Source organism: Vicia villosa, unplaced genomic scaffold (genome assembly GCF_029867415.1).
Source record: "Vicia villosa cultivar HV-30 ecotype Madison, WI unplaced genomic scaffold, Vvil1.0 ctg.002868F_1_1, whole genome shotgun sequence".
Taxonomy (NCBI): domain Eukaryota; kingdom Viridiplantae; phylum Streptophyta; class Magnoliopsida; order Fabales; family Fabaceae; genus Vicia; species Vicia villosa.
This window is the reverse complement of record NW_026706050.1, coordinates 1-144,179: the sequence shown is the minus strand read 5'-3', so window position 1 is coordinate 144,179 and position 144,179 is coordinate 1. Positions and strand designations below refer to the sequence as shown.

Sequence of the window (144,179 nt, the reverse complement as noted above, 5' to 3'; positions counted from 1 at the left end):
TAACACAGGATATTGGAACTAAATGAATGAGTTTGCTACTGACTTCAAGCTTAGACCATGTGTTCACTTGCTTTTGCTTTGATTAATTGATGTTTGCCCGCTAATTGGTAAGTAACGACGCATGCGATACTTTGGTAACTTCTTGTGGATATTTTTGTATGATACCGTGATGCTTTTGTATTTGATTTGGGACACTCAATCCCTTGTTTTGCTACTGACTTGGGGCTTCTCTCTTGTTTCCATGCTTAGCCTCTCATTTCTTGCTTTGATGTTGCTTACTCCTTACTATTGCTTGCCATGTTCCCTTAGACTCTTCCTTCTTTGTTAAGAGGAATTGAGATAGGATAGTTATCCTCGACCTTAGGGCCATTTGTAGATTAGAATAACATAGATTAGAATGTTAGATCTAGTTCCCTTTTGCATTCTTTTTCTTTTTCAACTCTTTAAAACATTAATAAAAGGAAGATGCGAATCACATTAAGAAAGTGATGGAGAAATGAGTGGGATTAATTCCCTAATCTGTTTCTCAATCGCTTAGTGGCATAGAAACGAGTGGGATTCATTCCCTAATCTGTTTCTCGGTCACTACTTAATGGGAGAGAAATGAGTGGGATTCATTCCCTAATCTGTTTCTCAAACATTAATTAATGGGAGAGAAATGAGTGGGATTCATTCCCTAATCTGTTTCTCGAACATTACATAATGGGATGGAAGTGAGTGGGATTCATTCCCTAATATGCTTCTCGATCATTATACATTTTATGTGATTCGACTCGCAAACAAATTCCCCTTAAAAAATACACAACCAAAAACACTTTAAAACACCTAACAATGGTTCAGACTAAAGCAAAGTAGAGAAAGTGGTGAGTGGCCCGGTATTGGGAACTGTTCACCACTCATCTATCCTAAAAGACACAAACCAATTATTTCTTTTTCTTTTGCCTCGTTGGCACCTAAGGGCAATGTCATTTCCATTCGTACGCATCGTAGGTCGTCCCTTATGCAAGAACGTGAACGTTAACTCCGCCCAATTAAAAAACACAAAAACAAACAGAAAATCTTGAGCCGAGCTACGGTATCTCTGATTCCTGAAAAGGATACGTAGGCAGCGGGGTAGGGCCCGTGCGAGTACAATTCTTTATTTTCCCTACATTTTGCATTCATTCGCATTTAAACATAGACATAGTACACACCCATTAGATAGAAACAAACATAGGTGGATACCATCGAGTACGATGGGCGTGAGGGGTGCTAATACCTTCCCCTCGCGTAACCGACTCCCGCACCTAGATTCTCTGGTCGCAAGACCTTGTTCCTTCCTTTTCCAGGTTGTCTGATATCCCTTTCCCTTTTGGGATAAATATATTGGTGGCGACTCTGCTCATTTTTCGCGAGCGTGCGACAAAGGGGCATCCATTAATGATAGAAAGTTTCTAAGAAGATTTGCTGCCAAATTCTTTCTGAGTAACGGAATCCTGTACAAGCGCAACCATGACTCGACTCTGCTTCGTTGTGTGAACAAGAAGGAAGCGGAACAGATTATGGAAGATATACACGATGGTGCCTTTGGTACTCATTCAAGTGGACATACAATGGCTAAAAAGATTCTGAGAGCAGGTTACTACTGGTCTACCATGGAGACAGACTGCCATCATCACTCCAGAACTTGTCACAAATGCCAGATATATGCCGATAAAGTACATGTACCTCCAGTCCCATTAAACGTCTTGACGGCTCCTTGGCCTTTTGCAATGTGGGGTATTGATATGATTGGAGAAATCAAGCATACTGCCTCCAACGGACATCGTTTTATCCTGGTCGCTATTGACTACTTCACAAAATGGGTAGAGGCAGCCTCGTTTGCTTCTGTCACCAAGAATGTGGTGGCCCGGTTTATCAAGCACAATCTCATTTGTCGGTATGGCATCCCTGAAAGGATCATCACAGACAATGGCACAAATTTAAACAACAGGATGATTACTGAACTCTGCACGCAGTTCAAGATCAAACATCATAATTCATCCCCATATCCACCAAAGATGAATGGCGCGGTAGAAGCTGCCAACAAGAACATCAAAAAGATCATACAAAAGATGATAGTAACCTACAAAGACTGGCATGAGATGTTACCTTTTGCTCTTCATGGTTATCGCACATCAGCGCGTACTTCAACAGGGGCAACTCCGTTTTCCTTAGTCTATGGTATGGAGGCAGTTCTTCCAATTGAAATTCAGATTCCTTCCCTAAGGATTATGAAAGAAGCCGATCTAGACGAAGACGATTGGATTCAGACTCGGTTGGACCAGATAAATTTGATTGATGAGAAGAGGCTCGCAGCTATTTGTCATGGTCAGTTGTACCAAAAACGTATGATCAAAGCCTTCAACAAGAAAGTCAAAAGTCAAAATATCAAACTGGTGATTTGGTTGTCAAACGCATCATTTTACCATAGGGTGATCCCAGAGGCAAGTGGGCTCCCACTTATGAGGGACCATTTGTAATCAAGAAGGTATTCTCCGACGGAGCCATGTTGCTTACCACTATGGATGGCGAGGATTTCCCACACCCTGTAAATCCAGACATAGTCAAAAAGTACTTCGCTTAAAGAAAAGCTCGCTAAGTTGAAAACCTGAAAGGGCGACTTAGGCAAAAATGAGCGTCTCGGTGGATTGAAAACCTGAAAGGGCAATCCAGGCAAAAATTAGAGACTAAAATAATAATAATTATCCCGGTAGGCTGAAAACCTGAAAAGGCAGCCTAGGTAAAAGTTAGGGAATAAAGCGTACGACTATGTCCCATTTGGCTACCTACTCACCTTCAAGGTTCAACACATCAAAGGCACCAATCAGTCCAATCACTTTCTTCCAACAAGTGAGGGATGAGATACTCAAAGACAGATTGGCAATAGCAGAGTTGAAACTTGACTGGATTGTTTTCACATAGCTATTTCCCTTTATAAGTACTTTTCAAAGTTTTATGACAACTTCTTACTACTAGGATTTTTGTCTCCTTGTACTAATCCGCCTATTATGGCTCTCTTTCAAAATCAATACAGTTCATGCTCAAAATTAATGTTTTCACTTTTTCTGTTTTGAACGCGTAAACGTCCCAATGATAATTTTGAATAAACATATGCATTTGAATATGATTGATGTTTATAAGAAAAACAGGAATAACATTCAGGTAATGTCCCAATCATTTGGACATCATCCCGAAACCAGCATCAGAAGAAAAGTTCCCCAACAGAGATACGTTTCTCAAGCAGATTTCTCAATGAGATTTTTCTCTCCAACAAAGTGATTCGAGAAACCTTATTCCCCAGCAAGGCTGTTCAAGATCACTATCCCCAGAAGGCATGATCCTCCACACCAAGGTTTGATCAAATAGTGCATCGGAGAATTACACATCTTTCTTATTCCCATTCAAAGTGCATCAAAATCAGAACTTTCAAATTACCTTCATCCTCAAACGGTAGTCAAAGATCTCTCAACAGAGCACCCTGGTCCGTAAAGAAGTTCCTCAACTGAGTATACTCGAAAAAAGATAGCAAAGATCATCGACAGTCATAATGTCATCGTTTCCGAAATAACAAGCAGGGATTTATTTTCCCAACCGGAAGTTTGATACACTCTAAACTGCATAAGTCATGTCCATACATCATACATCATACGCATATTCATACATAGCATATAATGATTCATGACAAACGCATACATAACATGCACGATTCTCATTTAACCAGAGAATCTCAACATATACATTACATGCATCATGATATTGCATGTCACTAACTTGTTTTTTTTCCAGGTGGACGAATATCCCCAGCAAGTTATTCTCAATCACATGCAATAGTCTCCTGGATTCTATTCAGACAGGCATTCTTCTCAGAATCAAAGATTCAAACTGAAGAGTTCTCTCTTTTAAAACCACCTATCAACTCAAAACAAGCAACGCAGATCTAAGTCGATACCTTGGATGGTTCCTTAATGATCTACCGTTAGAACTAAGTCGATACCCCAGACGGTTCCTTAAAACAATCAATCTTCAAGATCTAAAAACGGACACCTCAGACGGTTCTGTAACGATCAGCCTTCAAAGATCTAAAGCGGATACCTCAGACGGTTCCACAAAGATCAACTTTCAAGATCTAAAGCGAACACCTCAGACGGTTCCACAAAGATCAACTTTTAAGATCTAAAGCGAACACCTTGGACGGTTCTGTAATGATCAACCTTCCAAGATCTAAAGCGGATACCTCAGACAGTTCCACAACGATCAACATTCAAAATCTAAATCGGAAAAACTTTGGACAATTCCGTAACAATCAGCTTCCAAGATCTAATGCGGATACCTCAGACGGTTCCACAACGATCAACATTCAAAATCTAAATCGGAAAAACTTTGGACAGTTCCATAACGATCAGCCTCCAAGATTTAAAGCGGTAACCTCGGACGGTTCCGTAACGGTCAACGCAGAGGTTTTCAAATCCTTCATCAAGATATAATCAATGGATTCATTCTGATGAACAAACCATCAACACATTCGCTAGATGGCATCTGAAAGCCCATCTCAGGTAATGTTTTGATCCACCAACAATATTTATCAAGCCGCATTCAATACAAATTCCAGCATCACTTCCGGTGGAGGTAAGTGCAAATTTTCAAGGCATCTAAATATTCAATCATCTTCTACCTTCAAATTTCAATCGGTCTCTTAAGGTTTAAGAAGATTGAATAGGGGCAACTGTTATACCCCAAAATTTGCCCGCATCTTTTTCAGAGAGAAGGCAACAGACTTCTGTCTAAAAATTGGGAGTTTCATATAATCTTGGATTTCATTTCATAAATATCCTGATTTTTATGAATACTCAGTTTTTTAGAATATTTTTATACGGTATTTTGGTTCGCTGTTGAATTTATTCTTACACAAACGCCAAATACTGTTTATCACTTCACACACGCTGTTTATTTGAGATTTATTTTCAGATAAATAATACTGACGCAATTGGTACAGAATTAAATTTTGCAGGCGCAAAGTCCGGGGATTCAGACTGTACTGGTAACAATTAAATTATTATTAGTTTTTTGTTTCCCACTAATTTTTTTTGTACTATACTATTGTTTTCAAATCTTTTCCTTTCTTTTCAAATCTCTTTCTTTCAAGTCAAATCCTAACTTTATTCCATACATCTTTCTTTTCAAACCCTACCATACACTTTCTTTCAAAACCTACTATCATTCAAATTTTCCTTTTTTGTACGGTATCACTTCATTCCCCAACGTCTCCATCCTTCTTTTCACTCTATAAATACCCCTCATTTTTTTCATAAATTCTCACATCAAATTTCACTCATTTCCCAAATTTCTATCTCATAATTATTTTCTCTTCTTCCCCGGCAAAAATGGCAAAGTGGATGGACACGTTTTTTCTTATGGTCATCACTGTTTTGGTGGTGATCATGTCTTTTTTCTGTCTACATAGTCCTGAAAAATGCGGACCTGGGATGTTTACACTCCCGTGCATCTATATATTGTTATTTATAGCATGAGTTTTTAATCGTCATACTTAAAGTTTGTCGTATCTTTCGCTTTCAAATAATGTACCGTTCATTATATTTGTCGTACTGTTCGAAATATTATTATGTAATATTTGTATTGTCAGTATTAAAAATTGCATTGTCTGTCGTACCGTCGTTTAATTATCAAGATAGTATTATGTGTGTTTATTGCTAGTTAAATATTTATTTTTCTGTGCATTAAATCTTTTTCAAGATTATTATCGGTAATTTCGTTCGCGTACGGTATATTTTATTTATTTATTATGTTTGTGTTTTTCTAACAACTCATGTAAATAAATTTTCACCATTAACACAACAAAAACAAAAAGAAAAATTAACTTTAACTGTTGAGTTTTCACTTTAACTGTTACGTTAATACCCGGACAGCCAGTTAACAGTCAAACCCGCTGACAACACGATTCTCCGTGTTTTGTATCATCATTCAAATCAATATTTAACATTTCAAAATTCCAAGATTTTTGTTCTAGAAGTCTTCTGATAATCACATGATCACAGAGACTCAACACTGCACAAAAATCAGGTACGCTTAACTGTCTCCTACACAAACAGTCCCTAATTAGGGTTTTTGTTTTTTTCAGGAGAACAAGTTTTTTGAGACCTCAAATGGATTTCATGGATCTCCATATGTCTCAAAGTACCACCAGACAAATTTTCAAACTTCGGTTCGCTCGGACGCACAGTCAGGAGCTCAAACAGTCAACAGACGACCAGTTTGACCGAAAAGTCAACAAACAGTCAAAAATGAAATTTTTTATCAACATCCATATTTTGTCAAAAGATTCATCATTTGATCAATGGTTGATCATAATTCATCAAGAAAAGTCCAGAAATCACCAAAACCCTAAGTTTCAAAATTAGGGTTTTCTCCTAAAAAGTCAACTGAACTTTGACCGGCCATAACTCTCTCCTCGTTCATTCAAAAAATTCCAACCAAAGCTTGTTTTGAAGTAAATTCAATTATATTTCAAATGAAATTGATCCCATGGTCATTGGATTTACCATTTGGAAAATATGAGCCAGGACATTACAGGACATTTTCAAAGTCAACAAAAAGTGGTTTTTTGTCAAAGCCCATAACATCAAGATAACTTCTCCAAATGCAAAAAAGTTTCCAAAGTAGCTTGTAGAGGACATCTTGAGGTTTCTAAAAAGTACAAGAACTCCTTCATATGATCAAAATTGAGGGAGTTATGCCTTGTTGAAGTTGGCTATTTTTTTGGAAAATGCATGAAACCAACATTGATCAAAAATGTTTTTTTTCAAAAGAGGCCAAGTATTCATGATCCAAACATGTTTCTAATGATATTAAAGGGAACCCACGACCAACTTAAGGCCCATGGCATTTTTATTTCTTTTTTAATTTAATTTTATTCCATTTAAAGTTAAATTAAAAGAGAAATGGTTCAAGATAATGATTCAAGGCTTTTGTCCTTAGCATGAGCCATCAAAATTGATCCAAACTCTGCAGCATAGAGGAGCTTGTTAGCTTAAGTTTACAACACTCTATTACTTATATATTGCTTAGCACACTTCAGTAGGAGACACACACGAAAATCCATTAAAAGAATAGCTAAGAAATTCACAAAATTCTCAAAAAAATTTCAAAACTTTGTAATTTTCGTTTTCTAGTTTCCAACCATTATCAATACAAACTAATCATTCTAATCATCTCCTGGGACCTAATAGGATAGGTAAGCATGCATGGCTATGGTTGAAACCCCCTAGATCACATGTTCCATATTCATCATTTTCATTCACTTCCTTTGATTTTCATATCTCATAATTTAACATGTTTTAATGTAAACTAGTACTTCTAACAAGTTACCAAGATGGTTTGGGAGAGGTTTAAACCCTTACATGTAAGTTTCCACGTAAGAATTCTCATATACCATTAATGAGTTTTCAAATATGTGAACTTTCGTATGCCATGTTCCATGCGTTTTTAGCCAAAACCAACACCACTATCATGTTCAGGAGATCATTTTAAGTCAACCTGGGTGGCCCTTGTTTTGGTTCATGGCTGTTTTTGTAGGTTTTCAAAAGCATGGAAATCTGAAGAAAAATCTGCAGGAAATTCCGCAGGTAAAACTGCAGCTAATTCCGCAGGTAAGAGGTTGAAGAAGATGAATAGTGGAGTTGAAAATTTGACCAGCACGCGTGGCATATCCCATTCCTCTCATTCGTTGGTCAGCCTGCGTGGGTCCCACTTTGGACTTTTGAAAAGCTGACTGATCCAATGTTGTATCTCTATCCACGTGGACCATGCACCCTCCATCTGAACCATCAGATTTTCTAGCACTTTCATCCAACGCACCAGCATGCGCAGACCACCATGGTCTACCATAAGTCACCACACAGGATCTTTCCTTTAATATTTTTAATTCTTTTTTTAATATAACTTCTAAAATTATTTAAAAATAGTTTTAAAAATCAGAAAATTATTTTAATTTCAATTTTAGGTTAATAAAACTTTAATTTATTTTATGATACAAAAATATTTTATTTTTCTTCAAAAAATAATTTATTTGGTTTAATTAATTAGTAATTATTTTAAATATTGCTTTAATTAATCATTAACCTATCAAAAAAAATCAAAAAAAAAATATTTCTTTTTATTAAATTAAGTTTATATATTATAAACTAATTTTGTACATATTTAGAATGTTTTTCTCTTTAAGTTTAATTTATGTGTATAATCATTTGTGTAATTATATGTTAATTAATTTAATAATCTCCAAAACAATTTTCAAAAAATCCCAAAAAATTAATTTTTATTTTAAAATTAATTGACACACAATTTGGACATATTTTAGACTTAATTTTTTAGGTTTAAATTTTATATCTAATTCCTAACCTTTTAATTAAATTAATTATACATTAATTTTAATTAAAATCAACCATCCAAAAATCCAAAAATATTTTCCTTTTATCTTATTGTAATTTAAATTCATAGATAAGTGTATAGGTTGTCAAATTTATGTAAATAGCGTAGTTTACATTTCTCGCACAATCGATGTAATAGCGTAGATTTATTTTCCGCATTTTACATTCCCGCACTTTAATTCCTGTACATATAAAATAGCGTGTATGACAAGAATAATAACTGAAGCGCTAGATCACTAATTTCAAAGACAAAAATATCTGAAAATAAAACACAATCACACTTGCACCTCTTAGGGTAATCCCTCTGTTACTCTTTTCAAAATCAACTCTACTGTTTCAAATACGATTCAAAATTCTTCTTCTGTATCTAGTCAAGGAAAATTTTCTAAAAGAAAATAGGAAAGGATCTTATGAACTTAGGGTAGATCTCCTAATTGCTTGCTCAAATCAAACAAAACAACAAATGTTTCACATATCACTGTTTTTCCAAAACAAAAAACTTTCAAAAAGACAACACTTTGTATATATCCAAGCAAGGATAATTACGAAGTTAAAAATCTTTTTTTTCAAACCATCAAAATATCTTTCGAAAGATAAAACACTTTGTATACATCCGTACAAGGATCATTACAAAGTTAATTCTTTACAAAAGTATTTAAAACCTCATACAAGCATTTCAAAGCAAGACAAACGATTCAAACAAGTGAGCTAAGCAATTAAGAGCCCATGGATAACCATGGATACAAAGGGGTGCTAACACCTTCCCTTTGTATAACCTACCCCCGAACCCAAAATCTCTTTAAGGTCTTTTTCTGTTTCTTTTATAAACCTTTCCTTAATTGGATAAAATAAAAGTCGGTGGCGACTCTCAGATTTTCACAAACTCAAAAATAAAAGAAGAGTCAGTTTGTATCCCACGAAAAAAACCGAGGACGACAGTTCCGTTTGTGTTATCGTCTCCGATTTTCCTTCTCTTAGGGTTTCCGTTTCTTCATCTTCAACATCAACGAGATCCGTTTCTTGTTCCTCTTCTTTCCTCTTTCTCGATCTTTCAGATTGTTGCGAAGCAAGATTCCCCTTCACCGGAGTCGATGGTGAAGGTTTGTTCTCTCGTGACAGTGGTGTAGGTTGGTTCACTGGTGACGGTGGCACCATTCTTGGCGGCCTCCCTCGTCCCCATTTCCTGCGCGTTCCAGTCATCGAAAAAGATCCGTTTATTCTCATTATATTTTTGATTGGTATGGTGATGAAATTTACATTATTATGAACCTTCAAAGTACCATATTTTTAAAGGCAAAAGTTACTTCAACAAAGATAAACCTCCCTTGGAATTCTAGCTTTCGGATGGCACCACATCTCTCGCCAATTTGACATCCAAGTTGAAAGAATTGTTGTTTGATACCGATAACAGAAAGGTGAGAAAGATTGAGTTTCGTGAATATTTGATTGATATTGATGTAAAGGTCAAATATAACCTTATTGAGTTAAAGACCGATGAAAATTTGACGCTCATGTAGAGATCATTTTGTTGTAGGATAACTAAGGGGACGATCGAGTTTGATGCGAATATTTCAAGATATGTCAACATAATTAAGATGTTGAATATCCAAAATATCCAGAATAATCTGGTAGTGTCTAGGGTTTCATGTGTCGTTATTTTTAATTTATGTTTGTGGTAGTGTAAGCAGTTGGAGTAAAAAAAATATAAATAATACAATTGTAAAGGTATATACATCGCTAAACACTAAAAAAGAGTGTAACCTCAAAGAATGCGTCAATGCTGAGTTCCAAGAGGAAGAAGTAGAATTCCCAAATAAAGTTCGAGAACATGTGAGCCAAGGCAAGTCAAAGTGATATTGTTCCAAGAAGAAAATGATTGAGGATTTGATCCAAGTAAAATTCCCAAAATTATACATATTATTCAACAACTCATTAACGCCTTGTATTTTGATGTTAGCCTGCAACAATTAGAAACTAGACACTGCTTCTAGTTTTGAGGCTTGTGGTGGTAGCGGAGGTCTGAGCAAAGGCGGAGAAGATCCTACGATCTTGAGTAGGATAAGTGATTGGTGCTTTCCGCAAGTATACAGATTGTATCGAAGTAATATAAAAGATTGTCGAACCCACAGAGACCAAACAGTCAATCTATGGTTACTATTGTTACGGTGTTTATCTAAGGCGATCATTAAAAGGTTTATACTGGACAGAAAAATAAAGTAAATAAATTTTTAATAAATATGGAATGATAATGCTAGAATGCGGCTCTCGTTGACCAAACAGTACTCTTATAATTTTGAAAAAGAATTAATGAACAGGAACTGTCGCTCTCGCATATTCAGAACCAAATTTTACTCTTTAATCTTTACCAGGGTTATCACATTCCCAAGTTGCATTTGTGTTAAAGAAGTAAATCCTTTTTTAAGAAATTAAAGCTTTGACTCAGTTGAAAAGTGGTTTCGGTTGGAAAGTTTAACTTAAAAGGGTTGCCGGCATATGCTCGGACAACCAGATGTTAAACCTAGAAATGCGTTCGCTAATAGTTTCAAAATCACTTTTTAGAAATATTAAGCTTTCCTAATTAATTAATTAATTAATTAATTAAGTGCTTTTGCGGTGTTTATTAACAAAAAACAAACCAATTTTATTATTTAGTATCAGACGAATTTCGATCTTACCAGACATGTTCACGGTTTTACTTTCGTAATAACCGATCAAATTAAGTTCAGAAAGATTGTGTTAAAAATCAAAACAACCCTCAAATGCAATCCTGAAGAAACAACATAAAGAGTACCGTTTAATCGACGGTCCTCACATTCTTGCATTTAAGAACTTAGTTGGACACAATTGCGGTAAAAATAAAAGCTTTTGATTTAAGTGCAGAAATAAACATAATAAAAGTGCTAGTGCGAAATTAAGGCGAGGAAAGTAGAAGTGGGAAATAAATAGACAAGGAAGGTAATAAATAAAAAAATGCAAAATATATTAAGAACATGCTCCTTATGGAGGCTTGAATCTAGTACAGGAAATAAACTTTAGCGGAAAGTAAATGCTAGAAAATAAATGACTTCAAATAAAGTTGCTCCAAACCCGACAACAACAACGATGTGATAATCCTCCAGTATGAAGGATTAATAAGTTAAGATGCCAAAAAATGGAGGCACCAAGGGGTATTTATAGGACTCCAAAAACCCTAAAAATCCCTAAAAATTGCTCCAAAGACGTGGAGAAAAAACAGGGGCATTGTGGACTCTTTGGGGCTAAGTAAAGCCCGTTTCCAATCGTCCGAACTTTCTGTAAGCATGGGGGGTATTCTGAACACCTCACCCTGTCAACTCATGCCTGTTTGTTCCTCTTCCTTCATTTATAGGCCCCATGTGGTCGCCTTGAGTGCAAACTGCTCCGTTTCTTCATTTTTCGTTCGTTTTGCTTCGTTTCTTCGCACACAGCTCCTGATTAGTCAATTTCCTAAAACAAAGGAAAAAACCAACATAATACTAGAAATGGATTTAAAACAATAAGAAATCATGCATAAATCAAGTCAAATATACGGTGTAATTACGTGTCCTCAAACTCTCCCACACTTGAACATTTGCTTGTCATCAAGCAAAACAATAGGGAGATAGTGGTGTTAAGATAACTATCCATGCTGATCGGTAAAATAGCAAGTGTACTATTTTGCCTCTGTAGTAATAATAGGGAATTTCCCCGAATGTCGATCTCAAGGAATGCACGTTAATATTGAGTTTCAATAGTGGTTCAATTAAACAAAAACTATATTTGGAGTTTTGATTTGCAATTATAAATTAACAATAAATAAAAATGACAGAAAATTGACTAAGTGGTTTTAACAAATATGAGAGCATGCTAGGGTAAAGTGTATGATTTGCCCTGTAATAACCTTGAATTTTGATTTCTTCAACAAGTTCATAACCTTTAATTACCGCCCTTTAGATTATTTTCCCCTAAGTCCTTAGTGGGAAAACCTTTGAACATTCATCATAAATCCTAAGTCCTTAGAGAATTATGATGAAATCAAGCCTTTATGTTATCAAGAGTTAACCGATAACTATAGGGTATCCCTAGTCCTAGGTGATATCTACTATAGTCTAATCGTACAAAAACCTTAACAACCGATGTCCAGCTGGTTGTTAACCGTAAATCAATCTTGTTGGTCCGACAAAGAAAGCATAAAAACCTTGTACAATTAAATTAAATAAGAAAACAAATCTATTGATGAACTCAGGAATTCAAAATCATTACATAATCAAATCAGGGACACCCCCTAGCATTAGGGTTTAGTTACTCATATTGTTCAAAGAAAACAAAATATAAAATAGATACATTACAAGAATTGAGATGAAAGTTGATCTTCAATCGCTTTCGTTCATGAAAACCTTCTTCTCTCCCAAACCCTTGTTTTCTCCAATCTTCAATCGTGTCTTCTCCTGGCCAAAAAGTCGATAATTCATCTTGAAAACCCTCCTAAATAGTGCAGACTCAGTTAAGTTGGTTGGAAACCCCAAAAACACCCTTGCAGGAAAACCACTTAACAAAATCAAAAAAATCACTAAAATTAGCGCCAAACCCAACACGGGCACCCGTGTTGGTCCCCTGGTATCTTTCTTTTAATTTTTTGGCTTTAGGACTTGCAACACGGGTCGCGTTGAGCAACACGGGCACCCGTGTTGCACCACTGTTTTTTCAACTTCTTGCGCCCTCTTCCTGACACGACCCGTGTTGGACAACACGGCCACCCGTGTCAGGCCTCCTGTAGCATGATTTTTGAAATTCCTTCGAAACTCCGAGTTTTGCACTGATTTATTCCGATTTATCCATATGAGCCTGAAAACATTAAAATGTACAACCAAAGCATAAAATGACGAATAAAGAAATAAAACACTCAATATTATAACTTAAAGATACTTAAAAACAACGGTAAGTATATGTGTGAAAACCACTGATCAAACTCCCCCAAACTTAAACCGTTGCTTGACCTCAAGCGACAATTACAAGAGTTAATGACCTTCAGAGCATACTGGTGTTCATACGTAAGATATCTGTTTGTATTGATCAAGAGACAGTTTGTAATACCCCGTATTAAATTAAATGCTCTAATGTTATTAGCTGACACTGAGGTTTTATAAATTGGTACATTAGAGATACTTTTGGACATTTAGTTAGTAGTGTAACTAAAGATATTTCTTATATCCTTTCCTTTTTTGCTTTTCTTCTTCATTCTACAACAAAAGAGAAAGATAGAGAGAAGAAGTAGAGAGAAGGAAGAGCAAGAGGAGAAAAGAGGAAAAAGCTTGGATCTTCATCATTTCTCCGTCGATTCAACTCATCTTTGACATCAACGACTCTTAATCGAGGTGGGTTCTAGTTAGAAACTTATAGTTTGTTTATGGATGAGAATCTTAGTTTGGATTGGGGTTTTTATGGAAATCTAGGTTTTGGACCAAAATCATCATTTGTTCATGAATAAGTGCTTATAATCCATAAATATATCATCTATAGGTTGTATCTATGCTATAATATGATCTGGAACAGGTTAGGATGGTTTTAGATGGTTTTGAACCATGGATTTTGTGTGTGAAGCAGAGCTGAGAACTCAGTTCTCGCGCGCTTCGCGGCGCGAACGGGGCTGCGCGGCGCGAACTATGCAGGTTCTTAGGGGTTTTGATTCTGCCTTCAGTACGCGGCGCGTACAGGAGTTCGCGGCGCGAACATTGTTGAAATTATGAGGGTTTGCTTCTGCCAGAGGGTTCGCGGCGCGACCTAGCTGTTGCGCGGCGCGAACTGAAGCTTTCTTAACCAAATTCTTTAGCTTAATGAGAAATTGTTTCGATCGTAACTTTTGAGCCGTAACTCTGTTTTAATCGCCGTTCGAAGTGGTAGGAAGCTAGGAGTGTGTACTTTCTAGTAGTGTAGGTTTTGGGAAAAGGGGAGAATTATTTAATCGAGAGTCGGGTCATTGCTTGATTTCTTGGGTTGGTTTTCGTTCGGAACCATGAGAACGTTATGCTTTTGGTATGATGCTTGTGTACTCTATAATTGTTGGTTGAGTTCTATTGCAGGTGGATTGGTAAACCTTTGTTATATATATATATATATATCAGAGAGGTTTGAATAATTATTCATTGTATATGAATAACGGATAAGTGAGGAAAACCTAGGATGAGACATTATATGGAACATACGTGTTTGGAATCTTATGAGGAAAGGCTAACAGGCCTAGTGGTTTGCGGAAGCGATCACCATTGTTGATGTATTAATCGGAACCGTTGTATTTCTTTATTTCTTTATTTTTCCTTTGAATGCTAACAGGCATTCTTCGTGTAGAGAGGCACTGTGTAGAGAGGCACATAATCTTGGCAGGTTTGATTCTCGCTTTTGTGTACGAATGGAACCTACGGGTAGAGACTTGTGATGGTGTACGGGCCATGTGAAGTGACGATTCATGGGGAAAGGCTCATGAGTCCGAATCCATTTCGTATGTCAAGATTTTCCAAAGGATCCATGACTCGTGCCACCTCCTAGACGTAGAAGGGGACGGGAATATGGGGATACCTTGGTTTTGGTTTCCGATTAATAATCTTGTGTTGAGTTGTTGAACTCTAAGTATGATTCCATATAATGTTAGTATGAGAACTCAAGGTCTAGTTCCTTTTATGACTTGAGACTTATAGGTTAGAACCTTGTAAAGCCGAGAGGATCCATAGGATAGGGAACTCACTGAGATTTTGTATCTCACCCCATTATATATTGATTTCAGGTGCTACAGGTTCCGCGAAGGGTAAGGAGAAAGCAATTTGATTCCTTATTCCTTATGTTCTTTTGGTATGGCGAAGCTTCCGTTGTGGATTACATTTTGTGATCATTGTTTGATCTAGTTCTTAGTATTTTATTTTGAACATCTTGTATGTATTATGCCATTGTGTAGAACTTTTGTATTAGGGCATTAATATGTATAATGTGTTGACTAGGAACTTATTGGTATTTCAGTACCAAATACTTGGATTCATGTATATTTATATGATTTGATGCATGTAATTATATATGGGTGTTACAGTTGGTATCAGAGCAGGTCGTATCCTCGACCTAGCCATGAGATATTATAAGTGTTTCTTTCTGTCCAAGATGTGTTGTGTTCCCATGATTTTTGTTGTGTTATGACTATGGTATTAAGCCTGATCAACTTAATCCCATTTTCATGACCTCCAGGAACATGGTGGACGGACGCAGGACTCGTGGTTGACCCTCACACTCAACCCCCACAAGTGAATCAACCGAATGGCGGTGAGAATATTCCGTGGCCCCAGTTCATGCAACAGATGCAACAGCAGCAGAATCAGTTCATGCTGCAGATGATGCAACAGATGAATGGCGGTCATAATGTTCCAGTGGTTGTACCCGAAGCTGCAGGTGCGACTTATAAGGATTTAATTCGCATGAATCGTCCGGAATTTCATGGCGGATTAGATCCTATTAAGGAACACGAGTGGGTGGCCGATGTGGAAGGGATCTTTGAGATCGTGCATTGTAGTGAAGAGGACAAGGTGGTGTTGCTTCTCATTCGCTAAAAGGTCCAGCTATAAGATGATGTAAGAGTGCTTCTGTGTTGATGACTATTCAAGAAGTACATAAGGAGTGGGTTAATTTCAAGACCACTTTTATGGAGAAATATTTTCCTAGTTCCCAGAGGACTAAAGAGGAATTGGAATTCCAACAGTTAAGGCAGGAGAATATGTCGCTGGCTACTTATACTGAGAAGTTTGGAATTCTGGCTGCTTATTCTAGGCAGGCCGGGTATGCTCCTGATGAGAGTTGGAAGGTGGACCAGTTTCTGTTTGGTTTAAGGGCTGAGATTTCGCATAGTGTGTCCTAGAGGGAGTTCACTACCTATACGGAGTTGCTGTGACAATGTTATGTGGCTGAGACCAGTTTGAAGAAAGTTCAAGCTGAGGAAGATTTGAAGAAGAATTAGAATGAGAGAGGAAGGCCAAGCCAACAGTTTCGGCCTAGGTCACAAGTTTTCTAAGGGAAACAAGTGTAAGGTTCTCGGTTTAGTGCACCTCCGGTGTGTCGTGGTTGTGGTAAGAATCACCTTGGAAGGTGTAACCTTAAAAGGGGTGAAATGTTTTTATTATTGACAAGAAAGGCATGTGTTAAGGAATTGTCCTCAGAATAGGAATCAAGTACAAGGAAGAGGTACTGGTAGAGTTTACACCTTGGATGCTAAGAAGACCAAGAGTGATAACTCTTTGATTGCGGGTACGTGTTTCATTAGTGGGCATTCTTGTTTTGTTCTATTTGATTTTGGAGCAACACACTCTTTTGTGTCATTACAACGTATGAAGCGACTTGGGTTGCAAGCTACTCCTTTATTTCCTCCTATGGCGGTTACTACTGCTATGGATGAGATGGTAGAGACACCGTTGGTGTGTGAAAATTGTGTGTTATCTGTGGGTGGTAGGAATTTCCAGATTGATCTTGTTTGCTTACCACTTAAGAAAGTAGATGTTGTATTGGGAATGGATTGGCTTTCTTCTAATTCGATGTTCATTGGGTGTGAAGAGAAGTTAATCATTATTCCATCTGAAGAAGCTACTCCGAAGGATGTGTTGACTACTATACTAGAAGGTACGGTAGGCATGATTAATTTCTTATTTGAGAAAGAGAAGTCTGTTCTGTTGGTTCTCACTGAGGAGACGGGTGACAAGTTAGAGGTTTCGCAAATTGCTGTTGTTAGAGTTTTCCTGATGTTTTTCCTGAGGATGTCACTTCTCTTCCTCCGGAAAGGGAAATGGAATTCTCTATTGACCTGATACCGGGAACGGCTCCGATATCCGTTTCTCCATATCGGACGGCACCACTTGTATTGAGAGAATTGAAAGGGCAATTAGAGGAGCTGATGGATAAACATTTTGTACGACCTAGTGTCTCACCCTGGGGAGCTCCAGTGTTGTTAGTAAAGAAGAAGGATGGTGGGATGAGACTATGTATTGATTACCGTCGGTTGAATAAGGCAACCATCAAGAACAAATACCCTTTGCCAAGGATAAACGACTTATTAGATCAATTGAAAGGAGCCTGTGTGTTCTCGAAGATTGATTTGCGGTCAGGTTATCACCAAATCCGTGTGAAGAGCTCAGATGTGCCAAAGACTGCATTTAGAACCCGTTATGGTCATTATGAATTCTTGGTAATGCCTTTCGGTGTTACGAATGCTCCAGCTGTTTTCATGGATTCTATGAATCGGATATTCCAGCCTTAATTAGATCAATTTGTGGTAGTCTTTATTGATGACATTCTTATTTATTCTCGTACTCCACAAGAGCACGAAGAACACCTGAGGATTGTTCTGTCGGTATTACTAGAAAATCAATTGTTTGCTAAGTTAAGTAAGTGTGAGTTTTGGATGACGGAGGTAAGATTTATTGGTCATGTCATATCTCAAGGAGGTGTGGCAGTGGATCCGTCAAGAATTGAAGCGGTAATTAATTGGGAGAGACCGAGCAATGTCTCAGAAGTCCGAAGTTTCTTGGGCTTAGCCGGCTACTACAGAAGATTTATAAAGGGTTTTCTCAATTGGCTTTACCAATGACTAGACTTAGGCGGAAGGAGTGTCCTTACGATTGGGATTCGGGGTGTGAACAGAGTTTCATGGGCTTGAAGGAATGATTGACGACTGCTCCTGTTTTAATTGTTCCTGATCCAAATAAGTCCTATGAAGTATTTCGCGATGCTTCCAAGAAAGGATTAGGAGGAGTATTGATGCAGGATGGTCAGGTGGTAGCATACACATCTCGACAGTTAAAGGTTCACGAAGAGAATTATCCAACTCATGATTTAGAATTGGCTGCGGTTGTTTTTACCCTAAAGGTGTGGCGTCATTACTTGTATGGAGTTCATTTTGAAATGTTCAGTGACCACAAGAGTTTAAAGTACCTATTCGATCAGAAGGAGTTGAATATGCGTCAGAGGCGGTGGATGGAATACTTGAAGGATTATGATTTTGACTTGAAGTATCATCCAGGCAAGGCGAATAAAGTGGCGGATGCTTTGAGTCGGAAGGTGTTAAAGAGGGCCGAATTGATGATGTTAGAGTATGCATTATTGGAAAAATTTCGAGATCTAAACCTTCAATTTGTTTGGACCCAAAATGGAGTATTGATGGGAAACTTGAATGTTAATTCTATTTTGAGAAATGACATTCAACAAGCACAAGTGTCTGATACTAAGTTACAAGAGGTGTTGGTTCAACCAGGGTTTACTCAAGCTACGGATGGAGTGATTATGTTTAATCAGAGGATTTGTGTTCCGGACGATGCGTTATTGAAAAGAAGGATTTTGGATGAAGCTCACAAGGGTGCTTTCACTATACATCCGGGTTCTTCAAAAATGTATCAAGATTTGAAAAGAGATTATTGGTGGTCCGGAATGAAAAGAGATGTCGCGGTGTACGTATCGGAGTGTGCTGTATGCCAACAAGTAAAGATTGAACATCAAAGGCCAGGTGGATTGTTACAACCACTAGAGATTCCAATATGGAAGTGGGATAGTATTTCAATGGATTTTGCGGTTAGTTTACCTCGTACTCAAGGTGGATATGATTCTATTTAGGTGATTGTAGATCGGTTGACGAAATCTGCACCTTTCGTAGCCGTGAAGACTACTTACAAGGCAAGTCATCTTGCACGGTTATTTGTCGCAGAGATTGTGAAGTTGCACGGAGTACCCTCTAGTATTGTGTCGAATAGAGATCCAAATTTCACTTCGAGGTTTTGGAGAGCTTTTCAACAAGCGATGGGATCTAAATTATGTTGAGCACGTCGAACCACCCTCAGACGGATGGTCAAACGGAACGAACGATACAAACCTTGGAAGATATGTTAAGAGCTTGCGTGCTTGAAAGTAGAGGGAATTGGAAGGAGCTCTTACCATTGTTTGAGTTGCATACAATAACAGTTATCACGCGAGTATCGGTATAGCACCTTATGAGGCATTGTATGGGAGGAAATGTAGAACACCGTTGTGTTGGTCAGAAGTTGGTGGTGATAGAATTCTGGGACCCGAAATTATTCAAGAGACCACAAATAGGATTAGAATGATTCGTGGGAAGAGAGACTAAAGTGTTACGAAGCAAGGAGATTCCTCTAGTTAAGGTTCAGTGGGATGTGACGCATCCGGGCGATGCTACATGGGAACTTGAATCGGAAATGCGGGATGCTTACCCTCACCTTTTCAGGTAATTCTTAAATTCGAGGACGAATTTCTATTTAAGGGGGGGAGGATGTAATACCCCGTATTAAATTAAATGCTCAAATGTTATTAGCTGACACTGAGGTTTTATAAATTGGTACATTAGAGATATTTTTGGACATTTAGTTAGTAGTGTAACTAAAGATATTTCTTATATCCTTTCCTTTTTTGCTTTTCTTCTTCATTCTACAACAAAAGAGAAAGATAGAGAGAAGAAGTAGAGAGAAGGAAGAGCAAGAGGAGAAAAGAGGAAAAAGCTTGGATCTTCATCATTTCTCTGTCGATTCAACTCATCTTCGACATCAACGACTCTTAATCGAGGTGGGTTCTAGTTAGAAACTTATAGTTTGTTTATGGATGAGAATCTTAGTTTGGATTGGGGTTTTTATGGAAATCTAGATTTTGGACCAAATTCATCATTTGTTCATGAATAAGTGCTTATAATCCATAAATATATCATCTATAGGTTGTATCTATGCTATAATATGATCTGGAACAGGTTAGGATGGTTTTAGATGGTTTTGAACCATGGATTTTGTGTGTGAAGTGTAACATCCGGAATTTAATTATTTATTTAATTAAATTGTATAAGGAAATTATTTGTTGGAATTAGTCGAAGTTAGAATTATTGACATTATTATAAGAGGCGTAATTGGAATTATATGCTGTGTTGGGCGGATAAATTAACGATCGAGAAATTAGTCGGTTTAATCGAAGAATAATATTAGAGATAATATTACTATAATGGACTATTATTAATTTAAGTTGATTTAAGTCGTAGAGAATGATATTGAATATGTTGAGTTGGTGGTTCGGACGATTTATTTTATAGTCGGTAGTTAGTAAATTTGATGGAGAGAAATAATAATAGAATTAATATTATGGATTATGAGAGTGTTTAATTTAAGTGGGCTTAGACGTTGCGTTGGTGATAGTAATCATGGGGGTGTTAATTAGTAAGCCCAAATGAAGATTATAATTATAATAATAATTATAATAAAATAAAGGAAATAAGAAGAGAAGTTAGGTCTCAGTAGATGTGGAGAAAGAAGAAAAGTTGGAGAAAGAGGAGAGCTAAAGAAGAGAGCCATGGCGGAAGAGAAAAGCTAGAGGAAGTCCAATTTTCGCAGCAAGTTTCTGCATTGAGACACCTTAGTAAAACGGACGTTTCTCCAAATCCAACCGTTGGATCGTCGCGGTTCTTGGACACAACGTTCTAGACTTGTAGAGGTAACTTCTGACCGGAGCGATTTTCGTTTTGATGATTTTAAGTTTGTCTGACAAAGCGATTTCCGAACAGGATTTTGGTTCGTCTCTGCACGTTGTTAGAAAAGATTTTCGGAGAAAAGTTGGAAGTGGCGGCATAAGCTATGGCAACCGGGAGAGTAGAGCAATCTCATATCCAAGGTAAGGGTGGGGTTCTAGCTCTATAAACGGGATTATGATGAATGATATGTGGGGGCTATGGTTGTATGATTGCCTCTGTTTTGTGTGTTGTGATTGTATTGTTGAATGTTGAAATTGATTGACGTCGCTGAATAAGGTTATAAAAGTTCAATCAATGGTTGTGGGAAATTAACCTAGGGTTTATAATTATTATTATTGAGGAATTAGTTGTAGAAAATTGCTAGATGTTGGTGGAGTATAACTATAATATTGCTATGTTCATGTGATGATCGAAATTGAATTGTACTGGAATCGAAGGAAGAAAATTGAGTTTTAAATTTGTTGGAAGATGTTGTCAGCGCAGGTAAGCGCCAAGGTTTGGACGCGGCACGAACTGAAGGTTTATGTGGTGTTCGCGGCGCAAAGAGAGATTCGCGGCGCGTGCTATACGAGTTTTAGAAATATGTTTTGATTTCTGACTGTTGATGTTTTATGTTGGTTGTTGGGATCAAGCCTTAGTAAGATTAACTTGAGAAGAATTATAATTATTATTAGTGAAGAAATTGGTTTAAATTAATTAGAATATTATACCGTTGGAATTGATTAATTTAATTAGTAGAAATTATAGTGATGATTCTTAGTGATGAAATATGTAGTTAATGGATTAAGTTGTATGAAGATGGAATTGGTGTGAAGAAGAAATAGCAATAGTAATAACGATGATATATGTAGCTGGCTGAATTAGTAGCATAATTGGAATTAATAATAGAATAACGAATAGTAGAATTGGAATTAGAATGATAAGAACTATTGGTAGTAGATTAATTAATAAATTGAAGAATTAATACCTAGATGTTTAGGGGTTGTTTTGTAATGATTAAGTTGATGCAATTGATGCATGTTTAAGTTGTTGTTTTCGTTGCTGTTGTTTTAGTTGTTGTTGATACGTTGATTAAGTTGCAGGTCTTATGACCAATGTTGTTTAAGTTATTGATGATGCGTTGATTAAGTTGCAGGTCTTATGACCAAGATTGATTAAGTTGTAGGTCTTATGACCAAGGTTGATTAAGTTGTTTGCGGTTGTTGCATTGTAGTGTTGTGACGTTGTAGTTGTTGTTATTGTTGCATGCATACATTTGCATACTACGTTGGCCTGGATTGGCAAAATGTTTAAGTTGGCCTTGACGGCACCTGTTTAAGTTGGCCTTGATGGCACCTATTTAAGTTGAAATGCCTCGATAACCTGGCATATGTTTAAGTTGGGAGTTCTGCTCCAATGGTACCACATGCATTTGCACAGTTGAGTCGCATTTGAAGTTGTTGTTGTAATTACGTTGTGGTTGTTGTTATAAGTTGTTGTTGTTATACTTGTTGTTGGTAAATAATTATTATAACTGTTGTTTGAATAAGTATGAAGTGGTGAAGTTGTATGATCTAATCTTAATATATTATTTATCATACGCTTGTTTATATTGTTGGATATCTCACCCTTCTGAATGATGTTTCCCTACCATGGGAAATTGACAGGTACTCAAGATAGCGGTGGAAGTTTGAAGTGATTTTATGAAGTATTTAGTTGTTGTTATTCGAGTTAGTGTGTTGCTCTGATACGTAGCACTCAGGGGATGAAGCGATTGTTTAATTTATTATTTTACTTGCTGAATTTTTAAGTGAATTATGTTTTAAATTGTAACTTAAAGTTACCGTGCAATGATGCTACGACTTGATTTGAATATTTATGAAGTTTGATGATTCCGCTGTGAGTTAATTATTTAATTTGAAAATAAAGTGATTTTTTGAATAATGATTTAATTGTCCATTTTAAGTTATGTGCTATGTATCTATATGAAGGAAAATAAGTCGTAATTGTTTTTGAATGACGAATATGTGATACCTCAAATGAATTTGTTTGGAATTTATACTCTGATTTTTATTATAAATTACCGGGTAGAATTGGGGTGTTACATTAGTGGTATCAGAGCAGGTCGGTCCGTCCGGCCAGAGTCGTCTAATGTTGTTTATTCCTCTGTACGCGACAATTGTGTGAAACACTGTCAGTACTTGTTGTTTTCTGGTTGTTGCAGGTATTAGTTTGAGCAAATTGGGGGAGAAGCGTTGCTTCTCAGATGTGTTTTAGTTGGAAGTTGCAGAGAGGATTGTTATCTTGGTGTTTCGGAAACTGAAGTTCATCGAAAGAATTGGCTCTCGAGTTATAAAAAGTTTGGGAGCGAGGAGTTATGTTAAGGACTGTTTGGAAAGTGATTAAGTTGAAGAGAATGAGTTTTTGAGTGAAATTTCCGTAAGCAAAACGCAGGAAAATTTCTGAATCATTGTGAAACTTCGAAAATTCATAACTGGAGTTCTGGACGTCCGATTTGAGTCCCGTTTGAAGCGTTGGAAAGCTAACGAGATGAATTTTCTTATAAAAATAGTGGCAGCATCTGTAACAAATTTATTGGTGGCAGGATTATGTTGGAAAGAAATGAAATTGTCCGTTTGAGTAGATATCGTGTCAACTGTTGACGAAGGGACAATGATTAAGTGTAGCATTATTGTAGATCTTATTATGGATTGTTAGTAAGTAATTATAAGAGTTGTTGCAGTTGTTAGAAGTACGAAGAGCTTAACTTCAAGAATGAGGAGTGCTGATGATGATAGCACAAGGGAATTTTGTTCTGATAGTATCACAAGGCGTGTGGTAGTATGAAGTCGTAAGACGTCGGTGTTAGGGGATTCAGATGGTTTTGCAGATGTTGAACTATGATGCTTTTGGTGGTGAAGTGCAATTTCTGAAGGAACATTTTGTAGTTGGTAATAATGGTTATACTCCATTACGATTGTCGGAATTTATTGACAAATCAAGGACTTGATCACCCTTAATCTCTTGTTGATAGTAGACGGAATTGTATTGGATGTTATAGACTTATTTTACTATCTCGATGATGCAGAAAGCGGTTAATGTTGAAAAAAAACTGAGGCTCGGGTAAAGCTTGTAAATTATAAGTTGATAGAAACTCTAATGAGGACGGTGAATTAAGATGGATGATCAGAGTTGCGCAGCTGAAGCGTGATGTGCCAGAGTGTTGTGTTTCCTTGTAAATAGTGCTGATTGAAATAGGATTTCTTGTAAGTCATTGGTCAATGATGAGTTGAGTGGTTATCGGTCAAGTTATGTTGTCAGATTAGTATTATAATAATTTAGTCGTTGTTGCAGTAATGTTCTTGTTGGTTACCGTAGGTGACGAGTGATATCCTGAGATATAACGAAGTTGATTAAATTGGTTACTTTGAGGTTATTATGGAAGTGACCTGACAAAATGATGATGTGGAATGAAGTTGAGGTTGGAATTGGTGGATAGAATTTTCGAGGACGAAAATATTCTAAGTGGGGGAGAGTTGTAACATCCGGAATTTAATTATTTATTTAATTAAATTGTATAAGGAAATTATTTGTTGGAATTAGTCGAAGTTAGAATTATTGACATTATTATAAGAGGCGTAATTGGAATTATATGCTGTGTTGGGCGGATAAATTAACGATCGAGAAATTAGTCGGTTTAATCGAAGAATAATATTAGAGATAATATTACTATAATGGACTATTATTAATTTAAGTTGATTTAAGTCGTAGAGAATGATATTGAATATGTTGAGTTGGTGGTTCGGACGATTTATTTTATAGTCGGTAGTTAGTAAATTTGATGGAGAGAAATAATAATAGAATTAATATTATGGATTATGAGAGTGTTTAATTTAAGTGGGCTTAGACGTTGCGTTGGTGATAGTAATCATGGGGGTGTTAACTAGTAAGCCCAAATGAAGATTATAATTATAATAATAATTATAATAAAATAAAGGAAATAAGAAGAGAAGTTAGGTCTCAGTAGATGTGGAGAAAGAAGAAAAGTTGGAGAAAGAGGAGAGCTAAAGAAGAGAGCCATGGCGGAAGAGAAAAGCTAGAGGAAGTCCAATTTTCGCAGCAAGTTTCTGCATTGAGACACCTTAGTAAAACGGACGTTTCTCCAAATCCAACCGTTGGATCGTCGCGGTTCTTGGACACAACGTTCTAGACTTGTAGAGGTAACTTCTGACCGGAGCGATTTTCGTTTTGATGATTTTAAGTTTGTCTGACAAAGCGATTTCCGAACAGGATTTTGGTTCGTCTCTGCACGTTGTTAGAAAAGATTTTCGGAGAAAAGTTGGAAGTGGCGGCATAAGCTATGGCAACCGGGAGAGTAGAGCAATCTCATATCCAAGGTAAGGGTGGGGTTCTAGCTCTATAAACGGGATTATGATGAATGATATGTGGGGGCTATGGTTGTATGATTGCCTCTGTTTTGTGTGTTGTGATTGTATTGTTGAATGTTGAAATTGATTGACGTCGCTGAATAAGGTTATAAAAGTTCAATCAATGGTTGTGGGAAATTAACCTAGGGTTTATAATTATTATTATTGAGGAATTAGTTGTAGAAAATTGCTAGATGTTGGTGGAGTATAACTATAATATTGCTATGTTCATGTGATGATCGAAATTGAATTGTACTGGAATCGAAGGAAGAAAATTGAGTTTTAAATTTGTTGGAAGATGTTGTCAGCGCAGGTAAGCGCCAAGGTTTGGACGCGGCACGAACTGAAGGTTTATGTGGTGTTCGCGGCGCAAAGAGAGATTCGCGGCGCGTGCTATACGAGTTTTAGAAATATGTTTTGATTTCTGACTGTTGATGTTTTATGTTGGTTGTTGGGATCAAGCCTTAGTAAGATTAACTTGAGAAGAATTATAATTATTATTAGTGAAGAAATTGGTTTAAATTAATTAGAATATTATACCGTTGGAATTGATTAATTTAATTAGTAGAAATTATAGTGATGATTCTTAGTGATGAAATATGTAGTTAATGGATTAAGTTGTATGAAGATGGAATTGGTGTGAAGAAGAAATAGCAATAGTAATAACGATGATATATGTAGCTGGCTGAATTAGTAGCATAATTGGAATTAATAATAGAATAACGAATAGTAGAATTGGAATTAGAATGATAAGAACTATTGGTAGTAGATTAATTAATAAATTGAAGAATTAATACCTAGATGTTTAGGGGTTGTTTTGTAATGATTAAGTTGATGCAATTGATGCATGTTTAAGTTGTTGTTTTCGTTGCTGTTGTTTTAGTTGTTGTTGATACGTTGATTAAGTTGCAGGTCTTATGACCAATGTTGTTTAAGTTATTGATGATGCGTTGATTAAGTTGCAGGTCTTATGACCAAGATTGATTAAGTTGTAGGTCTTATGACCAAGGTTGATTAAGTTGTTTGCGGTTGTTGCATTGTAGTGTTGTGACGTTGTAGTTGTTGTTATTGTTGCATGCATACATTTGCATACTACGTTGGCCTGGATTGGCAAAATGTTTAAGTTGGCCTTGACGACACCTGTTTAAGTTGGCCTTGATGGCACCTATTTAAGTTGAAATGCCTCGATAACCTGGCATATGTTTAAGTTGGGAGTTCTGCTCCAATGGTACCACATGCATTTGCACAGTTGAGTCGCATTTGAAGTTGTTGTTGTAATTACGTTGTGGTTGTTGTTATAAGTTGTTGTTGTTATACTTGTTGTTGGTAAATAATTATTATAACTGTTGTTTGAATAAGTATGAAGTGGTGAAGTTGTATGATCTAATCTTAATATATTATTTATCATACGCTTGTTTATATTGTTGGATATCTCACCCTTCTGAATGATGTTTCCCTACCATGGGAAATTGACAGGTACTCAAGATAGCGGTGGAAGTTTGAAGTGATTTTATGAAGTATTTAGTTGTTGTTATTCGAGTTAGTGTGTTGCTCTGATACGTAGCACTCGGGGGATGAAGCGATTGTTTAATTTATTATTTTACTTGCTGAATTTTTAAGTGAATTATGTTTTAAATTGTAACTTAAAGTTACCGTGCAATGATGCTACGACTTGATTTGAATATTTATGAAGTTTGATGATTCCGCTGTGAGTTAATTATTTAATTTGAAAATAAAGTGATTTTTTGAATAATGATTTAATTGTCCATTTTAAGTTATGTGCTATGTATCTATATGAAGGAAAATAAGTCGTAATTGTTTTTGAATGACGAATATGTGATACCTCAAATGAATTTGTTTGGAATTTATACTCTGATTTTTATTATAAATTACCGGGTAGAATTGGGGTGTTACATGAAGCAGAGCTGAGAACTCAGTTCTCGCGCGCTTCGCGGCGCGAACGGGGCTGTGCGGCGCGAACTATGCAGGTTCTTAGGGGTTTTGATTCTGCCTTCAGTACGCGGTGCGTACAGGAGTTCGCGGCGCGAACATTGTTGAAATTATGAGGGTTTGCTTCTGCCAGAGGGTTCGCGGCGCGACCTAGCTGTTGCGCGGCGCGAACTGAAGCTTTCTTAACCAAATTCTTTAGCTTAATGAGAAATTGTTTTGATCGTAACTTTTGAACCGTAACTCTGTTTTAATCGCCGTTCGAAGTGGTAGGAAGCTAGGAGTGTGTACTTTCTAGTAGTGTAGGTTTTGGGAAAAGGGGAGAATTATTTAATCGAGAGTCGGGTCATTGCTTGATTTCTTGGGTTGGTTTTCGTTCGGAACCATGAGAACGTTATGCTTTTGGTATGATGCTTGTGTACTCTATAATTGTTGGTTGAGTTCTATTGCAGGTGGATTGGTAAACCTTTGTTATATATATATATATATATATATATATATATATATATATATATATATATATATATATATATCAGAGAGGTTTGAATAATTATTCATTGTATATGAATAACGAATAAGTGAGGAAAACCTAGGATGAGACATTATATGGAACATACGTGTTTGGAATCTTATGAGGAAAGGCTAACAGGCCTAGTGGTTTGCGGAAGCGATCACCATTGTTGATGTATTAATCGGAACCGTTGTATTTCTTTATTTCTTTATTTTTCCTTTGAATGCTAACAGGCATTCTTCGTGCAGAGAGGCACTGTGCAGAGAGGCACATAATCTTGGCAGGTTTGATTCCCGCTTTTGTGTACGAATGGAACCTACGGGTAGAGACTTGTGATGGTGTACGGGCCATGTGAAGTGACGATTCATGGGGAAAGGCTCATGAGTCCGAATCCATTTCGTATGTCAAGATTTTCCAAAGGATCCATGACTCGTGCCACCTCCTAGACGTAGAAGGGGACGGGAATATGGGGATACCTTGGTTTTGGTTTCCGATTAATAATCTTGTGTTGAGTTGTTGAACTCTAAGTATGATTCCATATAATGTTAGTATGAGAACTCAAGGTCTAGTTCCTTTTATGACTTGAGACTTATAGGTTAGAACCTTGTAAAGCCGAGAGGATCCATAGGATAGGGAACTCACTGAGATTTTGTATCTCACCCCATTATATATTGATTTCAGGTGCTACAGGTTCCGCGAAGGGTAAGGAGAAAGCAATTTGATTCCTTATTCCTTATGTTCTTTTGGTATGGCGAAGCTTCCGTTGTGGATTACATTTTGTGATCATTGTTTGATCTAGTTCTTAGTATTTTATTTTGAACATCTTGTATGTATTATGCCATTGTGTAGAACTTTTGTATTAGGGCATTAATATGTATAATGTGTTGACTAGGAACTTATTGGTATTTCAGTACCAAATACTTGGATTCATGTATATTTATATGATTTGATGCATGTAATTATATATGGGTGTTACACAGTTGGTCCGGCATTCACATGACGTGACGAGTCTCTGTTACAACATTAAACCTTAAGCTCCCCTTTCGGATACCTCTCAACCTATGCTTTGCACTTAGGTCTCTTTCCGATTTTCCTCTTCTTTCATTCGGACAATCACATTAAGGCACTGCATTTCTTATAATAATCATCACATGCATGACACGAATCAAGGTTTTTTATTTTTTCTGGCACCAAACTAGCAGCATTTGCTACTTTAAATTACCAACGAAATTTTCAAACTTTGCAGTTATATATTGTCCTTTTGGACGACGTTTGGGGATCAATCTCCTTTGGGCTGAATAACCGGGTGAGGGTTACCCAACTTAGCGAGCCGATTGTCTTTTACCGCCTTTTCATCATTTGGTGCCAACTTTATATCTCTCTTTTTTTTTTCAACCAGTCATCATGCACGTGAATCTGAATTATGCCAGACTGTATCAATAAACTGTTCGAGGAGTACTTCTCAGGAGACAAGTACTATGGTGCAAATCTACACGTTGGACTCGTATATCTTTTAGGGGACCAAGGGTGTTTAAACAAACCTCTTCTTGTCACATTATTCCGAACTTTCTGTCCTCAAACAATCCTCCCTTCATCTCTATATACTATTCTCGATCGCTCTTTAAGATCAAAACTCTTCAACAAAATTTAAAAATTCGGTCAAAATTTGGGAAGAATTCACTTTATGGTTTCACATATCATAACAAGAACATAAAAATATAAAATGCAATGCAAGGAGAAGATCCTCCCCCAAACTTGAACTAAACATTAACCTCAATGTTTCAGAACGAGCTCGAGAGAGATGACTCACAGAGGGTATTGCACTCCAATGATCACTTCTGAGCTTTCACTAGAGACGTCCTCTTTTATTTCCTGAAAATAAAACAAACAAACAGAAAAATTAATTTTTAAAACCGTGGGTTGCCTCCCACGAAGCGCTTCGTTTAACGTCGCATGGCTCGACGGTCCATTACCCTTTATTATGGAGGTTATTTCCTTTTCCAAACCTTGTTTCTTGTCGCTTTCGCAACCACGAACTCATGAAGATGAAAAGCATGGATAACTTTTCTCTTCAATTTTCTTTCCACATTCTTCTTCTTGACTTCTTTTGCCTTCTTTGGACTTTTGACAGCTACATAAGTTGGTTCCACCCGAGAGGCTATACTTGAAACTTTTTCTTGGAGATGTTTAGGACTTTTGCATTCTCCCTCACTTTCGATCATACCAACAGAAGCTTGATCATGTACACCTGCACTTTGTTTCTTGACTTCTAACATCTTCAAGGTCACTTCTTCATCAAATGATTTCACTGTTAGTGTCCCTTTCTCAATGTCAAAGTTGCAACGACTTGTTAACAAAAAGGGTCTCCCAAGAAGGATAGGAGTTTCTTCATCTTCAAGAATGTCCATGATGTGGAAGTCAACAGGGAATACAAACTTATCAACCTCCACCAGTACATCTTCAGCTACCCCATATGATTTCTTGATGGTGTGATCAGCGAACTTTAATTTTGTCTCATTTTCGCTTATCTTTCCCAATTCAAGCTTTTTGAAGATAGATAGTGGCATTAAACTCACACTAGCACCAAAATCAATGAGTACCTTTTTAAACATTTTGTTCTTGATGGTGCATGGCATCGCCACTGCTCCAGGATCTTTCTTCTTGATGGGGATCTTCCTTGCTGGCGAGACTATACCACACTTTTTAGTTGCAATTTCTGGTTCTCCTCCCACGGGTCTCTTTTTAGCAATCACTTCCTTCATAAATTTCTTATACAACGACATGTGCTCAAGTGCTTCAAAAAAAGGGAGATTAACTTCTAACTTTTTAAACAAGGCAACAAACTTCTAAAAGTCTTTCTCTTTTGAATCTTTCTTTGTCACTGTGGATGGGGAAAGGCAGCTTGATCACCGGTTTAGTATCTTTCTTATTTTTTCTTCAAGTGGCTTAACCGATGGTACCACAACTTCGGGCTCTTTTGGATTCTCTCTTATTTCCAAATCTACCTTAATGACCAAGTTGTCATCTATTTCCTCTTATTTTTCAAAATTCGTAGCTTTCTGACTTCTTGTTGTGACAACATTTACTTTCTCTTAGTCTTTCGGATTTTTCACAGTTGAGCTCGGAAAGGTACCTTGTGCCTGTAGATTGAGATGTTGTGCTATATGTCCCACTTGAACTTCCAGATTTTAAATTGAGGCAGTGGTGTTTCTGTGGTTGTTTCTTGTTTCTTCTTGGAACTGAGAGCACTGCCCAGCCAATCTTTCAATTGCCACTTCCCACTCTGCCTTCTGGGTGCCTTGTAGTTGTTGATCTTTCCAAGCAAAATTTGGATGATTCTTCCCGGGATTATAGGTATTAGAATACAGATTGTTTTGCCTCAGGAATTTGATTTCTTCAATCTGCTTGGGAGTAGCAACACAGTATACAGTTTGGTGAGGATCATTACAAATTTCACAGCTGACAGGTTGAGCTGGTTGAACTTGAGCCACCTGTTGTGTACCTATATTCATAGCCTTCAATTTCTTTTCAACTTCTGCAGCTATCGCATCTTCAACCCGAATTTTAGAAGTCTCCAAATTCAGATCAATTATTCCCTCAGGTTTGTTAGTACACCTGTCATACAACTCTAGATGCTCATTTGCAGCTATCGCTTCAATGATCTTCTTAATACCAATGGCTGTTGAGAAATTAGTTGAGCCACCGACTGCAGTATCGATCAACTGCTTTGTCTTTATTTTGAGCCCATTAACAAATACTTGCATCTGTTCAGTATGATCCATGTTATGAGTTGGGCATGCTACAAGGATCCTCTTGAATCTTTTGTAGGCATCTCCCAAAGGTTCACCCTCCTTCTGCTTAAAGTTAAGAATTTCATACCTTTTTCGTAGAAAGACTGACGCTGGAAAATACTCATTCAGGAAGGCCTTTTCCATCTCTTCCCACGATGTGATACTGCCCGCTAGGAGGGAATAGAACCACTCTTCTGCCTCTTCGGCTAAGGTGAAAGGAAACATCCTTAGCTTCTTGGCTTCTTCAGTATGACCATCAATTTTCAGAGTGGTGCTCATGGTCAAAAATCTCTGCAAGTGCTTGTTTGCATCTTCATTAACTTTTCCGGTGAAAGCCTTTCTTTCGAGCTGAGTGATGGTGCTTGGATGCAATTGAAAATTAGGAACATTCACCGGTTGGTTAACAATTGTTAGTCTCCCACCCGGTGTATTCGCAACACCATAGTCTCCGAGGAGCCTTTCTTGAGGTTCCCTCATAACTGTCTCTATCTCTGTCTCTGACTCTGTATCTGATTTTGACCCTATATTTGAATGAACAGAATGGTCTGAAGCTTCTTCCTCTTTTCTGGTTCTGGAATTAAGAGTTCTATGGTTGACTCAACCAGTCTTGCTTGTTTAGCTTTTCTAAGCCTAGCGTGCAAAGATCTTTCAGGTTCTGCGTCAAAAGATAAATCCGCTGAGGACTTTCCTCGCATACAAAGATTAGAGCAGATTAGTTGAAATTAAACAAAATAACAAAAATAAAGCTGAAAATAAAATTTTAGTTGCCGAGCAACAAAATTTTAATTGAACTAAAAAAACTCTATATTATGGAAGTCCCCGGCAACAACGCCAAGAACTTGATCGGTAAAATAGCAAGTGTACTATTTTGCCTCTGTAGTAATAATAGGGAAATTCCCCGAATGTCGATCTCAAGGACTGCACGATAATATTGAGTTTCAATAGTGGTTCAATTAAACAAAAACTATATTTGGAGTTTTGATTTGCAATTATAAATTAACAATAAATAAAAATGACAGAAAATTGACTAAGTGGTTTTAACAAATATGAGAGCATGCTAGGGTAAAGTGTATGATTTGCCCTGTAATAACCTTGAATTTTGATTTCTTCAACAAGTTCATAACCTTTAATTACCGCCCTTTAGATTATTTTCCCCTAAGTCCTTAGTGGGAAAACCTTTGAACATTCATCCTAAATCCTAAGTCCTTAGAGAATTATGATGAAATCAAGCCTTTATGTTATCAAGAGTTAATCGGTAACTATAGGGTATCCCTAGTCCTAGGTGATATCTACTATAGTCTAATCGTACAAAAACCATAACAACCAATGTCCAGCTGGTTGTTAACCGTAAATCAATCTTGTTGGTCCGACAAAGAAAGCATAAAAACCTTGTACAATTAAATTAAATAAGAAAACAAATCTATTGATGAACTCAGGAATTCAAAATCATTACATAATCAAATCAGGGACACCCCCTAGCATTAGGGTTTAGTTACTCATATTGTTCAAAGAAAACAAAATATAAAATAGATACATTACAAGAATTAAGTTGAAAGTTAATCTTCAATCGCTTTCGTTCATGAAAACCTTCTTCTCTCCCAAACCCTTGTTTTCTCCAATCTTCAATCGTGTCTTCTCCTGGCCAAACAGTCGATAATTCATCTTGAAAACCCTCCTAAATAGTGCATACTCAGTTAAGTTGGTTGGAAATCCCAAAAACACCCTTGCAGGCAAACCACTGAACAAAATCACAAAAATCACTGAAATCAGCGTCAAACCCAACACGGGCCGTGTTGAGCAACACGGGAACCCGTGTTGGTCCCCTGGTATCTTTCTTTTAATTTTTTGGCTTCAGGACTTGCAACACGGGCACCCGTGTTGCACCACTGTTTTTTCAACTTCTTGCGCCCTTTTCCTGACACGGCCCGTGTTGGGCAACACGGCCACCCATGTCAGGCCTCCTATAGCATGATTTTTGAAATTCCTTCGAAACTCTGAGTTTTGCACTGATTTATTCCGATTTATCCATATGAGCCTGAAAACATTAAGATGTACAACCAAAGCATAAAATGACGAATAAAGAAATAAAACACTCAATACTATAACTTAAAGATACTTAAAAACAACGGTAAATATATGTGTGAAAACCACTGATCACATGCTATAAACCTTTTACATTGCTCTTGGTTTGTTGATAGGTACTAACTCGAAAACTAAAGATATCTTAATAACACGATCTGCTTTCGTGGTCATACATATCCCTCCTATACAAACCAATTTGCATCATGTTATTGTGTTTCGGCCTAACTTAATTTTCCCATATTTCTTTCCTTTTTCATTCAGGTGCAATCACATTAGTCCTGTTATCCGTACATACTCATAGTAAGGCAACTGGTTAGTGACTCTGATCCTTTGTACGAGGTTCTGATACTTAAGTGGTGTACCCCTTTGTTTACCCAATTTTACTTACGGGGGATCGGACTGTAATCTGCCCTACCAAGTCTAGCATTAGATAACCTCTGAACCAACTAACAATGGATTATTTTTATTCTATTTTGCAGGTTCTACAACCCTTCGGTAAAGTGACCGAGTGAGGGTTCCCTAACTTAGAAGGTGCATTCCCTGTTTTTAATTACTAGTATTTCATTTAAAACTAGAATCGGTCACTTATTTTCATCGACTTCCCTATGTAGAGCATGCTTAAGATGGTGCTGACTACTAAGGTAAACTACTTAAGGACTTATTTCAGGGTGAGATTTCAAGCCCACAACACAACAAGTATTTAAATTAAAATCAGAGGACTTACGGTGTTAAGACGATACCGATATTTTAGGATATTTCCCAAGTCTCCACAATATATCTTTAATTAGCCTTTAATTTCAAAATGAACACTATTTCTTTTTCACATTTTTTGTTATTGCTCAAAAACTGGGAAGAAATGATAAACTGCAGAATTTTGTTAAATATGAAGTTAATCATAAATAGAAAATCAAGTTAAATTTCGTTAAACAAACACATAGTGTGAATTTGAGAGCTTTCTCCTTTGGTTTAAGATTGGACCAAGTATTTGATTTTATCAAGAAATCAATTTTCTTGTGGTGATCTTCACATAGACTTTATAATTCATAGAAAAAGTGCGGCGCCGTATTTCTATCTTTTTCATCAATTTCTTTCTAAATTTTCATTTGCTTCAATTTTGTCTCAACTTAAATAATATATAAATTTTTGTGCCCTCAATTCATTTTACCACATTAAAATTAGGGTTAAATAAGTTTTTGGTCCCTATAAATATTGCAATTTTCATTTTTAGTCCCTCCTTGCCTTTATGCAACGGTTTTTACAAAAAAACCGTTGTCAAAACCTTCTAAAACCGTTGCCAAAACCCAAGAGGGACTAAAAATGAAATTACAATATTTATAGGGACCAAAAACTTATTTAACCCTTAAAATTATATGTTTCATAAATTTATCAAAGTGTGAGAAAAATAGTTGAATTTCAAATTGGTTAGCCATCAAAAGCAGACAACATAATTGAATCTCTTGTCATCATGGGCAACAAGATCTTCTCCACAACCATGAGTTACTCCATTCTTTCTTCATGTGTTGTCATTCGATTGGAAATAACAAGCGTGCAAGAACCTCAAAATCTCGTTTAACATTGGAAGATCTATGATGCGTACGATGCATAACATTCCAAATATCTTTAGTTGTATTGATCACAAGAATGGTTTCCATGATCAAACTGTAACGCCCGTATAATTTTAATATTAATTTAATCAAGAATATTGAATTAATAATTAGAATTATTAAGGATTTTGTGAAAATAATAAATAAATAATGGTTTATGGCATTTGGGCCATGTGAGAAATAGTAAAAGGGGGGGATGTGATATAGGAAGGCCCTTTACTAATATTATTATTATTTTCATAAAATAATTGGAATTGGGAAGAAAGAAAGAACGTGAAAGAACAGAAGTCTGAGGAACGAGGAACGTGAAGGAGAACGGTAGAGGGAGAGACCAAGAATCAAGAAATTTGACTAAGGTAAGGGGAGACTTATCTGATTATCATCTATTATAGGGTTAGGGGTTGATAATACTGAATAGATGTGGAATTCAGGTCGATTGAGTCATATGATAGGTTTAGGGATTGAGTCAATTGTAGGATGTTTGATCTCTATGTTTGAATCTATGATGCCTGCGTTGTTATGGTCTCAATTGATGTGTAATTGGTGTATTATGAGACGTATTTTGTGTTGTTTGTGCATTCTATTTCTCTAGGTTCGTACTGGTATGGTTTGGGTGTGTTTGGAATGCATAGAATGCTGTTTTCTGCAGGTTGGGGTTTCTGAAATCGCCGGTTCGCGCCGCGTGCACAGGGTGGCGCCGCGAACAGGTGGGTAGAATGCCAGGAAGTTGTGATACGCTCAGGTCGCGCCGCGTACCTGTACTCGCACCGCGAAGGCGTAACTTTTTCTCGTTTCGCGCCGCGTGTGGACGTTTGCGCCGTGAACAGCTTGGCAGAGAGCCAATAAATTTTTGGGACGCTCAGTGCGCGCCGCGAACTGGTGATGGCGCCACGTGCTGTTGGTGTTTTGAGATATTTTAAAAGTCCAAAGATGCATAACTTTTTAACCGTTGGTCCGTTTGATGCGCCGTTTTGAGCTAAACGAACCTTGTAGGATAATCTATATGATGATGATTGATTGGTTTTTAGAATGATGAAAATACATGTATGCTATTCTTGTTGAGTATGATGATTGATGCAAATACGTGTATGTTTTGTGTTTGATGATTATGGAATTGTAATTGAATGATGTTAATATATATGAACATACTTGAATGATGATGATGATGTTGATGATTGATGATGATGATAGTAGAAGTATGTTGTATATGTTGCATTCATTCATGCTCATTGATGATACTGTATCCATAAGGGTGTGTTGGATCAGTGAAGGGCATGATTCCCATCGTGTGGAATCTGTGCTGGCAGGGCCTTATCTTGGACGATGTTGGATCGGTCATGGGTTATCCCCATTTGATGATGATTGGTACCACATGCATAGTGTCAGTTCATACATATGCATAATTTATAACATGATTAGATGTATTCCAGTGTTGTAAATATTAATGATGTATTGATTTTGGTTTGATTGTTGTGAATATCTGTTTATGAAACAATTGGGTGAATGATACAACTGTGATGTGTTATGGCTTTATAACCTTATAACATTTGTTAATTATGATGAGACTCACCCTTACATGTTGTCATTTTCAGATTGAGGATAGCGGCTGTTCGACTCGGTGAGGATTAGCTCATGAGTCAGTGTTTTAGTAGCGTCAGGTGTCATGCTCTGATAGTTGTAACACTGTGGACGCGATTGTTTAGAGTTTATGATTATGACTCTAGTTATGTTTTGATGTTTTGAAGGATAAGTTTTGAAGATGTTAAACTTAGTCCGTTTTTGATAAATTTCCGCTGTGTGAACATGAAACGTTTTAATTTATGATGATTACCTCAGTGAATGCATGACATGACTGAATGATGTTTGTTTATTATGAATTGTGGCACCCTTATTTCATGTACTCTGAATAATTGTTTTAAAATTGCCGCGGGGTTAGTAAGGGGTGTTACAATAGTGGTATCAGAGCATAGTCGGTCGTTATGACCAGAGTCTTAGTGTAAGTTTTGCTTTCCTGTGTATGCGACTAGTAAGAGTTAATTGTCGATACTTCTGTTCTGATTAAATTGGTTGTGATTTAAGCAGAACGATGGCTGGAAGAGGAGGAAGAAACGATGATGCTATCGCTGAGGCTCTGGGCATGATTGCTGGTGTGCTGGGAGGAAATACCAATGGAGCTGCGATCGGTGCTGACAGGCAGCTGAACAGTTTTCAGAGGAACAATCCTCCATTGTTCAAGGGCACGCATGATCCTGAAGGTGCTCAGAAGTGGCTTAAGGAGATCGAGAGAATCTTCAGAGTCATCGATTGTGCTGAGGATCTGAAGGTGAGGTATGGTACTCACATGTTGTCTGAAGAGGCTGACGACTGGTGGCTTACTACTAGGACTGAACTGGAAGCGGATGGTGTGGCTATTTCTTGGGCTGTGTTCAAGAGAGAGTTTTTGAGAAGGTACTTTCCTGAAGACGTGAGAGGTCGAAAGGAAATTGAATTTCTGGAACTAGTTCAAGGTAGTATGACAGTACCAGAGTATGCTTCGAAGTTCATTGAGTTGGCAAAGTACTACGTCCACTACAACAATGATGAAGCTAGTGAATTCTCGAAATGCGTCAAGTTCGAGAACGGTCTCCGTGATGAGATTAAGCAGGGTATCAGATATCAGAGAATCCGGAGATTTGTAGACTTGGTGGACTGTAGTAGGATCTTCGAGGAAGATAATCTCAAGCTGAAGTCATCTCACTCTCGCGAGTTAGTTGACAGGAAATGGAAGAAGCCTATGGATAAGGGTAAGCCATATGGTAGAGGTAATCCAAAGACTGGTGGTTGGAAGAAGCCTAGTGGGGGAGACTCCAGTGCTTTTGTCAGGTGCTATAACTGTGGTGAGGTCGGGCACCGTAGGAATGAGTGCAAGCTGAATCAGAAGAAGTGCTTCAAGTGTGAAGAGGTGGGTCATGTTGCCGCTGATTGTAAGAAGAAGATTGTGACTTGTTACAATTGTGGTGAGGAGGGTCACATTAGCCCACAGTGTCCTAAACCGAAGAAGAACCAAGCTGGAGGGAAGGTCTTTGCTTTGTCTGGATCGGAAACCACTCCGGAGGATAGACTAATTAAAGGTACGTGTTTTATTCATGGCACACCTTTAGTTGCGATTATTGATACTGGAGCAACTCATTCTTTTATTTCTTTGGATTGTGCTGAGAGGTTGAATTTAGAAATATCTGAAATAAATGGAAGTATGGTTATTGATACTCCAGCGTCGGGGTCAGTAACTACTTCGTCTGCATGCTTGAATTGTTCGGTTGATATTTTAGGTAGGGAATTCGGGATGGACTTAGTGTGCCTTCCGTTGAAACAACTCGATGTAATCCTGGGGATGAACTGGTTAGAATTTAACCGTGTTCACATCAACTATTTTTCGAAGACAGTAATCTTTCCTGAAGAAGTTCATTCTGATGATCTGGAGATGACGGCTAGACAAGCGAGTGAAGCTATCAAGGATGGTGCAACAGTGTTTATGTTGTTCGCATTGATGAATTTGAAAGGAAAAGTGACGAGTAGCGAATTACCTGTGGTGTGTGAATTCCCAGAAGTTTTTCCGGAAGAAGTGAATGAATTACCACCGGAAAGAGAAGTGGAGTTTTCTATTGATTTAATTCCGGGAACTAGCCCAGTGTCAATGGCACCGTACCGTATGTCACCGTCTGAGCTGACAGAACTGAAGAAGCAGTTGGAAGAATTGTTGGAGAAGAAATTCATTCGTCCTAGTGTCTCTCCGTGGGGTGCACCTGTGTTGCTAGTGAAGAAGAAGGAGGGTTCAATGAGGCTGTGTGTGGATTATAGACAATTGAACAAGGTTACTATCAAGAATCGGTATCCCTTGCCGAGGATTGATGATTTGATGGATCAGTTGGTTGCAGCATATGTGTTTAGTAAGATTGATCTGAGGTCTGGGTATCACCAGATTCGTGTGAAAGACGATGATATTCAGAAGACCGCTTTCAGAACAAGGTATGGAAATTACGAGTATTCGGTAATGCCGTTTGGAGTTACTAATGCACCTGGTGTTTTTATGGAGTATATGAACAGGATATTTCATCCTTATCTCGACAAGTTTGTGGTGGTATTTATAGACGATATCCTGATATATTCTAAGAATGAGGAAGAACATGCTGAACACCTCAAAACTGTGTTAGAGCTGTTGAAAGAGAAGAAACTTTTTGCCAAACTGTCGAAGTGTGAATTTTGGTTAGAAGAGGTCAGTTTTCTTGGACATGTAATTTCGAAGAATGGTATTGCTGTCGATCCTACTAAGATAGAGGTTGTATCCCAGTGGGAAGCTCCGAAATCGGTGTCAGAGATTCGTAGTTTTCTTGGCCTTGCAGGTTACTACAGGAAGTTCATTGAAGGATTTTCAAAGTTAGCATTGCCGTTAACTAAATTAACCAGAAAGGGCCAGGCTTTCATTTGGGATGTAAAATGCGAGGAAGGATTCCAAGAGCTGAAGAAGAGGTTGACTAGTGCTCCTATTTTGATTTTGCCGAATCCGACAGAATCATTTGTGGTTTATTGTGATGCTTCGCTGATGGGTTTAGGTGGAGTATTGATGCAGAACCAACAAGTGGTCGCGTACGCGTCGAGACAACTCAAAGTGCATGAAAGTAATTATCTGACTCATGATTTGGAGTTGGCAGCAGTGGTTTTTGTCTTGAAGTTGTGGCGACATTATTTGTATGGGTCGAGATTTGAAGTGTTCAGTGATCATAAGAGTCTGAAATATCTATTTGACCAGAAGGAACTGAATATGAGGCAGAGAAGGTGGTTAGAATTCCTTAAAGACTATGATTTTAGTTTGAATTACCATCCGGGTAAGGCAAACGTAGTTGCTGATGCCTTAAGTAGGAAGACTTTGCATATGTCTATGCTAATGGTGAAGGAATTGGATTTGATTGAACAATTCAGAGACTTGAGTTTGGTATGTGAAGGTACTCCTACTAGTGTTAAGTTGGGGATGCTGAAGCTGACCAGTGGTATTCTTGAAGAGATCAGAGAGGGCCAAAAGGCTGATGTCGAATTAGTCGACAAGTTGACTTTGATTAACCAAGGCAAGAGCGGTGAATTCAGAGTTGACGAGAATGGTATACTGAGGTTTGGAAACAGAGTTTGTGTTCCGGATGTTGCTGAACTCCGAAGAAATATTTTAGAAGAAGGACACCGTAGTGGATTAAGTATTCATCCTGGTGCTACCAAGATGTATCATGATTTGAGAAAGCTAATTTGGTGGCCTGGAATGAAGAAAGAAATTGCTAAGTTTGTGTATTCTTGTTTGACTTGTCAGAAGTCAAAGGTTGAGCATCAGAAGCCATCTGGATTTATGCAACCGATGTTTATTCCTGAGTGGAAGTGGGATAGCATATCGATGGATTTTGTTTCGGGTTTGCCGAGAACTGTTAAGAATTGTGAAGCTATCTGGGTTGTGGTGGACAGATTGACAAAGTCTGCACATTTCATACCGGTAAGAATGGATTATCTGATGGAAAAGCTGGCTCAATTATACATTGAGAAAATAGTCAGTCTGCATGGTATTCCTTCGAGTATCGTGTCAGACAGAGATCCGAGATTTACGTCTAAGTTCTGGGAAGGTTTGCAGAAGGCTTTGGGTACTAAGCTGAGACTGAGTTCTGCTTATCATCCGCAGACGAATGGACAGACTGAGAGAACAATTCAGTCGTTAGAAGATTTGTTACGTGCTTGTGTATTAGAAAAAGGAGGTGCTTGGGATAGTTATCTGCCTTTGATTGAATTTACCTACAACAACAGTTTTCATTCGAGTATAGGTATGGCTCCGTTTGAGGCATTGTATGGTAGGAGATGTAGAACTCCATTGTGTTGGTACGAAGCTGGTGAGAGTGCTGTGATTGGACCAGAAATTGTACAACAGACTACGGAGAAGATTAAGATGATTCAAGAGAAGATGAAAGCTTCTCAGAGTCGTCAAAAGAGTTATTATGATAAGAGGAGGAAGACACTTGAGTTTCAAGAGGGAGATCATGTGTTTATGAAGGTTACTCCTATGACGGGTATTGGTCGAGCTTTGAAGTCAAAGAAGTTGACTCCGCGTTTTATTGGACCATTCCAAATTTCAGAAAGAGTGGGAGAAGTGGCGTATCGTATTGCGTTACCGCCAATGCTTGCCAACTTGCATGATGTATTTCATGTGTCTCAATTGAGGAAATACATTTCGGATCCGTCCCACGTGATCCAAGTGGATGATGTACAGGTGAAAGACAACTTAACGGTTGAAACGTTACCTGTGAGGATTGAAGATAGAAGACTGAAGCAATTGCGGGGCAAGGAAATAGCTTTAGTCAGAGTAGCTTGGGGAGGACCAGCTGAAGGAAATGTTACCTGGGAGCTAGAGAGCCAGATGAAGGATTCGTATCCAGAGCTCTATACCTGAGGTATGTTTTTGAGGACGAAAACTCTTTTAGTGGGGGAGAGTTGTAACGCCCGTATAATTTTAATATTAATTTAATCAAGAATATTGAATTAATAATTAGAATTATTAAGGATTTTGTGAAAATAATAAATAAATAATGGTTTATGGCATTTGGGCCATGTGAGAAATAGTAAAAGGGGGGTGTGATATAGGAAGGCCCTTTACTAATATTATTATTATTTTCATAAAATAATTTGAATTGGGAAGAAAGAAAGAACGTGAAAGAACAGAAGTCTGAGGAACGAGGAACGTGAAGGAGAACGGTAGAGGGAGAGACCAAGAATCAAGAAATTTGTCTAAGGTAAGGGGAGACTTATCTGATTATCATCTATTATAGGGTTAGGGGTTGATAATACTGAATAGATGTGGAATTCGGGTCCATTGAGTCATATGATAGGTTTAGGGATTGAGTCAATTGTAGGATGTTTGATCTCTATGTTTGAATCTATGATGTCTGCGTTGTTATGGTCTCAATTGATGTGTAATTGGTGTATTATGAGACGTATTTTGTGTTGTTTGTGCATTCTATTTCTCTAGGTTCGTACTGGTATGTGTCGCTACCGCGAAAAATGGAATCAGAGTCGCCACTAATATATTCATCCCATCGCGGGAAAGGAATATCAGAAACCTAACTCAGAACAAGAACAAGGTCTTTCGACCAGAGAACAGGGCACGGGAGTCGGTTACGCAAGGGGAAGGTGCTAGCACCCCTCACGCCCATCGTACTCGATGGTATCCACCTATGTTTGTTTCTATCTAAAGGGTGTATCTATGTCTAAATCTATATGCGAATGAATGTAAAAGAAATACGGGGAAAAGAAGGAATTATTTACAAGTGTGCTCGCTTAGGCCCCGCGACCCAATGCCTACGTATCCCTTACAAGGAATCAGAGCGACCGTAGTTCGGCTCCATAGTTTCCATTTGTTTTGTGTTTTTTAGTTGAACAGCGGTTAAGGTCACAATCCACGATGCTCGACCTTTGGAGACTTATACGCCTAGTTTTGGAAAGGACTTAACATGTTCTTAAGCGCCTGACAAGGCAAAAGAATGAACTTGGGTTTGTGTTTTTTATGTAACTACATGATGAACAAAACCCAATACAAGGTTTCGCACCACTTCGTCACTTTGTTTTAATTCGAGCCTTTATTAGGTGTCTTAAATGTTTTTGGTTGAGTATTTTTTAAGGGAATTTACTTTGCGATTCGAATCACATAAAAATGTATAATGATCGAGAAGCAGATTAGGGAATGAATCCCACTCACTTCTATCCCATTATATAATGTTCAAGAAACAGATTAGGGAATGAATCCCACTCATTTCTATCCCATTAATTAATGTTTGAGAAACAGATTAGGGAATGAATCCCACTCATTTCTCTCCCATTAAGTAGCGACCGAGAAACAGATTAGGGAATAAATCCCACTCATTTCTATGCCACTAAGTGATTGAGAAACAGATTAGGGAATGAATCCCACTCATTTCTCTATCACTTTCTTAATGTGATTCGCCTCTTTATTTATTAGTGTTTTAAAGTTGAAAAGAAAAAAGAATGAACAAAAGGGAACTAACCTATTCTCTAATCTAAGTTATTCTAATCTAAGTCTAATGGCCCTAAGGTCAAGGATAACTATCCTAACCTATCTCAATTCCTCTTAACAAAGAAGGAAGAGTCTAAGGGAACATGGCAAAAGAATGGAGTTGCAACTCCAACAAGATGAGAAGAGAGCCCTAGGTCAGTAGCAAACCAAGGAAATAAGTGTCCTAAATCAAACACAAAAGCATCATGGCAACACACGAAAATATTCACAAGAAGTTACCAAAGTATCGCTTGAATCGTTACTTAACAATTAGTGAACAAACATCCATTAATCAAAACAAAAAGCAAATAAAAGCATGAACAAAGTTTAAAGTCAGTAGCTATTAGTTCATTTATAGGTCCAAGACCTTATACCAATCTATGTTAGTCAATTAACTTGAAACAAACAAAGTTCTAACAAAACTAGGTCAAAACTAGTTAATAGAATTCAAATTAGGAGTGAAGTTAGAAAGATGTATTTACATGGTATAAGTCAGTAGCTAACAACCTCTAATAGGTGTCTAAACAATCATGGAATCAAGTCACAAAGTCTCATACAAAATTATAGGTCATTTGGACAAGTTATGGTGCAATCGTTAACCAAAGGTAAGTTATTTACAAGTAAAAAAGGAAAATCAAGTAAAATAAGAAAACATGACTTAAAAAATTCAACTCCAGGTCTTAGGACCTCTAAACATCCCTACTTATATGTACAAAAAGAAACTAAGTCAATTGCATAAAGGTAAAGCAAATTATAGGTCAAATTCACATGGTTATCCGCTTAGGAACGCACATAAATCAGGTATAGAGAACCTAGTGAAAACCTAACCAAAACATGGAATTAGACTTTTATCTTTTTCACACCATATGGTATATGAGTCTAATGATATCACACAAAAAATGGCAATCAAATTCTACTCCTAAGGTATTAAACAAAATTAATTTGCAAAACCGATCAAACTTAAAAAACACAATGAACACACTAAAGAAAATGATTTATTAAAAACAACAAACTAAGTTCTAAAAATCTAACAAAAATATCAAAAATTTCTACACACATTATACTATCTAAAAAATATTTTTATTCATTTTTTATTTGAGTGAAAATAGATTAATGAATCAAAAATGGGAGAGAAAACAAAATTAGAGTAGCACTAAAATCTGCCTTAGCATAGGGGTGTATTAGCAAAAAGAAATGGACTAACAACCACATTAACTGGCGCATGGGCCTGGACAGGGTGGTGTAGAAACGAAAACGCTGAGGCCCACGTTAACAAACAAACGCATGGCCCACACTGAGGTATCACATATGTTCTTTTATTTTTATTTTAATCAGCATTTCTTTCTTTTCAGCATTTATCATGTTAACGTGACAAAAAATAAGAACACTTGAAATCAATTGGGCATAGCATCACTTAAGCTACTAAGAGACAAAATAAGACTTGAGCCATTCATAAGCCTCCACGTCATCTCCTAATGATTAAAATAAAACAAAACAAACAAATAAATGGGAAACGGAACCAATGAGCGAGTGACACCTAAGCACCAAATAAGAAAAGTCGTTCAAAGCTCAGACGTCGGAAACGCTGTTCCGATTGTCTTCTCCGTTTGCTCCCGCGGCGGAGCTCGGTCAATTTTTCCAGAAAAATAAAAAGGCACCATCTTCCTACTCGATTTCTCGTGTAGATCAAGGATCTACCATTAGTTTCTTCCAATTCTTTCTCTATCATTCAGACCAAACCAAATTATGTAAACCCTAACATTCAAGATCTACTCTAAAGCACACAAAATAGGTACCAAAACAATCCTCATACTGCAAGAAGCTCAAACACGCAATCCATACACTCATAAGAGGTCTATATCACGCAAACAGAATACATGCTCAATGAATATGCAACAACTTCGATGCAAACATAGCGGTCTAAATCCTAACCCAATCCCTGATGACGGGTTCCAGGCCTATATGCTTCTAAAGCGATGGAGAGAGTTACTTACTTGGAGAGATGTTAATCAAGATTCGAAGAGGAGTCCGATTGCTCTCTTTGTTCTTTGAAGGAGATGAAGGTGAGGCACTTCGAGATACGTATATTTTCGAGAAATAAACTCGGATCCGTCGTAGCCTTGATCTTGACAATTACACTAGTGATGAAAATGGTGATGGATCTTGAGATGAGTCTCCATGGAAGCGGCTACGGATTCTTGAATAAGAGCATGGAAGGTGATGAGTGATGAAGAGTGAAGGTGGTGGTTGAAGAAGAATGGGAGTTTGTGGTGGTGGTGAAAAAAGTGGTTATGGTGGTTAGAGAGAAGAGAGAATGAGAAAGAGTGAATGATGGGTGAGAGGTTTTTGAAAACTGGAAAAAAAAATGAGTCTGTCGCCCTGAGTTTGTGAAGGGAAATTGATTATATATATGTGGTGTAGTGATGTATGGTGTGACTTGTTGTAGTGTAATATATTCTTTACAAAACTTAATGCATAAGTTTCATGCATTTGTGGTAACTCTCCCTTTGTATTTTATGTGTGCAGAGCTGTTTGGTTATTAATGGAATATGCAGCAGCTGAGGGTGAATAAGAAAAATGCAGCAAAAATAACATAAGCAGTGATTCTTGCCTCCCGCGTGGCCATGCTGCAAGAAATCAAGGAGATGCCTTGTTACGAAAACCGACTCTCATGAGGTCAACTTCATACACATGTAACTTATTCCCTCTATCACCATTTGACTCAATCTTGGAAACATTGCGAAGAGGGAATGCAAGAGAAGAATATTGCTGTTGAAAATGCTTTGAGACAATGATCATATCATCATGCTAATCACTCTTGAAGTTATGACATAAAACTGGTAGCAAGTCCGGATGGTTGCCGTATTCACAATTTCGACTCAGCAACTTCGAATCCCCATAACTCTTGAACCGAGCCTCATTTGGAAATAATTTCTTCTGCAAACTTACAGGCCGTAATACAATGAACACTTTTGTAGTTGACCTTGATCCGAAATAAAGCTTGTAACCGTATCGAAAATGAGATTAAAGTCGATCGTTTGGCCACGCCATGAATGCTCTTCAAAATTTCCTTATATGCCTGACAATCATTTCTTAACGGATCAGTTTCTTTCCATGCGTATATCTGTCCATTCATGGAGAATTGGCTCACGATTCTTTCTACAACATTGTTTATTGTCGTGGGGAGGACAATCTTGATGTTGAAGAGTTCTCAAAACATAGCTTGCATCCATGTGAAATCTTGCCTCAAAGCTACATGCTCACACTCAATTGTTATTATGCATAGTTTCTCTAACTACTTAAGACTTGACAACCTCGAATCATGAACTTCAGAACTTCGTAACTTCCGATTTGAGCCTCGAATGAAGAAACTTCCGACTGAAGAGTTTCAGCTTCCAATGATATGAACATTTTTGTATTGGATCTTGTTTCAAAATGATGCTTGTAGCTATGTGAAAAATAGACCTAAAGTCAGCTGTTTAGCCATTCTCAAACTCTTTCAAATTTCTTAAAGTATTAGAACTTTCCCTTTTTGGCAATTTCCAAATTTAACTAATTTTCCCAAAATGGCAATTTTGAACGTTTCTTGATTTTATTTATTTCTTTGATTTTCTTTGACCGATTTTTCACCACGAGTCAATATTTGACGGTTGACTTCGACTTTGACCAAAAAGTCAACATTTTCTGATTTTTCTGATTTCAGATGAATTTCCCGATTAATCTGTTTCTGCTTTAATTTTCAATCAACTTCCAACCAGAGAAAACCCAATGCATGGTATTTCTTCAAGACAACCATATTCTCATATCCAGGAGTAATCTCCTGATTAAATTTTGACCAAAAATTCAACAAGGTTGACTTTGGTCAAAAACCCCAATTTTAAAACCCTGATGAACCTGAAATTTGTTTCTTTTAACCTGAGCTTTGACTTGGAGAGAATGGAAGCCCTGATTTCAGGAATACTGATGGAAATGATCCTCTATAATCAGACTTCAGATCCTTTCTTCTGAACCAAGGGGTTTTCTTAATGAGAGCTCTTCTGCCACTTTTCTTGAACATTAACTGTGATATGGATGAATGTAATGGATGAATGACTTATATGAGATATGCACCTGAATGTGATATGAAAGCCGATTGGGTATAAATAAATGGGCAAATTTTGGGGTGCAACAGCTGCCCCTATTCAATCTTCTTAGACCTGAATGCACAAACGATACAAGTTCTGGACATGAGAGGTGTAAGTGGATTGAATACCCGAAAGTACCATCAAAATTTGCATTCTGCGGTAAATCAAAGAGTGTTGAATGTCATCAAAGGATACCAGCCAAAGGTGGACCCTACACATGTTGCTAACCTCAGTTAGAATTCAAAAAGAGACACAGCCGAAGGGTGACTCGATAAAGGATGAAACCAGCCGAAGGGGAATCCGATCCTTGTTTGCTAACCTCAGTTAGACTTCAAAAAGAGACACAGGCGAAGGGTGACTCGATAAAGGATGTAACCAGCCGAAGGGGAAACCGATCCTAGTTTGTTAACCTCAGTTAGACTTCAAAAAGAGACACAGCCGAAGGGTGACTCGATAAAGGATGTAACCAGCCGAAGGGGAAACCGATCCTAGTTTGCTAACCTCAGTTAGACTTGAACAAGGAGACGTAGCCGAAGGACGACTCCAAAAGGAAGAAACCAGCCGAAGGGGAATCTTACCAAATTGCTAACCTCAGTTAGACTTCAAAGAGAGACACAGCCGAAGGGTGACTCGAGATCTAAAAGGGTATGCCAATAATCATTGGACTTGGCGAAACACAAGAACTACAAGGTTCCTTCAGGCCGAAAAGCGGGATGTAATTATACAAGAGTGACGATCATTCGAATTGCCATACACAAAGTATGAGTTATCTAAACGATTGAACTCAGCAAACGGGAAATCACCAAAGAGATAATGATCTTTGTGCAGAATGACTTTGTATCCAATCCACACTGGAGAGAGAAAATGAGACTTCTTTTGGGGATATATTACCTTGTGCCTTTGGAGCACATGCCCGTTTGGCTTATGCATTGGTGCATGCTTGATTTTTCTCATAGCGTAATGCTCCATATTCATGGAAATGCTACACATTTTGTAAATGCAATATGAATGCGATGATTACTATATGCAAGAGATGATGGATGGACATCGAAGGGAGCCTTCCGTCTTAAGTACTCTGTGGAGGCTTCCTCTTGGCGCCCTGACTTTGCGAGGCCACACCAGATAGTTTCTTGACCGACCCTTAATGTGTCGCTTCTGCAAGGAAAAACTTGCGCCAGATGATTTGTGGGGAAGGAGACACGATGACACTTTTGAGAGACATTATCGTGATCATGTTTGGAAACTTTGAAGATTGCACCTCCCCTTTTGAACTTCCACATCTTTGTCGAAGCATGAGGGAATCTAATCAACACTGCGGAGCATTTGAACCTTGGATGAGAGCTCTTCAGAGGAATGAACTCAGGTTTTTTTTTTGAAGGAAATGAGACCTTTGGGTTCTTGAAGCGTAGGTGCTGGCATCTGACTGTGCTGAATGATCGGATCTTTCTGCAAAACAAATCAATCAAATATGCCCCAGGTATGATGGTTCTACCTCGTCCATCATCCCAAGTACTCAAAATCTTTAAGCAATTCTATTTGTTTTAGCTCATGTTCTTTTTGTAGGACCTTGATGTTAGAAATGCAATACTTACCAAAATAATTGGACGTTTTTGTAAACAAAACAGTAAAAATAAAACGATGTAGGAATTTTTTTTGAGTGAAGAATCTTTTTATTAATGAAAAGAAGTGCCTAACATAGGCGAGTACATCAGGAAGCGGCCTCCTTGAGGAGGTGGCCACCAAAAAAAAGAAAACCAACAGCATTTACAAACATGGCAACGTAAGAAAAGATTCCATTGGGTTTCAATCTTGCTATGCCTTGCAGATCTTCAATGTTCCTTCTGCTTTGCTTTCCGAAATGGATGAATGAATTGATCCGTTGCCCTTGTGAGCCTTTCAATTGTGGGGACTAGCTATACTCGAAGATCTAATGCGCGACGCAGTCATTCGCTTTTTGTCCCTCTTTTGCCTGGACCGCCCTTTCGGGTTTTCGATCCACTAGGACCCCTTTTTTGCCTAAGTCGCCCTTTCGGGTTTTCAACTTAGCGGGTGTACTTTATTTCTTTTTCATTCTTTTGCCTGATCTTTTCCTTTTCTTTTATTTTATTTCTGATCAGGTTTATGCGAAGTATTTTTTGACTGCATCGGCATTCACGGGAAGTGGGAAGTCTTCGCCATCCATAGTTGAGAGGATCATGGCGCCACCTGAGAAGACTTTCTTTACAACATAAGGCCCTTTGTAATTCGGAGTCCACTTTCCCCTAGGATCGTTGTGAATAGGCAGGATCTTCTTGAGCACGAGGTCACCGACCTGAAAGTGTCGAGGTCGAATCTTCTTGTCGAAGGCTCTCTTCATCTTCTTTTGATAGGCTTGCCCGTGGCATATGGCTGCTAGTCTCTTTTCATCAATAAGGTTCAAATGATCAAATCTGGTCTGGACCCAATCAGCTTCACTGAGCTTCACATCTGTTAATACCCTTAATGAAGGAATCTCAACCTCAATCGGAAGAATCGCTTCCATGCCATATACTAACGAGAAGGGAGTTGCCCCTGTGGAAGTACGCACCGAGGTACGATAACCATGTAAAGCAAAGGGCAACATCTCATGCCAGTCCTTATAAGTGACCACCATCTTTTGTGATAACACGATTTTATATCGTATATTTAGCTTAAAATCCATAGATATTTATAGCATTTTCCGTTTATTATGTTAATTTATTATGATATTACGCGTGTATTTGCTTTGTTTCAGGTTTTACACTCTTATTATGCCGAATTGTGAAAAAGAGAAGAAATGGAGCCAAAACGACCCTTATCTATGCCTAAAAGACGTAAATTGGGTGCTGAAGTAAAAAGGGAGTGCAATTAAGGGCCAAGTGTGCTGAAAGAGACCCAAAGACCCAATGAAGCAATCCAGCCCACGAAGGAAAGCAGCCCAAGCCACACAAATAAGCAGAGACGCACGTCTCTGCCACCTCAGCAAAAGGGAGACGCACGTCTCCACCTCCCTAAAGACTCTCCACTTGAGACGCACGTCTCAAGTCTTCCTGAAGAAACGGAGACGCACGTCTCCACGTCCCAGTCTGCAGAATCTCCTCTTTTCACGCAAAGCAACTGCAAAGCTTCCCCTATAAATAGAGCCAGCCACTTCACTTCAATCTGCCCGATTTCCTGCCAACGAAGTGCTGCCGAAATTGTACCGCGAACTGCTTTTCTTTATTCTGCTTTCATTCAACCGTTTATTTTCTCACAACGATTTCTACACTGGAAATTGTTGTGAACTTTTCGTAGATCTAGCCTTACGTTAGATTTATCGTTTTATTTCCTTGTTTTTATTTCCTGCCATTTAAATTCCGAAGAACGATCCAGCCAACCTGTGGTGGAAGTTCGAGTACTTCAAGATTCAATTCAATTCAGATTTATTTAATTCAGGTTTTTTATTTACCGCCTTATTCATATTTGTTTGCATGATATATTATATGCCTTTTAATATGCTTATTATTATGAACCGAACCGATTTATGCATGTTTAATCGTATTAATATGTCTGGCTAAATTACTAAAGGTGTCGGTATGTAAAGTAAGTTAACCGTAGGGATCCGAAATAAATTGGCTTAATTATGTTTTATTAATTATCACTTATTTTTGGTTTGTATGTCTAATTTAATTAGTAAGTCTTAAAACCAATAGAGCGAAAGTTTGAGGGGTTAGGGCGGTCAAAGGTTAAAATCAATAGAGCGAAAGTTTGAGATCTTTAACTGGATAGTAGACATAGGACATTAGTTTTAAGGATGGCGAAAGCGTATTAAAACTAATTGGAACTTATTTATTTTCAAAAATTGTTTTTACACTCGAGCGGGATGACGAAAGCGTACGTTAGGGTTATTAGCTTGGTCCGAGTCAACAGAGCGAAAGTTTGAGATTAGGAGATTTAAATAGATAACAACCTCGTAAAATAGGCATTTTATTAATTACATTGTTTCCAAAAAGCTCTTCTAAAATCTAATGGGATGGCGAAAGCGTACATTAGGATTAGGATAGTAGTCTGAATCAACAGAGCGAAAGTTTGAGACGAGGATTTTTAATCAATTGAAATTAGTAAAGATTTTTAATTTAATTATGCAAAAGCCAATGGACCTTCGGATTACCTTTAGTTAAACGAAATACATACTGATACCTGTCTTTTATTATTATTCTTTATTTTCTCACAATCACTTTCCCTTAGGAACAATCGAAATTTTAGTACTCCTAGCTTTACATAGTAACCTTAGATAACGGTAGATCGATTCATAGTCCCTGTGGATTCGATATCTTTTAAAACTACACGACACGACTGTGCACTTGCAGTTATCAGATTTATAGACACGTAAAGTCGCGACCAAGTTTTTGGCGCCGTTGCCGGGGACTATTTAAGTCGATATCGTAACTCACTGTTACACCGTAGAGACTAGGATAATTCTTCCCTTTCTTTTTGAACGATTGTATGCCAAATACTCGTTCACAAGGAGGAGATTTAATACAACGAATTAACGAGATCGAACGTTTCATTAACGTCAAACGACGAGCTCGCAATCTTCCCGAAGTAGCAGAAATTCCGATTAATCAGGAATTGATTTTTACTGATCAAATCAATCAAATTACCCCGAAGTTAGAGATGGCTGCTATTCGTCCTCTTAGAGACTATGCCGCTCCTTCGCGCGCTGAACCGCATTCAAGTATCGCACCACCTGCGATTGAGGCAAACAATTTCGAACTCAAACCTTCGTTGGTCCAAGCTGTTCAACAGAATCAATTCTCTGGAAGCCCTGTAGACGACCCCAATCTCCATTTATCTGTGTTCGTGCAATACGCCGACACTATCAAAGCCAACAACGTTAGTTCCGAAGCTATTCAATTACGCCTTTTCCCTTTCTCTTTGAGAGATAGAGCGAGAGCGTGGCTTCAATCCCTGCCTTCCAATTCCATAACTACGTGGGACGAGTTGAAGAGAGTATTCTTAGCGAGATACTTTCCGCCTAGCAAAACTGCTATGCTTAGAGGTCAAATCAACGGATTTACCCAGAAAGATAACGAATCACTCTTCGAAGCTTGGGAACGTTACAAGGACATGCTTAGAATATGCCCTCATCATGGACTCGAACCATGGCTGATCATCCATACTTTCTATGGTGGTCTCTTATATAACACTAAGATGACTATAGATGCCGCTGCTGGCGGAGCATTAATGGACAAACCCCATGATGAAGCATACAAACTCATAGAGAACATGGCACAAAACCATTACCAATGGGGTGGAGAACGAGCCGCTCTAGAGAAAGCCCAAACCAAAGGAGGAATGTACGAAATAAGTGGTATAGACCGCGTTAACGCTAAAGTAGACGCTTTAACTCAAAAGATCGAGAACTTAACCATCACTCCTTCAGCCACCGCTGCCGCTGTAACACCTAACTGCGAGATTTGTGGATTGACTGGACATGTAGTTGCTGAATGCCAACTCTTGACTGGAGTCCCATCTGATCAAGTAAATTACGCTCAAGGAAACCCTTATTCTAACACGTACAACCCTGGATGGAAAAACCACCCGAACTTTTCTTATAAGAACAACAATGCGTTGTACGCTCCTGGACAAGCACCTGCTGTACCACCTGGCTACCAAAAAGCGCCTGTAGCTGCTCAAAACACCCCTAGGAAGTCAAATCTAGAAATCATGATGGAGAACTTCATAGCTTCCCAACAACAAACTAATAAGGACTTCCTGAATCAAAACATCCACAATAGCGAGCAACTAAAACAATTATCGAACAAAGTAGATGCTTTAGCTACGCATAACAAAATGTTAGAAACTCAAATCTCACAAGTAGCTCAACAACAAGCACCTACTGCTGCCCCTGCTGGCACGTTTCCTGCTCAACCTCAACCCAATCCTAAAGGACATGCGAACGCGATAACACTACGAAGTGGAACGAATTACGATGGACCCATAGATCCTAGAACCCAAAACGTACCCATGTCACAACAAGAGCCAAAGGAAACCCAAAAGAAAACAACTGACGAACAAACTGCTAAGACTGATGAGAACAATAACGAAGTGGAACCCGAAAAAGAGAAACCTTATGTTCCACCACCACCTTATAAGCCACTATTCCTTACCCTCAGAGATTGGCTAAATCAAAAACCGAAGCGCAATTTAAAAGATTTGTAGAACTTCTGAAGCAATTAAACATAACCATACCGTTCACAGAAGCCATAACTGAGATGCCTTCGTACGCTAAGTTCCTAAAAGAAATCTTATCAAACAAAAAGAAACTCGAGGATAACGAAACTATAACGCTTACCGCTGAATGTAGCGCTATCATCCAAAATAACATGCCTCCAAAACTGAAAGACCCTGGTAGTTTCTCTATACCCTGCGTATTTGGAAAAACCATCATAGAGAAAGCCTTGTGCGACTTAGGAGCTAGTGTTAGTTTGATGCCTCTTTCAACATGTAAGAAACTCAATCTAGGTGAGCCTAAAGCAACGAGAATGTCTCTTCAACTAGCGGACCGTTCAGTTAAATACCCTGTAGGAATGTTAGAGAATATCCCTGTTCGTGTAGGTCAATTCTACATCCCAACTGACTTCATCATTATGGATATCCAAGAAGATTCTAACATCCCGATCATATTAGGAAGACCATTTTTAGCAACCGCTGGTGCAATTATAGATGTAAAGCGAGGAAAGCTTACTTTCGAAGTAGGAGAAGAGAAAATAGAATTTATACTTTCCCAATTCCTAAAAGCACCTTCTATAATTGACACATGCTGTTCTGCCGACATAATCGACGAGTGTGTCAAGGAAATAAAATCCGAACCAAATAAGGAAACCGAGATCCTAAGAATTCCTATGCCGCCAATTCTTGAAGATGACAACTGGCGTGAGGAATATCAAGATAACCACCTGAGTGAATGCTTAGCCTTGACTCCCGATCCTATACCTGGACCTAAGAAACCTGCTATAGAGCTGAAGACACTTCCTACCGATCTTAGATACGAATTTTTAGACGAAGAACTAAACCGACCAGTTATAGTGAACGCCAACTTAGGACGAACCGAGACTGAAAAATTACTTAATGTCCTAAGAAAATACCCTACCGCTTTAGGATATAACATATCAGATCTGAAAGGTATAAGCCCTTCTCTGTGTATGCACCGCATTATGCTCGAAGACGATAGTAAAACCTCTAGGGAACATCAAAGGCGAATAAATCCTATTATGAGCGATGTGGTTAAAAAGGAAATCCAAAAACTGCTAGAAGCTGGAATAATATATCCTATATCCGATAGTAAATGGGTTAGCCCTGTTCACGTCGTACCGAAGAAAGGAGGAGTCACTGTAATCACTAATGCAAAAGGAGAATCTGTAGCACAACGTACCCAAACTGGATGGAGAATGTGCATTGACTATAGGAAGCTAAACAAAGCTACCCGAAAAGACCATTTCCCTTTACCTTTCATAGATCAAATGCTCGAACGCCTAGCTAAACACTCGCATTTTTGTTATCTGGATGGATACTCCGGATTTTTCCAAATTCCTATCCACCCTGACGACCAAGAGAAGACCACATTCACCTGTCCTTATGGTACATTCGCTTATAGACGAATGCCTTTTGGACTCTGCAATGCACCCGCGACCTTCCAAAGATGCATGATGGCAATATTTGCCGACTTCCTAGATGGAATAATGGAGGTCTTTATGGACGACTTCTCTGTCTGTGGAGGAAGTTTTGAAACATGTTTAGAAAACCTTAAAATGGTACTTAAACGATGCGTAAGCGTAAACCTAGTCCTTAATTGGGAAAAATGCCATTTCATGGTTCGACAAGGAATTGTACTTGGACACATCGTATCCGATAGAGGAATCGAAGTTGATAAAGCAAAAATCGAAATTATCGAAAACCTTCAACCTCCCAAAACCGTTAGAGAAATAAGAAGTTTTCTGGGACACGCTGGTTTTTACCGACGCTTCATTAAGGATTTCTCTAAAATAACCAAACCCTTAACTGAACTGCTTATGAAAGACGCCGAATTTATTTTCACCGATAAATGCACTGAAGCATTTCAAACGCTTAAACGAGCATTAATCTCTGCGCCAATTATGCAACCTCCCGACTGGAATGAGCCTTTCGAAATAATGTGTGACGCAAGTGATTATGCTGTAGGAGCCGTTCTAGGACAAAGAAAGGATAAGAAACTACATGTCATATATTATGCGAGTAGAACCCTAGACGAAGCTCAGATGAATTATGCCACGACAGAAAAAGAATTATTAGCTGTCGTATTTGCATTAGACAAATTCCGTTCTTACCTGGTAGGAGCCAAAATAATCATATACACTGACCACGCCGCTATTAGGTACCTCCTAACCAAAAAGGACGCTAAACCAAGACTTTTGAGATGGATCTTGTTACTGCAAGAATTTGACCTGGAAATTAAAGATAAAAAAGGCACTGAAAATGTCGTAGCAGATCACCTCTCTCGATTGGAAAATCTGAAACCCGAACAAGTACCAATTGACGATGATTTCCCTTATGAAAGACTCATCGCCCAATTAGAAGCAAATGAATTCGAACCATACCGTCCAAACTCTGAAACCGACAAATTAGCAGAAATAGCTTTAGCCCGATCTGACGCACCTTGGTATGCAGATTTCGTAAACTACCTAGCTGCTGGTGTGCTTCCCCCTGATCTAAGTTACCAACAGAAGAAGAAATTCTTCCATGACCTAAAACATTACTATTGGGACGACCCACTCCTGTTCAAAAGAGGCCCCGATGGAATCTTTAGACGTTGTGTACCCGAGGAAGAGATAAGAAGCATAATAACACACTTCCATTCTGCACCGTGTGGAGGACACCATAGCACATCTAGAACCTGCGCCAAAATCCTTCAATCTGGACTCTTCTGGCCCAACCTGTGGAAAGAAGTTTATTTTGCTGTACTAAGCTGTGATAGATGCCAACGAACTGGAAACATTTCAAGACGCGATGAAATGCCTCAAAAAGGCATTCTTGAAGTAGAAATATTTGACGTCTGGGGAATAGACTTCATGGGACCGTTTCCGTCATCGTTTGGAAATCAATATATACTCGTAGCCGTCGATTACGTTTCAAAATGGATAGAAGCTATTGCTTCTCCTACAAACGATACACGAGTAGTTATCAAACTTTTCAAAAACGTCATCTTTCCTAGGTTCGGTGTGCCAAGATTGGTAATTAGCGATGGAGGTTCCCATTTCATTTCAAGGATACTTGAGAAACTCCTTCGAAAATATGGAGTGAATCATCGAATAGCCACACCATACCATCCACAAACAAGCGGTCAAGTAGAAGTATCTAACCGCGAAATAAAACAAATATTGGAGAAAACTATTGCTATATCTAGGAAAGATTGGTCAACCAAGCTAAATGAAGCTTTATGGGCTTATAGGACAGCTTTCAAAACTCCAATAGGAACTACCCCATTCAAACTCGTTTATGGAAAATCATGCCACCTACCGGTAGAGTTAGAACATAAAGCCTATTGGGCCATTAAGAAATTAAACCTAAACTACACTGCCGCTGGTGAGAAACGACTTCTAGACATAAACGAATTAGAAGAACTTAGACAAGACGCTTACGAAAACGCCAAAATCTATAAAGAGCGAACGAAAAAATGGCACGACAAGCGTATATCTAGGAAAAATTTTAGCATAGGCGATAAAGTACTTTTATTTAATTCTAGACTAAAATTATTTCCTGGTAAGTTACGATCTAGATGGTCTGGCCCTTTCGAAATAACTAACATATTTCCAAGTGGAGCGATAGAAATCAAAGGAGAAACCGTCAAACCTTTTGTCGTAAATGGGCAACGTCTTAAGTATTACCATCATCTCGAATACGATGAAAACATCGAAGTTTTTAAACTTGACGAACTGCCCGCTCTTTCGAAAAAATAGCTTTCTATTTTAAAATCGTCGAGCTTACGACATTAAACAAAGCGCTTGGTGGGAGACAACCCACATTTATTTATTCTTTTGATTTTTTATTTTATTGTATTTTAAAAAAAAAAAAAAAAATTTAACCTTTAATTTTCATTTAATTATTCTATTTTTAATTATTCTAGATTTTAATTTTCTTATTTTTTTCATACATCTTATAATAATTATTATAATTATAGCTGCTATCTTAATTCGAGAAAATACTTCCTTTTTATAATTATAATTATTATTATAACTTGTTTTATTTAATTTTATTTTTAAAAAAAAAATGAACACTAGCCAAGTTCTAACTTAATCTTAATATTTTCAACTTCTAGGTTTTTCATTTAACTACTAACTACGATGCAAGAAGTTGATAATATGGAAGTTGTGTTCCGTGGTAGAGGACAAGAAGCAAGATTTAACAAGCTGGCTGGAAGACACATGGAGTTGACTTGCTATCCTCACCAACCAACTATGGTGAAACTTGGTATCGAAGAAAGCATCCTACACCTGCTTAACCAAATTGGTTGGACTGGTTCTCACTTGTTCCGCAAGTTTAGCACTTACCGGAAGCTCACTCTGGAATTCTTGAGCTCCCTGACCTATCTTCCAAACTGTGGACAAGGGCTGAGAAAAGGAGTTATTCTCTTTAGACTCTTTGGTATGGAGTTTAATTTCTGCATCCGAGAATTTGCTGAAATGTTAGAACTACCTCATGGACCTGATGCATACGCCAAAGTAGCTGAAGAAAATCTTCCATACTGGGAGTTGGAAAAATACTGGGGCAAGATCACTGGAAACGACAACCCTGAAGAGAATGAGTTTCAATCTGAGAACATCCACAATCCTGCTTTCCGCTACTTTCACAAGATCCTTGCTCACTATATTTTTGGAAAGCCTGATAATGTCACTGAAGTTACTAGAGAAGAGTTATTCATCATGTTTTGTACCTCTCAGAATCGCCCGGTCAATGCCATCGCATTCATGCTAACAAACTTCGAGCGCATCACGCAAGACGAAGTTTCACCCATTAGGATCGGCGGATTTGTCACTATGATTGCTAATGCCATAGGAATGAGAGTGCCTTTGCTTAGATTGACACCTTATGGTACCCATACCTCTATGGACATCAATTTCTGCTTTAATCGAGGTATCATCGGTAACCTTGGACCTGATCGGTTTGAATTGCTCATTGATAACAAAGTTTGGTATCAGTTCACCTTACCGAATCCTAGGACGAGTGTGCACAACCCTACCAACTGGCTTTACTATGGTCAGATTCTTGAGAGAGAGCCATCACCTGAAACTCCTCAAGCTTATGAGCATTTTGATGAGGAAATGCCTGCATCTGAATCTGAACCTGAAACACCTCCTGGTTACTATGAACCTCTTCCTGTTGATGAACCCATTCCTGATTATGAACCTCTTCCTGTTGATGAACCTATATCCGAGTATGAGCCTGAAACTCGTTCTGAAGATTCCGTTGATGATTACACTGTTGATATAACTGATGTCGAGCTTGAGCAACAACAACCCGCTACATCTACCGCATCGGTGAATCAAAGAATGCCTAATCTGAATACGCACGAGCAAGCCATCACTGCGCTACAACAAGATGTACAACATGTGCGCAACGAGCTACACACTTTGCAAATGCAGTTCTTCGATTTTATCGACACCGTAAATGCTCAGTTCGACGAAGTTTTCAAACACATTCAGTCTAATGAGAACAACAATAGACGTGGCTAGATGTTACCGTATTAGACTATTAGATTTTATTTCTAGTTTTAGTAATTTCTATTCCTAGTTTAGATTTTCATTTTTCTGCACTTTTGCTTTCTGCTTCTGTTAACACTCAGTACTGGTTTAATATTAAATGCAAAATTCTTTTGATTACTGCTACTGTGTTATGTTACACTGCTATTGACTGCTATATATACTTGCCTAGTTATCATTTTTACTGTTAATAGTATTAAAGTTCGACACTGTTATGAACTGATGGACAATATTAATATCTGTCAGCACTGTCTGGTCACTTGCATGCGTAACCCACCTGCCTGCAACAGGAGACGCCTGTCTCCATCTGTGTGGGACCAGCTGACACGAAACAGGGGACAGGAGACGCACGTCTCCATGCTCTGCCCCAGCAGACTGGCTGCCTGAGACGCACGTCTCCCAAGGCCAGCAGTCTGTTTGACCACGCAGACCATTTTCTTTCCCTCTTGAATTTTGAATTTGAATTTCAAAATTCACTTTTCCTCATTCTTCCCCTATTTATTCCATTTAAACTCCATTAACCTCATTCATCCTCCATCATTCACCTCTTAAACTCCATTCATTTCCCACTTCTCTATTCTATTCAAACTTCAAACACCACCATTAATCCATTTTAATTTTCCATTAACCACACCATTTTCAAACCTCACTATAAAACCACACCACCACCACTCTTCTTCTTCACAACTTTCATACCATTCTCTATTTCTTCTACACTACATTTCCATTTTTCATTTCATTACTCACCATGCCTCCACGTTCATTAATCCGTAGTGAGCGTCCCGAGCGACCACCTCCCGACCTTTCAAACATTATCTTCCGAGATGATGACAATGATGCTCAACGAACAAAATATGTCGCCTTCTACGAACGTTCGGTTGTTCCCACAAAATTTGTGAACACCGAGTGTCTAGAAACTTTGGGTCTCATTGATGGTGTTACCCGTTTGCTCACCAAATCTAGCCTCCACTATCTTTGTACCGAACCCGTACCTACTTATGAGCCGCTCGTCTTAGAATTTTTGAGTTCTTTCAACTACGACACTCCCTCTAATCAACCACTCTCAACCGGTAGCATCCAATTTCGGATGTTCAACCGTGAATATGCTCTAGATCAAGATGTCGTAGCTTCATAATTTGCATTTTAATCATGCACCAATTGCTCACCGCTCAATCTTTCAAGAACTCAATGGTCGATCCTGGGAGGATCTCGCTTTTGAATTTTGGTTCCATCTCACTGGAGAAAATCCTACCGGTTGGAGAGCTCTCCATGCTTCTCACATTCAAAACCCCGCTATACGTTATTTTCAACGTGTCTTGGGGCATACTATTTTTGCAAGATCTAACAACCACAAGGTAAACCAAAATGAATTATTTTTCCTTTACTGTGCGCTTAACAATATCCGTTTCAATGCCGCACCGTTTATGTTCCAACACATCCAAGGTTTAGTCAACGCCCCCGCTACAAATCCATTCTTTCTTGGAGGCATTATTACTTCCTTGGCCTGTGCTTTGGGTCTTGGTGACGAGCTCCTCTCACTCTCACATCTCATGAAGCCCGCTCAGTCACTCGATCTCACCTACTGCCGTGACTCCCACTTGGTTTCACCCCGCCATGATGGCCGATACACTTTGGTCGTCAACAGAGTTCCTATTCCTTATGTCATCCTTCCATGCCCTGAAAGAATCAACATCCGTTATGTTCAACGTTGGAGGCTTATTGAAGACAACCCTCAAGATGACCAACAAGAACATCCTAATGAACCTATGGATGCAAATGAAGAAGAACTCAATCAAGGGCAAGCTGATGTCAACCAACCTCCTCCAAACAACCCTCCGCCTATCACTCTTGAAGCCATGTATGCTGCTATTCAACGCCAAGATCAACTCGTTCAAGCTATGCAGACAAACCAAACTGAAACAATTAGGCTCATCCGAGAGATGCAACAGGAGCACCGTGACTATGCTATTAGGAACGAAAGTCAATACACTGAAATTGCTACATATTTGCATGATCTTGACATTCGTGTGAATGACTCTCCTGATAGACGTCGCCGTGTTCGTACAAGAGGCGCGAGCAGTTCTCGAAACCGCAACAATGAGGAGTAGTTCTTATGCACTGAGGACATTGCATCATCTAAGTCTGGGGGAGTCGTATTATTTCTATTTCCTTTAGTTTTATTTTTCCCTTCAGTTATTTCCTTTCCTTGTAATGTTTTTCTAATTCAATAAAAGAATATTTATGGAATTTAAGTCTTATATGTATAATTCCGTAGTTATTTCAATTTCTTCCATTTTCTTGAGCCATAACAAAAAAAAAATTTTTTGCTCCTAAACGATAAACGCAAACCCCACACGTTCGAGAAATACAAAGCTACTCAAACACTCAACGCATTGAAACTGAATATAGTCAATATCCTTATTGTCCCAACACTCTAAAACCCCCGAGTATGCGTAACCAATTTGAATACCCGTTATACCAAAACCATCGACTTTAAGTTTTGAAATAACCCTTAGTAGTTTATTCTAGCAGTCGGCACCGTCTTAGATACAAACTACGCAGAGAGTCGATGAATATAAGTGTATGATCCTCATAATAATAATTATGTGCTTAACCATAAGAAGAAATGTGCCTACTAAGTAAGGTGATCCTCACAAGATCATTTAACCTAACGGTCGCAAATCTCAAATACAAAGAATTTAAAAACTCATTGTCGATTGGTTCAGAAGTCATCTGGTACTGAACTTGGTAGGAAGGACTATTGTCCTATTCCCCACAATCTTCAAATGAGCGCTAAGGAGTATACCACATATTGTGCCAGAACTCCATGAGAAGGATCATAGTCACTAACCGACTACTCTGCTATGTGCGTGTCAAGATAATGGGCTTAATGTGATTGCGCGCGAATGAAAAGGGTGAAACATGATGACGAGTCAAAAAGGTCGAGCTATAATGGCATGATTCGGATTGGTATGCATACTGGGAGTTGTTTAGTGTTGTTACTATAAGTCTATTGCTAGGATCATTATCATTATTTTCGAATAAGAACACTATGTAGCTGAGTATGACCGAACGACGTGGTGGAAGTGTGTTTCATTTATCTTTATCTTATTATTTTGCTTGAGGACAAGCAAAGGTTCAAGTCTGGGGGAATTTGATAACACGATTTTATATCGTATATTTAGCTTAAAATCCATAGATATTTATAGCATTTTCCGTTTATTATGTTAATTTATTATGATATTACGCGTGTATTTGCTTTGTTTCAGGTTTTACACTCTTATTATGCTGAATTGTGAAAAAGAGAAGAAATGGAGCCAAAACGACCCTTATCTATGCCTAAAAGACGTAAATTGGGTGCTGAAGTAAAAAGGGAGTGCAATTAAGGGCCAAGTGTGCTGAAAGAGACCCAAAGACCCAATGAAGCAATCCAGCCCACGAAGGAAAGCAGCCCAAGCCACACAAGTAAGCAGAGACGCACGTCTCTGCCACCTCAGCAAAAGGGAGACGCACGTCTCCACCTCCCTAAAGACTCTCCACTTGAGACGCACGTCTCAAGTCTTCCTAAAGAAACGGAGACGCACGTCTCCACGTCCCAGTCTGCAGAATCTCCTCTTTTCACGCAAAGCAACTGCAAAGCTTCCCCTATAAATAGAGCCAGCCACTTCACTTCAATCTGCTCGATTTCCTGCCAACGAAGTGCTGCCGAAATTGTACCGCGAACTGCTTTTCTTTATTCTGCTTTCACTCAACCGTTTATTTTCTCACAACGATTTCTACACTGGAAATTGTTGTGAACTTTTCGTAGATCTAGCCTTACGTTAGATTTATCGTTTTATTTCCTTGTTTTTATTTCCTGCCATTTAAATTCCGAAGAACGATCCAGCCAAGCTGTGGTGGAAGTTCGAGTACTTCAAGATTCAATTCAATTCAGATTTATTTAATTCAGGTTTTTTATTTACCGCCTTATTCATATTTGTTTGCATGATATATTATATGCCTTTTAATATGCTTATTATTATGAACCGAACCGATTTATGCATGTTTAATCGTATTAATATGTCTGGCTAAATTACTAAAGGTGTCGGTATGTAAAGTAAGTTAACCGTAGGGATCCGAAATAAATTGGCTTAATTATGTTTTATTAATTATCACTTATTTTTGGTTTGTATGTCTAATTTAATTAGTAAGTCTTAAAACCAATAGAGCGAAAGTTTGAGGGGTTAGGGCGGTCAAAGGTTAAAATCAATAGAGCGAAAGTTTGAGATCTTTAACTGGATAGTAGACATAGGACATTAGTTTTAAGGATGGCGAAAGCGTATTAAAACTAATTGGAACTTATTTATTTTCAAAAATTGTTTTTACACTCGAGCGGGATGGCGAAAGCGTACGTTAGGGTTATTAGCTTGGTCCGAGTCAACAGAGCGAAAGTTTGAGATTAGGAGATTTAAATAGATAACAACCTCGTAAAATAGGCATTTTATTAATTACATTGTTTCCAAAAAGCTCTTCTAAAATCTAATGGGATGGCGAAAGCGTACATTAGGATTAGGATAGTAGTCTGAATCAACAGAGCGAAAGTTTGAGACGAGGATTTTTAATCAATTGGAATTAGTAAAGATTTTTAATTTAATTATGCAAAAGCCAATGGACCTTCGGATTACCTTTAGTTAAACGAAATACATACTGATACCTGTCTTTTATTATTATTCTTTATTTTCTCACAATCACTTTCCCTTAGGAACAATCGAAATTTTAGTACTCCTAGCTTTACATAGTAACCTTAGATAACGGTAGATCGATTCATAGTCCCTGTGGATTCGATATCTTTTAAAACTACACGACACGACTGTGCACTTGCAGTTATCAGATTTATAGACACGTAAAGTCGCGACCATTTTGCACGATCTTCTTGATGTTTTTATTGGACGCCTCAACTGCGCCATTCATCTTTGGCCGATACGGGGAGGAGTTATGATGCGTAATCTTGAAATTCTCGCATAATTCCTTCATCATCTTGTTATTGAGGTTGGATCCATTATCAGTGATGATTCTCTCAGGAACCCCATAACGACAAATTATATGGTGCTTGATGAAGCGAGTCACTACTTTCTTGGAGACATTTGCATAAGACGCAGCTTCAACCCACTTGGTGAAGTAGTCAATAGCAACGAGGATGAAACAATGTCCATTAGAGGCGGTGGGCTTAATTTCCCCAATCATATCGATGCCCCACATAGCAAATGGCCAAGGAGATGTCAACACATTCAGAGGAACCGGAGGTACGTGAACCCTATCTGCATACACTTGACATTTGTAACATACCACCACATGGTTGAAACAATCATGTTCCAAGGTCGACCAATAATAACCTGCTCTCAATATTTTTCTAGCCATGGTGTGCCCACTTGCATGTGTACCAAAGGATCCTTCGTGTACCTCTTGCATGATCTTTGCTGCTTCGTGTCTATCCACGCATCTGAGCAACACAGAATCAAAATTCCTTTTGTACAACACACCTCCAGCGATGAAGAACTTGGCAGATAGTCTCTTCAGAGTTTTCCTATCCGTGAGGGAAGCACCCTCAGGATACTCTTGGGTCTCCAGAAATTTCTTAATGTCATAAAACCATGGTTTCTCATCAGGCACATTATCAATGACGCCACAGAATGCAGGTTCATCCAACCTTTTGATCACAATTGACGGTGCTTCATTGTCCCATTTGACTTTGAACATGGATGCTAAAGTGGCCAAAGCATCAGCAAAATGATTTTCCTCTCGAGGGATGTGATCGAAGGTGATCTCATCAAAGTATTGAGCCAATTTCACCACATGTTCTCTATAGGGAATCAAGTTGGGGTGGCGTGTTTCCCAATCTCCGTTGATCTGACTAATCACCAAAGCAGAATCTCCATAAACTGCGAGATTTTTAATCCTCAAATCAATGGCCGCCTCAATACCATATATGCAAGCCTCGTATTCAGCCACATTATTAGTACAATCAAAACAAATCCTGGCCGTAAATGGAATATGAAAACCTGTTGGAGAAGTAAGCACAGCCCCAATACCATTACCCAATGCATTAGAGGCACCATCGAACACGAGCGTCCATCGCGCCCCTGGTTTAGGTCCTTCCTCTTGATCTTGACTTTTGAAAGTCTCTGCCACGCACATTATATCTTCATCAGGAAACTCAAAGTACATAGACTGGTAATCGTCCACAGGTTGATGCGCAAGATAATCAGCAATTACACTACTTTTAATGGCCTTCTGAGTAGTGTATTGTATGTCATATTCTGTCAAGATCATTTGCCAACGGGCAATCCTCCCTGTCAATGCCGGTTTCTCAAATATATATTTGATTGGGTCCATCTTTGAAATCAATAAAGTGGTGTGAGTCAACATATACTGTCTCAGTCGGCGAGCAGCCCATGCCAAAGCACAGCAAGTTTTCTCGAGTAGTGAGTATCTTGATTCACAATCGGTGAACTTTTTGCTAAGGTAATAAATTGCGTGCTCTTTTCGACCGGACTCGTCATGCTGACCCAGCACACACCCCATTGAATTCTCGAGGACCGTCAGGTACATAATCAAAGGTCTACCTTCCACTGGAGGCATGAGGATTGGAGGCTCTTGCAAATACTCTTTAACCTTATCAAATGCCTTTTGACAATTGTCATCCCACTTTATTGCCTGATTCTTTCTCAATAGCTTGAAGATAGGTTCACACGTGGCGGTAAGGTGTGAGATGAACCTTGCAATATAATTCAACCTTCCTAGGAACCCACGAACCTGCTTCTCAGTCCTCGGCTCAGGCATCTCTTGTATAGCTTTTACCTTGGCGGGATCGACCTCAATACCCTTCTCACTTACAATGAAACCGAGCAACTTTCCCGATCTCACTCCGAAGGTACATTTATTGGGATTCAACCTTAACCTGAACTTTCTTAACCTTTCGAACAATTTCTTCAGGTGAATAAGGTGCTCATCTTCTGTATGGGACTTTGCGATCATGTCATCCACATAGACCTCAATCTCTTTATGAATCATGTCGTGAAACAAAGTCACCATAGCTCTTTGATAGGTTGCCCCAACATTCTTCAACCCGAATGGCATGACCTTGTAACAAAAGGTGCCCCAAGGTGTAATGAATGTTGTCTTTTCCATGTCCTCGGGTGCCATCTTTATTTGATTGTAACCAGAAAAACCGTCCCTGAAGGAGAAAACCGAGAACTGAGCAGTATTATCTACCAATACATCAATGTGAGGAAGCGGGAAATCATCCTTCGGGCTCGCCCTATTCAGATCTCGATAGTCGACACACATTCGTACCTTCCCATCCTTCTTAGGTACAGGTATGATGTTGGCGACCCATGGTGGGTAAACTGTTACAGCAAGAAAACCTGCATCAAACTGCTTCTGAACCTCTTCCTGGATTTTCTTGGACATATCAGGACGTGTTCTCCTGAGTTTCTGTTTAACGGGCGGAGAATTTTCTTTAAGGGGTAGCCTGTGCACAACAATATCAGTATCTAATCCAGGCATATCTTCGTAAGACCAAGCGAAGATATCAGAATACTCCTTCAACATTCCAATCAACTTTTCTTTCACATTCTCATTCAAAGAAGCCCCTATTTTAACCTCCCTTATCGTCTCTTCGGTGCCAAGATTCACCGTCTCAATAGGCTCTTGATGTGGCTCGATCACTTTCTCTTCTTGTTTCAACAATCTGGCCAACTCATCAGGCAATTGACAATCTTCTTCATCCCCTTCTTCAGCGGTGTAGATAGGATTGTCAAAGTCATAACGAGGCATAGCAAAATCGTTGTCAACAGAATCTGGAAGAGAAGTGGATCTGCATGGATTATGATTTATGCTTTATTTTAGAATGGAGGGATGATGATGAATAAGAAACGTTGCCATTTTTTTATTTATTAATTATAAATGTAAAAGTAAAAAAAACGAAAGACAGGGAACAAAATATTTGAATGCAAAAACGTCCTTTTATTAATGATTTTAACATTGAAAAACAACAATTGAGGCCCTACATGTGTTCACTGTGTCTTGGGCAGAACACATGAATTATTGCATGATAAACAAAAACAAACAGTATTACTTTTGATCAAGAGCAATTGAGATGATGTCTTCAGATGACCAGTTGAGAAGCTTCTGTCCCGGGACACACGGCTTGATCCATTCTTCAATGTCATAATCACTATCCATATCATCATCAGCAGCGCAAATATGATCCTTGACGATGCCAGCACTAGAGAACTTGATCGGAACGAAGGTTCCGGGTTTCTTGGAGGCCTCATTAGATGAACTCTGACCCAACTAATATCCAATCCCACATTTATCCTGCTTGATTGGTAGATCCAAGACTCTGCCCCATCCTTCGGGATGTCCAGATTCAACCATGGCTTTAGCTTCCTTTAGTGAAGACATGGGAGCCTCCAACTTCTTATTGTCAACATAAGGGATCTTGATAGTCTGGACAGCCTCAAAGGCTTGGCAAGGCGTCTCGTGGACCTCTCCTTCCACATCAATATACCTGAAGGACGCAAGATGGCTTACCACGTGTTCTTCCTCCCCACATATTGTGACTATCTTTCCTTGAGTCGCGAATTTGAGTTTCTGATGCAATGTGGAAGTCACGGCCCCAACAGCATGGATCCATGGACGTCCCAGGAGACAACTGTAAGACGGGTGGATATCCATCACGAAGAAGGTAATAGTGAAAAGCTGAGGACCTATCATTATTGGCAAGTCAACCTCGCCAAATACTGATCTCTTTGACCCATCAAAGGCTCTCACTGTCAATTCACTCGGCCTTATCTCGACACCAGAATAATCTAGCCTCATCAAAGACGACTTCGGCAATACATTCAGAGAAGATCCATTATCCACGAGAACACGAGATAACATAGTCCCTTTACATTCCACTGATATATGCAAAGCTCTATTGTGGTTTCTACCTTCGGAGGGCAAGTCTGCATCAGTGAATCCCATTCCATTACCAGCATTGATGTTTGACACCAACCCTTCAAGTTGATTCACTGAGATCTCTGGAGGGACGAAAGCAGTGCTTAAAAGTCTCAACAAAGCGTTTCGATGTGTCTCCGAACACAAGAGCAACTGCAGGATCGAAATCTTTGATTGAGTTTGACTCAGTTGGTCAACCACTTTATACTCACTTTTCTTGATGATCCTTAGGAACTCTTCCATCTCTTTGGCCACAGTATCTTCAAGATTGGAGCTTTGCCCCTGGCCCACTGTATCCTCTACCACTCTTTTCCCTTTTGCTTGAGCTAGAGCTTCTGCATTGTCATCACGAGTATTCTGGGGAGGATTGAAAATACGACCACTTCTCGTCATTCTTCCAATGCCCACAACATTATCAACATCTTCTTTCTCAACCGGCGCTTTAACCTCATACTTGGCCCCTTGGTAGAAAACTTCTCCTCCATAATTCCATGGGATCGCTTTTTCACTGTTATATGGGACGGGACCAGGAAGTGTAATAACCAAAGGAGGTGCTCTTGTAGGAATTGGAATCTTGGCAGGAGTATACGGGATAGATGCCACATTAACTGCGTTTTCAACCATTTCAGGACGTCGCACACGCTCAAACTGTAGATACCCACTATCCATCAACTGTTGAATCCCATCTTTCACCTTATCACAAACTAATAAAGTGACCATGCAATTAGGACAGAATTCTCCACAACCAGCGTATAGTCTCATCCTCAACAATTCCTTCTTCAATAATGGCAACAATGAACCCAATTCGATCACATCCTTAACCAGGTGAGTGTCTTCAACAACCTCAATAGCATTTGCCGCATGGGTTCCATGGGGAGGCATAGGATTCTGAACAACATTAGGTCCTTGAGTAGGAGTAAACTCGATGGCTTTAGAGTCGAGAAGATCCTGGACTTTATGCTTCAATGCTTTACAGTTTTCAATATTATGTCCGGGTGACCCAGAGTGGAACTCACATCTTGCATTGGCATCCCAATTGGCAGGCAACTTAGCAGGAGTGGCCAAAGTCCTCAATTGGACCAAGTTCAAATCGAGGAGATATGGCAATACTTGTGCGTATGTCATTGGGATCGGATCAAAAGCTCTTTCTGGCAATTTCGGCCGTTGTTGGTACTGACGCGACTGATACCCTTGTTGTTGATGTTGGAAGGGAGAATTTGGGATAGTCACAGCGGCTACTTGTTGATGAGCCTGATTTCTGCCACTACCATAGTAAGCAGCACTCGTTTCACCTTCTCTTTTCTTAGCAAACCCATTATATGGCTTCTTTCCACCAGCCCCAGAGGAGGAACTAGCAGCACTTGGATTCTGTATTCTACCAGCCTTAATTCCACTTTCAATTCGCTCACCAATCATAACCAACTTGGCAAAACTTGAGGATGCAGAGCAGGCGGAGTAGTATTGACCCTCCAGAGTGTTGGTGAACAGGTCCATCATTTCTCTTTCCAACATGGGTGGCTGGACCCTAGCCGCCAGCTCGCGCCATTTCTGCGCATATTCTTTGAAGGACTCATTAGCTTTCTGGGATAAATTCTGTAACTGAGTGCGATTTGGTGCCATGTCGACGTTATACTGATACTGCTTTATGAAGGCATCAACCAGGTCTCTCCAACTTCGGATGTGAGTTCTCTCTAACCTCATATACCATTCCAAGGATGCCCCAGTCAGGCTATCTTGGAAAAAGTGCATCAACAGTCCTTCGTCCTCAGAGTATACATGCATTTTGCGATAGTAAGCTCGGACATGTGTCTTAGGACAAGTGTTCCCCTTGTATTTCTCGAAGTCGGGTACCTTGAATTTCGGTGGCACACGGACGCCAGGAACTAAACCCAAGTCATTGATATCCATACCCAATCCTTGGCCTTCCATTGCCCTCATCCTTTCTTCCAGACCTCTAAACATCCTTCCAGCATCATGTGGAAATCCCCATTCACTTTCAGGAAACAAGTCCTCATGTCGGTCCTCTTCCAGAACGGGGATAGCAGCAGCCCTTCTGATTTGTTGTGTGGTTTGTCCTTCAGGAGTAGGCTGGGGAGGCCCACGGGGATTACCTTGATTAGCAGCAGGAGGAATTACACCGGGTCCTCCGATCACAGGTTCACCATTGACACGAATATCAGCAGGATTTCTTTGCGGGGGGTCCGCGACAACCTGAGCAACTGTGTCCATCCTGATTCTGAGTTCTTCTTGGCGATCAGCCATGTTTTGCATGACTTCCATGAACTGAGCCATCTGAGCAGTAACCTGAGTTCTCATCTGGATAAGATCGTCCCTTAACTGATCCATTTGCAGTGAGTGATTAGCCCTTGTGTAGTAGCGATGTGTAGGCGGAGGTGCAATTGCTGAAAGAGAAAACTTGATCAGTCAGATAAGAACACCATCTGATGTACCTGTTTGTGCATGATGTGCATGAGGTGCATGTGTGCATATGATGTGAGGTGCCATTTTCAGAGTATCCAAAATATTTAATATTAATCAAGAATGTTTAATAATGTGACAAAAGATAAGCATCAAGAGGAAACAAAAGACTCAAATTTCATTAATAATCTCTTTTTGAGTTTGGGCATACCCATACATTGACAAGAGAGTTCAAACAACAGAAAAGACAAAGGACCCCATCCAACAAGCCTGGTGGTGGTCATGAAATACAAGCTCAAACACTAATCCATCTTGGTGTAAAACAAAGGTCCTCCTTGTTTAAAGTGCTCGTCGCTCCACTTCTTAGTTTCATCAAACATCTTCTTGGTCACTTCTCGATCTCTTCCTTTGACAAAACTTTGAATCACCACATCTTTGCGAAACAACTGCCCATCTAACATATCACAGTGGGCCACCAAGCTCTCACATCCTTCGCAATCAGGGAGGGTATTCTTTTCAGATGTACTTTCCATTTCTGCTATCTGGTTTCTGAGCTTTGCATTCTCTTCTGTTAGTCGAGCGGAACGGAGATGACTACCTTGGAGTTGTGTCTCCACGGCTAACCTTTGAGTAATTTCCTCTTCAAGCTTCTTCTTGATTGCTACCCTCTGAGTGGTTTCCTCTTCAAGCTTCTTTTTCAAACTCTTTACTTCGGCCCTAGCCTCTTTCTCTACTCTAAGCTTGCGAGCCCTTAAATCTTCTCTGTACTCTCGCTTGAGTTTTTCTTCTGCTTTCTTCACCGCTTCTTCTATAACCCTTTGATGGTCCTCAATACGAACAGTGGTAGCTCTTTCACCCTTTTCAGTTCTAGCCCTTTTTTGAACTCTGGAAGATCCTCCTTTCAGCATTTTAACCTCATGTGCTAATTCAGCCCTTTTCTGATCCACCAAGAAGTACTTTATTTTAGCGTCTTCCCCTTTTTCTCGCAACCTGATATTCTCCACATGTACTTGGTTGTACTCCTCAGCTGGTACAGTGGCAGTTAAAATCTCAGGTGGTTGTTCATATAGAGGGCTAACCTTCGGGAAAGGCAGCAGGCGCTCCTTAACTCTTTCTTCAACCCATTCAGTATAAGCTTTCTTAGCAATAGCATTCTTTCCCCCCAAGGTAGTTCGGTCTTCTGTATGAATTTTGTTCCACGCATTCCTTACTTTCTCCAAACCTTCTGGATCGGTTCCTTTTTCAAAACAAACGGACTCAAATACCTCTTTATCCAAAGGCTTGTCCTTCAGTACAAAACCCAACTGGCGCAGTGCTAGCTTCGGATTATAGTTGATAACTCCTTTTGTCCCTATGAGAGGAACATTGCCAAAACTGCCACATCTGGTTATAACTTGCTCGATGTCCGTTCGGAGGTGATACCAAACAATATCATTTGCAGTAAGTCCCATAATCCTTTGGGGCCACTTCTGTGAATCTCTTGTAGTGACAAATGCTCCGCTTTTAGGAAAATGTGAAGAAAACCATTCGTACAGTATTGGCAAACAACCCCCAACTGATCCTTTTTTTTCCATACCTAGAATGGATGGCATAATAAGTGTCGGCCAACAGAGTGGGTACAGGATTTTGATCCATGAAGAGACAAATGGCAGTGAGATCAACAAAATTTGGAATATTCGGGAACATCACTAATCCATAGATCATGACGGCCAGGAGAGCATTGAATTCTTTCCACTTTTCCTTATCAGCAAGGGTTTCAGCTTTCCTCATCAGAAACTTCACATAGAATCCATGGGTCCCACCATTAGGCTTCCAGTTATCCTTAACGTCCTTCATGCTCAAATAAAGAGCATCAGCAATGCGATCCATTTTGGGCTTCTCAGGTGCACACACAAAAGGAACCTTATGTTGAACTTTGATTTGAAGAATGTGTGCATACTCTTCGAGGGTAGGGGCTAGTTGGTAATCTTGAAAGGTAAAGCAGCGCAGCTCAGAATCATAAAACTGAAGAAGAGTGTAGAGACCCCACTCATCAATACGAGTAGTTAACATAAGCAGAATGTGGCCATAAGTCTTTCTGAACTCATCCAAATTTTGCCCAGTAACTCGGGTGCTCAATCGAACCAAAGGTGTTATATCCTCACGGTAGAAACTGCAAGAGAAGGTATGCTTCGTAGTCTTTTTGTCGACGGTTACAATGTTAGCCATTCTTGATGAGAAGTGTTGACTTTGGATACCTGAAAAATGGCATGCATATGAATATTAATCTCTTTTCTCTCTTTTTTTTCTCCTTTTTTTTCTTTTTTTTCTTTTGTTTCTTCTTTTTTTTTGAAATTAAACATGCTATGATGATTATGATGCAATGAAAGATCCTCCCCACATAGGAGAAGTGTATGTTGCTTCTGAACCAGATCGGATGTTGCAGGATCAAAAGTCCGGCATAGATACCACAAACCCATAAGAACCATAGTCACCAACATAATAGAACAGTCACCAACGGTACCTGTCATGAATATCCCACCCCACTCACAGGTGAATCTAGGTCAAGGTAGGTCAAAAGGTCTCCAGCGTTAGCAACTCTCCTGAAACACCATCATTGTTGCAAATACATGCCAACAACGGTATCCCATTCGAGTCTCAGCTGGTCGTGGGTCTCATGATCGCAATCAACAGAACCTGACATTCTGTTGGCGTCATGACTATCCACTCTATCCTAGGTATCCTATGTGTTAACTCTGGCCTGGGTATTGGGCCTTTTACCTCATAGAACAACCCACCCAACCTGCAAAACAAAGCAGAAGAATATGCGGTCCCCATGGGGACCCATAATATGGTCTAGATGCATGATATGCAAGCAGAAAATAAAACATGATATGCATATATACAACATATAAACAAATAAACAAACAAACAAAGAAACACCCAATAAACAAACAAACAAAGGCTAGGATCGACTCGCTAAGAACAGACCAGCACAGGTCTAGCAACGTCCCCAGCAGAGTCGCCAGCTGTCGCTACCGCGAAAAATGGAATCAGAGTCGCCACTAATATATTCATCCCATCGCGGGAAAGGAATATCAGAAACCTAACTCAGAACAAGAACAAGGTCTTTCGACCAGAGAACAGGGCACGGGAGTCGGTTACGCAAGGGGAAGGTGCTAGCACCCCTCACGCCCATCGTACTCGATGGTATCCACCTATGTTTGTTTCTATCTAAAGGGTGTATCTATGTCTAAATCTATATGCGAATGAATGTAAAAGAAATACGGGGAAAAGAAGGAATTATTTACAAGTGTGCTCGCTTAGGCCCCGCGACCCAATGCCTACGTATCCCTTACAAGGAATCAGAGCGACCGTAGTTCGGCTCCATAGTTTCCATTTGTTTTGTGTTTTTTAGTTGAACAGCGGTTAAGGTCACAATCCACGATGCTCGACCTTTGGAGACTTATACGCCTAGTTTTGGAAAGGACTTAACATGTTCTTAAGCGCCTGACAAGGCAAAAGAATGAACTTGGGTTTGTGTTTTTTATGTAACTACATGATGAACAAAACCCAATACAAGGTTTCGCACCACTTCGTCACTTTGTTTTAATTCGAGCCTTTATTAGGTGTCTTAAATGTTTTTGGTTGAGTATTTTTTAAGGGAATTTACTTTGCGATTCGAATCACATAAAAATGTATAATGATCGAGAAGCAGATTAGGGAATGAATCCCACTCACTTCTATCCCATTATATAATGTTCAAGAAACAGATTAGGGAATGAATCCCACTCATTTCTATCCCATTAATTAATGTTTGAGAAACAGATTAGGGAATGAATCCCACTCATTTCTCTCCCATTAAGTAGCGACCGAGAAACAGATTAGGGAATAAATCCCACTCATTTCTATGCCACTAAGTGATTGAGAAACAGATTAGGGAATGAATCCCACTCATTTCTCTATCACTTTCTTAATGTGATTCGCCTCTTTATTTATTAGTGTTTTAAAGTTGAAAAGAAAAAAGAATGAACAAAAGGGAACTAACCTATTCTCTAATCTAAGTTATTCTAATCTAAGTCTAATGGCCCTAAGGTCAAGGATAACTATCCTAACCTATCTCAATTCCTCTTAACAAAGAAGGAAGAGTCTAAGGGAACATGGCAAAAGAATGGAGTTGCAACTCCAACAAGATGAGAAGAGAGCCCTAGGGCAGTAGCAAACCAAGGAAATAAGTGTCCTAAATCAAACACAAAAGCATCATGGCAACACACGAAAATATTCACAAGAAGTTACCAAAGTATCGCTTGAATCGTTACTTAACAATTAGTGAACAAACATCCATTAATCAAAACAAAAAGCAAATAAAAGCATGAACAAAGTTTAAAGTCAGTAGCTATTAGTTCATTTATAGGTCCAAGACCTTATACCAATCTATGTTAGTCAATTAACTTGAAACAAACAAAGTTCTAACAAAACTAGGTCAAAACTAGTTAATAGAATTCAAATTAGGAGTGAAGTTAGAAAGATGTATTTACATGGTATAAGTCAGTAGCTAACAACCTCTAATAGGTGTCTAAACAATCATGGAATCAAGTCACAAAGTCTCATACAAAATTATAGGTCATTTGGACAAGTTATGGTGCAATCGTTAACCAAAGGTAAGTTATTTACAAGTAAAAAAGGAAAATCAAGTAAAATAAGAAAACATGACTTAAAAAATTCAACTCCAGGTCTTAGGACCTCTAAACATCCCTACTTATATGTACAAAAAGAAACTAAGTCAATTTCATAAAGGTAAAGCAAATTATAGGTCAAATTCACATGGTTATCCGCTTAGGAACGCACATAAATCGGGTATAGAGAACCTAGTGAAAACCTAACCAAAACATGGAATTAGACTTTTATCTTTTTCACACCATATGGTATATGAGTCTACTGATATCACACAAAAAATGGCAATCAAATTCTACTCCTAAGGTATTAAACAAAATTAATTTGCAAAACCGATCAAACTTAAAAAACACAATGAACACACTAAAGAAAATGATTTATTAAAAACAACAAACTAAGTTCTAAAAATCTAACAAAAATATCAAAAATTTCTACACACATTATACTATCTAAAAAATATTTTTATTCATTTTTTATTTGAGTGAAAACAGATTAATGAATCAAAAATGGGAGAGAAAACAAAATTAGAGTAGCACTAAAATCTGCCTTAGCATAGGGGTGTATTAGCAAAAAGAAATGGACTAACAACCACATTAACTGGCGCATGGGCCTGGACAGGGTGGTGTAGAAACGAAAATGCTGAGGCCCACGTTAACAAACAAACGCATGGCCCACACTGAGGTATCACATATGTTCTTTTATTTTTATTTTAATCAGCATTTCTTTCTTTTCAGCATTTATCATGTTAACGTGACAAAAAATAAGAACACTTGAAATCAATTGGGCATAGCATCACTTAAGCTACTAAGAGACAAAATAAGACTTGAGCCATTCATAAGCCTCCACGTCATCTCCTAATGATTAAAATAAAACAAAACAAACAAATAAATGGGAAACGGAACCAATGAGCGAGTGACACCTAAGCACCAAATAAGAAAAGTCGTTCAAAGCTCAGACGCCGGAAACGCTGTTCCGATCGTCTTCTCCGTTTGCTCCCGCGGCGGAGCTCGGTCAATTTTTCCAGAAAAATAAAAAGGCACCATCTTCCTACTCGATTTCTCGTGTAGATCAAGGATCTACCATTAGTTTCTTCCAATTCTTTCTCTATCATTCAGACCAAACCAAATTATGTAAACCCTAACATTCAAGATCTACTCTAAAGCACACAAAATAGGTACCAAAACAATCCTCATACTGCAAGAAGCTCAAACACGCAATCCATACACTCATAAGAGGTCTATATCACGCAAACAGAATACATGCTCAATGAATATGCAACAACTTCGATGCAAACATAGCGGTCTAAATCCTAACCCAATCCCTGATGACGGGTTCCAGGCCTATATGCTTCTAAAGCGATGGAGAGAGTTACTTACTTGGAGAGATGTTAATCAAGATTCGAAGAGGAGTCCAATTGCTCTCTTTGTTCTTTGAAGGAGATGAAGGTGAGGCACTTCGAGATACGTATCTTTTCGAGAAATAAACTCGGATCCGTCGTAGCCTTGATCTTGACAATTACACTAGTGATGAAAATGGTGATGGATCTTGAGATGAGTCTCCATGGAAGCGGCTACGGATTCTTGAATAAGAGCATGGAAGGTGATGAGTGATGAAGAGTGAAGGTGGTGGTTGAAGAAGAATGGGAGTTTGTGGTGGTGGTGAAAAAAGTGGTTATGGTGGTTAGAGAGAAGAGAGAATGAGAAAGAGTGAATGATGGGTGAGAGGTTTTTGAAAACTGGAAAAAAAAATGAGTCTGTCGCCCTGAGTTTGTGAAGGGAAATTGATTATATATATGTGGTGTAGTGATGTATGGTGTGACTTGTTGTAGTGTAATATATTCTTTACAAAACTTAATGCATAAGTTTCATGCATTTGTGGTAACTCTCCCTTTGTATTTTATGTGTGCAGAGCTGTTTGGTTATTAATGGAATATGCAACAGCTGAGGGTGAATAAGAACAATGCAGCAAAAATAACATAAGCAGTTATTCTTGCCTCCCGCGTGGCCATGCTGCAAGAAATTCAAGCAGATGCCTTGTTACGAAAACCGACTCTCATGAGGTCAACTTCATACACATGTAACTTATTCCCTCTATCACCATTTGACTCAATCTTGGAAACATTGCGAAGAGGGAATGCAAGAGAAGAATATTGCTGTTGAAAATGCTTTGAGACAATGATCATATCATCATGCTAATCACTCTTGAAGTTATGACATCAAACTGGTAGCAAGTCCGGATGGTTGCCGTATTCACAATTTCGACTCAGCAACTTCGAATCCCCATAACTCTTGAACCGAGCCTCATTTGGAAATAGTTTCTTCTGCAAACTTACAGGCTGTAATACAATGAACACTTTTGTAGTTGACCTTGATCCGAAATAAAGCTTGTAACCGTATCGAAAATGAGATTAAAGTCGATCGTTTGGCCACGCCATGAATGCTCTTCAAAATTTCCTTATATGCCTGACAATCATTTCTTAACAGATCAGTTTCTTTCCATGCGTATATCTGTCCATTCATGGAGAATTGGCTCACGATTCTTTCTACAACATTGTTTATTGTCGTGGGGAGGACAATCTTGATGTTGAAGAGTTCTCAAAACATAGCTTGCATCCATGTGAAATCTTGCCTCAAAGCTACATGCTCACACTCAATTGTTATTATGCATAGTTTCTCTAACTACTTAAGACTTGACAACCTCGAATCATAAACTTCAGAACTTCGTAACTTCCGATCTGAGCCTCGAATGAAGAAACTTCCGACTGAAGAGTTTCAGCTTGCAATGATATGAACATTTTTGTATTGGATCTTGTTTCAAAATGATGCTTCTAGCTATGTGAAAAATAGACCTAAAGTCAGCTGTTTAGCCATTCTCAAACTCTTTCAAATTTCTTAAAGTATTAGAACTTTCCCTTTTTGGCAATTTCCAAATTTAACTAATTTTCCCAAAATGGCAATTTTGAACGTTTCTTGATTTTATTTATTTCTTTGATTTTCTTTGACCGATTTTTCACCACGAGTCAATATTTGACGGTTGACTTCGACTTTGACCAAAAAGTCAACATTTTCTGATTTTTCTGATTTCAGATGAATTTCCCGATTAATCTGTTTCTGCTTTAATTTTCAATCAACTTCCAACCAGAGAAAACCCAATGCATGGTATTTCTTCAAGACAACCATATTCTCATATCCAGGAGTCATCTCCTGATTAAATTTTGACCAAAAAGTCAACAAGGTTGACTTTGGTCAAAAACCCCAATTTGAAAACCCTGATGAACCTGAAATTTGTTTCTTTTAACCTGAGCTTTGACTTGGAGAGAATGGAAGCCCTGATTTCAGGAATACTGATGGAAATGATCCTCTATAATCAGACTTCAGATCCTTTCTTCTGAACCAAGGGGTTTTCTTAATGAGAGCTCTTCTGTCACTTTTCTTGAACATTAACTGTGATATGGATGAATGTAATGGATGAATGACTTATATGAGATATGCACCTGAATGTGATATGAAAGCCGATTGGGTATAAATAAATGGGCAAATTTTGGGGTGCAACAGTATGGTTTGGGTGTGTTTGGAATGCATAGAATGCTGTTTTCTGCAGGTTGGGGTTTCTGAAATCGCCGGTTCGCGCCGCGTGCACAGGGTGGCGCCACGAACAGGTGGGCAGAATGCCAGGAAGTTGTGATACGCTCAGGTCGCGCCGCGTACCTGTGTTCGCGCCGCGAAGGCGTAACTTTTTCTCGTTTCGCGCCGTGTGTGGATGTTTGCGCCGCGAACAGCTTGGCAGAGAGCCAATGAATTTTTGGGACGCTCAGTGCGCGCCGCAAACTGGTGATGGCGCCGCGTGCTGTTGGTGTTTTGAGATATTTTAAAAGTCCAAAGATGCATAACTTTTTAACCGTTGGTCCGTTTGATGCGCCGTTTTGAGCTAAACGAACCTTGTAGGATAATCTATATGATGATGATTGATTGGTTTTTAGAATGATGAAAATACATGTATGCTATTCTTGTTGAGTATGATGATTGATGCAAATACGTGTATGTTTTGTGTTTGATGATTATGGAATTGTAATTGAATGATGTTAATATATATGAACATACTTGAATGATGATGATGATGTTGATGATTGATGATGATGATAGTAGAAGTATGTTGTATATGTTGCATTCATTCATGCTCATTGATGATACTGTATCCATAAGGGTGTGTTGGATCAGTGAAGGGCATGATTCCCATCGTGTGGAATCTGTGCTGGCAGGGCCGTATCTTGGACGATGTTGGATCGGTCATGGGTTATCCCCATTTGATGATGATTGGTACCACATGCATAGTGTCAGTTCATACATATGCATAATTTATAACATGATTAGATGTATTCCAGTGTTGTAAATATTAATAATGTATTGATTTTGGTTTGATTGTTGTGAATATCTGTTTATGAAACAATTAGGTGAATGATACAACTGTGATGTGTTATGGCTTTATAACCTTATAACATTTGTTAATTATGATGAGACTCACCCTGACATGTTGTCATTTTCAGATTGAGGATAGCGGCTGTTTGACTCGGTGAGGATTAGCTCATGAGTCAGTGTTTTAGTAGCATCAGGTGTCATGCTCTGATAGTTGTAACACTGGGGACGCGATTGTTTAGAGTTTATGATTATGACTCTAGTTATGTTTTGATGTTTTGAAGGATAAGTTTTGAAGATGTTAAACTTAGTCCGTTTTTGATAAATTTCTGGTGTGTGAACATGAAACGTTTTAATTTATGATGATTACCTCAGTGAATGCATGACATGACTGAATGATGTTTGTTTATTATGAATTGTGGCACCCTTATTTCATGTACTCTGAATAATTGTTTTAAAATTTCCGCGGGGTTAGTAAGGGGTGTTACACAAACCATCAATAGACTGAAACAAGTAATTCACGACCTTCAAATCATGCAGTATGATTTCCTTATCAGCCTTAATTGTTCTTGAGTTGCATCTAAAAGTGCAACTATGATGCCATTCTCTATCAATCCCTTATATTCCTTTGAATGAAGAAGGTTCTCCATCAACATCGCCCAAAGGTCATAGAAACAATCGAATATGGAAACGACAAACTAAATAAAACCAATGATTCAATCATGGTGAAAACAATTAATGCAAGAAGAAGAAGAAAAAAGAAAGGCGAAAAGAACAATTAGCGATAATAGATAATAACTAAAATATCACAGTTTTTCAGTTTGACAACGTATGGACTTAAAATAGTTGCTAACTAATACCACTTGTTGAACACAAAGGTATTTTCCGACTATCATTTCACAAGCACAAAATTTCATATACACAGTATAAGTAAGCACATTACTTACATCTCAAATAATGTCAATTTGCTTATTTTAAGATAAGGCTTATGATGTGTGTGACATTGGTGCACTATTCTGTTCTTGTTAACTCCGATAGAGTTGGACCTATTATCCCAGGACGAGGACTTAGACAAGGCGATCCTTTATCGCCATACCTTTTTATTCTTGTATCTGAAGGTCTTTCGGCACTTATCAAAAGTGCAGTTGCTCGAGGAGATATCCATGGTGCTCAGATATGCAGGGGGGCACCTAGTGTGTCCCACTTGCTTTTTGCTGACGATTGTTTTTTGTTTTGCAGGGCAAATATTGTGGAAGAAACTAACCTTATGGAGATTCTTAACATTTATACCGAGGCAACTGGGCAGGAGATCAACCTTTCAAAGTCTGAAGTGTTTTTCAGTCGTAATCTGAGTGGCCCCGCCCAAGAAGACTTAGCCCAACTGATGGGGGTAAGGAGGGTTTTGGGTACAGGGAAGTACTTGGGGTTACCATCCATGATTGGTAGGAGCAAGAAGGCGGTGTTCTCTTTTATTAAGGATAGGATCTGGAAAAGAATCAATTCGTGGAGCGGTAGATCTTTATCTAAAGCTGGTAAAGAGGTTATGATCAAGTCTGTCCTACATTCGATACCGGCTTACATCATGAATGTTTATTTGATTCCGGATAGGATGGTGAATGATATTGAAAAAATGCCAAACACTTTCTGGTGGGGTGGTGGTGGTAACAACAAAGGTATAAGGTGGTTATCTTGGGATCGTATGACTACTTCGAAGAGTGAAGGAGGTTTGGGGTTTTGAGATTTTAAATCCTTTAATATGGCTATGGTAGCGAAACAAGGATGGAGCATTTTGTCGGAACCAAATTCTCTTGTTTCTAGAATTTTCAAAGCAAGGTACTTTCCTCGCTCTTCCTATCTTGATTCTCTTATTGGTAATAACCCAAGTTTTGTTTGGCGAAGTTTGTGGAAGACGAGGGCTGTTATTAAGCAAGGCAGTAGGTGGTCTATTGGTGATGGTAGTAACATTAAGGTTATGTATGAGTCGTGGCTCCGAGAAAGAGGAAGATGTTATCTTAGTGGCCCACAATTGCAAAGTACTAGTGAACTCTCAGTTAAAGATCTCTTGTTACCCAATACAAAGAAATGGAATGTGGGTTTGATTAACCAAATTTTCGATTCAGAATGAGCAACAAGTATTCTTCGAGTTCCCCTTGTTGAGGATGTGAAGGAGGATAGGATGATTTGGCAAGAGGAGCAAAATGGTGAGTATAGTGTGAAATCGGGGTATAAAATTTGGAATGATCTTCATAGTAACATTCGAAATCATAACATTGAGGGGAGGTGGAAGAGTATTTGGAATATTTCTACACCACCTAGAGCTAAACATTTGCTATGGCGGATTTGTAAAGATTGTCTACTGACGCGTACAAAGCTTCAACAACGTCATGTTCAATGTCCGTCTGTTTGTCCTTGGTGCGAGTTAGAGGATGAAGATGATTGGCATATATTTTTCAGATGCGTCTCAATCATTCGGAGTTGGCGGGCAGCAGGTTTGTCATCTATTATAGATCCTCGGTTGCCTAATTTCCATGATGCTAAGTCTCTTATCTTTGATGTTTGTAGTCGGGAGGATCGTAGAGATGCGGGTCAGTTTGCTGTTTTGCTTGAGACCCTTTGGCGGAATAGGAATAATATGGTTTGGCAAGATACCCGGGATGATGCTTTGAGGATTGGTATTCAAGCTTATCATAATTGGTATGATTGGTTCTTAGCTAGAGATGAGCATAATTTGGCGGGGGGTAATAATTTAACTATAAGTTGGATTCCTCCTTCAATTAATTACCTGAAATGTAATGTTGATGCAGGTTTTAATAATGTGTGTGGTACAACAAATAGAGGGTGGTGCTTTAGAGATCACTTTGGAAGGTTTATTTCCGCAGGGGTGTCCTGGGACGTGGATCTTATCTCCGTTGTCGAAGCTGAAGCAACCGCCTTAAAGGAAGCAATCCAAAAGGCTATTTTTCTTCAGTTATCCCACGTCATTTTTGAAACTGATTGTCAGATTGTCGCTAAGGCTATTTATGCTTCTCATGTTGGCTCCTCATAATTTAGTTTTATTATTAAATCTATCCAGCAGTTGTTAGTTTTATTTCCGAACTTTGAGGTAAAATTCATCAAACGCCAAGCGAATTCGGTTGCCCATACGTTAGCCAAGGCGGCCAATTCTTGGTCTCGGCATAGTTTTTTCAGATATGTACCTCCTTGTATTGAGCGGTGTTTGATTAATGATATCAGTTAAGTTTGTCCTTATCAAAAAAAAAAAAAAAAGACAAAACTAAACCAGTTTTGCATTTATGACGATGAAAAATACTCATTGCTAATTTGCTAATAAATTAATAGAAAATACTAATAAGTGTCCTCAGAGCAATGATTAAGATTTTAAAATAATAAATTTATTTCGATAATCTATGTATTTAATGTCTTGAAAATTGAAATAGTAAATTTTTTATAAAATATTTTCTTTTTTTAGAATACTTAATTATTGTCCTGGGAACACTGTTTAGCAAAACTCTAAATTAATTTATTCAAATATCACGAATTTTGTCAACTTTATTACACTTACTAATTCAATCGTAGAAATTCTAAATTCCTTTCATTTTAAAACATATGGAGAATATAGTACGAAATCATGCAGTGGCTGAATGATGTTGTTAAATCTCAACCATTTATTTTAGTTTAATATAAAAAATTAACAATATTAATTAATGCATATATGTCTAACAGCATAATAAAATACGTGAGGGAGAATCTCTTTCCATATAGTACGGTTCCACAATGAGTGACTTATTTATAAAAAAAAATTATTATAAAATAATTGATATATATTTTTAAAAATATTCAATATAATATTAATTATCGAGTTAAGACAAATTATACTGACAATATAGGCTACTATTAAGTTTTTATTTTTATTTTTATAATCATATTATGCCAACAAGGATTTATTATTTATTATTTTAATTATTTTAAATGTCATGTTGGCAATTTATTACTTACCATTTTAAACTTTGATATACTAAAAACTCAAAAAACTTAAATTTTTGCATTGAAGAAGAGTTAAACCAATGACCTTTCACTCAAATGAGTTATACAAGTGACTGACCACTAGACTACTTGTTTATGTTAAAGTAATTCTAAAAGTACATTTATTACATGGTTTATTTTGAATATTAAAAAAAGTATACTTTAAATATTTCAATTATCTCTCTCTTTCTTACTTATATTTTTATTTCAAACGTATGAATTTATACTTTAATTTCCCATATCAATTAATATTTTAATATTAATTATATATTAAATAATTATTTATTTTTAAAATAAATATGTCAAAATGAACAAATATGTGTCAAAAATTTAAAAATATTAATAATATAATATATTTTACAATACTTGATATATTTTGATAGTAAATCTTTGAATAAAATTTACACCGACTAAAATTACTTTAAGATATTATTTAAATCAATAATAAACAAAAATTTTAATTAATAAAGAAATACTAAAATATTTTAAAAACATATTTTCATATTGACCATACATTAGTTTCTTTTTCTATATAATAAAAAAATAAAAATATAAGAAAAAATCCAATATTTATTTTAGTAAATTGAAATCCAATTTCTTATTGAGATTCTTAATTAAACCTTTTGAATTCAATGAATTTAATCAAAGAAAGTATAAAGATTTGACTATAGCCGTTTTATATCCAATGAATGTACTGAAAATAACTATTTCGCATTTATGGATACTAGTATGTTATATTCTCAGCCATTATATAAAAACTTCTTATACACATAGGTTTTTGTTTGAGAAAAAGAAAATATGAATCGTTTATGGTCTCTTGTCGTGGTTTTTCTTTTATGTGTTACATGTTCTTATGCTGTCAAAGTTGTAGATGTGGATACTATATGCACGAGTACAAAAAATCATTCATTTTGTTCAAATCTTCTCAATTCAAAGTCGGGCGGAAACAAAGATCTTGTTAGCCTTACACAATACACCATTGATGTGCTTCGTGCCAATGTGACCAACACTGTCAATCTGATCAACAAGCTAATTGCACAAAATGGTGGCAATTTCAATCTAACATATCATTACAATATGTGTTTAATTCATTTTGATGTCTCAAAGGGTGCCCTAGGTTCAGTTGAGTATGCTGAAGAACTCTTCAAAATGGGAAATTACCTAGCTATGATTCCAACCATGAAAAGTATAGATTTTAATGCTTGGGAATGTCTTTCTGGAGATACACCAAGTGATCCTCCTTATCATGATACCTCTTTGCTCCCAGTGTATGCTGATGATGTCATGCTAGTTGCTAATGTTGTTCTTAGCATACTAAGTTATTTGACACAAGCCTGAATAATTAGAGGCATGGGCTTGATAAAAGAAGAGAGGCGACAAGCACATAGTCTCAAAAGAATTATTGAAAAGTCCCTTTGATTAATAGAATATTGTGTTTTTAAATATACCTTTTATTATTATTGCAATGTTATTTTAATTTCTTTAAAGTGTATTTGTCTTCATTAAACATATATGTTTAGAATGTAAGTTTTATTTATTTTTATTTCCTAACTTCACAAGTTCTATATATGTTTTTAAATTGCGGTCGTGGTTGCGGGTGTTGTGATTGCAGATATTACGGTTGCTGCGATGCGAATTGTGGCCGTTGCGGCGTGAATTTAAATTAGGAAATATTTGAAATACACAATTAAAAAACACTTAATGTTAATATTTTACATTACAAATTACATGTAAATTGAGTTTATGAGTTTTCAAATGTTCAGTTATGATGAAAATATGTGAAGAAACATGGGTGAAGGTGTTTGATGCGAATTCTAATGTTGTTGGACGTGTGATTACAAATCACACCACAATTGCGGCCCGATGCGGAGGCTACCGCATCAGCAATATTGCGACTGCAATTGCGATTGCGGACTGCAATTTAAAACCATGGTCCTATACAAAAAGACCTTGATGATTTTTTTCAAATTACAAACCGGCGTCTTGATGAGCTCATCAACCACAACCTTAAAACAACCATATAAGCGAATAGCCAAACCATCTCTTTGATGTTGGGTCAGCTAGAAAACAAGAACCAAAACCTCTATATGCACTTGGTTCAACTGGATAATAGTATTGATGACTACATTGAGGCTAAATTTGCAGCACTCACATCTCTCATGACTCAACAGTTCGCTGTTATGGAAACATCTTCTTCACATACTAAAATTTATGCAAGTATCTCTTCCACACCTTTAAAACCTTACTAGCCTTGAAAATATTGTCCTTAGCACCTCTTTCCCACTAGTGCATATACCTTTACTCACACAAGGGACTAGCTGTTCCCTTATCACTCCACCACAACCACCCCTGCTCATTTCTCCCCAACCTCCACCTATTTTATATTCTGCACACTCAATTTTTACATGTGTTCCACCCACCCTATATCAACACTACACTCCACAAAATCACCTAATTATTTCATTTATGAAAATTAACAACAACCAACGCCACTCTTTTCGAACCCCAAAAATTGAGTTAGGGATTTTTGACAAAACTCATCCTCTAGAGTTGTAATTTCAAGCAGGACAATTTTTTTTTTGCTTATTATAATATTTTTTATGGAAGTCATTTACCCATGATTGCTTTTTATAAGAAGGGAAATGCTCTTGGATGATATAAGTGAATTAGAGATCCGTGCTGTCGCTCGCGTGTATTATTTATGGAATAGTATTTTTTGAAAGATACGAGAAAAATGTGAAGTAAAGAAATTTGACCAAATTGAATATGTAAAATGGAAATTAACCATTTAAAAAAATAATTTACTAATAAGATATTAGTAGTATGAAATTAATCGTTTTAAAAAAAGTTTGACTAATAAGATAGGTCAACACGGGTAAGTTCATTAATATCTTAATCATTTGATAAGGTTTGGTCACTTAAAAAAAACTAAGTATTATGGTGCTAGTGACCCGTGAAATTAAAAGTTTGACTAAATTTGAATGAGTGAGGTTGAAATTTATTTAGATAAATGTAATCTTGAAATGAATGATTTAATTATAAAACAATAATAATCATACAAATTTTATTAGATATAAATACAAAATTTGAAATAATTTACTTATTTGTAAAAAAAATAATATTCATATAGATTTAATTATATTTAATAATCATAATAAAAGAAGAAGAAAAAATGGTTAGATGAAAAAATAATAATATTTTAAAATAAAGATATGATTAAAAAAATATATTGTGTTGATAGTGGCCCATGAAAAAAAAATGATATAGATTTAATTTAAATATATGTATGTAAATTTGAAATGAATTATTTAATTATAAAAAATTACATCTCAAATAAAAGAAATTGTTAATTTAAACAAAATAAATATTAAAGAAATTGTACCTGAAACTAATAAAAATGTATACTATCTTAAATAAAAGTAATTATTGATTAAAATAAAATAAATATTGTATGGCGATAGTAACCCGTGAAAACGAAATGTATTGTCCACAACAAAGAATTATAATTAGTTTTAAAATGTATTTTGTGCTATAAAAGACAAAAGAACTTTGCTCTACCTAAAAAATTTCATGAAAGTGTAAATTGTGAGATAAAATGGAAAGATAGAAAGTAAGATAAAGTTTTAAAAATGAAGAGAGGTAAAAAGAAAACAGATAAAATGGAAAGATAGAAAGTAAGATAAAGTTTTAAAAATGAAGAGAGGTAAAAAGAAAACAGAAACTGTTTTAGATAACTTATATGATATACAATACTTAATACTATGATACTTTTAATACTTTGACAATATCCTTCATTGATATACTTTTTCATGATTTTCATAGCAATCATCTCACGTGCAACCATGCAAATAATATGTCATATAATTTTTAATGTATACTGACTTTAGAGAGAAATTATCCCATCGTCAATGTCGCTAATTCTTGGCATGAACGCAAATACTCCAGGTTAGAAACAGAAGAAATCTCATATTTTCATTACCTATACAAAATAGAACATTCTTAAGCTCAGCTCCATGTCATTCTCATGCTATTCTCATTAGTGCCAAGGTTTATAGGAGAGGATATTTTCCATGTATCCGCTCCAATTATTGTCTCAACCAAATGCTAGTCAAATTGGTTCATAGGATCTAAAGACAATGCACAACATCCACATCCAATAACATGCTTTTCAGGAACGACACTGCATGCCATAAAAAATAGTTTTCTTCTGGTTCTCATAAATTAAAATATTTAAGTTATGTACATTTTAAAAAAGTATAGAGAATTGTTGATCTATTAACCTTACTCTCAGTGATATCTATTGACTCTTTAAAGACAAGAGATGCCTTGGTAGTTGCGGTTCAAGCAATAATTAGATTCATCGACATTGAAAACACTTGCAAAACACCTGCACATTAAGAAAGAAAAATACATTGATCAAGTGCTAACAAATGAAGAGTTCTTTATGTCTTCAAAACTGTAAAACACGGTAATTTAAACAGACATAAAATTCAGAATCAATCAATCATACAACATAAACGCTCATTTACACCACATCATAACCATACTGAGTGACGTGTAGAGCCTCTTCTGAATATGAGATGTCCATTTCTTGACCTTCAACCATCCCCGTGACTTTCTAAGATCAGGATCAACAGGCTCACTGTTGTGAATTCAATACCAAGAACAAAGTATAATGCAAGGAAAGAATAAAGGACAAGGAAGAAGAGGAGAACACAAATATTGGTTATAACTGTTATTCTTTTACTTTCTCTTAAAACAAGATTACAAGTTTACAAGAATAACAAATAACCTCTCTCACCCTAAATTAGGATTTGCAGCTTAGCAATGATGAGAGACTAGTATGCTATTTATAATAAAACCTAACATACTAACTAATGGGCTTTTTTCCACAAGGCCCATTACACAAGCCAACTTAATAAACAAGCTAACTTAACAAATTAGGGTTTAAACACTAAAACCTAATTTAGCATGCTAACAATCCTAGCATCTTCGACACAAGCATGTGAACAACCTTCGACTTCATGCTTAACCCGGTCGAACCAAGAAGCTACCCTTCGGCCATACTAGAGTTCGATCCAATATCTCACAAATCTCCACCTTGGATCTAACTCTACAACATCAAGGGAACAAACTAGCTTTCTTCATGCAGCTTTAGCAACTGCATACAGTGGAAAAACTTACAACTCGGTAATGTCTTGGTGATCATATCGGCAGCATTGTCTTCAGTCGAAACCTTCAGCACTTGGACTTCTCCACGCTCGATTACTCCTCTGACGAAATGCAACCTCACATCAATGTGCTTAGTTCGCTCATGATAGGCTGAATTCTTCGACAGGTGTATTGCACTTTGACTATCACATTTAACAATGATACCTCGACCTTGAAGTTTCAGCTCCTTCGCAAAACCTTCAAGCCACAATGCTTCTTTCACAGCTTTAGTTAATGCAATATACTCCGCTTCAGTGGTTGATAGAGCATCAACCTTCTGAAGTGTTGCTTTCCAACTAATTGCTGTGCCAAACATAGTGAAAACATATCCAGAAATAGATTTTCTGGAATCCATACAACCTGCATAATCAGAGTCGACATATCCTCCAATTGTTGCTTTACCATCTTCACCCAAGGCTCCACCATAAATTAGGACTCTTTTCAGAGACCCATTTATGTACCTTAAAATCCACTTCAATGCTTGCCAGTGAGCCTTTCCAGGATTCGCCATGTACCTGCTTACAAGACTTAATGTGTATGCTATGTCGGGTCTAGTACAGACCATAGCATACATCAAAGAACCAACTATATTAGCATATGCGATGTTATTCATATAGGCTCTTTCGACATCAGTACTGGGACACTGATCAATACTCAGCTTGAATTGAGGGTTTGTTGGAGTCACAACTGGCTTCGAATTCAACATACCAAACTTTTCAAGAATCTTCCGTAGGTATGCCTCTTGAGATAAACATAACTTAGACTTCTTTCTATCTCTTCGAATGTCAATTCCAAGAATTCTGGAAGTAGCTCCCAGATCCTTCATATCGAACTCCTTATTGAGTTCAGCCTTCACCCTCGTCACATCTTCAACATTGTTGCTTGCTATGAGAATATCATCCACATAAAGCAACAAAATAACAAATGAATTACCAGGTCGAAATCTGAAGTAAACGCAGTGGTCGAACTGACTTCTAATGAAACTTATGCGTGCCATGAACTTGTCGAATCTCCTATTCCACTGTCGAGGAGATTGTTTCAGCCCATACAAAGATCTCTTTAACTTGCACACATAACCTTCCTTCCCCTTTTCGACATACCCTTCAAGTTGCCCCATCAGGATCGTTTCATCTAGATCACCATACAAGAACGCAGTCTTCACATCCATATATTCCAGTTCAAGATTGAACTGTGCTACCATGGCAAGTAACATTCGAATGGACCTATGCTTCACAACAGGAGAAAACACGTCATTGAAGTCGACACCTTCTTTCTGAGTGAAACCCCTTGCAACTAACCTTGCCTTGTATCTTTTCGACGTCACTCCTTCAATTCCTTCCTTAACTTTGAAAATCCATTTACAACTGACTAACCTTGCCCCAACAGGTTTCTCGATCAGTTCCCAAGTATGATTATCATGAAGAGATTTCATCTCATCATCCATGGCCTTCAGCCATTCAATCTTATTTCGACTCCTCATAACTTCCTTGTAGTCTCTAGGTTCTTCGTCTAGAACCTCACTTGCAGAGATTAAGGCATAAGCTATAAGATCTGCATACCCAAGCCTCTGAGGTGCCTTTATGATTCTTCTCGACCTATCTCTCGACAATAGGTAGTCATCGTCAGTTTCCTCAACTTCCTCAGCATCTTCTGCTTCTTCTTCGACTTCATCAGGGATATGCAATTCAGCATCAACATGCTCCACCTCAACAGGAATCTCTACCAGTTCCAGCTCTTCGTCAGATGTTTCTGTACTTCGACCAACATCATCAGTTTTCTTAAAAGCCATTTTAGCTTCATTGAAAACTACATCTCGACTGGTGATACACCTCCTGTGACCTGGCTCTAGGCACCATAGCCTATAAGCTTTGACTCCTTCTGGGTATCCCATGAACATGCATTTCAGAGCTCTAGGTTCGACCTTGTCTTGCCTAATATGAGCATAGGCTACGCAGCCAAATACTCTCAGTTTGTCGAGATCTGGTGGATGTCCCGACCAAACTTCTTCAGGTGTCTTCATATCTAACGCTGTCGAAGGACATCTATATATCAGATATGTTGCTGTCGAAACAGCCTCAGCCCAGAACACCTTCGTTAACCCCGCACTAGTCAACATGCATCTGACTCTCTCCAAAATAGTTCGATTAAACCTTTAAGCCAAACCATTTTGCTGTGGAGTACCTGCAGTAGTTCTATGCCTTGCAATACCAGAGGCAGCACAAAAACTGTCGAATGCCTCATTGCAAAATTCCAGGCTATTGTCGGTTCTCAACCTCTTGACCTTTCTGCCAGTCTGATTTTCAACCAGAGTCTTCAAACTTTTGAAATTCTCAAAAGTTTCATCCTTAGTCTTTGGATGAATACCCATAATTTTCTAGAATAATCATCTACTATGGATAGAAAATACCTTGCTCCTGAATGTGATGGACACCTTGCAGGCCCCCAAAGATCAGCATGGATGTAATCAAGGGATCCGTGCGTTCTTTGTTTTCCTTTGTTGAACTTCACTCTGCAAGATTTTCCAAGTACACAGGGTTCACAAAACTTCAGCTTTTCGACTTTGTCTCCACCAAGCAGATTTTGTTTCCCTAATTCGACCAGACCCCTTTCACTGACATGGCCCAATCTCATGTGCCAGATTTCTGTTTTCGACAAAGGTTTCGTGGATGCAACATTTGTCGAACCACTTACAACTTCAGCCTCAAGGGTATACAAGCCTTGTTTCTTCACGCCTCTCAAGACTTCCTTCGAACCCTTCATGACTCTTAGGATACTTTTCTCTCCTTGGAAAACATATCCTTTCTTGTCGAATTCACCAAGAGAAAGCAGATTTCTCTTCAAATCAGGAACATACCTGACTTCAGTCAACAACCTTATTGACTCATCATGGAGCTTGAATCTCACAGATCCAACACCTGCAATCTTGCAAGCCTTGTTGTTTCCCAGCAATACTGATCCACCATCTTGATCACATAATTCCTCGAACAAGTCTTTGTTTGCAGTCATGTGCCAAGTGCAACCTGAATCCATAATCCACTCCTTCTTAGAGTCACTGCTTGAAACCACAAGGATATCAGATGATTCGAAATCATCTTGAACAATGGCAGCGTTGCCATTATCCTTACCTCCATGATATTTCAGGAGTTCAGGGCACACCTTTCTTGTGTGACCCTCCTTCTTACAATGGTAGCATCGAATGCCAGATGCTTCGCCACTGTAAGACTTTGACTGGCTTTTGCCTTTCTTCTTGTCGAACTTACCATCCTTTCGTAAGAGTTTTCCTTTAACGGCCAAACCTTCGCCAACAGTCGAAGGTTTATGCTCCTTTCGTTCATTCAAGTCCTTAGAGTACAAGGCTGATTGAACTTCTTCAAACGCCAGAGACTCCCTTCCATACAAGAGAGTTTCTTTGAAGTGAGCATGTGATCGAGGCAAAGAACACAATAGTAACAGCGCTTAATCTTCATCATCGATCTTCACATCAATATTTTCAAGATCAAGAATCAGCTTGTTGAACATATCCAACTGCTCCGCCAATACTTTGTCTTCAATCATCTTGAATGAATACAAAGCTTGCTTCAGGTAGAGTCGATTTACCAGCGATTTGGTCATATACAAACTTTCAAGTTTCACCCATAACCCTGATGCCGTCGTCTCCTTTGATACCTGCCGAAGAACCTTATCACCAAGGCTCAACAAAATTGCGTTGTGTGCTTTCTCGATCATATTCGTCTTCTCCGCTGCCGTCAATTCTGCATTCATAGCTGCCTCTCCCTTCAACGCTTCCAAACAACCCTGCTGAACCAGTAGGGCTTTCATCTTCAAGCGCCACAGACCGAAATCATTCACTCCGGTGAACTTTTCAATCTCATACTTTGTTGAAGGCATCTTCTCCATGCTCACCGCACCAATTTGTTGTGAATTCAATACCAAGAACAAAGTATAATGCAAGGAAAGAATAAAGGACAAGGAAGAAGAGGAGAACATAAATATTGGTTATAACTGCTATTCTTTTACTTTCTCTTAAAACAAGATTACAAGTTTACAAGAATAACAAATAACCTCTCTCACCCTAAATCAGGATTTGCAGCTTAGCAATGATGAGAGACTAGTATGCTATTTATAATAAAACCTAACATACTAACTAATGGGCTTTTTTCCACAAGGCCCATTACACAAGCCAACTTAATAAACAAGCTAACTTAACAAATTAGGGTTTAAACAATAAAACCTAATTTAGCATGCTAACAACCCTAGCATCTTCGACACAAGCATGTGAACAACCTTTGACTTCATGCTTAACCCTGTCGAACCAAGAAGCTATCCTTCGGCCATACTAGAGTTCGATCCAATATCTCACACTCACCTTCAAACGTCGAGAATACATGAACAATCATTTATAAAGAAGGATAAGTGAAAACATATAAAAGGTAAAAAAATCAAAAAGAGGTCAGCTCTTTTTCCATTTTTAATCTGCATCTGAAGCAGATTACAGATTAAACTCACAAAGTTACAACAAATAAACATAATAGAGTTTAAGAACAAAACGGATTGCAGGCTCATCTCGGGAAAAAAATTTGATAAACATATATTAGTGATAATGTGGTACAGTATTGATGCTAATGATTTTCGGTCTTCAAATTGTACATTGACAAAGTCCTAATTTAAGAATAAGAAACTAAAAACGGTTATTAATAAGCAAAGTCAGAAACTAAAGAAAATAAATTAATAAGTAATTACCAAAGAAAACTTACATCTCCCTCCCAAATAGGCTTGGCTGCATGATTTGCATGCCCAGTCAACAGGGATGCGTCTACAGGCCCCCGAGTACCAAACCGGCTCCGGCACCGGCTGATCCTCGTGCAACCTCAAAGGTGGCATAGAAGTAGAAGTAGAAGAACTGCCCCGACGACATCTACGGGAGTGACATCTATGGGAGTGGCCAGAAGTAAATGGGACGGACTTGACTTTTAAATTCGGACATCTAAGTTGGTCCGTCCCGTCCAACTTTTGGACGAAATTTAATGAGACAAACTTAAATGAGGCGGACCGCCCGCTTTGCCACTCCTACATATGTGATTTCATGTGAATTTGAGTCATAAAATATTAAAAAAAGTACATGTTGAAATTTTTGGCCGAGAAATTGGCCCAATTATAAATATAAATCTTTATTTTTGAAAGTGGCATTTCAATAAAGATAAATAAAATATATTTAGATATTTTAAATTAGTGAGTTTGGTAATTGTATTTACTAATAGGATATTTAGTGAGTTTTAGCGCCACATTAGTTCTTGAGGATATAATAATGCTAAGTCTCTTTTTTATAAGAAATAATAATGCTAAGTCTAATTATCAAGATCACTTTTGCAACAATTTTATATTGTAAAAAGATTTTAATTTGATGAGTTAAAAGATAAACATTGTTAGCATACCCCATTTGAAATCAATTTAAAACATACACACAAAAAAAACTCATCAGTGACGTGAAAATCACGCCACAAATAGAAAAAATACATCACAAATCAACGTTTGCGACGTGAAATATTACGACACTGGAGGCAAGGTGGCAACTTATTAGTAACGTGATTTTTATTTCACTTTTTAGTGAAGTGAAAATTACATCACTAATTTTGGACCAGATATTACACACAACTTTAGTTGTGACATGTTTATTATGTCACTAATTAGTGACATGTAAATCATGTCACTAATTACTGCAATTAGTAAATAAAAATTGTTATACACGTTTAGTGGTTGCGACATGATTTCTATGTCACTAATTAGTGACATGTAAATCACGTCACTAATATTTTTTTTATATTTTATAAAATTAATATATATATATATATAATTAAATTAATAAATTAATAAATTAAATATATTAAAATTGATAAATTAAATTAATAAACTAAATATATTAAAATATATAAATTAAATTAATAAACTAAATATAGAAATTAATAAACTAAAATTATAAACCAAATATACTAAATAGAATTATAAATTAATCAATATTTTACACAAATTCAAAATCAAAAGTAACAACAAAATAAAAACTAAATTAAATCAACAATCTGTCCAAATCGGAAAACTCATCATCATTTCCGCCCTCTTGATCAGTCGGCGCATAACCACCCATATTTTGATTTCCACCAAACGATTGCATAAATTACCGCATTTGGGCCTCCATATCCGCTTGTCTCTTCGTCATGACCTCCTTGCCGCTGATGCTCACTCTGGATTGCCTCCATTTGGGCCTTTAAAGCCTCTTCATGTTCCGCCGTTTCGCGTCTCACCTCATTTATCGCCAATTGTCTAACGATTTCTTACTGTTCTGGTGTCAAAATTACGGGACGTGAACCTCCTTCCCCGTCAATAACTCTTTGATATAGAGTTTTTAAACAAAATACTACTTCACACTATCCTACTATATATTTTTTAAACAACATACTACTATATTATTTTTTTAAAACAAAATAACACTTCACACTAATATATATATATATATATATATATATATATATATATATATATATATATATATATATATATATATATATATATATATATATATATATATATATATATATATATATATATATATATATAACCATATAAAATAAACATATATAACCATATAAACATATAAGAAATATTTTTTAAACAAAATACTACTTAACACTATATATAGTATTTTGGGAGAAAGAGATTCTGTTCAGAGAGAAACCAGCAAATTTTCAGAAAAGGTATGAACGCGTCTAGGAGGGAAAAGGAGAAGGCGTGTATTTATAACACCATCAGCGACGTGAATTTTACGTCGCAACCCAGCCACGTGCAATTCACGTCGCAACCTCCCCAACGGTATAAAACTATCTTCTCTCATTGCAATAAAGCCTGCACATGCCAACTTTAATTGTTTGGCGTGGAATTATGAGCCTATCAGCGACGTGAAATTCACGTCGCAACCTTGCCACGTGTATTTCACGTCGCAACCTCCCCAACGGTAATAAATAATTTCTCTCACTGCAATAAAGCCTGTACAGGTAAGTCTGCAAAACTTTAGCAACGTGAATTACACGTCATTCCTTAAATTTTGAAAAAAATTTAAATTTCACCCATGTGAATGTCTCCCCGTCTATTTAATTTTTTATATTAATTTTATTGTTCCGACGTGATTCCCACGTCACAACTATTTTTTTTTATAAAAAAAACCTAACACACAGTATTTACGTTATGTTTGATGTTTTAATATTAAAAATTTTAGTGACGTGTTTTACACGTCGCAACTACCTTTTATTATCCACGTAATTATCACGTCACTATTTCATGTAGCTAAACAGCACATTTCTTGTAGTGGTATTTGGCAGTTTTAGAATCTCACCAATCCTTTATGTAAAATCCTTAGAAATATTATATATCATCCTCAATTTCTAATGTAATTTTGACGATCATAAAAACTAAAAAAAAATGTTATTAGAAACTAAAAATGCTAATTAGAAACAACATAAAAAAAATTATTAAAATATTTATCATATAAAATATTCAATCAACAATAAATTATTGAAAACAGTATGCATGTCAGTTTGAATGTTTTTCAAGGTGGCCGTAATTTCAACTTTATTTGGTTGTTATAGGAATTGTTATAGAGTGAGAAGACTCTGAGATAAAAATAATATAATAACTAACAATGGGGAGAGAATTGAGTTGTGAAAGAAAAAAATGAATTTAAGAGAGGGTGGAGGAATACTTGGATTGATTGTAAAGAGTTTTATTTGTGTTGCCTTCAATGGTATAGTATTGAGATGAGAGATGAGATTTAGGTGACATATTTGAGTATTTTACGTGTATTTAAAAGATATAAATAAAAGATAAAAATAATAATTTTAATATCTATTTTTCTCTTGTCATATAGGACTTGTTTGAAAAATTTACTGGAAAAAAAAGTTGCATGAATTTCTCTAATATTTAAAGATTATCTCGTTTTAAACCTTATAAAAATTTTGTTTTTAAAACTAACCGTGCAATTTAAATATTCGATCATTTTAAACTATATAAATTTGAAGATTATGTCATTTTAAATTCTCTGGAATATGACAAAGAAATGTTGGTTTTACTAATAAAAAATTACAAGGTTTAAGATGATAGAGTCCTTCAAGTGTTAAGGTTAATTTTAAAAATAAAAATTTTACAAAATTTAAAATGAAAGAATCTTGAATTGTTAGAGAAATTCATGCAACCTTTTTTTCAGAATTTTTAACGAACCTTGTTATCATTATATAGTATTGACATAACTGATCACTACCATTAATGTGTCCGCCTGATATAGCTTAGGGACTATTTCTTAAATCAAAATTGTGTAAAAACTTAAAAGAGTTACTATCAAACAAGTGTAACATTCAAAACAATTACTCAAATCAAATGGCATGTCCTTTTTTCCTTAAACAGAGTCATGGTCGGCAGTTATGACTTTTTTTTATAAAAAAATAGTGACAAATAAAATAAGTCAATACAAGTGTAACATTCAAAATAAGCTCAAGTTCTTTTTTCCTTGAACAAAGTCAATGGTTAGCAGCTATGACTTTTTATTTTATTTTAAAAATAGTTACAAACAAAATCAATCAATACTATTATAATAATTATTATTTAAATTGTCAAACTTAAAATAATAATGACAAATTACTAATAATGTATATAATTTGTCAAAGATAAAATAATAATATTAATTTTTCTTTAGTATAATAATAATATTTCAATTAATATAAATACACACAAATTTACCTTAAAAGACATAACACTTACCATTCTATTTTCTTCTCCCTTTTCTCTTAATTTAATATTATAACTAAATTAGCATCTAATATTATCATTCAAAATATTAACAAAGCTAGATTCAAGTTTTTTTCAACAAATACAAGTTTTTTATGCAATTTAATTTTTTGACTATTTTATTTTGGGTTAATACCTATTTCACTCCTACCATATGGGGTTGGTTTGTAAAACCCCCTGTCAAAAAAATTGCAAGAATTCCCCTAACAATTGAAGTTTATCTCGTTTTAAACCTTGTAAAAAAATTATTTTTAAAACCAACCTTGTCATTTAAAGGACTCTATCATTTTGAACCCTGTAAATTATTATTTTTAGTAAAACCAACCTTACCCGTCATATTTCAGAGGGTTTAAAATGATATAACTACAAGATTATAGGGTTTAAAATGACTGAATCTTCAAATGGCAATGTTGGTTTTAAAAACAAAAACTTTACAAGGTTTAAAACGAGAGAATATTCAAATGTTAGAGGAATTCTTGCAACTTTTTTTGGCAGAGATTTTTTCAAGCCAACCCCATATGACAAGGGCGAAAATAGATATCAACCCTTTTATTTTTATGAATTTCTTAAACTTGTAAATCAACTTCATACGTGACTATTTAATTCTTTTTAGACCAGTTTACATGTGGAATTTTCTGAGAAAAGTATCTGCAGTTTTTCTACAACTTTATTAAATAAAATAATTTTTCTGTAGAACATTTTTGTGCAGCAAACTCCGTAGGTGTTATTTCGGATTTTCCTGCTAATTTTACAAATGATTAGAGTTTTCTGCGGAAAAATGTTTGACATGAATACTAGTGATTTTTCCAGAAGTTATATTTAAATAAAAAACTAAACTCCATTACAAAATCCGCAAGTAATATCGCTGGAAAATTTTCTACAGATTTTTTTTAATTACAAATTTTTCTTTTAAAATAAAATGTTTTTTAAAATAATAACATTATTTTAAAATTTAACCAAAAAAATAATTATTTAATTTTTAATTAAAACTTACTTTTTTTTAATAAGCAATTGATTAATAAAGCTCGTACTAGGGGTGCAACTCTTACAAAGCAAAACACTAAAGAGTATTTGAACCAGATAAAGGAAGTTTAAACCATTCATAGTAAATGGATCTAAACTTAGGATATCCAAAAGACAACCATCTCCAAGAAAGAAAGATAATGTTAGAACATACTACATCAAAACAAAAAACCTCCCCTTTGAATATTATGGCACTCCTCATAATCCATAAACACCAAATGGTAGCTATCCAAACGAAACTAATCTTGACTCTTCGATTGGTATTCTTCACCTTATCTTGAAATGCACCAAAATCTAATAACTCCTCTTTGTTAATGTCCTCCGAAATGCCCAACCAAACAAAAATGTGGTTCCAAATCTCTTCCGCCATTTGACAATGAAAAAAGAGATAAGAATTTTCTAAATGGTTGCCACAAAAAATACAACCCGGATTTGTGAAGTTAATAACTTCCCTTTTCAACAATTGACCTTTAGAAGGAATCCGTTCGATGAAAAATCTCCAAGAAAAAACCTTGATCTTAAGCGGAATTCTAAGATCCCATGTCACCTTCAACAAATTAATCAATTGAGGAGCCCAAGCAAAAGATTTTGAATTGTTGACAACATGAGAAATACTAGCTACCGAGAACTCCATTCCGAATTTATGTGCCACAAGAAGTTGTCGTTCTCAAGCTCACACGGAATGATGCTATGCAAGTTGTCCAAAAACCGATTCCAACAATTTTAGTATATTTTAATCTCATGAGTTTAATGAAGATGCATTGACAGAATAAAATGTTTTTACATTAAAATCCAATTGCAATATATCATTTTGACATGTCATACAAGTAATTTAAAAATTTTTGTATTACTTAACGGGATACATGAACGTCATTGATTGAATCAATCTGAATAGATCTTTATATGGATTAAAACAATCTCCTCGACAGTAGAGTAGGAGATTCGATAAGTTCATATCCCACATAGGTTTCATTAGAATTCAGTTCGACAACCGTGTTTACTCCAGATTTCGACCTAAAAATTCATTGTTATTTTGTTTCTCTATGTGGATGTTATTCTCATATCTAGCAACTATGTCGAGGATGTGCTGAAGGTGAAGGTTGAACTCAATAAGGAGTTCGACATGAAGGCTCTAGGAGCTACATTTTGTCATAGGGGTATCGAGCGTGGAGAAGTCCAAGTGCGGAAGGTTTCGACAGATCACAATGATGCTGATATGATCACCAAGACATTGTCAAGTTGCAAGTTTTTCCGTTGTATGCAGTTGATAAAGCTGCATGAAGAAAGGTAGTTTGTTCCATTGATATTATAGAGTTTGTTCTGAGAGATTTGTAAGATATTGGATCGAACTCTAGTATGGTTGAAGGGAAGACCTTTACTAGAGTGAACATCACCTCAATGGAACTAAACACTCAAAAATATAAAAAAGCGATAGACCTTTACCATATTCAGATTTTTTGTGAGACTTCCATTGACCAACGCTAAAATAGTTGATGATCAAAGACACTCTAAAATCCAGCATCTCCATTTAACGTTAAATCCCGTCAAAGTCTGCAACATTAGACAAATATAATCTCATGTCACCTTAAAATACAATTGCCACATAATTTTACAAGAAAACCAGTCAAATGAAATGAATAATTCTACAGTTCCACTAACCTGTTTTTCAAGATCATTCCTTTTATCCAAGGAGTCCAAAAATGCGATTCAACTCCACTTCCTAATTTCATGCACAACCTTTTAAAGAACCAATGTAATTTAAAGTCCCACGGTCCACTTTCTACCATTTTTATGTCCCATTCTCTCAATTTTACTCACTCTACCTATGATTTCACTGTATTTACTTTTTAAAACCTTAACCCACACACTTTGCTAATAGATTTGGGTTGAACACCCTTGAATTTTTTATACCTAGACCCCCCTTCCTATCTTTCCTATTTTTCCAATGAACCCAACTTATTATTTTGCTTTCCAATCTTCCATCCCACAAGAAATTTTTAAAGATAGAACAAATTAGAAATAATATATGATGGAACTTTAAAGAAAGAAAGGAACTACATTAATCACCAATTTCAAGACTTCTTTCTTCTATGATTACAATCAACAGAAACATCCAAGTATTTCTAACCTTAAAATTTGATTTGCGGACTCAAACGAAAAGAATTTTATGAAAGTTTATTTTAAGACAGTAACTGTAAATTTGCCATCATGACCCTTATGTGTTGCCAACTTTTTCCCACAATTAAAGTATCATTTGCATACTGCATATGCCAGAAATGAACATCACCTCTATGGAACTAAACACTCAAAAATATAAAAAGGCGATAGACCTTTACAATCTTCGGATTTGTTTGTGAGACTTCCATTGACCAACGCTAAAATAGTCGATGATCAAAGACACTCTGAAATCCAGCATCTCCATTTAACCTTGAATCCCATCAGAGTCCAAATATTTCCAGCACACAAAATCGTATACTTTTTTTAAACCCACTTTGAACATCATCAATTATTTTTTCCTCCTTTTTGCATCATTTACTAACTCATTTGCTATGAGTATTCCATCTACCATCTGTCGGCCCTTTAAGACCCCAAATTGAAAATCAAATATAACTTTTTTAGCCAGATGCTGCTAATTAAAGATATCGACCTAAAATAGTTTAGCTTCACCAAACTCTCAATCTTTGGAATCAATATTAAAAACGCATTATTAGCTTTACACGCTATTTTGCCATTAGAATAGTTTAAGGTCACAAATTTCTCAATCTTTGGAATCATTGCTAAAAAAACATTATTAGCACTACACACTATTTTGCCAGTAGAATAGTTTAGCGTCACCAAATTCTCAATCTTTGGAATCAATGCTAAAAATACATTATTAGCTCTACACACTATTTTCCCAGTAGAATAGTTTAGCGTCACCGAATTCTCAATCTTTGGAATCAATGCTAAAAAAGCATTATTAGCTCTACACACTATTTTGCCATTAGAATAGTTTAGCTTCCCCGAATTCTCAATCTTGGGAATCAATGCTAAAAAAGCATTATTAGCTCTACACACTATTTTCCCATTAGAATAGTTATGCGTCACCGAATTCTAAATCTTTGGAATCAATGCTTAAAAAGCATTATTAGCTCAACACACTATTTTGCCATTATAATGAAACTGAGCAAAGAATATGTGAAAGTAGGTTATCCCAAAACAACTTAATAAACTTGAAATTTATGTTATTCGGATCAGGATTCTTCGATCTCTCGCAATCACAACCAACATTTCTTCGATCTCACGCAATCACAATCAATATTTCTATTAGCTCCTCTCAAAATTCACTTATGACTGTGTCATTAGTGCCAATGAAAGGACAATAATAAAGCTATTCAATCACAAATCAAGTGATCCATCCATGTAGCAATGCCCGATTCATTCTAGTACGATGATAATTTTAATGCTGAAGTCATTTTAGATTAGATGGGTCCAAAAAAATAGAGAACAAAACACAGAAACAAACTAACAAACATAAAAATCCATAAAATTTAGGGCATCAGTTATCCAAGGTGATATTAACATCAACGATATTCATATGCAAATTACCCATTTACACCATTTCAGATTCATCATTTTCCTAATTCTGATAACAATTCAAAAACCATAAATAATTTTTTTTTGATAAGCAATGGGATACTATTACGAAAACGAGTACAAGGGGTACTCACCCATGGTTAATACAAAGGGATGAAATTAAGGATTCCAAAGGACATTGAGCCCAAAAATAAAAATTACAATTAACGGTAAAATTGGAACCAATGACATTCCAAAGCCAAGAAAGTAATTTAATCTTGTGCAAGATTTCACCCTCATTGAAAATAGCAGAGTTGAACAGGATTGCGTTACGCATACACCATAATGCCCAGCATGTAGCCAACCAAAAAATCAGAATCTTTCTTGGAGGGATTTTGCCATTAAGAGAGCGACAAAAAACCAACATATGTTCCATGACGTCGACAGCCACCACCGGAGCAACTCCTAACCAAGAGAAAGTTCTGTTCCAAACATTTCTAGATAGAGGACATGAGAGAAGGAGGTGAGCTAAAGTTTCATTTTCCATGGAGCAGAAGACGCAAAGACTGTCGCTGCTGTCGGTCAGAATTCCGCGATTTGCCAATTGCTCCCTTGTGGCTAGTCTGTCCTAAATACACCTCCAACCAAAGACTTGGATTCTTGATGGAACAAAAGATTTCCATATTGATTTAAATGCTGCTAGTGATTCAGCCCCATGAGAGAAGTTAGAGGAAGAAGCAGAAAATAATGCGTAGCCGGAACTTACCGAATAAGAACCGGAAGTGCTCTTGAACCATTTGAAGGTGTCCTCCACTCCCCTCCTTGGAGCAGTGCCGGTAAGGTAGATTTGAAGAGCTGCAAAATCAGAAGTGGCTTCTTCAACATTTAAGCTTGGTTGTAGCTGCCAGCACCAAACATCATTTACGAAAGACCCCAAATCGGCGACAGCAGCGTCTTTATTAAGGGCGAAAGAGTAGGCTGCAGGAAAAAGGAGACATAAAGGTTGAGTGCCAAACCATGTTGTGTGCCAAAAGCTTATGTCAGCACCGTTGCCTAGGACGCAACTAATACCAGCGCGGAACCAATCCATATCCGTAACCTCCACGCTGCTTGTGACAATGCCTCGCCACCACAAAGAGGATTTTGATCTTGCAGTAGGTGAGGCATTTCAGAACACGCAGCCAATAAGAGAACCATATCGAAACTCCAAGAGAGGGCGCCAAAGTGCAGCTTTATCTATAAGAAAACGCCACTTCCATTTGCACATTAGGGATTCATTGAAAGTTTTTAGGTATTTGATGCCTAGACCGCCATCCTCCTTGCTTTTACAAACATCGGACCAGCTCACCCATGAGATACCGCGACAAATTGAGAAACTCAAGAAATCCAGAAATCAAGCAAGAGAGGGAAATATGAAAGCGATTAGAACTTGTCGGAATTCATGAATTACATCAAAGAATATCAATGGATTTACAGACAAATGAATTTCTATCATCACTTCGCTTTTCTTTTCCCTCTATGTATTATCACTTGTCAACTCTATAACATTAGACAACTATAATCTCATGTCACCTTGAAATACAATTGCTACATGATTTTACAAGAAAACCATTCAAATGAAATGAATAATTCTACATTCTCAGTCAAATGAATTACCAATGCCTTAAATGAAGTCTTTTTGTTCTCAATTATAAATCAAACAGTACCACTAGCCTATTTTTCAAGATTATTCCTTTTATCCAAGGAGTCTAAAAGTGTGATTCAACTCCACTTCCTAATTTCATGCACAACCTTTCAAAGAACCAATGTAACTTAAAGTCCCACGACCCATTTTCTACCATTTTTATGTCCTACCACCAAGCTGACCCCATTCTCTACACACTGTTTTTTCCATTAGAATAGTTTAGCACCACAGAATCCTCAATCTTTGAAATCAATGCTAAAAATTCATTATTAGCTCTACACACAATTTTGCCATTAGAATAGTTTAGCGTCATCGAATTCTGAATCTTTGGAATCAATGCTAAAAATGCATTATTAGCTCTACACACGATTTTGCCATTAGAATAATTTAGCATCACCGAATTCTCAATCTTTGGAATCAATGCTAAAAAAGCATTATTAGCTCTACACACTATTTTGCCATTAGAATAGTTTAGCGTCACCGAATTCTCAATCTTTGGAATCAATGCTAAAAAAGCATTATTAGCTCGACACACTATTTTGCCATTAGAGTAGTTTAGCGTCACCGAATTCTCAATCGTTGGAATCATTGCTAAAAAAGCATTATTAGCTCTACACACGACTTTTCCCTTAGAATAGTTTAGCATCACCGAATTCACAATCTTTGGAATCAATGCTTAAAACACATTATTAGCTCAACCCACTATTTTGACATTGGCACTAATTATTCCACTTGGACAATCTTCCCGACACTATATTAATCAACAATTTCAATAACTTCTTTCTTTTATGATTACAACTATCAGAAACGTCCAAGTATTTCCAAACTTAAAATTTGATTTGCTGATTCATTTGACTCAAACTAAAATACTTTTATGAAAGTTTATTTAAAGACCAGATATTAACTCAAATAACTATAAATTTGCCATCATGGCCCTCATGTGTTGCCAACTTTTTCCCACAATTAAGGTATCATTTGCATACTGGATATGCGAGAAGTGAACATCACCTCAATGAAACTAAACACTCAAAAATATAAAAAGGCGATAGACCTTTAGCATCTTCGGATTTTTTTGTGAGACCTCCATTGACCAACGCTAAAATAGTTGATGATCAAAGATATTCTAAAATCCAGCATCTCCATTTAATTTTAAATCCCATCATAGTTTAAATATTTCCACTTCACAAAATCATTTTTTTTAAATCCACTTTGAACATCATTTACTAACTCATTTGCTATGAGTATTCCATCTACCACATGTCTGCCCTTTAAGACCTCAAATTGTAACCAAATATAACTTTTTAGCCACATGCTGCCAATTAAAGATATCGACGTAAATTAGTTTAGCTTCATCAAATTCTCAATCTTTGGAATCAATGCTAAAAAAGCATTATTAGCTCTACACACGATTTTGCCATTAGAATAGTTTAGCGTCACCAATTTCACAATCTTTGGTATCAATGCTAAAAAAGCATTATTAGCTCTACACACTATTTAGACATTAAATTGAAATCCAGCAATGAATATGTGAAAATACGCTTTCCCAAAACTACTTACTAAACTTGAAATTTATGTTATTCGGGTCAGGATTCTTAGATCTCTTGCAATCACAACCAACATTTCTATTACCTCCTTTCTAAATTCAACTATGACAGGGTCATTAGTGTTAATTAAGGGGCAATAATAATATAATTCAATCACAAATCAAGTGATCCAACCATGTAGCAATGAACAATTCATTCTAGTACGATGATAATTTTAATGCTAAGATCATTATAGATTAGATGGATCCAAAAAAACAGAGAACAAAACAGAGAGACAAGCTAACAAACATAAAAATCAATAGAATTTAGGGCATCAGTTATCCAAGGTGATTTTAACATCAACGATATTTAGATGCGAATTACCCATTTACACCATTTCAGATTCATCATTTGCCTAATTCTGATAACTATTCAAAAACCATAAATAATTTAATCAACAAATCGAGAAACTCAAGAAATCAAGCAAGAGGGAAATGTGAAAGCAATTAGAACTTGGCGATTAGTGCTTGCACGCCAATGTGCGTATGAAACCATGCTTATTCTCTTTTGCTCACTCTATAGGCAACTCCAAATATACATAATGCAGTTACCAAGTCTCAACGAATCACATCCTCCAACAGTTCAAAACTCAAGGTTCATATTCCACTTTTGCATAATTATGACTATGAACTGTCAATTTAGAGTCATACCAATGAAAACCTATGTCCCTTGATGGAAAATAAATGTATTTTCAGACAATTTCTCACATTGAAAAATTGAAATTGCTCAAACCTCAAACTGCAATCTACTAACTAAACATGTCAAAATCAATTCTACATATGTAGAATCAATTTTGAGTGCTCGAAACATGAAACCGAACATACACTTGAACTGTAATGAATGGTTCCTAGGCCAAAATGTTCATACATCTATCTAGAAACAAAATTGTTTAATATATATAACTTTGCTCACTAAGAATAATAGATAACCATATGCTGTTACATAATAACTATGTAAGAAATTCAACATTCAAGGGTCAAAGATGTTTTCACCCAACCTGCAATTTGGGTCAGATTGGGTTAGTTGCAACATCAGAAGCAACAAAAATAAGTAGGTCTTTATCTATAGAGAACCTTGCATTAAATAAAAACACAAGTACCCTTTTAACTATCAAAGATAACAACCTTATAATAGAGACATATGGACCCCAATTACAAGTACTTCTACCATAAAAACCAGCTCCCACCAGAAGAATACCCCAGAAACAAAAACCAATTAAGTTAAATAAAAAGATGCTAAACTTTAAGGATAAAGTTAAAAACTTTACCAATTCAAATTACTATAGTTACATGGAAGAACAATTAATTTTTTATCATCACATAGCTTTTCTTTTCCCTCTATGTATTATCATTTGTCAACTCTGCAACATTAGACAACTATATCTCATGTCATCTTAAAATACAAATGCCACATATAGATAAACAAATTAGAAATTTTTGCCATTAGCTCTGCACAGTATTTTGCCATTAGAATAGTTTCGCTTCACCGAACTCTCAATCTTTGGAATCAATATTAAAAACGCATTATTAGCTCTACACGCTACTTTGCCATTAGAATAGTTTAGCGTCACAGAATTCTCAATCTTTGGAACCATTTCTAAAAAAGAATTATTAGTACTACACACTATTTTTATAGTTTAGCATCACCAAATTCTCAATCTTTGGAATCAATGCTAAAAATACATTATTAGCTCTACACACCATTTTCCCATTAGAATAGTTTAGCGTCACCGAATTCTCAATCTTTGGAATCAATGCTAAAAAAGCATTATTTGCTCTACACACTATTTTGCCAGTAGAATAGTTTAGCGTCACAGAATTCTCAATCTTTGGAACCATTGCTAAAAAAGAATTATTAGCACTACACACTATTTTTCCATTAGAATAGTTTAGCGTCACCGAATTCTCAATCTTTGGAATCAATGCTAAAAAAGAATTATTTGCTCTACACACCATTTTGCCATTAGAATAGTTTAGCGTCACCGAATTCTTAATCTTTGGAATCAATGCTAAAAAAGCATTATTAGCTCTACACACTATTTTCCCAGTAGAATAGCTTAGCGTCACAGAATTCTCAATCTTTAGAATCAATGCTAAAAACGCATTCTTAGCTCTAAACACTATTTTCCCATTAGAATAGTTATGCGTCACCGAATTCTCAATCTTTGGAATCAATGCTTAAAAAGCATTATTAGCTCAACACACTATTTTGCCATTAGAAGGAAATTCAGCAATGAATATGTGAAAGTAGGCTATCTTGAAATTTGTGTTATTCGGTTCAGGATTCTTCGATCTCTCTCAATCACAACCAACATTTCTTCGATCTCTCGCAATCACAACCAACATTTCTATTACAATAATAATATAATTCAATCACAAATCAAGTGATCCATCCATGTAGCAATGACCAATTCGTTGAAGTACTATGATAATTTTAATGCTAAAGTCATTTTAGATTAGATTGATCCCAAAAAACAGAGAACAAAACACAGAAACAAACTAACAAGCTAAAAATCAATAGAATTTAGGGAATGAGTTCTCCAAGGTGATATTAACATCAACCATATTCAGATGCAAATTACCCATTTACACAATTTCAGATTCATCATTTGCCCAATTCTGATAACAATTCAAAAACCATAAATAATTGATTCAGTTAATCGGGAAACTTAAGAAATCAAGCAAGAGAGAGAAATATGAAAGCAATCAGAACCTGTCGGGATTCATGAATTACATCAAAGAATATCAGCGGATTGACAGACAAATGAATTTCTATCATCACTTCGCTTTTCTTTTCCCTCTATGATTTTACAAGAAAACCAGTCAAATGAAATGAATAAATCTATATTCTCAGTCAAATGAATCACCAATGCCTTAAATGAAGCCTTTTTGTTCTTAATTATAAATCTAACAGTACCACTAACCTATTTTTCCCATCACGCAACATCTAGCACCTGACATGTTTTTGATTTGATCAACTCCATCAATTTACTCCATAGCAGCCTTTTTCCAACAGCAATTAATCCAAACCAATTAATCAAAACCATGATCGCACTGATTAGTCTTATAAATCTCATTTTACTTTGGCCAGGCACTTACTATTTTAACAAATTAACGGAGCCCCTGGGAATAACCAAAAAGATTTTTAAAATTAGAACACAATATCTTGCACAGCCAACGGATTTAATACCAATGAAGGGGCAATAATAATACTATATAATATAGTTCTATCGCAAATCAAATAATCCATGTAGCAATGACAAATTCATTCTAGTACGATGATAAGTTAATGATACGGTCAATTTAGATTAGATGGATTAATAAAAATAAAACAAACAAATATCATAGAGTTTTAGAACTATTTCAAGTCGACAAATCATATGCTTTTTCAAAATCTACTTTAAACATCTTTTTTCCCTTCTATTTGGCCTTCGGCGAATTGCGAATCAGGGGTCATACTTGATTTTTCCTCCTATTTGGCATTTGGTGAATTGCAAATTAGCTTTTGTATCTATTTGCATATAACATTACTAAGACTTTCTAGATGCTGCCAATTAAAGAAATTGGCTTAGCTTCACTAGATTCTTTATCTTTGGATTCAATACTAAAAAGCATTAATATCTCCACGCACTCTTACGCCATTCGAATTTAATTCAACAATGAATATGAAAGTCTGCTTTAATTACATCCTAAAGCTCATTAATAAAACTGAAATTTATGCTATGAATCAAAGAACTTCAAACTCTCAGAATCCCAAACATATCTTATTTCCTTCTCTCTAAGTTCAACTATGAGAACATCATTTTCTTCATCTCTAATGCAATTAAATTCAAAATTCTGGTCTTTCCCTCTTTTTGTCTCTAGATAGACTTAAGAAATAATTGAAAACTTCATAATGCATAATGCAATCGGTCTTTCCCTCTTTTTGTCTCTAGATCGACCTAAGAAATAATTGAAGACTTCATAATACATAATTAGATTAGATGGATCCAAAAAAACAGAAAACAAAACAATAAACAAACTAACAAAAATATATACCCATAGACTTAGGGGCATCAGTTCTCTAAGGTGATATTAACATCAATGAAATTCAGATGCAAATTACCCATTTACACAATTTCATCATCATCTGCAGAATTCTGAAAACAATTCAAAAACCATAAATAATTAATAAAGTAACATCACCAAATTAAGAAACACAAAAAATTAAGAAAAAAAATCAAGCAAACAATTCAAAAACCATAAATAATTGATAAAGTTACATTACCAAATTAAGAAACACAAGAAATTAAGAAAACAAATCAAGCAAGAAAGGGAAATATGAAATTGATCAGAACCTGTCGGGATTCATGAATTACATCAAAGCATACCGGTGGATTGACAGACAACTGAATTTCTATCACCATATCGCTTTTCTTTTCCCTCTATGTGCCTATCACTTGTCAACTCTGCAACATTAGACAACTATAATCTCATGTCACTTTAAAATACAATTGCCGCATAATTTTACAAGAAAACCGGTCAAATGAAAAGAATAATTCTACATTCTCAGTCAATTCTTTGGAAAAATCCGGGTAAGGATAACTTGAAATCATTCTAACATAAGCTTTACCAAAAAAAGAACCAAATTTAGATTTTAGAAAGAGGAGGGAAATAATTCCGATAACAATTTCGTGATAAAGTTGTAAATAATGTGATCCAATTCCGTGTAACACAATACATTGCATCAGACTTCCTAGTCTGTATGATTTTTCGATATCCCTAAGACTAGTAATCTTGCTTTCATATGATCTTTTTAGCTTAGTAGTCACCCAAAACAGTACCATAATCACCGAAGCCATCAAGGTCCATGTTTCTTGAATATACCAGCTTCAGGTGTCATCGTGGGTGAACTTTCTTGCTCGGTTACAACTCCTAGAAATCTATTACTATTTGCAAGAGCAACTGATCTGAAGCTATTGTAATTGGTACACATGATTCACCTTAACCAACTTAACTTCCACGTCCGATTTGGAACATAGGATGACACATTTCCATTCATATTCGAGAAGCAGAAGCAAAAGAAACACTAACCTGTTGTTGTATTTTCAATCCAACTCTTTTACGATGACATTAGAGCTTGTCTTGTCATCTCCGATCAATGCAATCTTCATTTCTTCTCCCATGAGACTCTATATGTAGTCGTTGTCATTACGGATGCTTACTGCAAACATTTAAAAGTAGTAATCAAACATCATAACCACGTCATACAAATAGCGTATCGGTTCACACACTATCCTGGTAGAAACAACCTGCAACATATAATAACGTATTCATGTTACACCAACTGCTCTTTCACCAACAGGATCAATTTGTTTAGGAATTTTGATAGCATTAGATGTCACTACCTTCTGGTTGTCCCTCTACTGCAACCTTTTCTAAAACAGGCGGATCTACCGGCATCAAATTGACAACACTTGGCAGGTAGATGCTGAGATGAATAGAGACAGGATATATTTGATTTGATTTCCCAGCCATCCTGTTAGTGTCATCTTCAATTTCTTTTGGAATCATAGCAGTGGTAATTTGTCCCAACAATTTTCACAATCTTCCAAATGTAACTCTAAAATCAAAATGCATTGCAAGACATACAGAAATAGACACCACAACATATCGATAACACATACACATTGTAAGTTGAGTTATGTGACATTAGATCACCAAACAAAGCGTTGTAAACAAACAATAGTTAATCATACTAGATGAATAGAATGTGTGAGAAATACTTATCTTCCAAATGGCGGTTGGAGATATTTGATTTGATTTCCCAGCCATCCTGTTAGTGTCATCTTCAATTTCTTTTCGAATCATAGCAGTGGTAATTTGTCCCAACAATTTTCACAATCTTCCAAATGTAACTCTAAAATCAAAATGCATTGCAAGACATACAGAAATCGACACCACAACATATAGATAACATATACACATTGTAAGTTGAGTTATATGACATTGGATCATCAAACAAAGCATTGTAAACAAATAATAGTTAATCATACTAGGAGAATAGAATGTGTGAGAAATACTTATCTTCCAAATGGTGGTATCAGCAGTATTAACATGGTGATTCATGTCTCACCGAACAAACTCTATTGTCGACATCGGCACTATGATTTTCATTGTGAGCCGAATTCATCCTGATCTGGGAGCTTCGAGTGACGCAAGACGTTCACAGCAGCTCTATGCAACTGCACATTACTCGATCCAATTCGCAAACCGACTAAATTATACGATGCAAATTCTACGCTAGATAAGTGAAACTGTGACGGAGATTTCTCCCAAAAGCTGTTTGAACATACTCAATAAGTGAACCAAATTCATTTAATATCCATCTTCTCTACCATTATTCACATGTGCAGGTAACCATGGCAAAATCAAAATCCATTACAAACAACAAAAATAATCACATTTAGCATTCATCCTACAAATATCTCAGGTCAGACAGTACATGAATATTTATTATATATTCTGTAATTATTAGTTCGCAAATGTTTAACTGGCAAAAACCATACTGCATCACCACATAGTATATGTAAAAAAGCTTGTCTGTGGGATCGGTCAATGTTGCTGGGTATTGGAGATTGTCAATAACGGTCAATGTTGCCGAGTATTGGAGATTGTGAGTCCTTACAATTTATAGTCACACCCTATGTCGAGCTTCTGAGTTGCATCATCTTGTTTGAACCAGTCGCGACATATATCTCATTTCTCGAGCTATACTGCACTTGCGAGTTTCATCGAACTGGTGGCAATGTTCTCGAATCTCTATCTGGATCTGGAAGAGGACTGCAAAATACAATGACAATAGAATGATAGATTCAATATAGCCCCTGCTTTTCTTCAAGCATATGGGGAGCCGACCCTTAATGGATCTCAAACTAACGGTCAAAACACGAGATTTATCGTTAACTAAACCAAATGAAATAAGAGGCTTGTATAAGTACATTTAAGTAAACAAATTTCTTACAATATAGGCAATTGCCAAAATCAACATCAAGGAACAATTATTATGCTATAATGTCATGTAACCTTAAAATACAATTGCCACATAAAAATACAACTTTGCAACTTTTAATTTTACATAAAACTAATGAACCATGTCACCTTAGGTAATTTCCATTCCTATTTTCTTAACAGTGCAAGGTTGAACGCCCTTAAATTTTTATACCTAGACCGCCATCCTCTCTTTCCCATTGAACTAACTTATTTTTTTGCCTTCCAATCCTTCACCTCGTAAGAAAATTTTAAAGAGAGACTCAAGATTAGAAATAATACCTCACAGGGCTTCAAAGAAAGAAAGAGGAATAAACAACTAATGCGTACAAGACAGATTTCAGAAGGATGAATCGACCATCAATAAATAAGCATCGGTTATTCCACTTGGACAACCTTCTCGGCATTGCTTCAATCACAATTTTCCAAACTCATTTCTAATCGGTTATTCCACTTGGACAACCTTCTCGGCATTGCAATCCCAGAAAATGAAAATATACTCACAGCATCCACAAATATTTGGAGGAATTAGTCCATCTCATTGATTGCATTCCTGAAGTTTAAGGTCTTCAATCAGTTAAGGCCAGTAGCAGACTTGTAACCAAAGGAGAGGTTCTGTTCACATGTGACTGCTCTTGCTAGAAAAGGGGCGATTGTATTGAATTCTGTTGTGCTAATTAACCATAACAATATATTGAAAGAGGAACAGATCAATGGGTGGAGGTAATTCTCCTTGGAGGAAATGTAACCAAAAACAATGCTACTGATGTGAGAACAACCTCACGAATTTCCTGCATCACACATTCCTCCTTCCCTCTTTTATGCACTTCTTATGCTGATTCCAAATCATGATTCTCCAACCCATTGTTGCCACCAGACACGCTTCTTTCATAGCTAGTTGTCCACCTTGCACTTATACACCGTCATTCTACTTCCCCCTTTGAGAAAAATGCTAACATTAAAAAATATGTGGAACAAGCTGCTATATATAAGTTCAATATCCCCATTACAAGACTATAGATAAGAAATCATACATTTTTCTGATGGACACGAATTTGCCAACCTTCTAAGAACACGAATTTACCAGCCTTCTAAGAACACGAATTGAAAATTAGAGAGAAACAAATTTAGCCGCCACCTTCAATTTATTTGTCAATAGCTTTGCTAAGACTTTCTACATTCTGCCAATTAAAGATATCGACATAAAACCGTCTAGCTTAACCAATCGAATGCTAAAAATAAACATCAAGGAACAGTGATTTAGCATCGCCGAATTCTCAATCTTTGGAATCAATGCTAAAAATGCATTATTAGCTCTACACACTATTTTGCCATTAGAAAAGTTTAGCGTCACCGAATTCTCAATCTTTGAAATCAATGCTAAAAAAGCATTATTAGCTCTACACACTGTTTTGCCACTAGAATAGTTTAGCGTCACCGAATTCTCAATCTTTGGAATCAATGCTAAAAAAGCATTATTAGCTCTACACACTATTTTGCCATTAGAATAGTTTAGCGTCACCGAATTCTCGATCTTTGGAATCAATGCTAAAAAAGCATTATTAGCTTCTACACACTATTTTGCCATTAGAATAGTTTAGCGTCACCGAATTATCAATTCTTGGGAATCGATGCTAAAAAAGCATTATTAGATCTTCACACTATTTTGCCATTAGAATAGTTTAGCGTCACCGAATTCTCAATCTTTGGAATCAATGCGAAAAAAGCATTATTAGCTCTTCACACTATTTTTCCATTAGAATAGTTTAGCGTCACCGAATTCTCAATCTTTGGAATAAATTCTAAAAAAGCATTATTAGCTCGACACACTATTTTGTTATTAGAATTGTTTGGCGTCACCGAATTCTCAATCTTTGGAATCAATGCTAAAAAAGCATTATTAGCTCTACACACGATTTTGCCCTTAGAATAGTTTAGCATCACCGAATTCTCAATCTTTGGAATCAATGCTTAAAAAGCATTATTAGCTCTACACACTACTTTGACATTAAATTGAAATTCAGCAATGAATATGTGAAAATATGCTTTCCCAAAACTACTTACTAAACATGAAATTTATGTTATTTGGGTCAGGATTCTTAGATCTCTTGCAATCACAACCAACATTTCTATTACCTCCTTTCTAAACTTAACTATGACAGTGTCATTAGTGCCAATGAAGGGACAATAATAATATAATTCAATCACAAATCAAGTGATCCAACCATGTAACAATGAACAATTCATTCTAGTACGATGATAATTTTAATGCTAAGATCATTATAGATTAGATGGGTCCAAAAAAAGGGAACAAAACACAGAAACAAACTAAAAACATAAAAATCCATAGAATTTAGGGCATCAGTTATCCAAGGTGATTTTTACATCAACGATATTTAGATGCGAATTACCCATTTATACCATTTCAGATTTATCATTTGCCTAATTCTGATAACTATTCAAAAACCATAAATAATTAATTCAACAAATCGAGAAAATCAAGAAATCAAGCAAGAGAGGGAAATGTGAAAGCGACTGGAACTTGTCGTGATTCATGAATTAAATCAAAGAATATCACTGGATTGACAGACAAATAAATTTATATCATCATATAGCTTTTCTTTTCCCTCTATGTATTATCACTTGTCAACTCTGCAACGTTAGACAACTATAATCTCATGTCACCGTACAATACAATTGCCAATTATGCATAAACAAATTAGAAATTTTTTCCATTAGCTCTACATACTATTTTGCCATTAGAATAGTTTAGCTTCACCGAACTCTCAATCTTTGGAATCAATATTAAAGACGCATTATTGGCTCTACACGCTATTTTGCCATTAGGTCACAGAATTCTCAATCTTTGGAATCATTGCTAAAAAAGAATTATTAGCACTACACATAATTTTTCCATTAGAATAGTTTAGCGTCACCAAATTCTCAATCTTTGGAATCAATGCAAAAAATGCATTATTAGCTCTACACACTATTTTGCCATTAGAATAGTTTAGCTTCACCGAACTCTCAATCTTTGGAATCAATATTAATAACGCATTATTAGCTCTACACGCTATTTTGCCACTAGAATAGTTTAGCGTCACAGAATTCTCAATCTTTGGAATCATTGCTAAAAAAGAATTATTAGCACTACACACTATTTTTCCATTAGAATAGTTTAGCGTCACCAAATTCTCAATCTTTGGAATCAATGCTAAAAATGCATTATTAGCTCTATACACTATTTTCCCATTAGAATAGTTTAGCGTCACCAAATTCTCAATCTTTGGAATCAATGCTAAAAAAGCATTATTAGCTCAACACACAATTTTGCCATTAGAATAGTTTAGCGTCACCGAGTTCTCAATCTTTGGAATCAATGCTAAAAAAGCATTATTAGCTCCACACACTATTTTGACATTAAATTGAAATTCAGCAATGAATATGTGAAAATACGCTTTCCCAAAACTACTTACTAAACATGAAATTTATGTTATTCGGGTCAGGATTCTTAGATCTCTTGCAATCACAACCAACATTTCTATTACCTCCTTTCTAAATTCAACTATGTCAGGGTCATTAGTGCCAATGAAGGTGCAATAATAATATAATTCAATCACAAATCAAGTGATCCAACCATGTAGCAATGAACAATTCATTCTAGTACGATGATAATTTTAATGCTAAGATCATTATAGATTAGATGGATCCAAAAAAACAGAGAACAAAACAAAGAAACAAGCTAACAAACATAAAAATCAATAGAATTTAGGGCATCAGTTATCCAAGGTGATTTTAACATCAACGATTTTTAGATGCGAATTACCCATTTACACCATTTCAGATTCATCATTTGCCTAATTCTGATAACTATTCAAAAACCATAAATAATTTATTCAACAAATCGAGAAACTCAAGAAATCAAGCAAGAGGGAAATGTGAAAGCGATTAGAACTTGGCGATTAGTGCTTGCACGCCAATGTGCGTATGAACCCATGCGTATTCTCTTTTGCTCACTCTATAGGCAACTCTAAATATACATAATGCAGCTACCAAGTCTCAACGAATCACATCCTCCAACAGTTCAAAACTCAAGGTTCATATTCCACTTTTGCATAATTATGACTATGAACTGTCAATTTAGAGCCATACCAATGAAAACCTATGTCCCTTGATGGAAAATAAATGTATTTTCAGACAATTTCTTACTCATTGAAAAATTGAAATTGCTCAAACCTCAAACTGCAATCTACTAACTAAACATGTCAAAATCAATTCTACATATGTAGAATCAATTTTGAGTGCTCGAAACATGAAACCGAACATACACTTGAACTGTAATGAATGGTTCCTAGGCCAAAATGTTCATACATCTATCTAGAAACAAAATTGTTTAATATATATAACTTTGCTCTCTAAGAATAATAGATAACCATATGCTGTTACAAAATAACTATGTAAGAAATTCAACATTCAAGGGTCAAAGATGTTTTCACCCAACCTGCAATTTGGGTCAGATTGGGTTAGTTGCAACATCAGAAGCAACAAAAATAAGTAGGTCTTTATCTATAGAGAACCTTGCATTAAATAAAAACACAAGTACCCTTTTAACTATCAAAGATAACAACCTTATAATAGAGACATATGGACCCCAGTTACAAGTACTTCTACCATAAAAACCTGCTCCCACCAGAAGAATACCCCAGAAACAGAAACCAATTAAGTTAAATAAAAAGATACTAAACTTTAAGGATAAAGTTAAAAACTTTACCAATTCAAATTAGTATAGTTACATGGAAGAACAATTAATTTTTTATCATCATATAGCTTTTCTTTTCCCTCTATGTATTATCACTTGTCAACTCTGCAACATTGGCGTTAGCTCTACACAGTATTTTGCCATCTTAAAATACAAATGCCACATATAGATTAACAAATTAGAAATTTTTGCCATTAGCTCTACACAGTATTTTGCCATTAGAATAGTCCGCTTCACTGAACTCTCAATCTTTGGAATCAATATTAAAAACGCATTATTAGGTCTACACGCTATTTTGCCATTAGAATAGTTTAGCGTCACAGATTTCTTAATCTTTGGAACCATTTCTAAAAAAGAATTATTAGCACTACACACTATTTTTCCATTAGAATAGTTTAGCGTCACCAAATCCTCAATCTTTGGAATCAATGCTAAAAATGCATTATTAGCTCTACACACTATTTTCCCATTAGAATAGTTTAGCGTCACCAAATTCTCAAGCTTTGGAATCAATGCTAAAAAAGCATTATTTGCTCTACACACTATTTTGCCAGTAAAATAGTTTAGCGTCACAGAATTCTCAATCTTTGGAACCATTGCTAAAAAAGAATTATTAGCACTACACACTATTCTATCACCAATAGATAAGCGGCATTTATTCCACTTGGACAATCTTCTCGATATTGCATCAATCACCAGTATTCATAACTCCTTTCATCTATGATTACCACCCTAACCACCCATAGGAATGTCCAAATATTTGAATGTTGTAGTTCAAACCTTACAATCTAACACATTTACTACTTCGTCTTTATTAGAGTTATATCTTAGAATATGAATAATCAGCACTATAGAATAATTAAGTCCAGCCTTAATTTAATAGAATAGGAAAAGTCTTCCTTAATTGTAGAGCTTGAATGATTCAACTCTTGAATGTTCATCTCCTCTTGTATAAATAGAGCATAATGCTCCTTTCCAATTCAACAATAACAGAATCTGTTTCTCTCTTTTCTCTTTTAGCTTTTTCTCTCTTCTCTCTCATATCTCACTCTAATATGGTATCAGAGCTTCGGTTCTATCCATGGCAGCGATTCCAGTAACTACAGCTCCGGCCACCCCAACATCTATGTCCTTCCAACTCAAAATCACAGAAAAACTTGATGAGAAGAATTTCCTACTTTGGCGCCAACAAGTAGATCCTTTCGTTAACGCGAACAATCTTCAAAACTACCTTTACCTTCGTGACATACCGAATCGATACCTGACTGATGAAGATCGTGCCGCTGCTCGTGAGAACCCTGCGTATCGCACCTGGATTACGCAAGATCAGTGGCTTATGACGTGGCTTCAATCCACGCTTTCACCTTCGATTCTTTCACGTGTTCTTGGATGCGTTCATTCCTACGAGCTCTGGGAACGTATTCTTGCGCATTTTCAAAAGCTTACACGTGCGAAAGCAAGACAACTACGAGCGGAACTCAGATCTACAACACTTGAAGACAAATCTGTTGGTGATTATCTGGTTCGCATCAAAGCTCTTGTTGACGCGCTTGCTTCAGTAGGAGATCCAGTTCCAGATCAGCAGCACATTGATGTGATTCTTGAAGGTCTTCCTCAAGACTTTGCCTCTGTTATTTCAGTTATTGAAAGCAAGTTTGATTCAGTAGAACTTGAAGAAGTTGAAGCTCTTCTTCTTGCTCATGAGATGAGATTCAACAAGTATAAGAAACACTCACAAATGGAGGTGGCTGCCTCAGTGAATCTCACTCAAGCCAATTCTCAACCTGAAACTAATAACTCGAATAACAAGAACAATGAACAAGCTGTGAATTCAACCTTTAATCCAACCTATTCAAGAGGAGGCCGTGCAGCTGGCCGTGGTGGTGGACGCGGCCGTGGGAGAGGTAGGTTCAGCAACATTCAATGTCAAGTTTGCTTCAAATATGGTCATCTTGCTGCTAACTGCTACCATAGGTTCAATCAACAATTTCAACCTAACATACCTGCTGATTTTCAAACAATGAACCTACAAAATTTCTATCCGTATCAACCAATTGGTGGACCTCAGTTTGCTCAGCCCATGGTTAACACTCGGTCACGCCCAAGCTATCAACCAAGACTTGCCCCTCTCCCTGTTCCTCAGTCACAGATCACTCCCAATGCTATGATTGCTAACACAACTTCAGTTCCAAGCAGTGCCTGGTTCCCAGACTCAGGAGCTTCTTATCATGTTACCAATGCCTCTCAAAACATACAGCAAACCACACCTTTTGAAGGTCCTGATCAGATCTTCATTGGTAACGGTCAAGGTTTGCACATTCACTCTTCAGGCTCTTCTTATTTTCCTTCTCATTCTAAACCTAACACTCCATTAGCTCTTCATAATTTACTGCTTGTTCCTTCTATTACAAAGAACCTGATAAGTGTCAGCAAATTCTGTCTTGATAATAGAGTTTTCTTTGAGTTTCATGCTGATATGTGCTATGTCAAATCTCAGGCTACCAATGAAATTCTGCTCCAAGGTCGTGTAGGAAGTGATGGCCTGTACCAATTTTCTCATCTTCAGCTTCTTAAGTCTCCTTCAACAAGTCAAGTCTCATGTCTCACCTTAGACTCTAATGCTCATGTTTCAAGATCTGATTCCAGCAGTAGTGATAGGGTTTCAGTTTCTAATCAAAATGTATCAGCTAATAACTCATATAATTCTCAACATACTTGGCATTTACGCCTTGGTCATCCAAATTCTAATACTATGAGACTTGTTCTAGCTCAATGTAATATTCCTTATTCTAATAAAGCTGAATCTATCTTTTGTTCTGCCTGCTGTATGGGAAAGGCACATAGGCTGCACTCCCCTCAGTCACAAACTCAATATCACTCTCCTCTTGAATTAATTTTCAATGACCTATGGGGTCCTGCCCCAGTCAAATCCTCCCAAAACTTTACCTACTACATCACCTTTGTTGATGCATACACCAGATTTACTTGGATCTATTTGCTCAAAAATAAATCTGAAGCCTTAACTATCTTTAAACAATTCAAAGTCATGGCTGAATTACAATTTGGATTTCCTATTAAATCTGTCCAAACTGATTGGGGTGGTGAATTTCGCCCATTTACAAAGTTTCTTTCTGATCTTGGCATTATTCATCGCCTAGTTTGCCCTCACACTCATCACCAAAATGGTGTAGTGGAGAGGAAGCATAGACACGTTGTTGATCTTGGTTTAACCCTCTTGAGTCATGCCTCTTTACCTCTCAAATTTTGGGATCATGCCTTTTTAACCGCTGTCTACCTAATAAATAGGTTACCAACCATGTCTCTCAATCAACATATACCATATGCTGTCCTTTTCAATCAAAATCCTGACTATAAATTCCTTAAAGTCTTTGGGTGTGCTTGTTTTCCTCTCCTTCGCCCATACAACTCTCAAAAATTTGACTTTAGATCCCACGAGTGCCTTTTTCTAGGGTACTCTACAGCTCACAAAGGTTACAAATGTCTCTCTCCAAGTGGTAGAATATTCATCTCTAGAGATGTTCTTTTCAACGAGTCCAAATTTCCTTACAATGATCTTTTTTCCTCTAATGTTTCTCTCCCCTCATCAACCATTCCATCCTCCTCCTCATCTAAAGTAACCCTTAACACACAAGCTCTCCCTCATGTTTTTCCCGTTCCTACTGCTTCCACTACCTCACACTCCTCTTCTTCTTCTCAATCCAATCCCAGCCCTACACCTACTGTCTCACACTCCTCTTCTTCTTCCCAATCCAATTCCAGCCCCACACCTACTGCCTCTGGGTCAGCAACCCCTATAACACAAACAGCCAGCACTAATCCTACTCCTTCACCCTCTTCAAATGCCAACAATCAGCCTACTACTACCACTTCACTATCCTCCTCCTCTATTTATGCTCCTAGGGATCCTAACCTTCAGCCTCTCCCCACCAATACTCATCCTATGACTACTAGAACTAAATCTGGTGTACCCTTACCTCGTCTAAATCCTTCCATTTTTCTTGTCAATTCTGAGCCTAAGAGTGTTAAAACTGCTCTCCAAGATCCTAAGTGGTTTGCTGCTATGCAAGAGGAGTATGGTGCCTTGATAAGGAACAACACTTGGTCTTTGGTACCACTGCCTGCTAACAGGAAAGCAATAGGCTGCAAGTGGGTTTTTCGTGTAAAGGAAAATGCTGATGGGACAGTAAATAAGTACAAAGCTAGGCTTGTTGCTAAGGGGTTCCATCAAGTCCATGGATTTGACTTTAATGAAACATTCTCCCCTGTTATTAAACCGGTCACAATTAGAATTATTTTGACTCTTGCTCTAACTTGCAAATGGCCTTTGCAGCAGTTGGACATAAACAATGCCTTTTTGAATGGCATTCTTGAAGAGGAGGTCTATATGATGCAACCCCCTGGATTTACTGCCCCTAATTCATCTCTGGTTTGTCACTTGCACAAGGCCTTGTATGGCCTAAAACAAGCCCCGAGGCAATGGTTTGAAAGACTCAAAACCACTCTTTTATCCTTTGGCTTTCTAAACAGCAAGTGTGATACTTCACTTTTCATCTACAAGCATCACAATGCTGTCATTTATATGCTGGTTTATGTTGATGATATAATCATCACAGGAAACTCCCCTCCTCTCATCAAGCAAGTTACTCAACAATTAAATCATGTGTTTGCTCTCAAACAACTTGGTGACTTGGATTATTTTCTGGGCCTTGAGGTGAAGAAATTGTCCAATGGAAATCTCCTTCTCACTCAATCTAAGTACCTAAGGGACTTGCTAATCAAAACTGATATGGAGAATTCCAATCCAGTTGCTACTCCTATGGCATCCTCCACCAAACTCATCAAAACAGGGTCTGCTGCCTTGTCTGATGCCTCCCACTACCGGTCCATTGTAGGGGCCCTGCAGTATGCAACAATTACACGGCCAGAAATCTGCTATGCTGTTAACAAAGTATGTCAATTCATGGCACACCCCTTGGAGTCCCATTGGCTAGCTGTCAAGCGTATTCTGCGCTACCTAAAAGGAACTATCAGCTCTGGTTTATTGTTCACTCCTGCCTCCACTATTCCGTTCTCTCTGCAAGCCTACTGTGATGCTGACTGGGCTGCTGACCCAGATGATAGAAGATCCACCTCTGGGTCAGCTGTGTACTTAGGCCCTAATTTGATCTCTTGGTGGTCCAAAAAGCAAACTGTTGTTGCTCGTTCTAGTGCAGAGGCAGAGTATCGCAGCTTGGCTCACACCACAGCTGAAGTTTTATGGGTTCAAACTTTGCTAGCTGAACTAAAAATTCCCTTGACAACTCCAACCATCTATTGTGACAACCAGAGCACAGTTGCTATGGCTCATAACCCTGTTCTTCATGCAAGAACAAAGCATATGGAAATTGACCTCTTTTTTGTAAGAGAAAAGGTGATTAATAAGTCTCTCACTGTCTGCCACATTCCTGGTGTTGACCAGAAGGCTGACATCCTCACCAAGCCTCTCTCATGTTCAAGATTTATGGAGCTCAGCAGCAAGCTCAACCTGTCTGCCTCAAGTCAGCCTTTGCAGCCACCTTGAGCTTGTGGGGGAGTATTAGAGTTATATCTTAGAATATGAATAATCAGCACTATAGAATAATTAAGTCCAGCCTTAATTTAATAGAATAGGAAAAGTCTTCCTTAATTGTAGAGCTTGAATGATTCAACTCTTGAATGTTCATCTCCTCTTGTATAAATAGAGCATAATGCTCCTTTCCAATTCAACAATAACAGAATCTGTTTCTCTCTTTTCTCTTTTAGCTTTTTCTCTCTTCTCTCTCATATCTCACTCTAATAGTCTTATGTATAGGAAGTTACTCCTTTTGACATTAGCAAGTTAAAACCTTCAGCTGCTTTCAAAAATAGGAAAGGCAGTAGAGGATCAACTTGCCTTAGTTCTCTACTAACTTCAAATTCTTTTGCGAGGCTTCTGATGACCAACACTGAAATAGTTGAAATTTGACGACACTCTAAAATCTGGCCTTTCCATTTATCGTTGAATCCCTTTTTCTTTTCCATCATTAAGTTCTCAAATATTTCCAATCCACAAAATCATACACTTTTAAAATCCATTTTACACATCAACACTTCTTTTTTCCTCCTATTTGCATCATCTACTAACTCATTTGCTACGAGTATTCCACCTACCATCTATTAGAATTGCAAATCAAAGATAATTTTGCAAATCAAAGATAATTTTGCAAATCAAAGAAAACTTTAGCCACCACCTCCAATCTATTTGCCAATAGCTTTATTAAAACTTTCTACATGCTACCAATTAAAGATGTCGGCCTAAAATGGTCTAGCTTCACCAGATTTTTTATCTTTGGAATCAATGCTAAAAAAAATGATTAGCTTCATGCACTATTTTTCAATTCAAATGAAAGTCTACTTTAATTCCTCCACGAAATTCATCTATGAGAAAATGATTATCTTCATCTCAAATGTGTTTAAATTCAAAATTCTGCATAACCAATCTTTTCCTCTTTTGCTATCTAAATAGACCTGGGAAATAATAAAAAACTTCATCCTTTATCTCATGAACCCCTATCTATTTTGTTCCATCTACTTCTATACAATTAATCTCATCAATTTTTCTTCTATACAATTAATCTCATCAATTTTCTTCTATTTAAGAGGCACATGTGAAAGAACTGTTAAAATCTCCTATCACGCAACATCTAGCACCTGACCTGTTTTTTATTTGATCAACTCCATCAATTTACTCCATAGCAACATTTTTCCAACAATGATTAATCCAAACCAATTAATCAAAACCATGATCTCCTTGATTAGTCTTATAAGTCTCATTTTACTTTGGCCAGCCACTTAATATTTTAACAAAATCAACAGAGCCCCTTAAAATAACCAAAAAGATTTTAAAAAACCAATCCTAGAACTAGATCCAACGTTGTCTGTGACTTCAAGTAATAAGCAAATGGTTAAAACTAGAACACAATATCTTGCACAACCAACGGATTTAATCCCAATGAAGGAACAATAATATTAATATAATATAATTCTATCACAAATCAAGTGATCCAGCTATGACAAATTCATTCTGGTACAATGATAAATTTAATGATACAGCCAATTTAGATTAGATTAGATGGATAAAAAACAGAAAACAAAACACAAATAAATATCATAGACTTTTGGGACTATTTTTAGTCGACAAATTCATATGCTTTTTCAAATTCTACTTTTAACATCTTTTTTTCCTCCTATTTGGCCTACGGCGAATTGCGAATCAGGGTTCACAGTTCTTTTTTCCTCCTATTTGGCATTTGGCGATTTATGAATCAGAGATAGCTTTTATATCCTTCACCTTCAATCTATTTGCATATAACATTACTAAGATTTTCTAGATGCTGCCAATTAAAGATATTGGCCTAGCTTCACTCTCTAGAAGCTGTCAATTAAAGATATTGGCTTAGCTTCACTAGATTCTTTATCTTTGGATTCAATACTAAAAAGCATTAATAGCTCCACGCACTATTAAGCCATTTGAATTAAATTCAACAATGAATATGAAAGTCTGTTTTAATTACATCCTAAAGCTCATTAATAAAACTGAAATCTATGCTATGAATCAAGGAACTTCAAACTCTCAGAATCCCAAACATTTCTTATTTCCTCGTCTCTAAGTTCAGCTATGAGAACATCATTTTCTTCATCTCTAATGCCTTTAATTCAAAATTCTGGTCTTTCCCTCTTTTTGTCTCTAGATAGACTCAAGAAAATATTGAAAACTTCATAATGCATAATGCGTTTCACACCAATATTTTGGGTGGATATTGATTGGATATCAATATTTTTTTTTGAAAAGGCGGTAACATTAAATTAAAGAAAAGGTGTAAGGCATAAGATATGCCAGAATACAAATCTCATGCATGAGATACTGCTCCCAAAATCAAAACAAAATATGAGTTACAACTTGTCCACCCCTACACGCCTCCTATTCCCCAAACAGAAAAACAGAACATGAGCCAAAGATAAAAATGCTCCTTCCAAAGATTATCCAAAAAAGTAGTTAGCAGGTCATGTCCCGAATAAGCTCCACCAACCAAGGTTGATGGAAAAACCAACACCAAGTAGCATTCTAACAAACCACACAAATAAATATTAGAATTACTTAATAATTCAAACACTAACTACGACCAAACAGACGTATTGACGATCAGTAATTTTTTAGAATTGATCTCTATACTCCATCAACATTGTAAGTTTGTAAGCAACCAAATGGATTTAATATCTAATTAACAATAGGGTAATTAAATCTAAGAGCTTTATACTTTAGCCAATTCCAAGACACCTCGATACTCCATCATCTGAAGCTATTGTAATTGGAACATAGGATGACACACTTCTATTCATATTCGAGAAGCAGAAGCAAAAGAAACGCTGACCTGTCATTGTTATTTTCAATCCGACTCTTTTATGATGACATTAGAGCTTGACTTGTCATTTCCGATCATTGCAATCTTTATTTCTCCTCCTATGGGACTCGATATGTAGTCGTTGTCATCACGGATGCTTACTACAAACATTTAAAAGTAGTAATCAAACTTATAACCACGTCATACAAATAGCGTATAAGTTCACCCACTATCCTAGTATAAACAACCTGCAACATATAATAGCGTATTCATGTTACGTAAACTGTTCACCAGCAGGATTAATTTGTTTAGGAATTTTGATAGCATTAGATGTCACTACCTTCTGGTTGTCCCTCTACTGAGACCTTTGCTAAAATAGGCAGATCTACCCGCATCAAATTGACAACACTTGGCAGGTAGATGCTGAGATGAATAGAGACAAGAGATATTTGATTTGATTTCCTAGCCATCCTGTTAGTCCCAACAATTTTCACAATCTTCCAACTGTAACTCTAAAATCAAAATACATTGCAAGACATACAGAAATCGACACCACAACATATAGATAACACATAGACATTGTAAGTTGAGTTATATGACATTGGATCATCAAACAATACATTGTAAACAAATAATAGTTAATCATACTATGTGAATAGAATGTGTGAGAAATACTTATCTTCCAAATGGCGGTATCAGCAGTATTAACATGGGGATTCATGTCTCCCCTCCACTCACAGATCTGCTTCCCCAACAAACTTTATCGTCGACATCGTCATCACATTGCCACTATGGTGTTCATTGTGTGTCGATTTCATCCCGATCTGAGAGCTTTGAGTGACGCAAGACATTCACAGCAGCTCTATGCAACTGCACATTCTACAAACACAGAACATTGTCCATCCAATTCACCAATAATAATCAGACCCCCTCTGCTCAAGAACACTACTTGATAAGAATTTGCAAACCGACGAAATTATACGATGTAAATTCTACGCCAGATAAGAGAAGCTTTGACGGAGATTTCTCCCAAAAGGTGTTTGAACATACTCAATAAGTGAACCAAATTCATTTAATATCCATCTTCTCTACCATTACTCACATGTGCAGGTAACCATGGCAAAATCAAAATCCATTACAAACAACAAAATAATCACATTTAGCATTCATCCTACCAATAACTCAGGTCAGACAGCACATGAATATTTATTATATGTTCTGTAATTATTAGCTCGCAAATGTTTAACCAGCAAAAACATTACTGCATCACTACATAGTATACGTAAAAAAGCTTATTTGTGGGATCGGTCAATCTTACCGGGTATTGGAGATTGTGAGTCCTTCCAATTTATAGTCACATCCTGTGTCGAGCTTCTGAGTTGCATCATCTTGTTTGAACCAGTCGCAACATGTATCTCATTTCTCGAGCTATACTGCACTTGCGAGTTTCATCGGACTAGTCGCAATGTTCTCGAATCTCTATCTGGATTTGGAAGAGGACTGATGAAATACAATGACAATAGATTCAATATAGCCCCTGCTTTTCTTCAAGAAATAAACAAATCAAGCACAAGAGGGAAATATGAATGCGATCAGAACCTGTCAGGATTCATGAATTACATAGAATATCAGTGGATTGACAGACAATGAATTTCTATCATCATATCGCTTTTCTTTTCCCTCTATGTATTATCACTTGCCAACTCTGCAACATTATACAACTATAATCTCATGTCCCCTTAAAATACTATTGCCACATGATTTTACAAGAAAACCAGTCAAATGAAATGAATAATTCTACATTCTCAGTCAAATGAATCACCAATGCCTTAAATGAAGCCTTTTTGTTCTCGATTATAAATCAAATAGTACCACTAACCTCTTTTTCAAGATTATTCCTTTTATTCAAGGAGTCCAAAAATGTGATTCAACTCCACTTCCTAATTTCATGCACAACCTTTCAAAGAACCAATTTAATTAAAAGTCCCACGAGCCACTTTCTACCATTTTTATGTCCTGCCACCAAGCTGACCTCATTCTCTCAATTTTACTCACTTTACGAAATATTTCACCATATTTACTTTTTAAAACCTTAACCCACACACTTTCCTAATAGAGTTTGGTTGAACACCCTTGAATTATTTTTATGTTTTCCAATCTTCCAACCCACGAGAAATTTTTAAAGAGAGTCAAATTAGAAATAATATCTAACAGAGCTTTAAAGAAAGAAATGAAATAGACCCGTAATGCGTATAACAAAGTTTAGAAGGATGATTCGGCCACATGTAGATAAGCACTAATTATTCCACTTGAACAATCTTCCTGACACTATATTAATCACCAATTTCAATAACTTCTTTTTTATATGATTACAACCATCAGAAACATCCAAGTATTTCCAACCTTAAATTTATTTGTCAATAGCTTTGCTAAGACTTTCTACATTCTGCCAATTAAAGATATCGACGTAAAACCGTCTAGCTTAACCAAATTCTTAATCTTGGTAATTAATGCTAAAAACCATTATTTAGCTCCATGCACTATTTTACCAATTGAATGAGATTCAACAATGAGACTATGAAAGTCCGCTTTAGTTACATCTTAAAACTCCTTAATAAACCCAAAATTTATGCTATCTGAGTCGGGGCTGTTCGAACTCTCCCAATTCCAAACAACATTTCTTATTTCCTCCTCTCTAAGCTTATCATCTCTAATGTGTTTAAATTCAAAATTATGCATAACCAGTCTTTCCCTCTTTTGCTTTCTGAATAAACTTGGGAAATAATTGAAAACTTCACCCTTTATCTCTTGAACCGCAATCTATTTAATCGAATTAATCTTATTAACTTTTCTTCTATTTACCCGACACCCGAGAAAGAGCTTTGAATTTGCATCCCCTTTTCTAAGCTATTTTGAGCGTGATTTTTGTCACAATATGCCACAATTGAGATTCAACATTTCAAGTAAATGTGTTGATGCTACTCTTTTGTCTTTGATCTCCTCTTCAGAAAATGATGTACTTTCACCTTTTTTCCAATTCACTTGAGTTTTTCTTTCAATATGAATACCGCCATCCCTGAACTTCAACTCACTCCAATATTTGAGTACACATAAAGGTTTTGGTGCACAATTCATCCTCTTCTCGAGAATTAGAATTGGACATTGACTAGTTTTATCCAAACACCATGGAAAACAATCTAGGCAATTGACAAACCATCCCTTTGGAAATATAAATCTGCCAATACAACTCATTGTTGAGCCACATCTAATTTGGACCATGTGAATCTTTTGCAAGTTAACATGAAATCTATCATTTCTGCAGAATTTTGATAACAATTCAAAATCTAAAAATAATTGGTAAAGTTGCATCACAAAATTGAGAAACTCAAGAAATAAACAAATCAAGCATAAGAGAGAAATATGAAAGCTATTAGAACCTGTCGGGATTCATGAATTACATCAAAGAATATCAGTGGATTGACAAACATTATTAATACTTTAGAATACTTTAGCGTCACCGAATTCTCAATCTTTGGAATCAATGCTAGAAAAGCATTATTAGCTCTACATACTATTTTGCCATTAAAATAGTTTAGTGTCACCGAATTCTCAATCTTTAGAATCAATGCTAAAAATATATTATTAGCTCTACACACTATTTTGCCAATAGAATAGGTTAGCGTCACCGAATTCTCAATCTTTGGAATCAATGCTTAAAAAGCATTATTAGCTCTACACTTTTGCCATTAGAATACTTTAGCGTCACCGAATACTCAATCTTTGGAATCAATGCTAGAAAAGCATTATTAGCTCTACATACTATTTTGCCACTAGAATAGTTTAGCGTCACTGAATTCTTAATCTTTAGAATCAATGCTAAAAAAGCATTATTAGCTCTACACACTATTTTGCCAATAGAATAGGTTAGCGTCACCGAATTCTCAATCTTTGGAATCAATGCTTAAAAAGCATTATTAGCTCTACACACTATTTTGCCACTAGAATAGTTTAGCGTCACCGAATTCTCAATCTTTGGAATCTATGCTAAAAACGCATTATTAGCTCAACACACTATTTTGACATTGGAATTTTTTAACGCCATAGAATTCTCAATCTTTGGAATCAATGCTAAAAATGCATTATTAGCTCTACACACTATTTTGCCATTAGAATAGTTTAGCGTCACCGAATTCTCAATCTTTGGAATCAATGCTAAAAACGCATTATTAGCTCAACACACTATTTTGACATTGGAATGTTTTAACGCCACAGAATTCTCAATCTTTGTAATCAATTCTAAAAAAGCATTATTAACTAAACACACTATTTTGCCATTAAAATGAAATTCAGCAATAAATATGAGAAAATACGCTTTCCCAAAACTACTTAATAAACTTGAAACTTATGTTATTCGGGTCAGGATTCTTTCGATCTCTCGCAATCACAACCAACATTTCTATTACCTCCCCTCAAAATTCAACTATGACAGTGTTATTAGTGCCAATTAAGGGACAATAATAATATAATTCAATCGCAAATCTAGTGATCCATTCATGTAGCAACGACAGATTCATTATAGGGATCAAAACACAGAAACAAACTAAGAAACATAAAAATCCATAGAATTTAGGGCATCAGTTCTCCAAGGTTATATTAACATCAACCATATTCAGATGCAAATTACCCATTTACACAATTTCAGATTCATCATTTGCCCAATTCTGATAACAATTCAAAAACCCTAAATAATTGATTCAACAAATCGAGAAACTCAAGAAATCAAGAAATCAAGCAAGAGAGGGAAATATGAAAGCGATCAGAACCTGTTGGGATCCATGAACTAACATCAAAGAATATCAGCGGATGGACAGACAAATGAATTTCTATCATCTCTTCGCTTTTCTTTTCCCTCTGTATTATAATCCAGGAAACCTCTGTAAAATCAATTTCAACAATTTATAAACCGAAACAAACCAAGATCAGGCATGCATGTAAATGGTTTTCATAAATTGAGATTCAGATAGAAAAATAGATTTTACTGTGTTGAAAAATAAATTGCTTGAACAACTTGTTGAATTCTTCATCCCATAATAGAACGCAAACACAAAGTGAATATAAAAGAACGAGACAATAGACAATTATAGCAACAAATTAGGGTTTAATAAATTTGGGTCGGGTATAAACAATGCAATGCCAATTGGATCGGGTTATATTTCATGGGCCCAACAACGCATCTATCTACACCTTATTTTTCTTCCAAAAATTTCTATCTAGAACTTTTACCTATTACTTGTATATTAAAAAGATTTAATTTATATTCATCAACGGTATACATAAAACGTTCACTCTTATGATTATTTACTTACAAGTGAATATAAATATATTATATGATATTACTACTAATTAATAGATCTGACTATGTTGACTATGTTTTGTGTTTGGTCAAATAAACTATAATAAAATATTTTTAACAATTTTGTTTTGAAAATTCATATAAAGGTAGAATTTTTTATTATGATGTATCTTCATTTTTTTCTATTTTACAAAATAAAATTTATCTTAAAAGTTAAAACATTGCTTGATTTCACACGTTTCAATATAAAAATTTAGAAACAATTTAATTTATTAAAATTTTATATCTAAAATTTGAATACTAATCAATATTCCTATTGTTAATCAATATTCCTATTGTTTATACTAATAAAGCAGAATAATAAAATTTAATTATTTTCTCATTTACTTACATCATTATAAACTAATTTTTATAAATAATATGCAATTTAAAGGTTGTAAGTAAAATATTTCATTTTAAATTTAAACAATAATAAAAAAAATTGAAACAGTTGATCTCAATATTTCAGTGTATCTAAACATCCTTTTTTTTTTTTTTTTTGCAAACATGTCATTCTATAATTTAATTTGTGTATATAATGTTTTAACTCTTCAATGCTAGTATTTGAACTTTTCAGTTAGTATTATATTTTATTATTCTCATTAATAATTTTTTACTTAGTAGTTAAATTTTATAATTTCAAATACTATTAAAATACTTAGAGAGTCGTACTTTTTATTCTAAGTTCTTACCTTTGAACTAAATATCATCATAGTTCATTATTAAAAAATCAACGATTTTTTTAAAACTATTAATTAAAATATATGGTTTTTTAAATAAACTAATTATTTTTCTATATTAATTTCTTTAAGGACAAAACTTAGCTACAATTATTTAGGTATGGTTCTTACTATTTTCCAATGAAAATGTGACAAATATACTTAAATATCATTAAGTGAGTGAAAATAAGAGAAATTTACGTACGTGTAAAGAAAATTATACACTTATAATATTTTCATTGAGAAATAGTAAGAACCACACCTAAAGAATTGTACATAAGTTTTGTTCTTTCTTTAATATACAATTTATTTAAATCCATAGTCAAATTTATTTAAAATTCATCTATTACTTTTAAAAACTTTTAACTAACAATTTAAATTTATTTAATTCTCATTTAAACCATAATCAATAAAATGAATTGATTGTATTTAAAAGTAAAATGTAATTTTTAAATACAGCTTCTTTTTTTTAAATAAGGTTAAAATATATAGATAAAAAAACGGTACACAAAAAAAAAATATAAATAAGGTTTAACCAAATGAAATACAATACATAAAAAAGTTTGAAAATTAAATGGATGATTATGTCAACATAATATTATTACTAACATTTTGTCCATTCATCAACCATGGCAAGAATTACCTACCAAGACTGTGTGAAGGCCCAAGGATTTTCCTGTCTGAATATTGCGGATACTGTCATCAAAGAACAACTACAAAAGGAAAAGTTACTAAATAAATACATAATTTGATAGCAAAAAGTCAGAAAAATGATAATAAGCTAATTATAAAATCGTACTGTTAATGGTCAATGTTAATGGTTAATCAAACCCAACAAAACTTAAAAGTAGTATAGCAATTTAGTGCAAAATCAACAAAAGCAGAAAATATATAATGTACAGACTTATTTGGCAAGTCATGTCCATAGATTATCTTAAAATGCTTCATGTGCTTCTAGTTGAACTTAGAGTAGTAGTTGGAACTTCAACCTCAGCAGGTGAATGTCTAGTTAGAAAATGTGTAGGTGAAATGTCAACAACTGAAATTCTTTGACTCATAGACACCATAACCACATCGATATTTTGAACTCCAACAAACAAAATGAAATAATATGCATATATATATCAAGACCTTGAAATAAAATGCTGATAAACATGCATCATAAAAACTCATTTTACTCATAATAGAGGATGCTAATCCCATTGAAACCAAAAAGACTAATTAAATTTCTGATTTAGTGGAAGTTGAGACGAAAACAAAATAAACAAACTAATTTTGAACCACTTATAGGGTGGTCGCTTGTAAAACACCACACGTAAGTTTATAAACTTTTGCTTACTACTTAAGTTTGCTCATGAGTCTTATTGAAATTCTGGTGCAGCATGTAACATCCCGATTTTTATTAATATTTTTATTAATTATATTAGTAATTATATTATTTGGTATTTTTAATAATTATTTGCATAATTTAGTCATTTCTGATGTTTATTGAAATTTTCGCATTTTGGGACGATTTAGTCGGTACTAGTTCGGGATAGCGGATTAATATTTCATCGAAAATTTTAATATTTTTAGTATTAGAAATATTAATGAGTTAATATTTAGCGTTTTGGGAATTTTCCGAATAATTAAGATTTGACCGGAAATATGAGACATTGAGTTATTAGAGGGTTTTATCAGTATTTATTTTACTATTTTATTTGACTTTATTTGGTGTGTTAATTAATTAATTGATTGTTAGATAGTATAATAATTGTTTATATTAATCAACTTGGTGTGTATATTTGTATCTATTTAATTATTGATGTTATTTAATTTGGTAGATAAAATAGAAATAATAAATAGATTATATTATATTGGGCTTATTTGTGGGAGTTTGAAGTAAATAGGGAGTGTTATAATTAGGCCCATATTGTGTAATTGGTAAGGGTTAGGAAGTGAGGTACAACATTCCTCTTCATTCCTTTTCATTTTCCACGAGTAGAGAAGAAAAGAGGCAGAGAAGATAAAAAGAGAAAAGGGGAAGAACAAAGGGGAGCTAGGGTTTGGAGGAGACATTGAAGAGGTAAGAGGGAGAATCCTTATTATTATGGGTTAGTACGATTGGGTCAATGAGTAGAAACATGTTTAGGTTGAAATCCCTAATTTGTATGGTTTTGACATTGTTAGATTTTGATGAGTAACTCTTGAATATGTGATGGTTAATTTTGTTTGGAATTAATCAGTTAGATGCATTTAGTGTTAAATTAAAATAGATTAATTTGTGAGAACTTGAAAACCTATTTGAGCTATTAGGTGATATTTAGTTGGAATTAAATGGAAATGAGATAGTTTCTGCAAGTGTTATAAAACTCCTTCCTTAAGTGCCATATACCCCTTTCCATATTGTTAGCCAAAGAAATAGAATAAGTGTATATATAACAGTACTGTAGCGATGATGTTAGTGAAGTGGGGTATAGCGTTTTATACTGTAGCGTGATAAACCAACTTCAATTTATTGACATATACATACATTATTTTACTACCTTACTGAGTATATATATATATATATATATATATATATATATATATATATATATATATATATATATATATATATATATATATATATATATATATACACTCAAGTTTTCTAATATATTGAAGTTTTCTAATATATATTATTTCATTAGTTTATAATAATAATAATGATTTAGTATTATTAAGTATAATTAATTTTAGAGGTTTTGAGTTAGATATAATTATTTGGGTTCCCATTCAAAGTGTTAGGAAGCATAATTATGAGATGATTTACATAATTGAAACAATAGGATAATGAAATTGTGAAACAGTAGCAATTATAGAACAAATGTAATTCAAAACAGTCCCGTTTGACCGAAATATCTGAATTAAGCGGTATAATTAGTTGTCCGGAATTTGATGAAAATTTACGTGGTAGCTAAGTTTAATTAGGAGATTAACATGGTAGTGTTATTTTATTGAAATTGTGCTATTTACGAACCGGCCAAAATAGTGTGGATTTGAATATCTTTTATATTAAAATGTTGGTTTTGTAATAGAAAATGAAATAGTAAATTGGAACTAATGAAGTGTATTTATCAATTAGTTGATTTACTTAATAGTTAAATTAATTTTAATAAGTATAATTGATTGGAATATAATAGATATTGAATTGATTATTTGCTTGTCGGTAACTTACGGTATTTTGGAAAGTTTGACCGTAATTGTATTTTGGCCAATACTAATGAATTGATACTTGGTTTGGAAGTATATTATTATATTTTGTTGGCAATATGAATTAACATGAGATAGTATGATTTACTAGTGTTAATTGTATTTTGTGAATCATAATTGAATATTGTTTCTATTATGTGGATTGATACCAATGTGTTGTGAATGTTGTGTACAATTTGATATATAATTCATAGAGTTGAATTATAATGGGTATGCGGTAAGTTAAGATTGATGAGATGATCTTAATTGCATAGTTGGTTGGTAATTGTACATTCATTCATGGCATAGTCGGCTTTATTGTGGAAGCGGTGAAACTGTGGGTTCACGTGGTAATAGACGGTGATCCTTGAATAATGGTATTTCAATATGTTTTGAGACAAATTTGATTCACTTCCAGCCCTCGTCTCAAGGACTTCCAAACACCAATTATCATCCATTCCATGCCTTCTTTACACTGAGTATAAGTTTGAATCAACCGGTGACCTGTGGGAAGAGTTCTAAGCACACAAAGTCGTCACCTTGGGCATGATGAATTGGCAAAGCAAGAGTATACTACAAATCACCATGCATAGGATTGTCGCGTGAAAAGCTCACTCAAAGATTTGCTCCATCTATCACGTGCTTGCTCACTAAGCATAGAGAAAAAGATACACTACATGTTCCATACCATAAGCATCCATACACTCCCTATGTTATGCTCACCCTATATAAGCTAAAAACTTCACAAATCATGGGGACTTTTTCATTTTTCTCAGTTTCAACAACTCACACTCTCTCATTTTTCTCTAAGCTCTCTCTCCTCAGTCTATCTCTCCCGTTTCCTCTCTTCCCACCCTCCTTCAATGTTTGTTACAAATCGTAACAAACTTCAACCACCACTCTCCTCCACCATAACCACCTTTTTCTCCATCACCACTCTCCAACCACTACCACATCTTCAACCAACTATCATCACCTCCATAAACCTTCGGTCACTATCACCAACTACTTCCATTCATCATCTTCTCCAATTCAAGCTCTGTGTTCATCTGCAATGGCGTGGCTATGAGCAAGATCCAGTCTCCATTTCAACACCTTTGCAATCTCTGAGTTTACTTCTCGTGAATTTTGAAGTAAGTCCGAGGCTCATCATCATTATCACATTCAAGATCGGAGCACAAGGGGCAAACGTTTTTCGAAGATTCTGTTCAAGACTTTCTTCAGGTAAGCTTTCACTTCCTTTGCATTAAAGAAGCATGTGATATCATCATCATCATCGCGTATTCAAAATACTTGCATATATTTGAATGATTCAGGTTTTAGATCTATTTGGATGTGTGCTGTTGTTGGTTGTTTCGTTACGTTTACTGGTAGATTCATGTTCAATGCATAGAAATGAGGTGATTGACGGTATTCATGTGTACTCTTAGTGAGTTTGGTTATGTTAGGGTTTTAGAAATATTTTCGGTTTATATGTTAGAGGAAATATCATAGAAAAATAATGGCGGATTCGAACTCAGTGATGAAAACCGAGCGGACCGGTGGTCCTCTTTCTTATTTCTGGGCGGAGACGGAAAAGCTCCGGCGAGGAGCGACGAGGAAGACGACCGGAGAGGGCATCTCTGGCGTCTGTGTTGTGTTGATACTTCCCCCTCAGATGCATACGTGTCACGCTATCATTGGTCCGTTTTCCCGTTTCTTGTATGGCTTTTGTCTTATCTGTATGATTGGCTGGCACGAAAGTGATCCCTGATTGGTCTATTGCATTATTTTGTCTTTATCCCATTTATTTCTCCATGCACCAATTGATACTACGTTACCTTCATGTCATGTGCTTTTATTAAATAAAAACTATAGGATATAATAAATAAATGCTATAAAATAATGTCCTTGAAAATGAAATAAAAGTGGAATAGGTTGGTTTGTTTGGTTGTTGGGCCACGAGCTAGGGCCCCATAACACTTCGGAAACTGCACCCCTATATAATTGATGCACCACCATTCAGTGATTGGACCTTAGCGCGCCCATGATTTCCACACCCCCTGGTTGTTGGCCCAGAATTGTTGTTAGTCGATTTTAAGTTCATTTCCCAATTGCTTTTACACCCCTATGCAGTATAGATTAGATTTTCATTTTAATCTTTGTTTTGCTTTTATTTTTTAGCTCATAATTCCAATTTTAAATCAAATAAAAAATGCATAAAATCAATGTGTAGATAGTTTAGATATTGTGAATAATTGTCATGATTTTTGTTAATTTTTCTCAATTGTTTTAATCCTTTTAATAAATCTTTTTTCTTCACAATATGTTTGAATTTTCTTTGTTTAACACTTCTTTGTAAATAACTTGTTAATAGACTTAGGAATTAATTTTAGTCTCATTTTTTTCATAGGTTTAATTGATATATGTGTGTTTGTGAATGCCAATTTTTTTGCTATAGTTCTCAATTTTATTTGTTGTATATTGATTTCTTTTTACCTTTTCCATATAGTTTTCTTCCTTTAATAAAGTGTTTAGTTCTTTTATTATTTTGATTCCTTCGTATAGACAACTTAGATTAGAATTTAGGATTAGTCCCCCATTTCATTCTTTTTCTTTTCGACTTTTAAAATACTTAATAAACAAAAGATGTGAATCACACGTTACTAATAGTGGGAGAGAAATGAGTGGGATTTATTCCCTAATCTGTTTCTCAGTCACTTAGTGGGAGAGAAATGAGTGGGATTCATTCCCTAATCTGTTTCTCGATCGCTATATAATGGAAGAGAGATGAGTGGGATTCATTCCCTAATTTGTTTCTTTACCGTTATACACTTTTATGTAATTCAAATCGCAAATAAATTCCCCTTAAAAAACACCAATCAAAAACACTTAAAACACCTAATAAAGGTTCAAAATTAAAACAAAGTAGAGCGGTGGTGAGTGGCCCCGTAGTGGGAACTGTTCATCACTTACCTACAATTAAAAGACACAAACCAATCTCTCACTTTCTTCTTTCTAAGGGCAATGTTATTTCCGCTCGAACGCATCGTAGGTCGATCCCTTATGCAAGGGCGTGAACGTTAACTCCGCCCAACTAAAAAACACCAAAACAAACAAAAACATGTGAGCCGAGCTACGGTAACTCTGATTCCTGAAAAGGATACGTAGGCAGCGGGGTAGGACCCGTGCGAGTACAATTCTTTCTTTTCCCTACATTTTGCATTCATTCGCATATAGACATAGACATAGTACACACCCTTTAGATAGAAACAAACATAGGTGGATACCATCGAGTACCATGGGCGCGAGGGGTGCTAGTACCTTCCCCTTGCGTAACCGACTCCCGTTCCTAGATTCTCTGGTCGCGAGACCCTGTTCTTATCCTTCCCAGGTTTTCTGATATTCCTTTCCCTTATGGGATAAATATATTGGTGGCGACTCAGTTCTTTTTTTCGCGAGCATGCGACAGGAAGCGAGGGTTTTTAATCTTCGATATTAAGGCTATAAAAGTGGAATTAAGTTTAGCGGGGTCACGATGGTTATTGAGAACATCCAGCACTACTCTTACAACATCGTTTCCAACCGTATTCCAATATTTCTAAAAAAACAAAGCAGGCAGACCGTCGGGGCCAAAAGAGGAAATATCACAATAGAAGGATTGGTACTAAAATCTGTTGCAAATATCTGAACCCAAATCACAGAGAAGATATCACGATCTTGCCAAATCATCATTGAAAACCACCCTCAATTAAAATCAAATCTAAACTTTTAATAAGTTGCATAGAATCATTCCAAAATTAAAACTCAATCAAAGAGTTAAGGATAACAAAAAAGGGACGGAAAAAATTACAAAACGGAAGGAGTAGAAGAAGAATCGGTTAAAACTTTAGTCGAAATCTCAGCAACAGAATTTCTCGCAAAAGACTTAGGTTTCGGAACCGAAACCCTAAGCCCCCTCTCTTGCTCTACCGCCCGCTGTCCTCAAAGCTGGTACATAGAAAAAAGAAAAAAGGAACGAGATTAGAAGAAGTAGATCGGAGAACTCGGAGCTTCAAAAGTCACGGCAAGGCGAGGTATTTCAGAAACTCAGATTTATGTGAAATTGTTGAGATTGAATGTTTGAGTATTATGGAACTTGAGCTTGATTAGATTTTTATGGTATTTAAATGTTGATTTGGGACTGAATTATTGGGGTTTAGGGTTTGTTTCTGATCTGGGTTTTTTCTGGGATTTTGGTGAAGATAGAAAACGAGAGGATAAGAGAGTGAAAGTTAATGAAGAATGAAATGGAAATGGAAATAGAAGGAGATGAGAAAAACAGCCCTGAGTTAACATACATTCTCCGTCGCTTAACATCTCGGCTGCCCATTTTGGACATACAGATAAACGGCCCGAGGCGAGACCTTGGGAGCAGTTTGATTAGATCAAACATACCTAGTTACGCAAGCGCACCATAACATATGTTCCTTCCCACACCTGAACCGAACGGATCAAAGGTGTCATCCATTGGGCCTAAAGCCCATACTACTCACACCCCTCCCGTTTTACTCATTTTTACAAAAGCCATGTAAAACACACCCCCTTTGCCTTATTGGGTCCAAATTCACATCTAGGCCTAATTATTTTGCTAAAACACCTTTAAAATCATTAATATATCCCCCTGAGTCTAAATTAGAGAATGAATTGTTTTAATTTATTAAAAAAAATTATTATTCAATTTTATACTTATTTATTTAACATAACTTATAAAAATTAATATTTTGTATTTCTATATTTTTAGGATATTAAAAACTTTTTTTTTCTAACTTCTAAAAGCATCTATTTTATATATTTTAATAAAGTCTAATATTTTAATATAATCATATTCATTTTAAAAGCCTCAAAATACCAACCAACTCAAACTTATTTTTCTCATTAATATAACAAAATTCAAGAATCACTTTCAAAAGGAGATTTGTACACTTTCTTTCTAATGTTACTTCGAACTGAGCCCATGACTACGCTATTTTTCAAACAGGACGAATTTCAAAGGATCGTTAAAAACCACTTGTACAGTCCTATAAAAAATACCAACCAAACCCCGAACTACGAATTGAGACTTTGATTCTCCGTAAGGAGATACGTAGGCATTCAATCAAAAATTGAAGCGAGTCCCCTAATAAATAAATAAATCTCGTTTATTTTATAAACATGAAAATAATTCTTCTGAAACCCTAGAAAACCTAAACCTAAAAGGGGTCTTCTTGAGTACAAAGGGAAATAAAGGGTGCCTAACACCTTCCCTTTATTTAATAAACTCGCGAATTCTGAATCTCTACAAATATAGGGTTATCCATTTAATCCCCTTCATTTAGAATAAAAATAATGATGGAGACTCGAAAATTTTAAGTCAGTTGCTATAGGGTCTATAGCAAAGAATTGTGCTCATAAGCCCACCATGAATAAAGACTGCAGAGAGAACTCACCCGAAAGATATGAAGGATTGTTGATGGTTTCTGGAGATAGAAATTAACCTTTTTATATATTTGAAGATGGTCTAAGGAAGACTGATTTTAACATTATTCATGAGAAAGTAAATGAGAACTCTGTCATCAAATTCTAGAGTGTCCACATTAAACTTTCTTTGCCTTAAGTTATTCAGAATAAACTTAAACCATACACCAGCAACGGGAAGAAGAGTTTTAGAATTAGTTGGTGTATAATCTTTGGAGGTGTCATTGGTACTGAGCCTTTCTTCTTGAGAATACCTTGTATGAAACTTTTCAACAATAGTGCCAGATAAGGGATAACAAATGGGTGCAGAGATTGTTATACCCCAAAATTTGCCCACATATTTTTCAAGAAAACTCCAATCTGAAAATTAAGGGTCTCATATAATCATGGATTTTTATTTCAACAAATATCCTGACATATGAAATACTTAGTTTTTAGAATTTTCCTTATACAGTAATTTGGCTTGCAGTTGAATTTATTCTTACGCAAACACCAAATACTGTGTATTACTTCACACATGCTATTTATTTATTTACAGATAAATGGTACTGACACAATTGGTACAGAGTTAAATCTTTTTGCAGGCGCAGAATCAGGAAACTCAGACTGTACTGGTAACAAGTAGATTATTATTATCTTTTGTTTCCCACTAATTTTTGTACTATATTCCATTATTTGCAAAAATCTTTTCAAATCTCTTTTTCAAAAATCAAATCTCTCTTTTTCCCAACACTATCATACACTTTCTTTCAAATCTTACTTCCACTCAAATTTTCCTTTTGTACGGAATCACATCATTCCCCAACGTCTCTTTCCTTCTTTCCATTCTATAAATACCTCTCATTTTCTTCCATAAAATCTCACATCAAATTCCAACTCATCTTTCAAATTCCTATCTCATATCTATTTTCTCTTCTTCCCTGACAAGAATGGCAAAGTGGATAGAGACACTGTTTCTTACAGTCATCACCATTGCTACGGTGATTATGACTTTCTTCTGCCTGCATAGTCCTGAAGAGTGTGGACCTGCAATGGTTGCACTCCCAATCATCTACATGTTATTGTTCATAGCATGGGTCATTAATCGTCATTCTTAAAATTTGCCGTATTTCTTATTTCTTAAATGTACCGTTTATTCGTCGTACTGTTCAATATAGTATGTGATATTTGTACTGTCAGTATTAAATGTTGTACTATTTGTCATAATATTGCTTAATTACTAAGATAATATTTTGTGTGGTTTCTTCCAGTCAAATATTCCTATTTCTGTGCATTAAATGATTTTCAGGGTTATTATCGGTAATTTTGCCCGCATACCGTAAATATTAGTTATTTATTATGTCTGTGTTTTTCTAACAAGTCAAGTAAATAAACTTTCATTTTTTACATAAAACAAAAACAAAAAAACAACAAAAAAGAAAATTAACTTTGACTGTTGATTTTTCACTCTAACTGCTACATCAATACCTGAACAGTCAGTTGACAGCCAAACTGCTGGCAGTACAATTCTCAGTGTTTTGTACCATCAATCAAATCAATCTTTCACAATTCAAAATTCCAAGATTTTTGTTCTAGAAGTCTTCTGAATATCACGCGATTAGCAGAGACTCAACACTGCACAAAAATCAGGTACGCTTAACTGTCTCCTACATAAACAGTCCCTGACTAGGGTTTTTCTTGTTTTTACAGGAGCAACAAGTTTTTGAGAGCTCAAATGGATTTCATACACATCCATATATCTCAAAGTACCATCATACAAATTTTCAAACTTCAATTCACTCAGACGCACCGTCAGCAGCTCAAACAGTCAACAGACGACCCGTTTGACCAAAAAAGTCAACAGACAGTCAAAAATGAAATTTTTTGTCAAAATCCATATTTTGTCAAAGGATTCATCATTTGATCATTGGATGATCATAATTCATCAAGGAAAGATCAAAAATCAACAAAACCCTAAGATTCAAAATTAGGGTTTTTGCCTGAAAAGTCAACTCAACTTTGACTGATCATAACTCTCTCATCCTTCATCCAAAAAATTCAAACCAAAGCTTGTTTTGAAGGAAATTCAATTATCTTTCAAATGCCATTGATCCCATGGTCATTGGATTCACCATTTGAAAAATATGATCAAAGACATTACAGGTCATTTTCAAAGTCAACAAAAAGACACTTTTTTCAAAAGGACACACAAGGAGCTTCAAAAATCATTTTGACATGAGACCAAAGGCATTGGTTAGAGGACTCTTTGAGGTTTCCAAAAAGTGCAAGATCTCCTTCATATGACAAAAATTGAAGGATTTACACCTTGTTGAAGTTGGCTAAATTTTGGGAAAATACATGAAATCAACATTGATTAAAATGGCATTTTTTCCAAATGGGGCCAAGTTTTCAGCATTCAAACATCATTTCCATGATGATATGGGCCTCCCACGACCAAGACTAAGCCCATACCTTTTTTTATCCATTTTTGCATGATTTTATCTTATTTTAAGATTAAAATTAAAAGGAAAATGCATGGATAAATGGTAGCTTACAATTCAAGCATGACTCATCAAAGAATCTCCATTTTTCTGCAGCCAAATGAAGTACAAGGCAAGTGCATTGAAGGAGAGCAAGACTTGGTCAAGTTTTCAAAGATTTTTAATATTTAAAAATCAAACTTTCAACAAAGCAATCAATGCTCTTAGCTTCACTTCCAAGCAGCCCTTGGCCTATAAAAGAAGTGGAATACATCAACAACAAGGGGAGCCACGAAATATAGCAAGAGTATAGCAAGAAAACTCATCAAATCTCTCAAAAATTCCATATACTTTGTAATTTTCAAATTCAATATTCCAATCAATATCAATACCAAACAATCATTCTAATCATCTTCTAAGGTCATATAAAGTAAGAATAAACTCTTTGTGTGGTCCCATGAGAGTCGTATCACGTGCATAAGTGTTCTTCATATTCATACATAATCAATTTTCGTTTTCCTATATTTAATTAACCTCAATATAAACTAATCATTCTAATGAGTTCATGAGGCCTCATAGGATAGATCTGGGCTTTAACATGAGAGTTTCCACGTGAAGATAGCTCTATGCCATGAACAAGTGTTCTTGCATGCTTAAGCTTCAACCTCTTCGAATCCATAGATACAGCGCCCAAATAGCAAAACTAATACCACCATCGTGTTCAGGAGGTGATTTTAAGTAGATCTGGGTCCTTTATTTTTATTCATAACGCTTATTTTTGCAGGTGTGGGAAGCTACCAAAAGTTGTGTTTCTGACGTACAAATAGGGGAGGTTTAAAACCCCCGCTATTTGTTTAAAAAATAAGGCAGACGGAGGTTGAAGACGACCACGCGTCCAAGCGTGGTTCGTCCGTCAAAAGTTGACCTTTCTATCTGCACGCGTGGCAGATTTCCTTCTCCTCATTCGCTGGTCAGCCAGCGTGGGTCCCAGTGTGGACTTTGAATATCTGACTAATCATGTGCACTGATTCCCACATGGC

General features: G+C 36.5%; 3 protein-coding genes and 15 non-coding genes across 18 annotated transcripts; 3 read left to right on the top strand and 15 right to left on the bottom strand.

The window, feature by feature from the left end:
* Window positions 1-52,558: 52,558 nt before the first annotated feature.
* On the bottom strand, window positions 52,559-52,665 carry LOC131639928 (small nucleolar RNA R71). The gene has a single exon (XR_009295086.1). It is a non-coding gene; the product is annotated as a small nucleolar RNA R71 (small nucleolar RNA).
* A 28,860-nt stretch (window positions 52,666-81,525) lies between these two features.
* LOC131639921 (uncharacterized mitochondrial protein AtMg00310-like) lies at window positions 81,526-81,894 on the top strand. The gene has a single exon (XM_058910360.1). The coding sequence runs from the start codon at window positions 81,526-81,528 to the stop codon at window positions 81,892-81,894; it is 369 nt and encodes a 122-aa protein (XP_058766343.1).
* Window positions 81,895-81,945: 51 nt separating this feature from the next.
* On the top strand, window positions 81,946-82,815 carry LOC131639920 (uncharacterized). Its single transcript, XM_058910359.1, has one exon. The coding sequence runs from the start codon at window positions 81,946-81,948 to the stop codon at window positions 82,813-82,815; it is 870 nt and encodes a 289-aa protein (XP_058766342.1).
* Window positions 82,816-84,590: 1,775 nt separating this feature from the next.
* Window positions 84,591-85,130, top strand: LOC131639919 (uncharacterized). Its single transcript, XM_058910357.1, has one exon. It carries the CDS (start codon window positions 84,591-84,593, stop codon window positions 85,128-85,130), a length of 540 nt encoding a protein of 179 aa, XP_058766340.1.
* Window positions 85,131-102,382: 17,252 nt separating this feature from the next.
* LOC131639931 (small nucleolar RNA Z101) lies at window positions 102,383-102,476 on the bottom strand. The gene has a single exon (XR_009295089.1). It is a non-coding gene; the product is annotated as a small nucleolar RNA Z101 (small nucleolar RNA).
* A 1,349-nt stretch (window positions 102,477-103,825) lies between these two features.
* On the bottom strand, window positions 103,826-103,910 carry LOC131639935 (small nucleolar RNA snoR14). Its single transcript, XR_009295093.1, has one exon. It is a non-coding gene; the product is annotated as a small nucleolar RNA snoR14 (small nucleolar RNA).
* A 2,030-nt stretch (window positions 103,911-105,940) lies between these two features.
* LOC131639929 (small nucleolar RNA Z101) lies at window positions 105,941-106,034 on the bottom strand. The gene has a single exon (XR_009295087.1). It is a non-coding gene; the product is annotated as a small nucleolar RNA Z101 (small nucleolar RNA).
* A 2,163-nt stretch (window positions 106,035-108,197) lies between these two features.
* LOC131639943 (small nucleolar RNA Z101) lies at window positions 108,198-108,291 on the bottom strand. The gene has a single exon (XR_009295100.1). It is a non-coding gene; the product is annotated as a small nucleolar RNA Z101 (small nucleolar RNA).
* Window positions 108,292-108,375: 84 nt separating this feature from the next.
* LOC131639933 (small nucleolar RNA snoR14) lies at window positions 108,376-108,460 on the bottom strand. The gene has a single exon (XR_009295091.1). It is a non-coding gene; the product is annotated as a small nucleolar RNA snoR14 (small nucleolar RNA).
* Window positions 108,461-109,720: 1,260 nt separating this feature from the next.
* LOC131639944 (small nucleolar RNA Z101) lies at window positions 109,721-109,811 on the bottom strand. Its single transcript, XR_009295101.1, has one exon. It is a non-coding gene; the product is annotated as a small nucleolar RNA Z101 (small nucleolar RNA).
* A 188-nt stretch (window positions 109,812-109,999) lies between these two features.
* Window positions 110,000-110,084, bottom strand: LOC131639937 (small nucleolar RNA snoR14). The gene has a single exon (XR_009295095.1). It is a non-coding gene; the product is annotated as a small nucleolar RNA snoR14 (small nucleolar RNA).
* A 4,971-nt stretch (window positions 110,085-115,055) lies between these two features.
* On the bottom strand, window positions 115,056-115,149 carry LOC131639932 (small nucleolar RNA Z101). Its single transcript, XR_009295090.1, has one exon. It is a non-coding gene; the product is annotated as a small nucleolar RNA Z101 (small nucleolar RNA).
* An 84-nt stretch (window positions 115,150-115,233) lies between these two features.
* On the bottom strand, window positions 115,234-115,318 carry LOC131639938 (small nucleolar RNA snoR14). The gene has a single exon (XR_009295096.1). It is a non-coding gene; the product is annotated as a small nucleolar RNA snoR14 (small nucleolar RNA).
* A 1,152-nt stretch (window positions 115,319-116,470) lies between these two features.
* Window positions 116,471-116,564, bottom strand: LOC131639930 (small nucleolar RNA Z101). Its single transcript, XR_009295088.1, has one exon. It is a non-coding gene; the product is annotated as a small nucleolar RNA Z101 (small nucleolar RNA).
* A 10,905-nt stretch (window positions 116,565-127,469) lies between these two features.
* Window positions 127,470-127,550, bottom strand: LOC131639936 (small nucleolar RNA snoR14). Its single transcript, XR_009295094.1, has one exon. It is a non-coding gene; the product is annotated as a small nucleolar RNA snoR14 (small nucleolar RNA).
* A 1,757-nt stretch (window positions 127,551-129,307) lies between these two features.
* On the bottom strand, window positions 129,308-129,394 carry LOC131639941 (small nucleolar RNA snoR14). Its single transcript, XR_009295098.1, has one exon. It is a non-coding gene; the product is annotated as a small nucleolar RNA snoR14 (small nucleolar RNA).
* Window positions 129,395-130,507: 1,113 nt separating this feature from the next.
* LOC131639942 (small nucleolar RNA Z101) lies at window positions 130,508-130,601 on the bottom strand. The gene has a single exon (XR_009295099.1). It is a non-coding gene; the product is annotated as a small nucleolar RNA Z101 (small nucleolar RNA).
* Window positions 130,602-130,693: 92 nt separating this feature from the next.
* Window positions 130,694-130,779, bottom strand: LOC131639934 (small nucleolar RNA snoR14). The gene has a single exon (XR_009295092.1). It is a non-coding gene; the product is annotated as a small nucleolar RNA snoR14 (small nucleolar RNA).
* Window positions 130,780-144,179: the final 13,400 nt, after the last annotated feature.

Excerpts from the sequence above, each read along its gene's own strand:
- LOC131639921 (XM_058910360.1), top strand. The coding sequence starts at position 81,526 with ATGGCTATGGTAGCGAAACAAGGATGGAGCATTTTGTCGGAACCAAAT.
- LOC131639920 (XM_058910359.1), top strand. The coding sequence starts at position 81,946 with ATGATTTGGCAAGAGGAGCAAAATGGTGAGTATAGTGTGAAATCGGGG.
- LOC131639919 (XM_058910357.1), top strand. The coding sequence starts at position 84,591 with ATGAATCGTTTATGGTCTCTTGTCGTGGTTTTTCTTTTATGTGTTACA.